Below are 144,179 nucleotides of genomic sequence, written 5' to 3'. Positions count from 1 at the left end.
TCTTTATCCTCAGTTATTTTTGTGTTCAGCTAATAAGGAGGCCTGTATTTCTGAGGTGTTAAGCCCTCTTGTGGGTGATAATGACAGAGTGTGGAGTTTAAGTTTTCACAGGGACTTCAATGATTGGGAGTTGGCGGCTTCCTACTCCTTTTTTCATTTCATCCAAACCCGAATTCCTAGGGAAGGAGGGTGTGACAGACTTTGTTGGGATCTTAATGGCAGTGGGAAGTTTGATACTTGGTCCTTCTATCATAAGATTCGAAATGCAGCTCTTTCCACTTTCCCTTGGAAGGGAATTTGGAAAATTAAGGTTCCTAAAATGGTGGCTTTTTTTATGTGGACAACAGTCCATGGTCAGATTCTAACTTTGGATAACCTTATGCTTCGTGGTCGCCCTTTGGTGAATCGTTGTTGTTTGTGCTGTTGCAATGCGGAATTTGTGGATCATCTGTTACTTTTTTGTTCGATAGCTCATTCTTTGTGGATGTATATACTTGGGTTGTTTGGGATGGAATGGGTCATCCTAGGTTCAGTTGTGGACTTATTATTTTGCTGGTATCATTGGCTTGGGAAGCATAGCTATGATATTTGGGATTTGGTTCCAGCATGTTTAATGTGGACTATTTGGACTGAACGGAATCGATGGTCTTTTGAGGATGAGGGGAAAACTGTGGTTCAGTTATTAGAGTATTGCCAACGGACCCTCTTCGATTGGTCTCGTTGTTGGGGCTATTCGGATTGTTCTACCCTTTTGGATTTTCTTTCATCTATTAGTATAGATTAGGGGCTGCTTTTGTCTTTTTGTTTCTTTTTTCCTTTGTTCACTACCGTGAACTTTTTGTGCTTTTCTTGCTATTCTTTTATTAATAATATTCTCTTATTGCTTATCAAAAAAAAAAAAAAAAAAATCCAATATACAAATGATATTTGGAAGGTCCTTGACGTCGAGTGGCTTCACTTAATAGTTTTTGCTCGGACATAACAATCATCTCATTTCATGAAGGGAGAAGTAAATAAGAGATTTGTAACAATTTGGGAGTGATATTAGAGATAAGGAATGCAGCCATGGTGTTAAGGCATTTGGAAGGGCTTTCAAGTGATCTCTAGTTAGAGATTTCAAGTTCAAGCCTCTTAGGTTGAAATAGAAATTAATTTAGTTTTCTTTATTTCTTATGTGTCCCAAAATGCATGTCCTTTGTTGTGGATTCATTGTGACTTGACCGAATTGTTTCAATTTTAGGTCATGTGATCAATTAAAATTTTTAGTGCACTGAGTGTGAATGATTCAAGTTATCTGGCATTATGAACAGATAGGGTGATGTTCAGGTAGATTGAGAAAGAGAGGGGATGGGGATTTTTAATTGGCTCCATCAACCATCTTTCTTAAATTAGAATTGTATGCCCATTGAATTTGTAGAAGTTAGAGGAATGGAAGACCATGAGAGAAAGGCATCTTTTTTACATTATACTCTAGATTAAGCAAAACTCATGCCATATTAATTTATTGGAAAAACTAAAACATGCTAGATACTAGTATAGGTTGATCGTTATTTTAACTTATGTCAATAGGCTATGATTCTTTATAAACCTATTAAATTGGCAAACATGGCTGTTCTTAATTCATTTGGTGCAATCTAAGCATGTTAGTGGATAGACAAATTTCTTTATGAGATCTATTTAATCTCATATCTGTATGGTTTCAGCTTATAGATTGGTTGGGTTGGATTGTTCACAAGGCAAGCCCAGCCCAGCCTTGATAGGTTCCGTAGTCTCTATGAGGTAACGGCTAGATGTTATGTTTTCCCTCCAGCTGGCTTAGGCTATGATATCTACACTTCATAAAGACATTTATATTTCTGGCCTTATTGATACTAGCCATTGATCAAATACAACTGATAGCATGCTAGAAAATGCAAGTAATGGAAGGTTTGAATTTGCAGTCCAAGCCCATACATTGGTTGGGTTGCAATGCACTATCACACAACAGGCAGCCCATACATTTGTAGTCCAAGCCCATACATTTGCAGTCCAAGCCCATACATTTGTAGTATGTCTGCCTATGTGTCTTTGTATATCATTTTTTTAGTTATACCTACGGCACGGATTCTGTAGTTCTGAATATGCATTGCAATTTGCTTAGGCATGATGAAAAGTGATATACCAGGTGCTGGTAGTGAGTAGTTGTGTAGGTCATAATGAATAAAAAATACTATGATAGGAGAGTTTGCATGGAGCTCAGGCCCAGACAAGAAATAAAAAAACTATACATCAATCTAAACAATAATTTTCTGCGGTACATGGAAGGTGTTAGAATTGGTAGCTTAAGCTTTCCTAACAGCTTAAGTTTTTGGGAGAATGAGTAATTTAACATGGTATCAGAGCAGGAGATCTTGAGTTTGACCTTGGCTTTACTTTTTTTTTTTTTTTTTGATAAATAAGAAAGATGTATATTCAAGAAACTACCCCATGAAAACATAAGGTAGGGAAAAGAGTACAGAGAGAGAAACAAAAAGAAGAAGAGAAAGACAGGAAAACAAACGGAAAACAACAAAGAGCTAATTACAAAGGAGAGAACTAAGGAACAAAGGGAGAGAGTCACTAGAGGTGAGTCCCCAAGCCCTAGACCAATCAAATAGAGAACCACAAAAATAAGCAAGCAATTGGTCATCGGATTTGTCCCTGTCCTCAAAAGTCCGCCAATTTCGCTCCCTCCAAATACACCACATTAGGCACAACGGAGCTAAATTCCAAATGCTAGAAGAGTGCTTTCCAAACCAATTCCACCAACCGAAAAGCATATCTGCAACCGATCTAGGCATGACCCAAGAAATCCCAAAGGATCTAAGCACCAAGCTCCACAACAGATAAGCTTTTCCACAATGGAGAAGCAAATGATTCACCGTCTCCCCATTACAACGACACATAACGCACCAGTCAACAAAATCAAAGCCTCTACATCGCAGAATGTCCCCTGTAAGAATCTTCTCCCAAGAAGCAGTCCAAACAAAGAACGAGACGTGCGTAGGAGCCTTAACCTTCCAAATACCTTTCCAAGGAAAGATAATAGGCAAGGGGCTTCGAAGCCTATCGTAGAACGAGCGGATGTTAAAATCACCTTTCTTCGACAATTTCCATATCATACGGTCACCTTGCTCAGATTGAGGTAAACTAGAAGCCAAGGTGTGAAGGAAATCAACCACATCTCCCGTCTCCCAATCATTAGGATCCCTAAGTAAAGGAACCTTCCAGCTTCTTCGAGCCTCGGTCCCCAACCGTTCGAGAGACGAAGCCACAGAAACCTCTCTATTAGTGGCAATCCCATACACTACCGGGAAGGATAGGTGGAGTGGTAAGTCCCCACACCACTGATCTGTCCAAAACTTCACTCTATTCCCCGCCCCTACCTCAAACCGGATATATTTGCTAAAAGCCTCCCAACCTTTTCGGATACTTCTCCATAGACCACATCCATGAACACCCCTGCCTAGCTTGGAAGACCAACCCCCCCACTCTACCCCAAACTTCAAAGCTACGACCCTCCTCCAAAGACGAGACTCCTCAACCCCAAACCGCCATAACCATTTTCCTAATAAGGCTCTATTAAAAGTAGTTAACTTCCTTATCCCCAAACCTCCATTAGCCTTAGGAGCACACACCTTACTCTACCTCCCATTTAACATGTTAAAAATCCCATGTGTTGGGCCCCACTTATTAAGGGGGTGTTTAGGACCATATGTGAGGGAGAGTGTTAGAATTATAGTTAAGTGATTAAATTCACCATTTTCTAATAGCTTAAGCTTTTTGGAGAAGTGGTAATTTAACAGAAGGGTTCAAGGCTTTCTGTCCGCTGGAAGATAAAAAGGTCACCATCTCCAGCTTGTATATGAGTGAAATTCAAAATACAAATTGGGTTTGGGACTGATAGACTTACCACGGTGCAGTGCCCATCCAGAATACAGTTGGTACCCGGCACATGTGCCCTTTATTGTGACTTTTGGGAAGTCCAAATAACCTGTAGTTTATGAGTAAGAATTAAAATTCAGTAGTTCCAGTTTTGTATAAGCATAAATTTGGGTATCCATTGAAAAATCCAATTGATGGGATACATCTCAAATATTGATTTATCATTTTTTTTAACCATCCCAAGCCCTTATATCTAAAATACACATAAAATTCTAAGCCATAACATATAGAAACCACAAGCAATATGTTGATTTTACTTAGGAGCTTTTAAAGACTATGGTGGCATCATGACTAATCTTGGGAACATAATTTATCTGGGTCAGGGTTGGCTACTTTATGCCATTTAACCAATATTTTGTTTTGAATCATATAATCTTTGATAAGGTTCGCCAGGATGTCCTCTTAAATGGGATCATGTCTGGTTATGAATGTTCATCTGTGGTCCAGATTGTTTGGGTTTACTTGGGCAGAGTTTCATATTTACTTGCTTATTGCCAATTTGGTGTCTAGTTTGAGCAAGCAAGAAGATTGGTCCAACTGGGGAACCAATAAGATAATATTCTATTGCTCAGTTTGGAATAGACTAACCACCACTGGCTGGGGTGACCCCAATCCCTTTCACATTTAAAAAGAAATATTCTCTTTTTTTTTTTTTTTTTTTTTTTTTTTTTTTTTAAAATTATTTTTTATTGGAACAATACTTCTTTGGTTTCAGCTAGGCTGTCAGCTTGTCATGTCTCCTTCAGGAGTTTGAGGCATCTTGCTTGTTCAAAATTGCCTTGCAATTTTCCAGCGGTGCTTGATGGACAATTCTGTTACAAGGGCTGACATAGTTGCTTCATATTTGTTTGCGTACTAAATTTTTGCCTACAGTTACTAGGATAGCTGCAACATAATTTTCAATGTTCTGCTGTTGATGTGTGGGATGCCATATGTTATAAGAAAATGCTTTGATTTATTGTCCTGTGCGATGATGGCATTCCAGCTCCAGACAGTTATGGACTTCCAAAAGCACTCACTTCTATATCTGCTTGCCCTTATAAACTCCTATATAAATACACCTGCATCTATTTATTCTTAATGTTTCATGACAATGTTGTTTTTCATAGCACATCAAGATGGTTAAACAAGTAACTATAAAATGTAACTTTACTGTGTTACCTTGGTGATATTCCGTTGGATATATGTCAAAGCTGTAACTACAGATTCTTATTCTAAAATTAACTCATGTTGACAAATTTATTTGTTTTCTGTGCAGGTTCTTATGTGACTCATGAAACAAACCACTTTGTTTATTTCTATTTGGATCAGAAAGCTGTTTTGCTATTCAAATCTGGTTAACTATCATTGTGATGTTGACAAAGGTGGTGATGATGACAATGAAGAGTCTGTGATTAAGACGTTATAATTAGAATCTGTATGTATTAACTGAAATCACTAGTATGCAAACCTTTTCAGGACATTCTTGTGCTTAACTTGTATATCTAATATCACCTGAATTGGCTTTGAACTTTCAATATCAGCTGTGGTGTATCAAGCTTTTTGCCTTTTAATTCCCGTGCTTTATTAGACTGGATTGGGGAATTTGGTGTACCCGGGAAGCTAAATGGCTCCCAAATGCCTTATGTAGAACTTTAAGTGAGTACGTTGGGTCTGAAAGCATATTTATGTCATCTGTTCTAGTCCAATTTAGAGTTAATTCAAATTTGGTTATAAATGGCTTGACTTGTATCTATTTATTGTAGCAAATTATCGAGTAATGATATGAACTTCAACCTTTTTCACAATTTGTTTAGGTGAAAAATTATAATCAGGGTAGCATACTTTCATGAGCTTATCACTAACATCACTTTTATTATACACTAATCACAGCAAGCCACATTTATGATAAAAGTTATGAAATTTTGTGTTACTAGACTTTACTGAAAACAGTGAGGCCTGCCTAGAAGGGTATATGGATGGAAGCTTTTGAGGCCACATTGCAGACTATAAGATTTCTAGTTAGCTTGTTTGGCTTTGGTATTCCCAGATTTACCTGATATTTAGGCTTGTAGTTATACTTCTACCTATAGCACTGGATTGTGTCCAATGTTATAAGATGGCTTGTGGCTATGGCTATTCAATCTTTTGGTCATAAGAATGCTTTTGGGTCCTGTGGTTTTGTTGCTAGAGCTATTGGAAAGAATCTTCTGTCTTGAAATCTTTAAACGCACCCACAGGACCCAAAAAAGAAGAAGAAGAGGTTTGGTCCAATTTGAAATTCTAGTGGGCTGTTGAGTTAGAATTACTACATATAATTGGGTTTGGATTTGGAATTTGAGATCTTCTATAGAAATCATGTGGTGAGGCGTCTAGTCTAGTCCCACCCACCCCTTGGTGAAAGGTGTCCGCAAAGGTTATGATAATTGCTATTTATAGAAATGAGAGAGAAAATGCACATCTCTAAAGGGATTTCTGGAAATTGTACACAAATATATGTATTTAAGTATACATAACTAGTTGTAAGTCTGATTATAAGCTTTGGTGTTTCACTTTTGGCTATGAAAATCTTTGGACCAACCTTAGGTTTCATACATCTGGAAGCTATATGTGATGCCCAACCTGTGCTATATCGTGGGGTTTTCTGAGTGACATCAAAATAGATTCTATACTCCAGAGTTTTGAGTGTTTGACAATGCTGCCAAAGAAGGGCTTAATGTCAATATTTGGTGGGTATAAGCGGAATGCTTTTCCTATGCCATTTTTTCCTTTTCCATTTCCTTTTTTTAAGGTTTTGAATTTGTGTAGCTTGAGAAGCTATTCTTTGGTGAAAAGTGTCAAAATGCATTTTGAGTGTAGACAGTATGAATGCATTCTCCACCTCTCAAATTGATTGAAAATGCATTTCATCTTGCAAGACAAACAAGTGCCTCTCTGTCTTTTTCCAGGAATGTTATATGGACTGTAGTAGAGCATAAGGACAAATAAGTGGCAAACCCTATTTATTCCAATTTGTACATCCAATCTCTCTTTCCATTGTAGTGCTCTTTCTTGGGTTCCAAGTTCCAACTTTCATACTCAGCCCAAAAAAAAAAAAAAAGTTCCAACTTTCATAACTGCATGGGCACATAGGAAAGTATAAGATTCTATGGTCCTAATTCCTAATCCCCATTATCATATTCTTTTCTTTGGACCAATATTTCATGCCCACCCTTCCTACCAGCCAGCCAGGTGGGTGATTTTCACTTTTCACTTTTCACCCAGATAACTCTGTGCTTGTTAAATCCTCCTATTACCTCTTCTTATTTATTGGCCTGACATGTATGATATTTCTTCATTTTTGTATTTTATTTTTTGTTTGTTTATAGTCTCTAATTTGTGTATTTGCAAGTTCTACTTGATGCATGGCATAAATCAAGCATGATAAGGCTTAGCTCTAGTGCAATTGAGCACTGGAGTTAACATGATGTGGACACATGGCAAAAATTAGACATATGTCTATATTGTGTAGGCTTCAGTCCACTGAAGCACTAGAACTAAAACATGTCAAATTAAGTAAATGACTGTCCTTTGAAACTTTAACTGTTGTGTATTTTGAAGTCTGAACTATTAAATTGGAAAAGTCAGATATCATATAACTTAATGGTATTATCCAATTCTCTTTATAAAAAGAATTGACGTTCTAATATCTCCAATCCCATTGGTTTGTTTGTTTTTTAACTACTGTCCATGCATGTGGATGCTTTATAAATATAAACCAAATTTTCAAAAATTATTAGGGACTTAATTTTGCAAAATTTTATCAGCAAGACCTACTACAATTAAGTAAAATAGTATACTAGTATATTACGGGTTTGTTTGGAATTCATTTATTTTACTAAAACTGAAATTTTTTTACTGAAAGTACTGTAGATAAATATAAAAGTTAGCTGAAATAGTATAGTGAGACTCATGAATAGTACCAAAAAGTGTAATAAGATCCATGAATAGTAACAAAAATAAATTAACAAAATTAATCATGCTAAACTAACACTACTTCTAGTAAAGGAAATGTTCCAGCCAAAGCATCATGTTTTGATTCCAAATTACAAGAATGGAACTTGCGTGACCCATGGAATGGGAGCATAGTACAAAGATAGCCTCTGCTACTGTAGGGATGATGGTAGCCTGGGCTAATGAACAGCATTTTTTTTTTGGGTCCTGAAGATGCTATGAATCCATTCACTTTCTTTTTTGGCTGTAAAATAGCTCTGTTGATTGATACTGACTTGGCATTTTCCCAACATACATAATGCATAGTAGTGATTTCAAAAGGAGTTCAACTTTATCAATTATCATTAGAGTGCTTATTCTTCACCAACTGTCTCGTTTCAATGCCTTATTCTCATTGAATTCCTGGGGGATTTTATAAATAACACCCTTAAAACTTTAATACGAATTTCAATTTGGTCCTGCAACTTTGGGTTTGAACAATTAATCTCCTGTACATTAGATTTATGGAAAATCAAACCTTTCTGGTTTTTACTAGAGTTTTCTATTAAAAACTAAGGAATTTAATCAGAGGATTTATGCATAATCTTTTTATTTATTTATTTTTGGTGTCAAATTATCAATGATTTTAAGTCATGTACACATATACATATTTAAATCCACTAAATTTTTAACAAAAAACAATGAGGGGAGGTTCAATTCATCACAAACATGATGTACAAGGTGTTAATTGTTAAAATAAAAAACTCTCAAAACTAAATTGACTCTCTAGTCAAAATCCAAAGTTAATAAATGTGAAACCTCTTATTTCTCTACTTTATTTGTCACACCTTTCCTTGCTCAACATTGTTATAGTCACTAGTTTTCATTGAAAATATTTTCATATCCCAATAAATCATATCTATTCAAGAATGGGGACTGATAAACAAGACATTGATGATCAAAATCATTTCCTATCATTATTGCAGGAGACAAACATGCCCCATACAGATGCAGGGCCATTTAACAAAAAAACAAATTTAGTTTTATTCTCAGCCAAAAAAAAAAAAAAAAAAGCTTTATTAATTTTGTAACCCGTCCAGCTCATGTGATGTATGCTTTTAAGAATGTGATGCATGTGAGATTATGAGTACTCATATAGTTAGTTGTCACTTGTCAATGCATTTCATTCCACTTAATAAAAAAAAACAAGACATTAAGCAAAAGAACAAAAAAGGGAAGGGGGTTTGGGAAAAAACATTTCAAATCAAATGATTCACAGCAATAATTTTTCTTATTGGGACCATGGCATTTTGTTTTGTTCCCTAGTAGCACTAATTCTTATTCAGCCCAAAAAAAAAAAAAAAGTTGTACTAATTCTCCATTTCACTATATACACACACAATTTCACTAAAATTCGCATCCAAGAAACCACTTAGGTTTGCATTGTCATCTTGCTATAAAGAACAAACACCAAAACAGTGCTTTTCCCAAGAACAAGATAACTCCCACGACAAACCTTGGCTTAAAAAAAAAAAAAAAAAAAAAAAAAAACTCACTCAACTTTATAAATTCAAAACCATAATTAATGTACTAAAATCTAATCACGTAGAAAACTAATCAAATACCACAAATGCCCTTAAACTTTCACAAAATCCCACCCCTCCACACCAAATTTTTTTCTTTTTATGGGCAAAAAACCAAAGCACCATCAAACCAAGTTAAAAAGGGCAAACTCAAAGTCGTAGTGGGGACTAATACGTTAAAAATGAGACTTCTTTGGCTTCATACTAGGAAGCAGGACAAAAAGACTTTGAGGATATCATCGTCATTACAAAATTTATCCAAGGGTAAAACTGGAATACAAATCCAAAAACCCCCCCAAATTTTCATTCACAATTTTTTTTTTTTTGGGTCTGATTTTCATTTTTTTCACGCTCAGTTCACAAACCCACCCGCTCGGTTTCTTGTTCCTTTGCGATGATTACGAGCACTAGAGGAAGAAGACGAAGAAGAAGAAGTGGGTTTCATTGCAGCCAATGAACAGTGATCTTTATGAAGACTTTCTTCCTCGTCCATAAAAATCTGCCTGCACCTGCACTCCACGCTACAAAAAGCCCTGTCCCCTCTGCACAATATACACATACACATACATACACACGATACATATCACCTTAAAGATCAAAACTTTATCATAAAATAAAACAAACCCATGATTCCAAAAACCTTAAAAAACATCAAAAGCAAAGATCTGGGTTTTGTAGTAGCTAGCTTACTTGTACATGTAGATGTCTTTCCCAGGCAAGAGCTTTTGGTTGCAGAGAAAGCATTGGTCAAGAAAAGTAGGTGTTGGGAAATAACTACTAGAGTGATGAGCTTGCAAAGGAGAGAGCTTGTTGTTGTTGTTGAGCAACATGGTGGTCTTGTTAATTACTTGTGGATGATTCTTCTTGCTAACCCCACCATCACCACCACCAACTCCACCACTATTACTACCGCTACTACTACTACTACCACCACTCTTTTGTGCTTCCAATACTACACTAAGTCCCACCATTATTATGATATAATATTAATTATATCATTCTCTATTTCTATGTGTGTGTGTATTTTCTCTATGTGGAGGAGCTTTGGTGTGGTAGTAATGGAAAGGGTTTGGTTGATAAAATTTTGAGTAAATAGAAGCGCTATGGGAGAGAGAGGTACGGAACATAAGGGAGGTGTGGGACCCCTACAGCTATGGGAGCAGTAATAAGGACGATTAGCGTAGCGAACGATTTGACTGCTTTTGGTGGTTAAGTGCCACGTATAAGGCTTTAGTTTCCATTTCATTTTCATTTATTTTTGATTCTTGGGGTTGTTTTGTCTGCTTGTGTTTACGTGCTAATTTCTAATTAGAATTTGCCTAATTTGGTTTTTTTCTTTTTCCATTATTATTAGGGAGAGAGAGAGATGTACATGTTGGCCCAGTCACAACGGTCGTGACTCGTGTGTGTGCTTTTTTCTGTGCATGGTTTGCGTGATTGTTTTTTTTCTTTTTGAGACAGAAAGAGAAGCAAATTTGTATGTTTCTTTGGCAATAAATAATTAATATCTGTTTTTCTTTGGTGCTCTTCACTCTACAGCCCTTGGTTTCTTAAACAAGTCTGTTGGCTAAGGATAAAATAAACCCACCAGAACAACCGCTTCTGGCTTTGCAGGAAACTCAAATTTTTAGAATTCTTTTTTATTAATTGATGCAGCTGAAAGCCATCCCATGAAAATCCCACTCCCTGATTCAGCTTCCTTTTTATATTCTTAATTCCCTCTCTCTCTTAAAATAAAATTGTAAGTTTGAATAAATTTATGAAAATCTTGCAATTTACTCAACAAATATAAGTGGTGCAAAAAATAGTACATAAGTAATGTCAGATTTAGAAACACAAAAAAAAAAAAAAAAAAAAAAAATTTCACAATTTCTTGAGGTAATAAGTTTGATTAGTTTAATGTCACTTTTATGCTAATCCCTTGTTAATATAACTTTTATTATGCATAAATCATAACACTTCAATAATAGTTAAAAAATAAAGTACTACATGTTATTAAGTTTATTAATGTTACTTTGGCTCTGACAGATAGAGCTGGATAAATTAGTAAATAGCATATGGCTCAAGTTAATTGGGTAATCACTTCCAGACTATTTTGCTGCACAACTTAGGCAGTTGATTTTTCTAATTGTGTAAACCCAACTCCGGTCCACTGATTGGCTGCACGGCATCCTTTTCACAAGTTTGAGGATCCAAATAAAATAAAGGGACATGCTAACGAATGTTCTGGGTATTAGTTAACAATTTATTTTAGGAAAGTTTTGATATAACTTTTACGAGAAATGAAAAAGAGTTGTCAAAATATTAATTGTTTTTTTTTTTCAATAATTTTTTTTAAATGAATTATTAATTAGTGCTCTAAGGATATTCGTTAGTATTTTTCTAAAATAAAAAATTTAAAACACCGTCCATTGAGTGAGTGATTAATTAAGTTACTTAGTTGTAACACCTTGATTTGCATGTTGTGGTAGTAATTAATTTACGGTAGTTTGAGCTTTTTCTTGGAGTATTGCATGGGCCGGTTTTGTCTTGTGTGAATACATGTGATCTGAACGGGACAAAGAAGCAGTCTGGATTTGTCTTTGGCGCACCATCACAAACTTCAACTAAGATTTATATATAGTAATGTTTTCAATTGGTCTTTTTTTTTTTCTTGGTCTTTTTGTGCCTTAGTACATTCTGTTGGTTCATGATTCTTGTAACTACCATAAAACAATGGCATTTTGTGGACTCGGGTTTATATAGAGAGGACTGAAAATTGAGAGGCACATGTGAATGACACAACCCCATTCTACCGTCGGCACTAAGCAGCACTTCATTTATGAAATAATGTAAACTTGAATAAATTCATGTAATTTGTCACCTTACATGCTGAAAATTGAGAGGCACATGTGAATGACACAACCCCATTCTACCGTCGGCACTAAGCAGCACTTCATTTATGAAATAATGTAAACTTGAATAAATTCATGTAATTTGTCACCTTACATGACCAGCTATCCTATATATAGGAGGTGTAGAAAGAGAAATTATTTGTGGTATCAAATAATTTATCACCTTTATCCGACAATAATCTAGCATAGATCTTGTTGCAATAATTCGATAGGTGTAAAGTGTTATATTTGCATGCATACACGTTTGTATGGTTTAAATCATCTTACCTCATCCAACAATAATCTAGTGTAGATCTTGTTGCAGTAATTTAATAGGTGTAAAGTGTCATATTTGCATGCGTACACGTTTGTATGGTTTAAATCATCTTACCTCATCCAACAATAATCTAGCGTAGATCTTGTTGCAGTAATTCAAGGGTTTGATTTACTTCAGTACTTTTTAACTGAAATCTTCTTTTGGTTTAATGAGAGATTGCCACGTCATTCACTATCTAAATAAAATGTGGAAATTAAAATTTTCTACCACTTGCCATTGTATATTTAAAACAAAAGGACATGTCCAGTTAAAAAAGTATTGGAGGTAAGCCAAACCTGTAATTCAATAGGTGTAAGGTGTCATATTTGCATACATGTTTATAAGATTTAAATCTTCTTTTCTCCATTGTTGTAATTATTAATTTTTTAATATATACAAAATTGGCTACAACCTTACTCAATGAAATAAAAATTGTTATATATTTTGAAAATCTAATCATTAAATTGCATATTCTTTACACTCTTAATACACACGTCAAATTTTATGTTAATCGGATATTATTTATTATATGATCTATAAGTTTATATTTTATGCTTAATTTTAAACTACAAAAACTTGTTATTTAAACAATTTATTGATGATATAACTATTGATCTTTAATTTTCTAAAAATTTTGTAAGCATGAGAGATATTAGAAGAAGATATAATCTAATGGTAGATTTGTCAAAATTTACCTTCAATAAAAAAAATATTGAGTAAGATGATAGTCTACTATAACCAATTTTGTCTATATATAAATATATATATATATATATATATTTATATATATATATAAAGAGCTTGTAAATTAGAGAACAAAAATTCTTGATACTTGGTCTACATCAGATGCATAAAAGAGATAAGAATGTTTGACTCAGTGAAATAAATTGATTAGTCTCACGAAAACTTGCTCAAAAAGTTTGTTTAGGAAATTGGTAGGACAAGTTAGAAAGAGACTTCTGAAAACAAAAATAACATGAGTAATTTTTTACGGGAATTCTTTGTAAGCATGAGATGGCATGATATGTGTAGTCTATCCATATCTAAACAATGAACATAGATGAACATATATATATATATATATATATATATATATTCTCATCAATGAACATAGATGTTCTTATCTTTTGAACTACTAGATGATGCAGATTTTTAATAATGCTCAGGGGAAAAGAGTCCCCACCAAAACACAGATAATAAGCTTTGAGATGATAAAATTTTTTGTAATCTATTTTTTAACTACTTAGATGATACATTGTTATTCATACTAATAAAATTGGTATAAATAATGTTGTTCAAATCACAATTTATCACATCATAATTGTAAAAAAAAGACTGAGTAATAAAATTAGTGAAATTATATAAATAAAATAATATTGAAATACACTTTTGATCCGTAAAGTTTTAGATTGCTTTCATTTTGACCTTCTATGTTGATTCATTTTCATATTGGCTCTTTATGTTTCAAAATTTTTCATTTTTCATGAAAGACTAAATAGAAAACTTAATTAAACATAAATGATTAAAATGAAAATTTTTAAATATAAATGACCAAAATAAAAAGAATCCAAAATTTTATGGCCTGAAAATGTTGTTTAGTCTAAAAATAATGTCGTTCAAATTGCAAATTTATCATATCACTAATTATCAAAAGTCTTGTAAGTTGAACTCAACTAATATATACGGTGGTTTTTCCAAAAAAAGAGGTAGTGTTCAAATCTCCTACCTCTGTTAGAACTATTGTATTATTAAAAACAATCATAATATCAAGCATTGTGAAAAAAGATTTAGAAATTTTTAGTGTCCCTAACCTTACTCAACAAAAAAAGGTTAGGTAAAAAGGAGGTGAAGCACACAGTTGAAGTAGAAAAACCTCTCTTTTATTTGTATAACATTCCAAAGGTTCTTTGACAAAACAAATCATTAAGACCGATCGAGTTTGATAACTAGCTACCTTTCACTGTTATCCTTACCAATAATCTTTATGTTCCAATCCAATCTCAAGTCTTATTAACCATAGGCGAAGTAACACATGCATGCCTTAATTTTAATTAATTGGAGGGTCAAAGCCTTTTATTTTACAATACATTGCTGGCCTAACTTATAGCATACAATTATATAGGGACCTTTGACCAGAGAAAGCAGAACACACAAGTAATTAAAGTAGATCACATATATACGACATACAAGTATATTCTTTTCATATATGCACTTTCTTTGTTTACCTTATCTTCATCTATCCAACCTAGATAGTTCATTAATTTGATATCAATTAAAAAAATACCAGCCAACATCTGAGATATTGGTAATTTCAAGGGATAGAATTTGAATCTGTAACATTCACTTCATAACTCTTACAATATATGGTAGGAAAAAAGAGTTAGAAAAAGTTCAAGGTGTGTTTTTTTTAATCTAATTTTTGGATTTTTCAGATTTTAGATGTTTAATTTCTTACTTTAAACGGTTTTAGGATTTTTCAAATAGAATATTTTTGTTCCCAAAAAAAATTCTGGAGCCTACAAATAAACCTACAATATGTGTGTGTATATATATATAAACTATTCAATAATTTTATTTTTTGTATTGCGTATTGAAGAAACCTTTTTATAAAATGAAGATCCCATTCGGCTATTGAAAATGGTCTGAAACTGAATTATCTAAAATCCAATTTGTATCTCTATCTGAAAATGATTTTTACGGTTGGATTTCTTTTACTAGTCTTGATGATTTCAAAGCAGACCCACTAAATTTCCGTACGAGACTTTCCCTCCTTATCTACCCCAACTATGAATCCTAACTCTCGAGTCTTGAAGCAAGAAAATCATTTCAAAGGCAAACAAAGCATAGGTTCAATTTCAATATAGAAGGAAACTAGGGCTTGTTTTGTTGCTCACGCTTTCATTTTTCATGCCAGTCAATATCTGATTTATAAGTTCTCTTAATTTTTCTGACCTTCCCCATCATTAACCTTAGAAATAATTCACTATCTACTCACTCACAATAATGCTACGTATACAAATTTCACAATTTTTTTTAACAGTTTTTGTTGAGGTGGCATATTAAAATGATTAGTGACACACCACTTTCACATTAGACCATCATAGCTATTATTACTTTATTGCACACCAATCGCAGATTGCCACCTTAGCAGCTATGAAATTTGTTGTGCAAATTTTTGACTCACATTTGGTATATAAAAGTGCATTTGTTTTGCTATGCCCTTTTTGAATTTATGATTCACATTTGGTATATTAAACTGCATTTGTTTCATTTGAGATTATTTTTGGAAAAAGAAAATAGTTTTAAGTGTTTGGTTGTGTTCTTGAGAATGTTTTAGAAAACATATTTTTTACTATTTTCCCTACCCTCAAACAAATATATAATAAACCAAAATATTTACATTCCAACCCAAAAATCTTTTTATTTATTTATTTTTTTAAGGGAGAAGTTAAGAAAGAGAGAAAGCATGACGGAGGTCGCGAAACATAGATCTACTAGGGTAGTAGGGTGGTGGCTGAGAACGTACCGATGCCAACGGCGGCAAGATGGTGGTTGGGTGGGGCAACAAGTGGTTGGCAATGTAGATAAACATAGATATGTGGGCCACCACAAATAGATTGGTGACATGGATGGGAAAGAGTAGCAAGGGTGTAGCGGCTAGGTGAGTCACGGAAACTCAATCAGGTCGTGGGTGGGTCGTGATGGTCAATTAGGTCTAGCGGTTGAGTGGGGGATTCTCTTGCTCGAATGTAAATGATTTTGGAGTAGAAAATTTTAGGACCGCAAATTACAGCATTAAGGGCATAAAATATTTTACACAAAAAAAGTCTTTATTTTATCGATAATTTGAAATTATTTTTAAATACCCGTAAATACAAAAGTTATTTTTCGAGAATCAATTTTAGTTAAACCAACGGAGCCTGATCACTCCATAGTCACCATCCTGATGGAAGATAAACTCAGGAATGTTTTGTAGCACACCATTGAAATGCCAAACTCCTCAACCAATGGACGTGAGCCTCTTGTAAAACTCCTCAAAGTTAGTAAAATTTTATTAATTTGTTCCTTTTTTTTTTCATCAAGTAGAAATAATAATTTTTTTTTTTGGTGGAAAGGGGAATTTAAATTAAAAAAATATTAAAAACAATATAATCTAGAGTAAACAACACTCCCATGCATGTGCCAGAAGCTGGATTACAAGACTGCATATTGCATATGCCAGAGGTTGGCTTAAAAAGTGGGTAGAATATATCACAAAAATTCTCCTTCAGCTAATTCTTTCATAGTAATTATAGACCATATCATATTTATTACATTATTTTTCACAACTATCTTACGGTTTGTGGTCAAAATTTTTCCATTATTGCTTCTGCTAACTGGTCTGCAGACTCTGCACAATGATTTTCCTTTTTTCTGGGAGTACTGAAAGTTGAATTAAAGTTCAAACTGGGCCACCTCAAATAATTGGAAGAGTGAATTAAAAAATTAAACACATTACAAGGTGAGATTTATCTTATAGTGCATGAAAGATGTCCATCTACTAGAAATAGACCACTAATATTTTAACCACCGTGCTTTGTAGCCTAGGGGTACTCGGTTCACCTTGTAATCGTCAGCGCGGGATTCTATTCTCCGCAATAAACAATTATCTTAAAAAAAGGAAAAAAAAAAGACTACTAATACTTTAGCCCATACATACTTTTTTTAGATATTTCTGGGTGATGGTTACATATATTTATAGCTTGACAAATTCAACTAACATGAGACATAACTCATGAAATTTATGATAAGGATTAAGGATAAATGGAAAACGACAACCTTTTTTTTTTTTTTTTTCTTTGAGAAACTGGAAAACGACAACCTGGGAGCCCATTGGAATTTTTGGCAACATATATATACAGCAACCTTACAATAAAATAGAATTGGGATTAAGGACAATAAGTACAGTCATAATCAGTACACTGAAAAACAAAAAACTAGACGCCATAAACATGAACATAATAACAAAAAAAAAAAAAAAAAAAAATAGTGTCTGTGTGAGTCTTATCCCATAAATTCACGATCAAGGACTGAATGGGAAACTTCAGCTCTAAGGAAACGATGTCAATATATAGAGGGGCCCCAACATGAGCGGAAGAAAACAAGTGTTATAACAAAGATGGCAAGTATAATTTGTTTGATGTAGATGAGCAAGTAAGCACAGTGTTCGATGATAAGCTCAAAGAGAAAAAAAAGAAAAGATAGAGATGGTGAGAGGGTTTTAATGCTACTTTGGAGGTAAAAGAACACGGCTTTTTCCAGGTGGTACAACTCGGATCTACAAATAAAGGGTGAGGTGTCGCAGCAATGTGGCTTCTTGCTTTGCCTTCTCTTTTGCTACAAATCCCTACTACTACTACACTACACAAAAATACAAAATTTTATTGCAGTAGCTACCCAGTACAAAGATTCCTTTATGTAAAATAAGCCGGCGCTACAGGGAACTGGTGTGGATAGGGGCACGTGTTCTCTCCTGATTACTTCATATTGGTATCAAGTTAATCCACTCTACTAAGAGGAGGGTTTTCTTTTTCTTTTCTTTTTTCATGGATGATAACAGATAAGGGTTTTGTTGTAAATTGCGACCAGGATATATATATGGGAGGATCAGGTCATGTGGAAAAGAAACTAGGTTGATGGTTTAAGAAAGTTTAATCTGTTATTTGAAGATTTTCTTGCTTTTCTTTCTTTAATCAACATTTTCTTGCTTATTGGTTCTTCGTTAAACAACTAGTATTGAAGCATATCATTGTTATAAGTTATAACTTACAAGTAATAAGAATCAAAAAAAAATAACTTACAAGTAATATTCTTTCCTTCTAATTAAGGATAAGTGATTACTTTATGTCTTTATCCATTTGTCCTAAAATCGTTGCTTATATCATATGTGATTTGATAATTTCGACTTTATTTATTCCGGCCAAAACTAACTTCGTTAGGCAATCATAACTCATCTTATTCTTTTCAATATAAACATCTCTATTTTATAAGAAAAAAACATAACTCACCGCAAGGCAATTCTTAGTTAAAACTTTAGAAAGTAATATTGTTTAATTCTATGAAAGAAAAACTTTTTTTTTTTTTTTTTTGGCACACATTATCTCAAATTTGAAAAGATTTGCGATAACCCTATTTGAATTCCTGTTGGCCACTATGAAATCAAACTAGCTGGAAGAGTCCACGCCTACAGTATCCTCTAGAGAAACGTTAAGATTAGTAAGATCAATTTGGCCCACATTGTTGTTGTTGACTAAGAACCAAAATCCAAGAGAGAGAACACTAGTGGATGATAGACATGTGTCTAAAAGTGGACACGTGTCCACCAACCAACGTGTCCAGTGGAAATTTCCACTAGACACAAGCCGTATTCGTTATTGTTGACTAAGAACCAAAATCCAGTACTAGACGGCAAGTGCATTCGACTAGTTGGGTGTTGAACAAACTCACCGATTTTTTATCTTTGAACCGTCTGACTCGCAATGAACAGTTTCTCCTGAACCGTGTTGGGAATTTTCTGTAGATAGATGATCTTGATTTTTAGCACTGGCTAGAGATTTGACTATGGCATGAGCTATAAATCCCATTGGAAGCTCAATACCCCTCCACAAAAAGAAAAAAAAAAAAAAAATCACCCTTGGATTACATTTCCTGCACTACATTTTTATTAATAATCACACCATTTCAAATGTTTTACTTAAATAGGGGGAGAAAAAAGGATCTCTTCTAAATCCCTACTCTTTTTAATTCCTAAAATAAACAATTTTGTGGTCACTTTTTTTTAACACCCAATAAACATGTTTTGACGCAAAATGGAAATCATGAAACTGCTAGCTAGATCTCGTTTTAATTATATGTAAAATCTTTAAATCCATGACGTGTTTTTTTGAATTCACAAGAAATACTTTGAAATTCACCGGATGAGTGAAAAATAAACTAATAACAATCTTATTAACAATAGATTTCATTTTTGTTTTATAGATTACAAGCATATTTAAAGACTACAAACCTGTTTTCCAAGTACGAATACTCCTAAATAGATCTTAATTGATACATTACCATAACAAATCTAATATAACTAGGAAAGTTTTTAAAATATCTAGAATCAAGTAAATAAAATCCAAAAATCACAAAATCAACCTAATATTTTATCCCAAATCATGTTTCCTTTGGACCGACCTTCATATTATCTCACCATAACGTCAATAAGATTGGCCTTTGGAACAAAGTTGCATCTATTTTACTTGAGAGAAAAAGAAATGGGTAGGATAAAAAATAGTATAAGATGTAACGAGTATATACAATAACTCCCTCAAATGGGGGTGGACCCTACAATTCTGGGACCCACCTCCTGTGAGAGGTGGGTGTTTTATATATATATATATATATATATATATATATACAATAACTCCCTTAGATGGGGGTGGACCCTACAAGCCTGGGCCCCACCTCCATGTGAGAGGTGGGTGTTATATATATATATATATGTGTGTGTGTGTGTTTAGTGCATCAGATATTGGCTTTGCAAAGTGGAGATTCTCATAAAACCGAGATACATAGATAAAATCTTAAGAAGAAACATGTGGATGTGAATTGTGATTACTCTATTATAATTTATAAGCCAACAATCCATAATTAAAATATATTAAAATTGGTGAAAATCTTATAATTACTAACATTTATAAAAGGCTTGATTTCAGGGAGGATGTTAGATAGGTGCATATGTTAGTCTGTTAGAGTCCCACCCCACCCCCCACCACTCCTTTTTGGTAGACTTGTTCATGTGACTAAGGGGACTTGCATTCTTATTTCTTAATCTTATATGAAATATGTAATTATGCACCCAAAAACCTTTATCAGCATATTTAAGCACTCTAATTGGGACTTGAGCATCTAATAACTATTAGGCCTTTCTTTCATATAAGGGTGGCTTTTATGTAACATTTTCTAAGTGGAGCCTACCCTTATATGAGGAATGACATAATACATTATACATAGATTATCCATTGAATGACCCCAAAATGTTCCTTGATGTTAATTGTGGAATTATCGACAGGAAAAAAAGAAAAGAAAAGAAAAAAAAGGTGGAATTATCTATTGATTTTAATCAACTAATGATTCTTTCTAGGATGTAACAAAAATTCACAATAATTTCACTACATTTTCGAGTTAGATATAAATTATCATATATATTATAAATATAGATTATCGTTTGAAGTTAAACTCAAATAGAAAAACATATACTAAAATAATGACTTCGAAAAATGTGGACTTCTAAAAGTTTATGTAAAAGTACTACCTCATTGAAAAGTTCTATACATTTTTCATTCCTCAAGACATTTCTTTAGACAAAAACTTCGTTTTTCCTTTTTTCGGATGATAAATATTTCTACCACATCATACGTGGGCTATTAAAACAATCTATATTAAAAATTGGGGTGAATTCTTATATGAGAGTTAGACTAATTTAAAATTTTATGAAATTATTATGAATTTTTATTGGGTTTCTAATTTTATAGTTAACATAAGAAACATTATATAGTTTGGTATGAATAGTTTTTATTTTTAATATAAAAAAATAATGTAAAACATTGGGTTCCACCATCCGTTTAACAAATAGATAAGAGTACACAATAATGTTAACCATTGGGTCCACCATCTGTACAACAAAAAGATAGAGTAATTTTGTCTTGCTTATCAACAATGTTAACGCTAATGAACCTCGAGTCCTTGAAAGTTTTGTGACAATTAGCTCAAACTTTAAAGTTTTGTGAGTCCATTAATTATAGTTTTTGTTTGGTTTATCTAAGGTGACTTAAAGGCACACGATAGGATTGAGACACAAGGTTGATGAACTAGTATTTTTATTCAAATCAAATCCGTAAAACATTCCCATAGCATGTTAGAATAATGAGTTAACTCCAAGTTTTAACAGTTTTTGACTACATAAATTATAGTATATCTAAGGAGTTAAACTTAAAGGCACTTGACAGGATTATTTTACTTCACAAGGTTGAACTAGATAGTATTTTTATTCAAATCCGTTAAACATTCCCATGACACGTTAAAATAAGAGCATTAGTATTGGTGGTACTAGAAAGCTATATTGTTATTTTTAGCATTACCAAATGCAAAAGTAAGGCTCCATTGGTGGAGCTATAGCCAAATTTTTTGGCTTCTTTGCTACAGTGCACAACTATCTTTGGCTGTGCACTGTGGCTCAAAGGTAAAAAAATTTAAAAAAAAAACTTTTTTATTCCTGCGTTCATACTACTTTAATTATTTTACTGATTTTTTTTTCTTTCTTTTTATCTTCATTGTAGTAGATATATTATTTATATTATTTTATTGTGTTAAAAGCTAAAATAAAATCACTTATGTTGAATGTTTTGTAAAATAAGAAGGTAAAATAGATAAAGTAGCTTTTCGTTGTTTTAAATAGCTAAAATTATAGCTCCACTAATGTGAATACTCTAATGAGTTAAGCTCCAACTTTAAAAGTTTTGTGAGTACACTAATTCTTGTCCAATGATAGTTTGTGTTCAAACTTTTATATTAGGGTTTGAATACACTAGATGGGACACAAACATTATACGCATCAATCTTGTATCCCATCCGATATCATTCTGTCCAAATAATACAGAAAGTTTGCCATTTGTACCAATTGCAGAATATTCATAAAAGTATTGAAAGATTGAATTTTAAGTTCCGCTAAAAATAAATATCTCCATCGCTTTTGGGTTGTTCCCCAATCCCCATCTCAAATCCTCATCTTGATGTTCCATTTTAGTTGCGAAGCTAGTGTCCATTACAAGTTCTTTGTCACGTACCCATCGCTGACTCCGCACAAGGACTCTTTTGTTTCTTTTTTTGTTGGGACTTACAACACTGGGTTAGGTTAAATTAAAGGATGGGATAATTTTTGGAATTAAACCGAAAAACTCTACAAGATAAATATAACTTGTTTCCAAACACTGGTGAATTTATGTTAAAAACTTACACGTCATGTCAACCTCAACTTCAAACTCAGTTCCATCGTTCTCAGTGCAACCCTACGCCCCATCATTCTAATCCGCCACGTGGTGGTCTATAAGAAAAACCCTTACCATCCAAATTCCAAACCATGATATATAACAGTATTTTCATGATAAATCTTGAATCACATATTAATATATTATTACTAATTTATGGTCCAGACTTGGTCATATTTATGCGGATATTCACTGGCCAGCAGCAGGTAGCAGATGTTCATTGTTTGGATGTGTAGAGCGTTCTGCTAACTCTGTAGCTCACTTTGCTAGGCTGATAAATGAGGTTATTATTTGGATGGAGGAGTCCCTTCCTCCAGCTATTGATGCTTTGTACCTGGATTCTATTTCTCTTAATGAATGAATGATTGGTTTTGGCTTTAAAAATAAATATTATTACTAATTTTGATTACCAAAAAATATTATTACTAATTTTAATTCGAATATATCATTAACATAATTTTTATATATATAAATAACAAGTTACTAATTAAGGTTTATTGGAAAACATAACAATTTTGATGGGCGGTCAATCAAACTGATAAGCGGGTCCGACCAGCTGTAAGTGGACCAATTATTTTGTAACGTTGAGACAAAAAGAAGGGCCCTCCACAAGATTTTCGTAGCTAAAAAGCTTTATGATACGTGTTGACAATCCATGGATACAAGGACCAAAGTTTAAAGGCAAGTTCAAGAACTTTGAAGTCAAGCACGATTTCTTACTTTATGTTTTTGTCGGTTTCATTTTGTTTTTTGTTTTCTCCTTTGTTCCTACTTCCTACATTTAGTGCTTAAGGTGTGAATCAATAGTTAGGAACTACGAATATGTATCAACTATCAAGTTACCGTTTATTGTTAAAATTTAAAAATTTATTATTAAAAATACTGCAACAAAATAATTTTTTAAATATGTAAATAGTACTGTAAGATTCAGTTTTAAAGAAAAATTTTCAGTAAACAATGCACGGGACCTAGTCAAAAAACGCAGATGCGCAAAACGCAACTCACACTAAGTAAAAAAAGAAAAATAATTATATTTGTTTATTTAATAAATAAGTCAAGTAACAAGTTCTAATATAGACTACCATCAGAGTTGAGTTTGATGGCACCTTCCCATGCCATCGTGGGAGCCTCAATTCGATCCACGAGAGGCAAAGGTGAGGTAATTATGTAGTGTTTTTAACTAATAAAAAAATAAATCATAATATAAGCTCAATTATTTAATTAACTAAAATTCAACCATTATAATATATTTGTGAATAAACTTATAAACATGATACTCAATTTAAAAAATATGAAATGTTATGTGTATATATATATATATATATATATATTAATACAATGTTTATAAATCTAAGTTTTATAACTTCATAAATGAAATCATTTTATCTACTGTATAGTATATCTTTGGTTATAATATATTCATTAATTATTAAAATGATAGAAAATTTGAGTTGTGGTATTTTCTAAATCTGGAAAAGGAATAAGAATTTCAAATAACTTATAAACAAACTCTGATTTGTTCAATAAGAAATTATCCAAGCAAAATTAATCTCAATAGCTTAAAATATTTATAAATTAATAAGGACTCAGTCTCCTTATCCACGTGGGATTAAGATTTTTACTCAAACACTAACTCCTCGCTTAAGACTCATTAGCCACATGAAATTCTTACTTATATTCATTTGGCCTAAAATATTTACTAGAAAATAACTCTTTTTTTTTGAAAAAGTAACTTGTTTTCATGCGTTTGGTTGTGACCTTTAAAATTATATATATATATATATATATATATTGTAGGGGCAAAGGCCCCAAATCATGTAATGGGCCTTGGGCCCCGTCCGGGACAATTAATAATGTCCGAGGAGAGGAAATGGATGCCAAAAGGATTTCCAACCCAGCTCTCGTAGATAGGGGGGCATTTGAAGGACGGTCCGAGGAGGAATGCCTCATCGGACGTGATGAGTATGGCTCAAACATGCACTCTGTCTACTAGAAGGACCCACCCCAACAGACATTAGCAGTAGGGATGCGTCCCACAGACTCGTAGGAAAGAAGGAAACGTAAAATATCCAAGGAGAGGCTGCTGCTACCGCATTAAATGCGTTGCAGCTACTTTTCTGGCTGTATGAATGTGGAGAGGACTTGTGAACAGTGCTGCCTTGGCCACCATAACTCACAGAAGGCTGAAAGGGGGTGTCTGATGGGACAAACACTCAAGTAAGGGTCCAGATGATCAATAAGTGTAAGACCGCGATGGCTTTAAGAAGACTATATAAGAAGGGGAGTTCCCATGAGGAAAGGGACGGAGAAAAAAGAAGAGAGAATACTGTAGCAGTACAAACGACCATGATCTTCAAACAGTGATTGACATATATTCATCTTATCTCCTCGGACTGAGGATTTATGGATATTAACGTGTTTTACTTGCGTTCAACTGTTGTATAGCCCAATACTAATCACTGTCCAATTCGCTAAGACCTAGTTCTACAGCCCACTCTCTACAAATTCATTGTTTCTGGGCTCCTTGGACCAAGACCCCATACCTTTTGGGCTTGGGCCCTGAACTGTGACCCTACATATATATATATATATATATATAATTTTATAATCAAGCAGAAACATTTTATGCTTTATTAGGAATTAATGGAAAATTTAACAGATGTCTTAAGAGCATTGATTTAGGAAATAATTTTAGAAACTTTTTATAACAAAAGAAAAAATAAATTATTTTTTTAACAATTTTTTATATTTTTCATAAAAATAATATTAAAACTTTGGCTCATTAAAAAATATCTTAAGAACACGTGTTAACCGAGGATTAAAACTCAAATAAAAAATATAATCCAACATTCCAGCCATTACAGTGGCAAATAACCTTGAAATTAGCTTGTAATTTCATACAAAGATATCTTCCAAGTTCCTATACAAAACAATATTTTATCCCAATTTAATGAACGCCACTGGAGAATATACAATTACATATGGAGTTCCATGTCATCAATTTTTGAACTTCTCTTTTTGTAATTCACAAAAATAAAACAAACGCAACCAACACTACCCCCAAACAATTATGTTAAAGTGTTTTTCTATTTATCTCATCAGTTCCTTTCAACATAAAAATGACCCCATAATCCATTGGTGGTATATTGGTATTCAATGAATCATGATGATATATTGTTGGTCCCCAATCCCCATGCCAAGGAGCAAAACTCCAAAGCTCCTTGTACACTGTACTTATTCATTTTGGCCTTTTGGGAAATGAAAGACCAAGTACATACTTATAATGCCCAATTAGTCACCGTCAGCTTAGTTAAGTTTTGATCACCATAAAGATGAAAACAAATGGAAAAATAGACATGGTCATTGTTGATCAAAAAAAGAAAAATGGTGGTGTAAAATGTAAATAAAGTTAAAAGAAGAAAAAGCTTTTCTAAAAAGGGCTTGCAAGTTACAAACTTTGTTTCACAGGCTTGGACCACCAAGATTGACCTCACAACCTTTCAAAGAGGTCATGCCTCAATGACCTTGGATTACTGAGGTATTTGGCAGTTGGCATGACTTTAGTTATATTTAACTCACAGCGCAACTCGAACCTTTTTCTTACTAAACTTCTAAGCATGGAGAGGTACTAATTTACTTATAAAACTCCTGGCAACGTTTAAATTTGATTGTAGTTTATAACTCACATATCTATGATGTTCTAGTTCCATAATAATAGCTTAATAGGTGTACTTATTGATTGGTTATTTGGTTATGTACATATGATGACAAACTCAATCAACATCCTTTAGTTGTCTTTAGTATTTCACAGTGGAAAAAAAAAATTTATAGGATCACAACCAATTCTATGCCCTTTTTATAACAATCTGATGTGATTGATTGTGAGTAGTGAAAAAAAATGTCTATGTAAAAGTAACATGCAGTCAGTTACAATTTGCCACTTAAAATATTTATGAAAATACGTGTATAATTTGTTATGGGTTTTAGAATAAGGGTTTGTTTGGTACATGTGTTTAAACAACAGTTTTCAATTTTTTTGGAAATACGTGTGGGTGAAAAAGTATATAAAAATACGTATAATATTATTTAAAGATTGAAAACATGTGTTTAAATTTACATACTAAACCGGCCTAACTTGTTAAAAAAAAAAAAAAAAAAACAAAAGTGTGGTGCAACCAATATTTTAAGTGGGCTTATGAGTATCCGAAGAGTCTCTTCATTTATCAGGCCCAAACTTGCAAACCATGGTGTTTATGTTTTTTAGGTGAAATTTTTATTATTATTATTTGTTTTTGTTTGAGTCCTTGACTAATGGCTGGCTGCTTTGCCCAAAAAAGAAAAGGACCATTGTTTGGTTGAACTTTGAGTGGGGCATGATAGTTCGGTCTGCCTTACCCACTTAAGAATTTTTTTCTTGACCAATTTTAACGTAATGAGCTTCGTAGGCCTGAAAGCCCAAATAAATTTCTTCGGCTCCGTCTCTAAACATAAGGCTTCGATATAGTTTGCCCGGTTGTCCCTATGCTCTTACTGGTGGTAATTAAGAAATCTTAAATCTGGCTTTAAAATAAAAAAAAAACTCTTAAATCTAGCCAATGGAATAAGAAAGATCATTTTTTTTTTTCTTTCTATATGAAGATTTTAAGTTTTACAAAGGATTAGTGTAGTTTTGGTCCTTTTGGAAGACCCAGCCTCTGGGCTGAAGACGAGATAAATAAAACTTGTTACTTCAAAATAAATAAAATCTACATATTCCTTTATCAAAGAAAGATTACATAAGTGGTAACAATTAACTCAATTGGTAAAGTCTTTTATTGTTGAATAATAGATTCGAGGTTTAAACCCTGCTTATGCTAAAAGAAAGATCTGAGATTTGAACCCCGCTTACACTAAAAATTAACTGATGTTTTCGCTTGATAATAAGAGTAATCATCATGAAATGGATTGCTTAAATTTAAATTCTACCATATCTATAATAATAATAATAATAATAATAATAATAATAATAATAACTAAAAGAAATCCTATCTTTAATTCCTTATCAATTAGAATATAATAGCGATTTAAACTGGTTTAAGACATTCTTAATCCCACTTAGAATTCAATAGATTTTTCTCAAGTTGTTGTAGTTGTCACCACTTGAGGCCCTTCTGTATAATAAACACTACTCAAAACTAAGGGTTTGTTTGGTTGAAGAAGTGTAAAAGTGGGAGAATAGAAAATGAGGAGGGGATAGAAAAGTGGGAGGATAGAAAAAAAATTTAGTTTTCTCCTATTTGTGTTTGGTTCGGAGGATGGAAAAGTGGAGAGATGAAAACTTATTTGTTTGATTGAGAAGAAAAATGAGAGGATGGAAAAGTGAAGCTTGTATAAATTTACAATTATGTCCCTATTAAATAAAACAAAAAAAAAAACATATTTTTTTAGCAAAAAAATTGTGTATTTGCAAACAAAAAAGTAACACATTTTTTAGCAAAAATAATTGTGTATGTACAATGCAAGTGGGAAAAAAAAGAATAAAAAAAAGAGCCTTGGAAGAAAAAAGAAAAAAAGAGCTTTGGATGAAAAAAAAGGGGGCAAGAACAACACCCATGTGGCATGTGTACTATGCACATGGGGATTTTGGTAAGCTCAGGTGAGTGATTTTTCCCCCCCTTAGTTTTCTCTCCATTTTGGGAAGAAAATTTTCTGGTGGGTTTGGGGAGAAAATAGTCGAACCCCACCACACATTTTCCTTCCTCCTTCCAACTAAATACTCTTCATAAAGTTTATTATCTATATATATATATATATATATATATATATATTATCCTCCCTAAAATCCATTCTACCAAACACACACCCTAAAAGGAGAAGATAAAGTAGAATGGGGGTATTAGGACTAGAGGGCGTGAATCAATTAATACAATGTGCTACAATTTGGTCTAGTGCACATCTATGTAATCTAGCTTTATATGAGTGATGGTTTAGCCATTAAATGATTGCATATTGCTTAATTAAATGGAAATTTGGTCTAAGAGTTTGAGTACCCGTTTGGCTTATGAGTTTTCGCTAATGATTTAATCTTAGCATATTGTCTGGTCTTAATTGGTGTACTTTGAAATCTAAAAATCACTCTAGAAAATAAGTCAATTTATTTAGGCCATCTTTAGCACTAAGCCCTAAATTCCTCTTGTCATATCTTACATATATATATAACTCATAGCTTGAAGCCAAGGGATCTCCTAATTGTGACAGTTTCTTGTGGATTAAAAAGGTTCAAATACGTTATCTTATCTATTTAGTTCACCATTAAGTTGGATTACATCATTGTCATGGAAGTAAAATTCAATTTGATCGCAAAGCCTTTTCTTAGTTTCCTAGGCTTTGGCACACTAACATGACAAATGCTAATGATCTATAAGTCAAATGGGTACCATTCTCTCTCTCTCTTTAAAAAAAAGGGGCTAGCATTCAATAAAATGAGAGAAAAAAGAAATTAATAAGAGAAAGTTAGGCTCCAACATAGAGGCCAAGTGAGTGGAAGAAAAGGCCTCCTCTATAGGGCAAATTTGGGAGTTAGATTCTATATAAAAAGTTTAAGGCAAGTGGAAGCAATATTATGCAACATGCATGCATTGCAATCAGTGATTTTGGACAATAATCCTTTAAAAATGGGATCCATGAAACTTTGTGAAGCCAATGCGAACTCCATTAATGCATTCTACCTATCATATTTAGGTTCTACTTACTAGAAGGAAGCTTTTTGTTGGACTTTGTTGAATAAGTAATTCAATATTTTATAGCTTTCTCAAGGTATAAAAAAAACAATTGGATTTGAAAATTTTGAAGTGGGGTCTTTTGGATTTTTTGTAGTTGAATTGCTCAATAAAGTTTAATCACTTTTTTTTTCCTTTCTTTTGATGTGACATTGCATTAAGCCATTAAGTTTTATTATATACATTAAGCCTAAAAATCCTATTTTCAATAGCCTAACTAGATCCATCTTCCAATAGCACAATTTGTTTTTAATAGCACACAAAATTACTTGATAGAGGTCCAAGTATTGTTATAGCTAGCGGATAACACCTCATTCAACAATATTTATTCCTAATTACAACACCTAAAGTGTTAAGATTCACATTTTTTTAGAAGTATATTTTAGTCACCTTTCACTCTCTTCTTCTCAACTCTCTTTTCAAATATAGGTTAATTTTTTGCACTAACACCATCAAACAGTATTGTTAAAATCTCAATACAAGTTTGAATTTAGTGTGATCTTTTCACACTAGGAAACTGTTTCTCACTTCCTTTTTTTTTTCGTATTGTTAAGCTGTAATATCAAAATCTCAATATTAATTTAAATATAGGGTATTTTTTCACACTATTAGATCGTTTTTCTTTTCTCTCCATCCAAATATAAGGTAATCTTTTTGCATCATTAAGCCATAATGTTAGAATCCCAATACGCATTAAAATAAAGGATAATTCAATTATAAGGTAATCTTTTAACATCATTAATGTAAAGACAAGTGACATAGTACCTGATAAGGCTAAAGCATATGACAAGGTAGAAGGAAAACGACTTGTAGTAGAGTAGCTTTATAGTCTAAACTGTAGGTAACTTATGCTTAATGGTATTAGTAGTGTTAGTTATTATTGCAAGTCCACGTGTAAGCATCCAATGAGTCATGCTATAATTAGTTACAGTAATCCCAAACTTTATGGATCTAGTTGTGTATATGTATTGGATTCAGTGAATGAATGAAATCAAGAAGCTTAGAATTTAGTTCATCAAATTTCATCTTTTCTTTGTACTCTTCTCTGCTCTTTACTTTGCTTCTTCATATTTCCTTTTCTCATATTGCTTTTCATGGTATCAGAGCCACCATTAATGGCTTCTGCTCCGAGCTCCAGTTCTTCAACAACTCCTTCTACTTTCACTACAACAACTACTCCTACAAACTCTTTAGTTAATCCATCATTGCTACTCCTATCTAATATGGTGAGTATGATGACGATGAAGCTGGATTTCACCAACTATATGGTCTGGAAGCATCAAATCGTTGTGATTCTTGAAGCTTATGCCATGATAGGCTTTGTTAATGGTTCATGTGTAGCACCTGATCCTTTTTTAAAGGATAGTTTTGGAAGCTTTACTAGTGAGCCAAACCTTGAGTACCTCAGTTGGAAGAATCGAGAGCAAGCCCTATTCACATTCATCAACTCCACTCTGTCTCCATCAGTCTTAGCTATTACAGTGGGTCAAAGATCTACTAAGGGAGTCTGGAATGTGCTTGAGAAAAGGTTTGCTTCTGTATCTCGATCTCATGTTTTAAGTTGCTGTTTTCATTAATGAAGAAGAGCTTATACATCTAGTTCTAGAGGCTCTACCTCAAGAATATGGTGCATTTTTTTTCAGTAATAAGAACTAGGAACGATGTGTTTACCCTAGAAGAGTTAAATACTTTGTTCAACGCTAAAGCGAGAGCTATTAAGAAGAAATTTGAGGCTAGAGATAATTCTATGGCTATGATTCTTCAAATTAGGTTTAATTAGAAAAATAATAGAGGTAGAGGTAGGAATGGTAATCAGAGGGGTTGTGGCAGAGGTTTTAATTACTTTGGCCCTAATTTTGGTTTTAATAATGGTCAAACATCTGGGAATCCCAATTTTGGGTTCAATCCTGGTCAATCTTTTGGGACTACCAATACCACTAGTCAATTTCCTAGTTTTCAATCACATTCTCAGTTCAAGAATGGTGGTTTTCAATCCTCTGGGCCTAGTTCTTTTCATCAGGTTCAAGGTCAATCTCAGAATTCCAGACCTACCTGTCAAATTTGTGGCAAGAATGGACACACCGCCTTAGACTGCTATCATCGTCTGAACTTTGCCTATCAAGGCAGGCATGCTCCAGCTAAACTATCATCTATGGCAGCTAGTTCTATGGCAGCTTCAACAACTGCTAATTTTGCTTCAGCCTCTACTTCTACTTGGCTCACTGATACTGGATGCTTAGATCATGTGACTCTAGACTTATCTCAGCTTTCTTTACATTCTCAGGTCACTACAGGAAATGAATTTGTTACTGTTGGCAATGGGTAAGAATTGCCTGTGACTCATATTGGAAATGGTAAGCTTCTTACCCCTTCTCATCAATTTCTTTTAGACAATATCCTTAGGGTCCTTGATTTGGCTTCAAATTTGTTGTCTATTCATAAACTTTGCTTACAAAACAATGCTTATTGCTATTTTGATGCTACTCAATTCTTAATTGTGGACTTCCTACGGGGAAGGTTCTCTATCAAGGCCAGAGTAAGGATGGTGTCTATCAAATCCTTTTTCCTATCAACTATCTACTGCTCCCACTCTTTCTTCATCCTTTGCCTTTCAATCATCTGTAAATAATGCAGTCTCTCCTCAAGCATTGCTATGGCATCAAAGATTTGGACATCCTTACTCCAAGCTTATTCAATCTGCCTTATCTTCTTTCAATAATACTATCAAAATTTCTGTTAATGATGACATTTGTTCACAGTGTACATATTGTATAAGTGCTAAGATGCACAAGTTTCCTTTTCCAAAACATGTTATGTCAGGTACTTTTCCTTTACAATTGGTTCATAGTGATGTTTGGGGCACTGCTCCTGTGACTTCTATCCTTGGCTATAGATTTTATGTCATTTTTGTTGATGATTTTACTAGGTTTACCTGGTTATCTCTGCTGAAACATAAATCTGAAGTGTTTACTGTTTTTCTGCATTTTAAAGCTTTTGTAGAAAATCAGTTTAGGTCTACCATCAAGACCCTTAGGACTAATGGTGGGGGCAAGTACACTAGTAACCATTTCAAGTCTTTTTGCTTAGAAAATGGTATCCAACATCAGTTGTCATGTCCATATACTCAACAAAATGGGGTGGCAGAAAGAAAACACAAACAAATTGTTGAGAGTGGTTTGTCTATGCTTCACCAATCTAAGCTTCCCTCTTCTTTTTGGTGTTATGCATTTAGTACTGTTACTTATCTAGTTAATAGACTTCCCTCATCTGTTCTTGGTTTCAAATCATCATGGGAAAAGCTATTTCATACTACTCCTTCTTTGCAAAGTTTAAAGACATTTAGCTGTGCTTTTTTTCCCCTTCTCAAACCTTATACTGCCAACAAGCATCAACCAAAGTCTACTCAGTGTATTTTCCTAGGGTATCCACCTTTATCCAAAGGTTACATATGTTTTGACCCTCAGTCACAAAAAGTGTACATCATTTCACATGTCATCTTTCATGAGTCTATCTTTCCTGCTCTTCATGCACCTTTATCTGCCCCTTCTTGCTCTACTGGTTCTGATAGCCCCTCTTTTGACCTTTGGTTATCAACTCTTTTACCCACTTCTTCTGATAGTCATTTATCTACCATCTTTGATGTTCTTCCATCCTTTCTTAATCCTTCTTTTCCTATCCCTAGGTCTGATACAGCTCCCAATGTCTCTGCTGATCTTTCTTCTTCTTTAACTTTTGATTCTGATGTTGTCCTTCCTTCTTCATTTGCTTTTGTGCCTACTTCTAGTGTTGTTCCATCCCAATTTGCCATTTTCTGATTCCACTAATTCTCATCCTAATACTCATCTTATGCTTACTAGATCCAATTTCCAAACATGGCATATTCAAGCCCAAAGCCTTTGCCATGGTAAGGGATTACTTTCAGGTAGAATCTCCAAGTTTTAATGTTGCTTCTTAGTTTCCTCATTGGATTGAAGCTATGGATTCTGAGTTTCATTTACTTCAAAAGCAACATACTTGGTCTTTAGTCCCTCTTCCACCTGGTAAGAATGTGGTCCATTGCAAGTGGGTGTATAAGATTAAAAGAGGAGTGATGGCGTTGTTGCTAGATACAAGGCATGATTGGTTGCTAAGGGGTTTTTGCAACAATATGGTTTAGATTATGGAGAGACATTTAGTCCTGTTGTCAAACTAGCTACTATAAGAATCATTTTAGCCTTGGCTGTGCAGAATCATTGGCCTTTGAAGCAATTGGATGTGTCCAATGCATTCCTTCATGGCATTTTGCAAGAGGAAGTTTTCATGTCTTAGCCCCCTGGCTATGTTGATGCTGCTCATCCTGATCATGTGTGTCTTCTTCATAAGGCCTTTTATGGTTTTAAACAGGCACCAATGGTCTGGTTTAACAGTTTCACATTTGAACTCTTTCACATTGGTTTTCAGGCTTCTTCTGCTGATTGTAATTTGTTTACACTTCACCATGATTTCTTTGTGGTTTATCTGCTTTTATATATTGATGATATCATTATCACTGGGAATGGTACATCTTTTATTGCTCACATTGTTTCAAGACTTGGGGTTGCTTTTGACTTGAAGGATCTTGGTCCTCTGAAATACTTTCTTGGTCTTCAGATTGAGTACACCTTTCAAGGACTCTTTGTGCATCAGTCTAAATATGCTTTAGACTTGTTACCAAGTTCAATATGTTGGATTGCAAGCCATGTCTCACCCCTTGTTCCCCCACAATGCATGTTAACTCTTAAGTCAGTCCTTTACTTGTAGATCCTACTGTCTATAGGAGTATGGTTGGGGCTTTGCAATATTTGACCTTCACTAGACCTGATTTATCTTATTCAGTTCAGTAGGTTTGTTAGTGTATGAGTCAACCTACCCAACATCACTTGATGGCAACCAAAAGGATACTTCGATATCTCAAGGGTACCTTGCATCATGGAGTTCATTTTCAACCTTGTCATTTAGCTCTGTCTGCCTATTGTAATGCTGATTGGGCTAGTGATCCTCTTGATCGTAGGTCCATTACAGGCATGTTGGCATTTGTAGGGAATTCTCCTATTACCTGGTTTGCCAAGAAGCAATTGACTATGGCTAGGTCTTTAACTGAGGCTGAATATAAAGCCTTGGCTTCTACAACTGCTGAGTTATGTTGGATAAGAATGATTCTTAAGGATTTGGGGTTTTACTTATCTCTCCCTCCTATGCTTTGGTGTGATAATGTTTCTGCTTTGGCTTTAGCTTCCAATCCAATTTTTCATGCTAGAACCAAGCATATTGAGGTGGACTATCATTATATTAGAGAGAAGGTTCTTAATAGAGATTTACAAATCAATTTCATTTCCCCACATGATCAGTTGGCTGACATTTTTACTAAGGCTTTGTCTTCCCCTCAATTTCTGGATCTTGCATACAAACTAATGGGTCTTCCTCCCCTCAATTTAAGGAGGGATGTAAAGACAAGTGACATAGTACCTAATAAGGCTAAAGCATATGACAAGGCAGAAGGAAAACAACTTGTAGTAGAGTAGCTTTATAGTCTAAACTGTAGGTAGCTTATGCTTAATGGTATTAGTAGTCTTAGTTATTGTTGCAAGTCCACATGTAAGCATCCGATGAGTCATGCTATAATTAGTTGCAGTAATCCCAAACTTTATGGATCTGGTTGTGTATATGTACTGGATTCGGTGAATGAATGAAATCAAGAAGCTTAGAATTTAGTTCATCAAATTTCATCTTTTCTTTGTACTCTTCTCCGCTCTCTACTCTGCTTCTTTATATTTCCTTTTCTCATATTGCTTTTCAATCATAATGTTAAAATCTCAATTCGTATAAAAATAAAGGCTAATTAACTTTTCACCCTATTTATAACTATTTGTCTCTTTTCTCCGTCCAAATATAAGGTAATCTTTTTATACCATTCAACCATAATGATATAATGTCAACCTATCTTGGGTGAATTTCCGACATTATGCAATGATTTCTTCTTTATTACAACCTAGAAAATCATTAAAAGTACATAGCCAGTTTTTCCACCCATAATTATTAGCCCGACTTGCTTAATCATAATTAATTCTCAAGACCTATACTGATTATAGGATGCCCCTAATCTTCTATTTTATTTGGCCTCCAGTTAAAAAATTGATATATAAGTACCTGATTACTGAATTTCAAATTAGAAATAGTGAATCTTTCTAAAGCTAGTTTGGTAAAATGAGACCTTTACACCATTATAATGTCAAACTTTTCATTTATGAAACTCTTGCTATTGGAAGAAATGTTATTGTACCGACACCGACCAAGATAAAAATCCTAGATTCAAAAAATAAAAGTTGAGTAGTTAATATAAGCAATTAGATTTTAATTAATTACAGGTAGGGTTCAACGAAATCTTGAGTTGGACCGACCCAAATATGATATATCTGTAAGAGTTTTTAAATTTTATAAATATTTTTTGAACCAAAAGGTAGCATTATTGTTGGGTAAAATGTCGTTTTCCCGTGCCATAGAAGTACAAACATACCTTTTAAAAACTTTATTGCATGGGGATATCTGCGTGATAGAGATTTTTGGCAACACAAGGTAATAATAACTTCAAAAAAGATCACCATTTTTTTCAATTTTTATTATTATCACCCTCACCACCAAGTCATTTTCAGAGGATAAGGCATTATTTGTTCATTACTGTATATGAAAATTGCATGTCTCTTACAATTTCATTTTATACTGATATTATTTTGTTTATATATTACTATGCTACTAGCACACTATATATATATATATATATATAGATGAAATGGATCTATATATAAAGTTTCGCATTTCGAATCATATTACTGTAATTCCAACGTGGTGAGTGATGACCTTACAGAATTATATTCCACGTTCGGTTAGTACCATTGTCATCAACGTAACATCTCTTGCCTACTCACATGCATGCTTTATTTTATTAGGTGCCCATACATATCCACATGTGCATGTGTTTCCACGTCTGCTTCTTAATTATTGATTTACGCCTACAATAGTTTTACAACAATTTCACAATAAATCTTATATGATAATTCGTTATTAATTGTTATAGGGGGTCAGATGGACCTAAATTAGAACAAATAATAATTTTACTAACTAAGATTTGTTGTAAATATATTATGAATATAACATTTTTTTTTTTTATAAATATTTGCACACATGGATAAAAGTGTGTGCTTAATTAGGAAAGCATATTTTTTTTTGACTTCTTTTGGTTGTTTGATTAGGTATTACTACTTTTTAAAACCTTTTGTTAGAAAAAAGTCTACTAATTTACTTATATATATATTGTAACTTTTATGTTGAATGTGTGACAAAAAGCTAAAACTAACTTATTTTAAAAAAAAGAAAGTAAAAGTTAAATTATTTATAAAAAAGCTAAAACAAAAATAAAAAAACAAAAAGACTTTTCCCAAATACTTGTTGTAAGTTATAAACTAATAAACCTCACTCTTTTCTTTTTTGCTTTCTAATTATATGCTTTATCTATGCTTTCACACAATTTAATCTTCTAAACAAAATAAGCCAATAAAAATAAACATATCAAAACACAGTAATATTCTTCTTAGATTAATACACAACAAGAAAATTTCCAGGATAAGTAAGATAATAATTGCTTTATGAAGGTCCATATATAGATAAAGACAATTCATCTTTTGTTGAACAATAAATCTAAAAATATAAAATTGTTTACATTAGGAACCGTGGCCTAAAAAAACGTGGCTATAGGCTATAGCCACGTTTTTATGCGATATAGCCGCGTTTTAAAAACGCGGCCAGAGGCCCTTTTTTTTGTAGTGCATGTAATTAATGCATAGTAAAAGTGGTGTCAATTATAGACCAATGTGGAATTGATATTGTTTCAATCACAATTTTTCATTAATCACAAATTTTCATTTGAGTATGTTGTCAAAAAGTTGTCCCTTGTTAAACACTAGCTTAATTCGAACTTATAATTCACTTCAATTTTTATATATGAAAAAGAAAATTCCAGTTGAATACAGCTAATTGGCTAAATGGGCTATATTACACGTGATGAAATAAAAGTAGAGAAAGAAGGCTGTTACATTGGCAAAACGAAGAATGAGTCGACCTAATTAGCTCACCTCACAACAGCTTAAGAAAAAAGAAAAAGAAAAAGAAAAAGAATATATAGTATCTAGTCACTCTAGCAACATCTGCTTACAACCCAACTTTTAATCAGACCAATATGCATGGAGATAGACAATAGAGACAAAAATAAATATTAGAAAAAGACAAAGCAAAAGGGACACGTACATATAAGGTGGCTTGATAAAATAAAAGTGTATGTTGAATTTGTCATGTTAAAATCCAAATTCTGCTGCTTGTTGTTCCTCAAATCTGTGTTTGATTTTTTTTTTTTCTTTTCACTTTTCAAATTCCTTTTCTTTGAGAAACCCAAGATCAGTACCACCTTCTTCTTGTTTGACTGTTTGGTCTGCCAGTGAAGATGCATCACTAATGCTAGTCTTTCCCACCAAGTCTTTGGCTTTTAAAGATTCTCTCTCCCAGTCAGTGTTGAACACCACAGCTAAGATAGAGACTGCACATGCAATCTGAGCTGCTAAAAGGCCATAACAAAGACCCACAAACCCTAGCTTCCAAACAAAGGCTAAGACTATAGCTACGGGTGCACCCACCAAGTAGAAAGAATAAAAATTGATTCCTGCCCCGATACCTGGCCTAGCACTTCCTCTCAGTATCCCACAACTTGTGGTTTGTGGACAATTTGCTAGTTCACATAGTCCAATTATAGGTAGCACAGTCATAGTTAGTTCGAGAACCTCATTATCCTTTGTGAACACTCTTCCCCATGGTTCTCTTCCAAGAGTGGTCCATAACAAGCCCACTAATGAACTCAGTAGGGCCAATCCTATGGCTACCATTGTGGCCAAACGGGCCCTATCTGGTCGATTTGCTCCAAGCTCATTCCCTACTCGGGTTGATACTGATGCACTCAGTGCTGTTGGTAATGAATACATGAGTGATGTGGTTTGTATTACTATAGCTGATGTTGCAAGTGCCACTCTTGGATTTTGAAGGTAGCCAGCTAGGATTGTCATAAACTCGTACCACCACCACTCTAGACAAACAGCTAGACAGCTTGGTACAGCAAATCCAAGCAACGTAGCCCACTCCTCTCTTTGTGATGATGTGGAAGTAGTAAAAGGAAACGGAAAAGGCAAAGGTTGTGATAACATTGGCATGTACAAAGGATCCTCAGGGGTACGAGTGTAGAAAATGTAACAAATTAGAAACAACAGGGTGTTGAAGTTGGTTACAAATGTTGAGATTGCTATTCCTCGTACCCCAAGACCAAGTGTGAAGGCCAAGTAGATGGTGATAGGAATGTGTAGAAGAATTGCTAGTAGATTGCACCACATTAAAGGCCATGTTGTGCCTTTGCTACGAAGGTAAATACGAAGGGGATGAAGAAGGCTATTGGCAATGAGATCAGGGATAGCAAAGCGGCAATATAGACTTGCCACTCTCGTTATTTCTGGGTTTTGGTGAAGGATAAGCATGAGAGGTTCAAGGTTCATCCATATTAATCCAATGGAGAATGAAGCAAGAAGTAGCATGAGAATTGTTCTTTGTAAAGTAAGAGTTACTATGGAGAAGTTTCTTGAACCAATCGCTTGGCTGCAAAGGGGCTCCATGCCCATGGCAAGGCCTGAGAGGACTGAGTAGCCAGTGATGTTGGTGAAGCCAATAGCTAAAGCCCCTCCTGCTAGCTCTAGGCTTCCTAGTCTTCCCATGCACACGACTAAGACCATGTTTTTCAGATAGCTCACCAAGCTTGTGGCTGCTAAAGGGAATCCTATGCCGGTCATTCTCTTTAGCTCCTCCACCACCTAAAGATTAGAAAAAAAAACCAAAAAGTATCACATTGTATATTGAATTTATTTTAGGTACGCAAATAAGGGGGAGTTGGGATTCGAACTCCAAGCACTGAGTACCATAGAAGGTGTTGGTACTACTGGGCCGGGTTAAAGCTCCAACCCATATTGGACTTGGAAAAGATAAGAAGATTTTGTAGGAATATATGAGATTTTGTACCTCTTGCATTGTCGGGTGCTTTTGGGGCTTCTCTGCTGCAACCATCTTTATTTCTTTTGGCCTGGTCTTCTTTTCTTGTTTGCTTTGTGTTTTCAGTGTCTGAGCAATATGAAGGATTTGTAGAGCTAAGTGTTTGATGGTGGGATCTCCTTTTTTCTAACACACGCTCACGCCAGAGAGAGAGAGAGAGAGAGAGAGTGTATGTGCTCAATAGCTCAATGGTTGGACTTAGAAGAGTGAGAAGTATTTAAATTTTATTAGGAGCGGAGGTGGTGGGGTTTCATCTATTTTTTTATTATATGAAAAAAAAAAAAAAATCCCACTTGCATATATTTAATATCTGTATTGTATATCATTGTCTTCTAAGAAAATTAAAAAAAAAAAGTACAGCATTGCACTCTATATATCAAGTGCTTGATGTCATTTAGATAAAAATAGACAGTAATTTGAATAGTGCAACAATCACTGCTCAATCTTGTTTAAAACTTGAATAGTGTGCTATCGAAGAAGTCATGCCAAGCCCCTACTATTTCCATCATTTAATTTGTCATTTTTCCAAAGTAGATCAATCAGATCCACCTTCTCTTCGGAAAAAATCATACAGAATCACAGATACTTTTATAGTTCCTGAATCTTTATTCACGCGAGGTGATTGTGACCATATCATTATTATCATCAATTATCTCTGGTGTCTTGTATGTGTACTTGGTAATAGGTTAAATTATATTTGGTGTTTTGTATGTCTCTATAATCGGTTAATCTGGAGTTTTACATGTTTGAGGGAGATGTTCTTCTGGCATCTACTATTCTTTGGCCTTTCCCATGTGATTTTTTGTGCGTATCAAATTCTTTTTAACTGTCTTCACAATTTATTTTTTCGAGCATTGAAGGCAACTGCTTGACAGTACTTCTTTAATGGGCTGTCCTTTTTAGGGTGAAGATAATATACAGTGTAATTTGAATCTGATTGTCTTTATTGAAATTATCGGAAGACGTCAATTAAACTACATTTTAAATTATATGTTGTAATCACCGTACACTCTTAATGTGATGATCACCCTACAAGTATAAGTACTTATGGAGTGTGGGGGTAAGGGTCAGGGTTCAAGTCTTCAGGAGGGAGTTTCATACACATATACACTTAGATTAGACTAGAATAGAATTCTATCTTGTATAAAAAAGAAAAAAGAAATTACATGTTGTAACTTTAATTTAGACTTGTTACGATACTTTAACTATTTTTTGTTGGATATATATTATGACAAATTTATTGTTGAAATACATTTTCTTCTTATTCCCTTAATATACTTGTAAATTTTTTATATAATTAGAGAAAAAGAATTCTCTCATCTATAAAATGCTTAAATATCTTTTTTTTTTTTTTTTTTTCCTTTAAAACCATATTGAGATAAGACCTGAATTTATAGATTGAATGATAAATAATATTCAATTCACATTAAATTTGTTGTACATGTTAAGACCAATAGTAAGTAACATATAATCCAACATTAAAATTTAAAAAATATATAAAGTAGTGTGGCATGAAAAAGAGTTATATCATATATAATTGGATCATGTTTAGATCAGGTTTGGCATTGATTTGTACATAAACATCTAAAATATGTCCAATTATAAGCTCATTGCTCTATATAAACTTTAATTATCCATCAAGTGTATTAAGCCAAAACATATATGTTCCTGTACATTGTAACATTAAGCTATATTCTAGACTTCTTGAGGGATCTTGAGAAGAACATTTCAACTGATAGTATTAGGTCACTTTCTTATATCATCACTAGGGCCTATAATGAACGTTGGGAGGGGTGTGGTACCTCTGCGTCCACATCACATTGTAGAAGATTTAAATTGTATTGGAAGCAAGAAGCTTTTTTGCACATGTGTTCCCAATATATCTTGGATGGATCCAAAACCAATAGATCTATATAGGACCAATCACCCCCCACGTTTGAATAGAAGCACACACACCTTGTCCAAAAAAGTTACTACAACCAGCAATTCCTTTTCTTATCATATACTATAAATTTCTTCTATAATTTTATCAGTTTGGTTTGAATATTGACGAAATGGCACCTCTCTATCCTATTTACAAAACCATAATAATTATCATACTAGTTAGTTGGTTTTGTAGTTTACTCTGTCAACGAGTGGCTTGCAATCTTTCCGTAGTTTTGAATTTTTCTTTGTTTTTTATCATAGTTCAAAGTTCCTTCTTCCAATACGATATCTGGGTGAAAACTGAAAAGCAGTTTGATCATTTCGATGGGCAACATAGTTTTAAAAGTATGCATTGGACGTAATAATTTTCAAACCTAAAGACGGTGCCAAGTTTGAACTTTGAATGCTTTTTTTACGTGGTAGCTAGGCATGGTTATCTTATCTAATATTCTTCCTTTTGGTTGTTCATATTGTCAAGAATGTACAAACCCTTTGAGACTATTAGAATCAATGTTTTAATAGATAATCATCTTGAAATTATTCAACTCACTGCTTTGAAATATCTAAGCCTCTCCCATACACAGTTATTAACTATATATATGTGTACAAATGTCCCACACTCACTCTACACAAAACTCAGCAACATATGCTCCCATTAATACTCTCTCTTTTTAGTTGCATGCTTATACAAATGATATTTAGAATCATCATCACTACCTATAGAAATTATCTTCTTGTCACACTTACATGGGACCATGCATGTGCATCTAGTTACACCAAATACTTAAAGGAATCAATCCTTATAAAAAAGTTATTACACCCAACTTTTGATAATCTTGTTGACAATTTTGCATTTCAATCACCTTTTCTATAATGTCTAAACTAAAATTAGATGGGATTTCATACCTTCCGAGCCAATACCATTTCAACACATATAATAATCAAATGGTTGTTAGGGAGGAAATGATAGTGTTTCAAGCAGTCACATCTTTCAGGGTGTTGATGAGGCTGTGTAGTTAAAGTTTCATCAGTCCCACAGAGAGACCACAGTCTCAGGCATTTGTGTGGAAGAACTACAACAATATATCAACGCCTTTCCCACTTCCCCCCTTACAAGTGACAAAGAGTACTCATATCTTCCATCATTTCGTGGAGAAGTCTGACGTAGAATCCCCTCAATATTTGATAGAGAAGGATATCACCAATAACCAATCACATTGTAGAGATCCATTATCTCAGTCCAAAAGCTTAATAAGCAAATACTAATCCACATCTTGCACTATAGTTGATATGATGCCTTCATCTATGCGCCCACATTAATGTGTTGGTTGGTTGCATACCGTGTTCTTTGGTTGAAAAAGATATGAATCGTAGAAACTAAAAAATAACAAAAAAGGAACAGTTCTGTGTGCGTTTGACTAGTTTATTTGCTTAAAGTTGAGACAAATATACTTTACTGAGATCGACTTAAGTGAAATTAAACACTTAGCTAGAGCTAAATAAAGAGATTTTGTGTATCTTAGGGTAATAATCCTTGGTAGGAGCCCATAGGTTTGATTTTTCTTGATATGGTACTAATTTCTCTTTTGATTTAGTAAAAATGGTTTCATTTGTATTAAACCCTAAATATGATGATAGCACACCTATAATGGGAAATCTCAGTGGAGAAAATCTCTCTTCGATATTGTCCACATTATTTGGTCTCTTGGCCTTATCAAGTGCCAAAATATTGCTAGAGGTGGATCTTTGAGTCAAAAGAAGAAGATTACTAGTGAACCATAGGCCTTTTGACCTGCACTCATCTCCTTCCTACGGAAATATATTAAAAAATTCTAAGATTGAACATGGAACGTTTTTTCAAAATGTTGGATCGATGCTTTATCTAATCTCTTTGACTCCCTTTATTTTAATGGGAAACAAGTTGGAAAAGAATGTACCACTAGAGATGTCCTGTAAAGTATTTGTTGCAAACATGACAACAATGGAAGCTTTCAACACTTTCCAGAGCTAATTCCCCACAAGTTCTGTCTCAATAATAATCTATATATGTTTATTTGAAGGATCATTCCACATAATCACTTCCTTTTATTTTTTTAAGCTGCACTCACAAAATCTAAACCGTTTTTTAATATTAGATAACACAAAAAGCATACAAATAAATCTGTCATTTATTGAAATAAATAAATAAAGAGGGACTAATTGCTGTTTGGTAAAACTTTGTCAAACCATATCTTTTCACGATTTGAATCCTCTACATTACACTTTGAAATGGAAAGAATCAATTTCAATGGCAATCATTTGAAGTTGAATATAAATCAAAAGCCTAGATTTTGCCAACTCATTTAATTTTGGCTAAAATGCAAAACTTATCTTCTATATTTTGTCAATTATTTTAGTCATTTAACTTTGCTTTTGTTTATTTCAGTTCTCTAAGTTTCAAGTTTATTCAATTAAGGTCTCTTCATTAACTTTTGTTAAATATTGCGGTTAATTGTTCACAATTTTTAAATTAAACAATCCAATTAATGATTAAAAAATATTTCTAGAATTTAAAAAAAAAAATTTAATGGAAGTTGATCAATGGAAATTTCTTAATTGAATAAACTTGAAATTTAGATGACCGAAATAAATGAAAGTAAGCTTAGAGAACTGAAATGAATTCTAGTAAAACTTAGAAAATGAGTTTTGTATTTTAGACTTAAACTTTTTAACTATATAGTTAAATTAAACTAAAGTTAAATGAGGTGGCAAAATCTAAATCCTGGCCTTGAAATGGAGGGGATTGAGATCCATCTTTTCAAAGTACAACTTTTAAACTTCAATTTTTTATAGTATTTATTTAAAGTTACATTCAAATATTTAAAAAAATGCGTCATTTAAAATTATTATGTTAAGGCGGGTTTCAGTTTTCTCAACTAATAAAGTCTCTGATGATTGAATAAGAGATCTGAAGTTTAATTTTCACCTACATCAAAAAAAAAAAATTGGTGACTTGGTCTAATGATAAAGAGCTATTATTAGGAGTGGACACTATAGGTTGAAACTTAAAAAAAAAAAAAAAAAAAAAAAAAAAACCTTAGGTCTCAAATTGTATTAAGCTGTACATTGCCATTTATACTAAATTTTGTGCCAAGTAATTCCGTGTCCATATGTCACTCCTAGTTAGACCCATCTATATTTTTTAAGTTAAGTTCGAGAAAACTTGCTTTTAAATGTCTGTTTGAGTGCTCAATGGTTCTTCATATATATATATATATATATATATATATATATATATTTTTGATAAACAGTTCTTTATATATATATATATAACCATCAATACACTGTCAATTTATTTATTTTTGTTTATTTTTGGTCGGGATTTAGGCAAACTGAGTATGTATTTTTTGTTGTTGTTGATAATCAGTCAAACTGAGTATGTATATATCACTATAAGCAACCACATACATTGATAAAATTGGATAGACAAATATTACGATCCCTTTGGATTTTCATTCTCATAATTGAGTGATCTATACACCTACTTCCGTTTAGTCTTTTCAAATACCTAACATAACAAGAACATATCAGACAGCCCCTCCATTAAGCATCTTTAATAGATTTCAGTTATTATCATTTGAAAACTCAGTTGTGGAAATGAACTAAGATTAATCCTACGTACCCACGATGCATAATCTTTGGAAATCCTATTTTTCCATCATTAGATTGACCCAACAGTTGTAAGGTTCATCTGAATTAGGAAAAATAATAATGAAGAAATGAAAATGATAAAGGAAAAAGCAAGAATCAATCTTCATAATGAGATTGAAAAAAAAAGGGTAAAACCTTTATCATCATCATCATCATTTCGTGATTTTTTGTTTTGTTTTGTTTTGATTTGATTTTTTCTATTTTTTTTTAGGTCAAAATCTTATGATCTTATTGTTCTATGTAATTTAGTGATTAAGAAAAGAAGACTATCTTGGTTTTGTCTTATAAGTGCATCCAATGTTAGGTGAAAGAAGGGTTCACATTTGATTAGAAATCCTCTGAAAATGCATGAAAATGATGATTAGTGTGTTTGGATAAACTTTTTCGTTAAAAGTTGACAAAATTATAATTGATCTAAAAAAGGGAGCCTATGAAAAGTTACAAATAAACAAATAAGTTAAAAATTCCAAGAATCGAAAATCCAAGCTAATTCAAGTTTATTGATGTGCATTGAATTGGGTTATTTGCCAAAAGTAGATAAAAGTATGATATATTAAAAAAAAGTTTATTTTTAAAAAGTGAGTAAACCAAATTTTGATATCTGCCTGATTATAAAAAGTGGGTAAGATTATCATGTGAAGAAGTGATTTTCAGGAAGCATAAACATGTGAGTGACTTGACATTAACCTAAACTTTCACCACTTTGTAGAAAGATGATAAGAACAAATTGCTCCAAGCCATATATCTCATGGGAAAAGCCTGAAAAACACTAATTTTCCATAAGAGGACATGAAGGATTAAAGAGGAATGAAAAAGGGGTTGCTTAAATCTCCTTGCATTAACCATTAGTGGAGAAACACAAACCAATACGTCAGGAACTTTTGTACGTTGAGAGGTAACAATAAATTAATAATATGAAGTTACAAATCACAAGCATTGATGGATCCATTGATCACCACAAACGTGCACATCTCTCCTCGTTGGCATTGGTGACCCTACTATCTAATGTGTCTTGTTTTTTTTGGGTGGCACTTTAGTAGCTACTCGACTACTATATCCCTATAAATCTAAAAGAAAATAATCAACATTAATGCTGCTCAAAATTAGGTTCTAAACCTAGATTTAAAATCGATTATTAAACAAGCTAAACTCATACGTAAAAACATATTCGTGAATAAGGTGGTGCATCTTTTTTTTTTTTTTTTGGTGGCATGCACCTTAGTAGCTACTAGCCTACTATATCCATATAAATCTAAAAGAGAATAACCAATCCCTAATGCTGCTCAAAATTAGGCTTTAAACCTAGATTTAAACTCGATTATTAAACTAGTTAAACTCATATGTAAAAATGTATTTGTGAACAAGGTGGCGCATTTGTAGTAGTAGGAGTTACTATCTCGTGACTTGTGAGTAGGGCTATCCACGGGTCGGGCCGGGTTGGTTTTTGACCTAGCTTGAACCCGACCTGGCGATCGTCGGGTGGAAAGAACGATGACCCAAAATCGACCGCGGGCGTCAATCGGTTGGTTTGGTTTTGGGCTAGGGTGGAGATTGGGTTTGTTGGTCAGTTTTAGGTCGTCATTGGAGTTTTAAAAGTCACCGACATCTGAAAAAAAGTACTGGAATCTGCAAAATCGTTGCCGGAAAATGTAAGAACTCACCGGATCTGCATCAAAATCGCCGAGCCTCTTCTCAAAATCACTGAAATTTGCTGGGAATGGCCAGATCTGGCTAAATCTCACCAAATATGGTTGAGAACTTGCTGGATCTCCTCGGATTTGAGTTCGATTTCGCTGGATTTGTATATAACCTCCATCGGGTTGGGTGGCTCAGGTTTTGCAGAAGATAACTCGCCACTCGACTCGCTGGCGTCGAGCCTTGGGTGCAGAAACCCGAAACCAACTGACGGTAGCATCAATTCAGGCTGAAATCAGGTGGAGATTGGGCGGGTTGGTCGGTCTGGCGGGTCGCAATTGGTTCTGGACACCCCTACTCATGAGTATGAGGGTTGATTTAAATATATATACTATGTTTTATGTGTACATGTATAAGATATACTTAAATAGACTCAATTGAATTGTGCCAGTTTAAAAATTAGTTAATATATAATACTGTTCATTCGGTATTAAAAGTTAGATATAATTTTTAACAAAATAAGGTTGATGAATCTAATTTTTTTAAGTTTATAAACAAAATTAATTCTATCTATTAATTTAAATAATATAATTTCAACTAAATTTAGTTATTAAATATATAATAGCATAGACTTGTGAAGGCGTAAAAACTTTTAGTTGTAGTATTTACTATATATGGGAATATCAAATAATTTGTGAACAAGTTAGACCTTGTTCAACAAGAAAATTTATCAAGTTTAAGCATGTAATATAGTGTGGTGATGAGTTCAAACTTGGCTCATGTTTGAAAAAAAATTAAATTAACTAATCATGAACTTTTAATTCTTATCTTAACTTGTTTACAACCCTACGAACTATCTTATAGTAGAAAGAGGAATTAATTGCTCTATAATTAAAATTAACACTATAAATTGCCAAGTAACAACATAATGTCAAAAAGTATGGAGAGTAGCATTTTCATATGAGAACCATGTTTAATGATGCAAAAATCACCAATTCGGATCTCTCGTTCCCTCTCCTCTTGACACCAAAACTTATTTATTAAAAAAAAAAAAAAAAAAACACTGAGGTTCAACTATTCAAGTGATAGTAATGTGATAATGATATCATTTTTTGTATCACATGTTTGTAATTCAAACTACGTTTTTTTCTTTTTGCTCTCACTATCTACTTATTGCCAAAAAAGAAGGGGAAGAAAAAAAAAGAATAATACAACTAATGGTCTGAGTGAGAGTGTCAATGGGATTGTTCAATGAATTCAACACTTTATTCTTTTTCTTTTTTTTTAGAATACTAAATATTTTTAACACACACGTGGGGAGAGGGGAGAAGGTTTTTTAAAGAAACTTCACCCTCTATTACACAAAAAAAGAAAAGAAGAAAAAAGGGCTACCATGAACCATTTCCGAAGGGTAGATCCTTCTCTCTTCCTCTCACAATTGTACTTTTGGTCTTGAATCATTTGGTGGTGATTTGATGGAACACGCTTGCTTATTTACATCAAAGATGGGCTTTTTAATTTGATTTATCAGGTTTGAAACTTTACCAGGACAAAATGGACCAATTTCTTTCTAAAAAAGTTTGATCCATATATGGAGTAACTTTAACACGGGCCGGGATCATAAACTGGGCTGGTCTACTGACAGCCCAGAGGCGAGGGACCAATCCAATGGATATCCCCATAGACCCAAAATAACGGCACAACTCCTTGAATTGGGTCCAAACAGAGGAAAAAGCCCACATAGATTAACACGAATCATGATTGATAGGAAACTAGGTATAGTTATTTAGGTATTTTATATATATATATTCAATTAAATTCAAAGCCTTTTAGAAACTAAACTTAAATTTTGTTCTATAAGAAAATAGGTCAAAAAGTAATATTATGGAATTCTCTAAGTAATTTGTGTTTGAGAGAAATTATTTTCATTGGTTTATTGAGATTTAAAAAAAAAATTGTTTATGGAAAAAAAAAATTAAAGTATTAAAAAGTTTTACATAAGCTAAATAAGTAAAGTTAAAGGGTGAAAAAAAAAACTTGGTTAAGTTTTGTGTGGTACCTGTAGGTTCCAGTTAGTGCAACTGGTAAAGTCTCTGATGGTTGTATAAGAGATCTGAAGTTCAATCCCCACCTACATCAAAAATTGATTAGTGTCTTTATTTGATGATAAAGAGCTATAATCAGGAGCGGACGCTATAGGTTGAAACTCTCTCAAAAAAAAAAAAAAGTTTTCTGTGGTACCTAAACATTTATCTTTTTTATTTTTGTTATGGAACCTAAACATTTCTCTTGATTGTTACTAGTAGGTGTATATGAAATGAAAAATTAGAATTAATAGGATGTTGGTCAAAAAATGTTATTTTTGCCAATTTTGTTTGTTAAGAAAAAGTGATTGCTCAATATATATATATATATATATATATTTTCTCTAAGATAGAATTCTATTCTAACTTAATCTAAGTATATATGCATGAGCTCATCTCTAGAAACTTGAATTCCAATCCTTGCCCCCTCCCCCCTACACCCTACAAGCAAAGTAGTTGTTACAAATTGCATTATTTTAAAAAATAAAATCTCAAATACATGAATTGTTTTTTTTTTCATAAGCAATGGTTAACACAAAAATAAGACGGCTTAATAGAAGAAAAACCGTTAGTTTAGACAAGTGCTTTGCAAAATTTTTTTTTATTCAATCTTTTTCATCTATCAAATAACAGGAAGAATTCTATAAAAAATTTTAAAGTATAAAAATAATTTGGAAATAAATTACAAATATTAGCATCAACTATACAATTTAACATTTTTTTTGTTTGTAAAAAAAATATAAACACATTAAGATTTGATTTTACGATTTTATAATAATTTTTATTATCATCAATATTAAATAATTTTAAGAAATCTTTTTATCGGAAATTGAAAAAACTGTTAAATTTTTGACAGCTTTGCAATTCCCGACAATTTTTTTTTCTAAAATAGATTATTAATATATGGGGTAAACTACATAAATGGTCCATATCTTTTACATCATATTTCAATTTGGTCCCTAACATTTCAATTGTATCAATTTGGTCTCTAACCTTTTATTGCTGTGTCAATTTAATCCCTACCATAATCTCTTGGACAGAAAAATTTGATGTGTCAAATGGAATAAATTAAAAAAAAAATTGCCACATCAACAAATAAATGTACCGCCACGTCAAATTTTTTATTTAAAAAAAAAAAAAAAACTGCTTAAACCCCAAGTCAATGTTTTGAAAAAAAACCCAAATCAAATCTTTTTTAGTTTGATAATAAAATTTGCTTATCTCATTAAATTGGGGCAAACCCAATCTAAAACACATCTCCCTGAAATCCAAATTCCCTAATGTGAGGACGGCAGTGCCTTCCTCTTCCTTTCGGCGGTGCCTTCTTTCTCGTTCTAGCTACGCCTTTCTCTTCCACCAGCACCAAGTTTCTCTCTCTCTCTCTTAATTAGTAAAAATGTCTACGGAGTATGGACTGAACTGAATGGAAACTATTGAATATGAGGGGGTTGCTATAACACGACACTAGTACATCATTTGAAACTAGGACATTAGTTGATCAGCTATCCAACACAAAACCATGTAAACTGTTATAGTTCCAAAGCATACATTAGTATATCAAGATTTGCATCAATCAAAGCTGTCCTTCGAATCCAAAAGAGAACGTTCCGAAGCATACAATTCAATGTTGCCCTTGAGCCAATATTCCAAGAAGTCTAGGAATTGGCAACCCAGACTTGTGTGCACACCTTTTGGCACTAATCTCCTTTTACATTGTTACAAAATAAAAATAACAATAACAAATAAATAAATAATCAAAGATGTCCTCAAACCTGGGGCGATACATTAATACCCCAAAAACACCTTAACATCACTATTTAGCAAGCCTTCATATGAGCGTACGTGAGAACGTATGATTGAGTACAATTTTGTTTCAAATGAACAGCCATAAAAAAACCCAAAAGAACAAACATAAGCATAAAAGAACAGCCATAACCAATCTAAGCTCCATACAAAACTATTATATGAAATCATCATCTAAAACATATGACACAGAGAGAAAGATGAATCTTCTGCCACCGAAGAGAAAAATCAACCGCCAGTCATCGCTACCAGACCTTGTTGCCATCTGAAACTTCTATTTTAGCCGAGAAAGTTAGGGTTCAGGGGTTAGGATGAGCATACGTGGGAGTCAGAGGGATTTTAATTTTTTCCCCAAGCCCAGTCTCAGTGAGAACAACAATTTATTTATAAATATTTTAATATGATGTGGCTATAGAGTTGGCAATTGATCTGGTAGCTAAGTTAATTCTTTATTATTCTATTTGACACGTTAGATTTTTTCATCCAAAAGATAACGGTAGAGACTAAATTGATACATTATTAAAAAATTAGGGACTAAATTGACACAATTAAAAGGTTAAAGATCAAATTAAAATATGATATAAAAAATAATAATCAAATATGTAATTTATCCTTAATATATGTCTCAAGGACATACATTAATCGGGCGAGGCATTCCGTCAAATTTTTTGATCAATTAATGCACCGATTCCCACGTGGTAAGATTAATATTATTCTTTAATCTTTAAAATAAAATTACTGATTGCTAGTTGTTACTCCTCCCAATGCAAACGCTGAGAGACAAACAAGAAAAATGTAGAGCTGGACTTCATTAGACTAGGATAGGATCATAGGATTAGGACCTATCCATCTTCCTTTTTTTATTTTTTTTTTATTTTTTTAGGACCATTCTATCTTTATCTTAGTAGTTATTAGTGTTTAGTTTCAACAAGAAACTAGAGAGAGATAAAGACAAAGAGGTTTACTTATATTACAGTAATTGGTAAGGAGTTTAAACACTCATCAAAGTCTCAGAAAATGATGATTGGTCGGAGGATTTTGATTTTGCAGAAGAGGTCTTTCAGCTCCGTTCGGCGGATCCTATGTCCGTACACCTCCCAAACTCCGAACCCGAATCCATCCCCAGCCCAAGCCTCGGCGTCGTTTCGGTCCGCTGGTAGTCATAGTAGTATTCTTCATGTGAGTCCCCTGCTCTTCTTGTATTTTGTTTATCTCGGTGCGTCGTCGTTTTTAGCTTAATGATCAAGCCACATCGTTATTTATTTATTTATTTATTATAGTTTTCATATAGAGTTAAATTAACATTTCTATAATTACCGTGAAACATTTATCAATAAGTCTAGTTTGTCACACCTAACTGAGCTTGGTATATGTAGGAAAATTTGAGGATGAACTAGTTCTTCATTGACTTTATTGGACCCTTTCTCAATACCATAAAGTGATCATGACCATTTTATGATTGGCACAACATTTCTTTGATGAATTATAATTGAATAGCTCCATAAATACAAATGGGCTAAGCATTCTAATTTGTCGAGTCGATTACCATCCAAATGACTGATGACCAATCCATGGGTCAGTCCTATGATTGGTCTGGTTTACTTGGTGTTTTGTAGTGGGCATGTGTTCATTTGTTGTCATCAATTCTATTGATCTTGTCAATACGACTTTCTTGCTTTAAAAGCATAATAATGTAGAACTTGCTTGTAAATACAGATCTTTTCCATTTTGTAGTTCAATGCTCCATATATTGCTGTGAATAGAAGTTTCTTTTCAAGTCATGCTGTAGCAGATCTTCCAGTGGGTGGGATAGTTGATGTACCGTTAGCACAAACTGGTGAGGGCATTGCTGAATGTGAACTTCTTAAATGGTTTGTGCAGGAGGTGAGTGAACGAAGCTAATTGTTTGTGTTTATGTCTTTACATTTATTAGCTTCTACCTCTTCTTCACCTTTCTTTTTTTTTTGCTAAGTCTTTATATTTATTTCTTGATGTCAGCTCAATGATTGGTTGTAATTGTCAATAGCTGATGGCTTTTTCATTGTATTCCTTGTCAAAATTATTGATGCTCTCTTCCCTCATTTTCAAATTCTCAGTAGTATATTTGTGTATTTCAGGATGCTTATAGATGTAAAGTTTTTTGTTGTTTTTGGTTTGAGTTTTGTTTGCCAAGATTTGTCTTTGGTCTATCAAACATGTATTATCAAGAATACTATCTATTATCAGACATTGGTTTTGGCTTAAGCTTTAGCATTGATTTTGATATGCTTTGGTTTGAACCTTTTTTTTACCATGGTTTCCTGGATAATTTATGGCTTCTTTCTCCTGAATTATGAAGTTCCTCATGTTCTGCACTGTTAACGAAATGGGATAGACTCGTAGACCAATGCAAATCAACTGTTTTCGGGCTGTTTATCTATACATATTCCATTATACCCTGACTTTTGTTTTGATTAAGCCGGTGGGAATAATTGTTAATCTGATTACTCTGACAGGGGGATCAAATTGAAGAGTTTCAACCAATTTGTGAAGTTCAAAGTGACAAAGCAACCATAGAAATAACAAGTCGTTACAAAGGGAAAGTTGCTCAAATTCTCTACGTTCCTGGTGACATTGTAAAGGTGAGAATACTCAAATCACTTTAGAAAAGTGAGCATGTTTTATTCTCAACTATACGTGACTTATGATTCACCATTATGATTGTCAAGTATGTACTGAGTGGCTGTTAGAGACAGCATAGGGAAGTTGGCATCATTCAAAAACTATGTTTTTTATTTTTGGTTTCTTTTAAGAATATTAAGTAGGCCTACTTAAGTTTTAGAAATATCAAGGGCTAAAAAAGTATAGGATTTATCAGAACCTGGATCAGCTTTGTCTTTCATCTACTTTGATTTCATACTAAAATACAATTTAAGCTTTTATGCTACGCAAATTGCAGGTTGGAGAAACTCTTTTAAAGATTGTTGTTGAGGAAGCACAGGTTTCGACCCATGTTTCAGAAAACCCAACTCCAACACAAGAGGGTCTAAAAAATATAAAGCCTTGCGATTCAGAGCTAACTAAAAATGACATATGCGAAGTCCTATCCACACCTGCTGTCCGGAACCTTGCAAAGCAACATGGTGTAGATCTAAACGATGTCAAGGGAACTGGTAAAGATGGCAGGATATTAAAAGAAGATGTCCTCCAATATGCTTTCCAGAAAGGAAGCATTAAAGATCCATCTGCCTCCTTGACTTCTGCTTCAAGAAGGCAGTTTCTTGGAGGAGAAGAGGATAATCCACATCCTTCAGGTGAAGTTCTATGGAGCTATGAAGATAAGACAGTTCCGCTGAGGTAAACTTGGATAAAAAGATGAACCTAGACACCCTCTTCTATTTTTTATCTTTTTTTAATGGAATTCTCTGCCATATAATTCATGAGATGGACAAAACCAAGATGAACTTGACAGTTTCAATACTATAGAGTTGCCATTGACCATGATGTTGCTGAGCTTTTTCCATTAAGCCAATACTTTGGATGGTGTGGCCTGTGCCCGTGGTTTCATTGGCTTCATAAAAATTATTTCCATGCAAATGCAAGATTAAAGTGACTTATCTAATATAAGATTTGACTCAGTAGCAATATTATTGTGCCCACAAATCCTTCTAGCTTGTTTTTTGATGATACGTTCTTTATTTATTTATGTACCATAATGAATTCATGTAAAATATTTAATAAGTGGTCTAAATATGACAGAGTTAGAGTTTTAGGCAAGTTACTTACATTTTTGGTCTTTCAGGGGTTTCCAGCGAAAAATGGTAAAATCAATGTCCATGGCTGCAAAAGTCCCACATTTTCATTATGTAGACGAGATAAATTGTGATGCATTGGTGGAACTTAAATCATCATTTCAAAGTACTAATTCCGATCCAGATGTTAAGCACACTTTCCTTCCAACACTGATAAAGTCGCTTTCAATGGCATTGAGCAAGTATCCCTTAATGAATAGTTGCTTCAATGATGAGTTACTTGAAGTCATCCTTAAAGGTAGTAGACTTCCTATTTTAACTGTTTTTGATAAGCCAATATGCTTATTAAGTTAATAAAAATGGACTTCTATATGCATCACATGATTCACATCATCTGCCATTTGTGCTGATTTGATCTGTTTTTATCAGTGAGTAAATGCCATTTTATTTGTCGCTTCATATTCTCGGTCGTTATGGTATTTGATCAGAGTGTTATGTCACAAGATTTTGTGGATGTAGGATATCCTAACAGACCGGTAGACTTGAACCTTGTTCCTATGTGACCCAATCAATTTGATCAGGCACTTGTCATCTATTTTCATTGTTTTATCCTTTGACATGCATATATGTGTTTTGTGAATTGAGACATTTATGTGTAATTAAGTTTGTTTATCTTTGTGGCTAAAACTGTGGATATAGAATATATAATAAAGTAGGGGTGTCAGATTAGGCAATAAATTAGAGATGTTATAATTCTCTAACTTATTAGCAAATTTTCCAAACCTATTTGAATGTCTAAATTGGTGACTGACATGGACATGGGAAAGTGAAAATGTGTTCAGAATGCCATTCACGAACAAGAGTACTACATTTATAGTTAATATTTCTAGGGACTCTCCTTGATTGCTAAAAAACAAATTGAAATGATTTAGTTTCAAAGGGTATATATGAACATGTCTAGAGGTTATACAAATGAGTTTCATTCAAAAAATTAGTTGATTTGGCAGGTTAGGATCTTTGTGGAAGTGTAGTTTTTATAGTTGTAAGCAACTAATTGGTTTCTGGGGCTGTGTTAATTATTGTCAGGCTGCCATGATCTCATAAGTTTTTGTCTATTATATTGGCCTTTTTCATGTTTAATACAATTTTTGGACTTATTGATTATTATAGGTTCTCACAATATTGGAATTGCAATGGCTACTTCATCTGGTCTAGTTGTACCAAACATAAAGAATGTTCAGTCACTTTCAATCTTGGAGGTCAGTAATATGGATTCTTAATTTGATACATACATATACATACTATTCTACATCATGGAAGTGTGAAGTTGATTTCTTCCAGCACTCGTCTGTTTCTCCAAGATGCACAAAAAAAAAGTTTTTTTTTTGGGAAGAGGCATTTATCAAATTCCCTTTTCAATATAACCTCTTTATCTTGCATTTTTTCTATTTCTTCCACGATCACATCTTTTCAGTTTTCCTCTATATATATATTCATATATGATAGAAATTTTGATCATTTTGTATTTATCAGTTGGATCAATTGATTGCTTTCCCAGCTATATGGGGCTGGGTTGTACACCTGCCTCTTGTTTGAACATATAATCTCTTTGCCTCCCCACCCTGTACTCGTAGTAATTTGCCTCATTGTTTGAATTCATGGGCAACCAATCAATTGATGATGTGCCGCATCTAGGGCTTTAACTTACATGATGTGTTGCAAAAGGCAACAAAGGCAATTTGCTTCGCAGTTGCTTTGGCTGCCATGTCAAGCACTGCCGTTCTACTGCTGCTAGGACAGTTACTTGCTTTGACTAAATGATTTTCTAGTTTGAAACTTTGAATATTATAATATACTAGAACATTGCAATAGGTTGTATTTGATCTGTAAATGTAGTGCTTCAGCCCTATGATGAATATAAGTGTAGATGACAATGACTTAGTGCCCACAATCTTTATCTTTTCACAACAAATTGTTTTCTCATGCTTGATAACTTCTTGATGTGCATATTTCCAAATGTTCTTTTTAGTGATAAAGTTTGTTTTTGCATTTAGATAACAAAGGAACTGTCAAGGTTACAACAATTGGCATTGGATAACAAGCTTAATCCTGCGGATATATGTGGTGGAACAATAACATTAAGCAATATTGGAGCAATTGGTGGAAAGTTTGGTTCACCCCTCCTCAACTTGCCTGAAGTTTCCATTATTGCAATTGGACGAATTCAGAAAGTTCCTCAATTTACAGTTGATGGAAATATTTATCCTGCATCAATCATGACCGTAAGCAATGATATATTTATCTTGGTATCATATCTCTAATGTTATCATAATACTATAAGAATAGAACCACACCAAAGAAAAAAGCAGAAACTTTTCTCCAAACACATCTAATTATAAAACACAACATAAATACCTCATGGTTCAATTGAATGCTTTGGTCATTTTGCTGAAAGGGAAGGAATAGTCTTGGATAGGGAGGGGCCATGGCAGTCAATATGTCCCCACTTATACTTTTTCAGCAGAATGACTAAAATGCTAGTTTGTTCTTGCAGTGATGTTTTAAGTGTTTGATTTGATGTTTTTGGAAGAAGTTGCTTTAAGGATCCTTTCCCTAACGAGGATGCTACTGCAAATTAAGCTAGTGTACTTTCTTAACTGTCAGTCTTGCTAGTGGTCAGGCATTGGAATAGACCTCTCTCTCTCTCTCTCTCTCATGTGTGATTTTGTGTCTGCAGATACATATGTGACACACCTATTCCTAAATACTTTAAACCATCTGCTTAATAATAGAAGAAGATTTAGCTATATGATAGTACATAGGGGATCGCGATACCTTCTTGTCGTATGTTATGACTTGGTTTTGTGAATTTGAGTTAATTATTATTATAGTGAATTTTGGTCGTTGAATGTGGGCACTGGCATTGTAAATATAAGTTTTTGATAGAATACAAGGCCAGCACTCAACATTCACTGACAAAAATTTGTCATGATTATTTAGATAAGCTGTGTGATTTGAAAAAAACGTGTTACTACTTACCTAAAAAGAAAGACAAGACCGATATTATTCAGTTTTTGAACCTACCGGAATGCTAAATAATATGTAATTCAATATCTAGTATGTATATATTGATGATACAAATAACCAAAAGAGAGATTTGATATAATATGCATCCTTTTCCTTCTCAGGTTTAGCGACTGTTACTTGGTTCTTCATATGCAATGACTAAAGAGCCATCTGGTGATTAGATGAAATTAATCTATCAAATCTGACATGGTATTTTCCTTCTCAGGTTAATATAGGCGCCGATCATAGAGTTTTGGATGGGGCAACTGTTGCAAGATTCTGCGGTGAATGGAAACAATTTATTGAAAAGCCGGAACTGTTGATGTTGCATATGAAATGAGAGATCTTTAAAAATGTCCAGAATAGAAGATGATCTGTCTTGATTGTTTGTCGAGAGGATAAGGGCAAAATGTACAGTGATCTGCACAAATCTATTGCTATGGCATTTGTTGCTAAAGGAGGTAAGCTGGGATTTGGCTGTGCTAACATTGTTGCTGGTTCTAGCTGATGTTTGTATCTGAAACGAAGAAAGCAGCCAAGCAATTTGTTCAACACACACTGTTTCAGTCCTATTGCATCAATAATGCTTGATCATTTAGGTGATGAGATTCCAGATTTTGACCATGCCTTTATCTTTAGCTCTCAGATGCATGTTACTGTGTCTAAGTGAAGAGCTTGTGACATAATACTGGCTATTGCTAGCAAAAATAAATAATGATAATATAGGACTAGGGTTATAGTTTCTCTGGTAGTTAAATGTGTTACATTACCAAATAGATCTGAATCATATCTTCATTTCAAGCCACGATATCAATTGGTATCTCTTTCTCAAAATTAATTTAATAAAGTTCAGAAACCTTGTTTTAATTTCTTCTTGTACCGAGAGTCCACAACAGTCTCATCAAACCCAAAGTTGAGAATGTGAAATTTTTTTGGGGTACGTGGGGTTTGGATTTTAGATTTCTAAACTCAAACCTGCGAAATATTGCTTGGAATGTGGGTACTGATCATCGCACTAATCCAAGATCGAAATTTTCAGCATCTCTAGCAAAATATTGCTTGGTATGTTAGTGAGCTGAATTTTCAGCATCTCTAGCAAAAACGAGTGCGCCATTTTGTTGTTTTGCTGTTTAGGCAGCTTTAAATTTTGAAGGTTTTATGTGAGGCATTGTAGTAGGCCAAGACGCAAGACCACATCTGCTTCAATGTCGTTTTGTACGACTAGCCGTTTAATATTTTTCGATCCAATCAACAAGTCCTTTGTGGGGCCAAAGGGCATGCATGATCTTAATTGTCATTCTAAGACATTTAAAAAGAAATTGTTTTAAATTTAATGCATTCTACAGGTTTAGGTCACTTTTACATTATAACCTTTAAAACTTGCAAATTTCATAATTTGAATAATGAGTGGTAATAATTATGCACCGTATGTACGGAGCTTTTCTAATTGGGCTTTCAACTCTTCAAGCTCTTCCCTTATACTCTCAGTTTTTCCATTGATACCATATGCCATGTGATTTCATTGCTCAATCAACTCTTCAATCTCTTCCCCTAGACTCTTAGTCTTTCCATTGATACCATATGCCATGTGGTGTCATTGCTTAATTGGTACATAGGCAATGAGACTAACGGTAGTTAACTAAAGTGCATTTGAAATTTTAAGAACCAAAAGTGCTTACTTTGTAAATAGAAAGCAAAGAATAACCCCCCACTCTTCTTCAATTTTTATTTGTCTCTAATACAAGCTTCAGATTCAAAAAATCAAAGTTAGGGAACAAATGCGTATCTTCACATTTCTTCCTTTCTCAATTTCTTTATGGGAAATTTTGAAGAACAAGATCTATACTATACAATAATTTTTTCAGTTATTTTTTTTTTCATATCATAAATAAAATCTCCACTCTTCATATTATATTTTTCATATACAATAATTAATTACTTCAACTATTGCTAGTTTTGTTACTATATGTCTATTACTCATCACATTTAACTCTCAATTAATTCTTATTTTGCCTTACTTTTGTACTCCATTTGAGCAAGCACGTGATCATCTTAAACTCATTTTTACCAACTAACAAGCAAGATTTTCAGACCCGGACCGTTCATTGAACCGTCAAAGGGAGAGGTTCAAGGTTTTTGAGGTCGAACCGGAGTCGAACCGTGATGACATTATAATTAATTTAATAATTAATTAAAACCTAAATATAGATTTTAAATTTATAAAACTAGCAAAATTGACAATATATCTATATATGTGTGGGAAATTTAATGATTTTCAAGCATATATTTAATAATTAAATAAGAAACTTAATAAAATAAAATAATAACCATGAAAACATTAAAATTTATGATTAATTTTTGAAGTAAAGTTGAATATCTTTGAAGGATTTTAATTGTAATTTTTTTTATTCCTTGTTTGAGATGGATAATTTAATTAAGTAGAATAAAATTGTGTTAAGTTGTTTTTTTATAAATTAAAAAAAAAATTGCTAAGGGGTTGGACCACACGGTTCTCACCGGTTCGTGCGGTCCAACCCCGGTTTTAGCGGTTCACGGAATTAACAAAAAATCCGGTTCTTTATGCTTAAAAAACCAGTTTTCTTCCCGGTTCCCGGTTTTCACGGTCCGACCTCCCGTTCTGGTCCGGTTCTGAAAACTATGCTAACAAGTACCATTGGCTTTATTTTACATTTGTTTATTCATCTATTTTCTTATTTTTATTTGCTTTGTATTTAGTGGAAAAACTTTAATTTTTGTTTTGTTTTTTTTGTTTTGTTTTGTAATAAGGATTGCTTTAAATTTTTTTGAAACTATGTATTTATTTTGGCATAATTAAGATGCTCTTCTTAATATTAATTGTTAATTTGTCACACATATTTGATTTTATTAGTTTTGAAATATTATTCCCTTTTGGTTATCAGTTTTGCTTCTTAGAAAAGAATAAAATAATAAAATTAGCACAAGCTTTATCTATTCTAATTAATTTTTTTTACGTTCTATTTCCCCATAGTGGAAGTAATTTTTCCCGTGGAATCAATAAAAAATATAATCCTCCTACAAAATAAAAGAACCTCTAATCACGCATGTGAGTACGTGTTTAGAGGCTAGTTTATATTATTATTTAAGAGACTTCTCATGTTTGGACTGGGAAAGCCCCTTAAATAGTCGTGTTTTTTTTTTTTTTTTCCCTCTCACCCTAAATCCTAATTAGTGTGTGTATATATATATATATATATATATATTTAATATAGTCTACAAGTAAAATAAGTAACAGGAAATAATATCCTACACGGAAGCATGAAAAATCAAAGAATTCAATTCATGATCTTTTGGCATCTAACCGTACGTTACTGACCCATAAGAAAGTGAAGAACCATTCTATCTATTTGTACGACACTAATCACACACGTTGTCTGCATAATCTTTTTATCTCGCGCACGGGTTCTTTCTACTGCTGTAACACGGTTTAATATTCATCCACTCGTAGATTATAGGTTTTTTTTTTTTTTTTTTTTTTTTTTTTTTTTTTCTTTTTTTTTTTTGTCGTGTGTCGCAATCGCAAAGTTAGAAATAACCGCTCCTAACTGCAACTAACCGCCTAGAGAACCCAACAACAATGCGCTTCATGGAACTGCACGTTACAAAATTTAGTCATTCTTTGAACTCTCACTTTGTCTCTCAATTATGGCTTTCCAAATGTACTTGCGTTTTGTCATTTCAGTTCTGGCTTTATTTTTTATCACAGTCTCTGGTTCTCACCTTGCAACTTCAGGTACTTATTCATAACTTTTTTTTTTCTTTCTTCATTTCTTTTCTCTTTCTTTTTCTTGTAACCGTTTTGGTTTCATTTGTGGCCTGCAGATAAAGCATCACTGCCTAAATTTGCTTTCAGTTGGTTGGATGATAAAGACGCTTTCAGGGCTGGTGATACCGCAACAATAAAGATCATAGTACTGGAACATGCTGACAAGATTGACAAAAATGCTTTTAATCCCACTCTCACTGTGAATGGAAAGACGGGGAATAGTTCTTTTGTATCTGGGGTTGTTTCGGATTTCGGGGGTGGTTTTAATGATTGGAGAATTTACTTCACTCCTATCACTGCTGGTTTATTCAATGTGTTTATTGAAGAGGTCCATTATGAAGTGCTGGATTCATCCATGCATTTCCAAGTTGAACCAGGTTTTTATTTATTTATTATTATTATTTGTAGTCAGTCTTGAGAGTTGAATTGTTATTTGTTAATGTTAATTCTACTGTCTCTGAGTCTGTGTTTGTTCCTTTTCTTGAATTGCTTGATGCTAAATACTTAATCCTGTATGAAATACATAGCATGGATAGTTCTTTCAGAAATGTTGTAATGTAGGGCAATGAGGATCACTCAGTGCCTGGTGCACTATTCATATAAATGTTTATCAGTATTGCTATGTATTAATTAGTAAACTCATGTTATTCCGGGTGGTGTCCAAGTGCCTAAACCAATTTTCTCTTGTCTAATTGAAGGCCAAATGCACTTATCTGTATGCGTCGCTTCATGGATGAATCTCGTTAATGAGTTTGAAGCAGGGACAAAAGCAATAGTTCTAATACTTCCAAAAGATGCATTTGGGAATAATATCTCTTCCACCAGTGAAGAGCCAAATTCACATAATTTTACTATGTCAGCACTTTATGCAAATGGTTCCATTGCAAGTGTCCCCAACATCACCTTCATGGGTTGGAATGAATTTGGTTATATCGTCATTGAGTTTGTTGCAGTGCAAGCTGGAGACCTATTATTGCGTGTAGAAGGTGACAACGAAACTCTAAATGGCTCTCCACTTCCATTTAAGGTGAACCCAGGTGAAGTATTGTTGCTTTAGTTATAAGCTTGTAAGTTTTGTTGGGAGGCACCAATTGTACATGTAGGACTTCGGATTTTTCCTTCGTTACTAATTATTCTTGTAGTTCTTTGCATTTCAAGTCCATGGTGCTGCTGAAACCATGTATTCTTCATTTCAAGGTTGATTGTTATGAGAATTTTGGATTCCCATTCTTCTTCTCTGTTCAATAGAAATGCTACTTTCATAAATTTTGAGATACTTGTCAAATGGAATACTCTTTTAGCAGGGAAGTAAGGTTTCCGAAGATATGGACATTCCATAACCTGAAGAAAATGTCCCTTATTGATACTGGTGGCTTATATCAGTGTGTTCCTGATGTAAAAAACCAAAAATAGCTCTAAAACCAATAATGCAAGTCTTGTTAATTCATATAAATTTACCAAGAAATTTGACTCTAAATTTTAAGATTTATTTTGTGTGTCATTATTTTTCATTCTACTAATATATTTTGCACTGGCTTTTACTAGGACCTCTAGAGATTTCCAATTGCATGGCCAAATGGAACTTTGAGCCAAATGGGTGGCAATTATACTCTAAGATGGAAATATTTATACACCAGATGGATCAATATGGAAACCTTGTTCCAGGATTGTATGAATTTGATGCTGAAGTTTTTGAAAAAGAGACTAATTTGTCTATACCAGTTGCAGATTTGCACTTTGAAGAAGTCATGGCAGGAATTCAGTTGTTTTCTTTTAGCAATTCTGAACCAGGGAACTTTTCGCTCACAGTATATGATAGCAAGCATAACAAAAGCATTTCCAATATGCCATATGCTTATACTGTCTTTGTAGGTGTGTGTTATCTACTAGCTAAATTTTTTTATTGAAAATATTTAGGCGTCAGTGATTGTCACTTCTTTTATTTTATTACCATGATATGATCTTGTGAGTTGTTTTGGCCCTCTCCATTCTTGCTTCCTCTTTTTCTTTGGTGGGGCCTTGAATCATAGTGGTGGTCCTGGTGGAGATGTTTGTTATGCTTTCCTATGTCTATAAATGTCATTCTTTTGTTAATCAAGTGCTGTTGCCATTGTATGTTTGAAAATGAATAGGTTACAGCGATGGGTTGAAAAGTGTTGTCAATGGTTCTGGTTTAAACAATTCGGTTGCTGGGAAAATGGCAGAGTTCTCAGTTTATTTGAACGATTTTTATCAATATCCCTCTCCAGTTGAAGTAGAAAGGCTTCAAGTACAGATTGTAAGGCAAATTGATTCCTATTATGTATTGCCAAGCATATCACCTCTGCATATCATCAATGGTATATGCTATTCAGAAACGTCTTAGGTGTTTGCTTCTTTTTTATTTTTAAATGATATTCTATTAATTTTACAAATATTTGCGCATCATTGAGTTAGGCAGTGAACCCACTAGAACATTAAGATATGGTGCGACCAGCCAGATTGAAATTGCTCCTTCACCATCTGTGGACCTGAGTAACACTGTAAGAATTATAATCTTATATTTCTTTTAAGCAGCTGTACTTAAATATTCTGATATATACTGTTTCTGGATTTAGTCTGTTGGGAGCTCAAAAGTTCGGGCCAGTTCCTTTAATGTGGCTTATACACCTGATAAGAGTGGGATTTATGAAATTCGTGTATTTTGTGGAAATGTTCTACTGAATGGTGGTCATTCAATCACCAAGGAAGTAATACCAGGTACCATTATTCAGATAATATAATATTTTCCCAGTTGTGCTCTCTCTCTCTCTCTCTCTCATTAAATCCAAAATGTATCTCATTATTAGTGTCTCATTAAATCCCAAGTATTTCTATTTGTACCAACACATTAAAATCATACAGTGTTAAGTGTTTGAAGCAACTACTTTCTTTAACCTGAGAAGGATAAAAAAGGTTTGTTACATAACTTATTATTTCTCTTGTTGCAAATGATCAATGCATGTACTTGTGTAATCTTTTAGTTTTCCAGTTCATTTTTGATTAATGGGCTCCTCATCTGCAGGGGAAGTTAATGTGTCGCTCTCAGGAGTTCTGAGATACGCTCCCAAGGTGCCAAAGCAAATAAAGAATGAAGTGGTAGTGCAGCTCATGGATTCATTTCATAACCCTGTTTTGTCAGAACAATCAAGGCTGAAATTAGAGATTGCTTCTGTCAACAATTCTGGTTTCTCAACTGGGATGTTTGTGGATAACAATGATGGAACATACACTGTAAATTATCTGGCTAAGGATGTTGGAACTTATGAGATGTGTGCTTCTTTTGATGGAAATCGTTTTCTACCCTGTCCCTTTGGGGTCAATATATACAGTAGTAAGCGAAATAGTAGTACAGAACATATCTTAACAGTAAATTCAATATATCCCCTTAATGTGAACACACGCATGCAAACACACACATATTATGATTTATGTTCTAGTGGTATCTGGGGTATATAAATAAGAATGGGATTTATGGTCTGTGTACTTAATTTGAGTCTTTAGTTTAATAGTTAATAGAGATACACATTTGCACCTTTGCAATTGATAAATACACAGATACAGTTCTTTCTTTTCTACTTTTAAGATCATGTCTTTTGCAGGTGAATATTTTCCCATGGCCTACAATGATACAATACCTGTTTGGGAGGATGAGTCCATTGCTTTTGATGCCTTAGCAAATGACTACTTTGCTGGCCACAATGCAAGTATTTTTCAATACACAAAAGTAAGATAAAGAGCTGAAGCAGTTTTTTCCTTTTAGTTACAACCTCCTCACCACCTCTCAATTCTCTGAAGGGTATTTATAATGATCTTAATGGTAGCAAGCCTATTAGGGTACCAAACAGACTCACCTGCCTTCCTGGACTTGAATTTTCTTTGGTCTTTCTTCTTCATCAATAGAATCTTTTGATCACTTTATAGTGGCATAGTTAATACTTCAGTTGCATTATAAAAAAGCAGAAATTGATCACTTTATAGTGGCATAGTTAATACTTCAGTTGCATTATAAAAAAGCAGAATCCTCTGACTGTATATGGAACTTATTATTCTAAGAGGGCTTTGTGCATAGTGCAGACATATGTGTGATGATGAATCCTGTATGTTGATAGTTGATGGCATCAATGCTATGAGTTCAATATCCCTTATTCAATGTTATGTTGATAGTTGATTATAATGATCAAGCATATATATATATATATTCTATAGAAGAATTTTTTTGGAAAGCTGATCTACTTCTGTATGATATATTTGGTCAGCCAGCTCATGGTTCACTCCTACAGTATGGAAGGCTTCTTAGATACACTCCTTACAAAGATTATTATGGGAATGATTCTTTTTCTTATACTATGTCTGATATAAATGGAAATCTTGCTATTGCTGCTGTAAACATTTCTGTTCTTAGTATCCCACCCCAGTTTGTTTCCTCTCCAAGCCTACTACAAGCAACTGAAGATGTATTAAGTCCCAGGTTTGGGTAAGGAGCTTTTTGTCCTGTATACTTTTATTGATATGTTTGTTATTGTAAAATTTATTTTGGTCAATTATGTCCCACATTTTTTTTCTTGCTCTTTGTAGGGGTTTCTCTGGGTTTGAGATAAGATATTCAGATCAGATGGAGAACATCTCTGTTAATCTCAGTGCACAATCTGGGATTATCTTTTTGTCTCCAATGCTGATGCAATTTTGGCAGCCAATGTGGAGTGGACTCTCTGTAAATAGAGGGGGTGAAGAAGCGAAGGACTTGATTTTAGAAGGTTCTTTGGAAGTAATCAATTCTGCACTTCAGGCAATTCAGTATCTTGGGTATTTTTATTTTTCACTTTAATATTCTTTTGGTTAGTTGAAAATTTTGCTTTCAGCTTTTCATAGTTTTTTTTGGGTATTCATGATGCACTTATTTATTTATTTATTTTGCATATTTGACCTTTGTAGAAATTCAGGTCGTTTGGATATGCAAATTCATGAATACATTACCACTTGCAAAATCTCTTTCTTCTGTGTGTGCTCAACAATCGCATTAGTAACCTGAATATTTTTTCTCATTTATCTCTAATCAGAAATCAGAACTTCAGTGGAAATGATACGATTCGAGTGTCTACTAGGAACAAGAATGGAAAAAATGATTTGGATGTTCCAGTTTTTGTGGAGCCTATTAACGATCCTCCATTTATTCATGTTCCTGAAATTATTATCCTGAAGGGTAATGAAGATGAGACACTGATTTATAACAGAGAACATGACAAATTTGAGTTCTATATTGGGGATCCAGATCTTCTTAACTTCCCTGGTATGGTTTAAATTGTGATTGTTAAGTATGATATGAGATATCAAACTTGTACCATATCTAAAAGCGTCATACTACAAAAGTCAGAATATTATTACTATATGCCACAGTGATTGTAGTGCTAGCATAATAGTTTATATTTTAGATGTTTAGTTATGAGATATTGGTTTCAGATGGTCATCTTATTATATATTGGTGCGTTTGGAAAGATAATTTTCATAGAATTCAAATTAAAAGATATTGAGTGAAAAAAAGAGCTCTTAAAGGAGCTAATTCAAGCTTAAATCTCTTCATTTTAGACGAATAATCTAACATATAATTCTTGCCTTAACATGAGGAATTTGCATGAATAAGATGGCAGATCATTAAATATGGTTGCATATTTTGGCTATTGATAAATTTGTCTAGGGCATTAATAGAAAGTTTCTTTAGGGGCTTTCTCCCATAACCTAAACAACACACAACCTAAGTCTTAGATTTTTTTCTTCTTCTGTCATGTTCAAGATAGGTGTGAATTATGTAAACGACAATGTTTTCCTTCAAACCAATTTGGAGGAATCTCCTCCAGCCACTATGTGGTGATTTATAAGATTATTTATGTGTATTATTTAATATAATCACATGACTCATTAAAAAGTTATGTGACTAAAAGTACACATTGATGGTCTTTTTAAATGCCACATATTGGGTTTCTAAACCGGTTTGGAAGTAAGTTTTTTCATTATGTAAAACTTTGAACTTATCCGTTATTTTTTTAATGGAATTTTTTGCCATAAATTTTTAGTGGACTGTGGACTTCTAATAGCTTGACATTGTGCTGACGGTTTATGTTTCAGGTGGTGAGATGAACTTTATTGTCACATTTTCTGTGGAAGTTAGTGATGGATTTTTGGTCACTAGTTTACCAGCTGAGCTCATCGATACAACTGAACTGAAGCTAAAGAACATTTATCTTTGGCAACCTCTTCAGACGTATGTCACTATCTCAAAACATTTTACAGTCAAAGCTAATGGTATTAGATTCCGGGGCACAGTGAATGACTGCAACAATATTTTGAAACAGCTGTTTTATCACGTGAGTGAGCTTCTTGTTCTTGGGAGTTGGAAGTATTGTGCTCCTTCTAGTAGTAAATGTTACTGGAAGATAAAGCAGAAGTTTATCCAATTTTCCTTTTTGTTCGATCAAATAAGCATTTTAGCCTCAACAAACACCCCCTTCTGGAACGGGCAGTGTTTATTACACAACATGTGTGCATCCACGCATTGCCCAAAATGAACTAAATTGTGACTTAAAGTCATGAGTTCAGTTCATTTTGGCAGTGTGTGGGTCCACACGTGTTTAACAGGTTTTTCCCTTATGGAAATTCCAATATCAATAAAAACAACTACTACTACTATAATAATCACACCCTCAAAGAGAGTATATTTTAATTTCAACCCTCTGGATCAGTGATGTGGGTGCTGCCTTTTCCCCTCGCTTGTAAAAGTGCTTGAAATAACCAAACATAATTTACACGAGGAATTAGCTTTTTTTCAAACCATAACCATGAAGTAAAACATATTTCTTTGACACTTCAAGAGACCCTCTGTTTCCTTATGTTTCATAGTGCTAGCTCAAAAGGAGGGAAAGCTATTGCTTATTTGCATGTCAATAAGACCGCTTAGGCATGTTATAATCGATTAGAATTAAGCTTTAGGGGAACATGCTGATGTGTTGGATAGAAAGTAGTCATCTTTACAAGTCAATTATTCACATAGTATTTGTTAGTATAATGAAGCCCAGCTATAAGGTTTTGAAAATGATTAGCATCATAAAAGCATCAAGTTGTGTTGTAACCCTTCAAATTCAATGTATATCTTTCCATGTAGGTTCAAAGTACAAGTAGCTTTTAAAAATTTGTGAGAATAGTTGTATCGTATGTAGGAATAATATACTGCACCATAATGATCTGTAATTGAGTCTCTCTTGTATAGGGTGGAGGACATGGTGCTGTTTTAACACTGACATTAAATGATATGGGAAACTATGGGTGTTATCCAGATTGTTCTGAAAGGGTATCATTGCCATTATATACTGAGGCTGCTGTAAATCTAATAAGAAGAAGGCCAATGAGTTCATTGGTAGCTCATTGTAAGTTACAATCAACTTATCCCGAGTTATCATCGTTGTTTCTTTAAGATATCATTCTCTTAGGCCTTGTCTTTATTATCTTTTTGGGTAGTTGCTTCAGAGTTAGAATGTGGTAGAGCTGACCTGTCTGAGTTTAAAGTCACGGCTTTGTTACCTCTGCTTGTTTTTGTGTCTTTACATTGCTCAGCATCTGTCTTTCCTTTTAAGTTATGTTGATTTTATTTCCTTTGATTCTTATTTCCTAGTGTCTTTAATGAATTAATGTATTGGGAAAGGCATTTCCAACTCTTTGAATGACAGTTACTATTTTGACCAAATCAGCTAGAAAAACTTTATTACATTAGACTCTTAGAGATTCTTTTTGAAATTTGATTGATGCAAGACTAGCTTTTAATATCTTCCAAATTATCATTACCAAGCAAGCATTTACGTTTGGATATACAAAGATTCAGTTACCCTTGTAATTTATGAGGGCAGCACCAAATAAAACAGGACAAGTGCATGGTCTTTCAGATCATTCATTGTCACCTTAGTCATTAGTATGAAAGCAGCTGAGTCATATCTATATATATCTAACTGGTTGATAATCCCATATCTGTCTCTGTCGGGGTACAGCCCTAGGATCAGCTATAGTTGTGGAATCTTTCATGGTGTTCTCTCTTGGGGTGTTGCTTCTATTTTTTACATGCAAATGTGCAATTCTTCTTGTAAATGAAAGAAGCAGCCGACAGATGAAGACTTCTGAGCTATCTATTGTTCAAAGTTCCCATGAACAAACTGTAAGTATGCTTTATTTTTTTTCCTAGTTTTTTTTTTTCATAATAGAGCACATTTTGTTTCATAAATTGTTATTTTTTGTTGCGGAATATTATGAATGCTTCTTATGAGAGTATCTTTTGATAGGATCATATCAAAAGTTTAAATGGGAAAACACACACACACTCACTCACACAGAAGTAATGTTATGACAGACTTGCTAGTTGCTACAAAATAATATTTATGATAAATTAAATATCTCATATCATTGGGTCATAACTTGTACCGAAAGTCAATTATATTTGTCATATTTTGCTTATTTATGTGCAGCCAAGTACAACTCTATCTGAGGATGCAGTTTACTACACTGGGTGGTGTTCAAGTCCCTTCTTGCTTGGCAGCCAATTGTCCAACTTTCGCAAGCGGTAACTATTTCAAGTTTAAAAATGTGATTGCCATACCCATATGATTGATATTTTGGAAATAGGGGGAACAGAAAGGCTAGGCGAAATTTGATAAACTCTTCAAATTCATTATATGAACTTTCTGAGCAGGGAAACTGGTTATATTTCATTTTCAACAGTATTTAATTTTTTTTTTATTAGTGTTTTCAACAGTATTTAATCCTTTTGTAAAAATGAATATTGTGAAAGGAATTGTAAAGATTACGAAACATATTACTTCCAAGTCCTACACTGGAACTTTGAATAGATTTCCTTTTCTACTATGTCGTCCTTTCTCAGCCTTTTGGCTGAGATTAAGTATTGTCCAAAATAACCAACTGAATGAGATGTTAGGAACTTAGGATGAATGGATTGGATTGAAGGATGTTTCTGAGTTTATTCTTTTATTCAGCTTTGGTGGTAATATCTGTGTGCAAATGATGGATAGTTTTAGATGAATGTCTGTGAGTTTCTTCTTTTTCTTTATTTCAGCTTTATTAAAAAAACATTATTGCTGTGTGCAACTTTTCAGCTCCAGCCGTCTATTTGGGAAAGGAGAATCTAGCAACGCAGCATTTGGCTCTTCTAAATCGTTTGGGGATCAAAGTCAGCAGACTTCTTTCATGCCACTTGCCATTGAAAAGGGACAAAGTGAAACAGCTTGATATGTTGTAAAAATTTAAACTATGACTTTGTATAACCTTTTCAAATGACTTTGTATATTTCTTGTTTTTAATGTACTTTTCAATTTTCATTTATCTGCTCTTTGTTTATACATTGCTAGATTAAGCTTACTTACCGATTGTGTCAAGTCCCTGGAAGTTCTTAAAATGGAAAGAAAATGTTGTAATGAATGTGTTTCAAAGTTTCAAACAGCTTTGATTTATGTCATATGCCTATGACACAAGCTATACCCAAATGCTGATTGTGGCAGTTCCGGCTTGCATCCTCTGTACTTTGCAAACCCTCTTAATTATTTTCCATTCTTGCAAACCATAATGCTTTTAAGAAAATAAGGAATTTTAGGACTAAGAATGGGTTGTGTTTGCGTCCAAAAAATAATAATAATAAAAATAATACTAATAATTAAATAATTATTTAAGTTATTTAAGAATATTTTTAAATTAATATTAATCAAACAATAAGTTATTTTAAATGATGCATCTTATGAATGTTTTCATTTAAATTTTTAATAGTAAAAAGAACATCTTTGTTATTAACTAAAAAATTTACAAAGTGACATAATTGGTTAGTTTCACATCAATAACACAATAAACAAATTCTTAATTTTTTTTTCCAGTGATACTATAGTTAGTAAAAATTTTACTACATATAATTTTTACAAATCTATATATAATATCTAAAAACTAAGCTTAACATTTATTGTTACCATTTACTATGCTCCATTTTGGTCCAATTAGGCCAAATTCAGTCCACCTCCTTCCATTTGGTCCAATTTAGCCCATTCGGTCTACTTTGGTCTAATTGGACCTTAAGTTGATTATTTTTGTACGTTTCCTTTTCAATTTTGAGTTCGAGTTCATTCTTCCTTAATTTTTGGTCTAAAAAATACCAAAAATAAGCATTAGAAATTAGAGATAAAATGATAAATATTCAAAAGATTATCTTAAAATTCAAGTTTAAATTTTTTAATAATATATGCATTATACTTATATTTGGAAAGGAAGAAAAAAAAGGGTACAATTCTAAATCTATGTATATATATATATTAATAGACAAAGTTCAAAGAAAGTTCAATTAGAATTTGAAACTAGAATCTAATTTTGCACTATGTGTCTAAATTTATGTAAGGATTACATTATAGTTATCTACTTAAGTTTGTGCTATGTGTCTATTTAGTTTTTTAATCTTTGTGCCAAGTGAGTTAATAAGTGCAAAATACTAAGAATCTAATATTAATGAACTATATAAAAAAAAAAAACCAATCATATATACTCAATAAAATCACCACACAACAAAGATCACCACATGTTTTATCTTATTAAAAATTAGAGAAAAAAATTTATCAAAAGTAGTATTAAATTTAGGTAAGAATTTAAAATTTGACTAATTACGTTTACTTTTTAAAAAAAAATAATTTAACTAATAATTTATATTTTTATGATAAAATTATGCTTAATTTTAAATGTATTCATACGTATTTGTGTGTTTTAAAATAATTTGACTAATTGTTTATATTTTTATAATAAAAATTTTGTTTGATTTTAAATGTACTTATACGTTTGCCTAAGTTACATACTAGTTTATATAATAATTTATTTCATGGAATTAGAGTGTAATTTAAAAAAATATTTTTAAATATATTCAAATTAGTCAATTGATATTACATTTTTTCACGAGTAAGTTTGTCACTAATTACTTTAAAATAGGAAGGTTATTTTAAGATTTGAACAACAAAATTACCTTAAAATAAATCCCTAACTCCGGAGGCCAATGGAGTAGCCAAGATAAGATCTATGCACACAATATATTCTTTTTTTTGGTAAAAGAGGGATGTCTATAAGCAAAAGGGAGCACTCTTTGGGAGTACCTATTTACAAAAGTTCTCACACAAGCTATACCCAAATGTTGATTGTGGCAGTTCCAGCTTGCATCCTCTGTACTTTGCAAACCCTCTTAATTATTTTCCATTCTTGCAAACCATAATGCTTTTAAGAAAATAAGGAATTTTAGGACTAAGAATGGGTTGTGTTTGCGTCCAAAAAATAATAATAATAAAAATAATACTAATAATTAAATAATTATTTAAGTTATTTAAGATTTTTTTAAATTAATATTAATCAAACAATAAGTTATTTTAAATGATGCATCTTATGAATGTTTTCATTTAAATTTTTAATAGTAAAAAGAACATTTTTGTTATTAAATAAAAAATTTACAAAGTGACATAATTGGTTAGTTTCACATCAATAACACAATAAACAAATTCTTAATTTTTTTTTTCAGTGATACTATAGTTAGTAAAAAATTTACTACATATAATTTTTACAAATCTATATATAATATCTAAAAACTAAGCTTAACATTTATTGTTACTATTTACTATGCTCCATTTTGGTCCAATTAGGCCAAATTCGGTCCACCTCCTTCCATTTGGTCCAATTCGACCCACTCGGTCCACTTTGGTCTAATTGGACCTTAAGTTGATTATTTCTGTATGTTGCCTTTTCAATTTTGAGTTCCAAAGCTCATTCTTCCTTAATTTTTGGTCTAAAAAAAATACCAAAAATAAGTATTAGAAATTAAAGATAAAATGATTAATATTCAAAAGATTATCTTAAAATTCAAGTTTTAATAATATATGCATTATACTTATATTTGGAAAGGAAGATAAAAAAAAAAGGTACAATTCTAAATCTATATATATATATATATATATATATATTAATAGACAAAGTTTAGAGAAAGATCAATTAGAATTTGAAACTAGAATCTAATTTCGCACCATATGTCTAAATTTATATAAGGACCACATTATAGTTACCCACTTAAGTTTGTGCTATATGTCTATTTAAGTTTTTTAATCTTTATGTTAAGTGAGTTAATGAGTGCAAAATACTAAGAATCTAAGATTAATGAACTATAAAAAAAAAAAAATCACATATACTCAATAAAATCACCACACAACAAAGATACCGCACGTTCTATCTTATTAAAAATTAGAGAAAAATTTATCAAAAATAGTATTAAATTTAGGAAAGAATTTTAAATTTGACTAATTATGTTTACTTTTAAAAAAAAAAATTTAACTAAAAATTTATATTTTTATGATAAAAATTATGCTTAACTTTAAATGTATTCATACGTATTCGTGTGTTACATGCTATTTAAAAAAAAAAAAAAATTGACTAATTGTTTATATTTTTATAATAAAAATTTTGTTTGATTTTAAATGTACTTATACGTTTGCCTGAGTTACATGCTAGTTTATATAATAATTTATTTCATGAAATTAGAGTGCACTTTAAAAAAATATTTTTAAATATATTCAAATTAGTCAACTGATATTACATTTTTTCAAGAGTAAGTTTGTCACTAATTACCTTAAAATAGGAAGGTTATTATTATTATTTTTTGATATAAAATAGGAAGGTTATTTTAAGATTTGAACAACAAAATTACCTTAAAATAAATCCCTAACTCCGGAGGCCAATGGAGTAGCCAAGATAAGATCTATGCACACAATATATTCTTTTTTTTTGGTAAAAGAGGGATGTCTATAAGCAAAAGGGAGCACTCTTTGGGAGTACCTATTTGCAAAAGTTCTCGCACATAATAATAACTAGTCGCTAACCCGTGCGATGCACGGGAAAACTATTAGAAAATAATAAAGCATGCATATATTAAAAGACAATTTAAGTTCATGTGTGCTTGCAAGGGATACATACCTAAATAGTTCTTGCGGTAGAAATAAAAGTCTTATCTTTGAGATAAAGAACTGATGTAAACAAACTAACCTTACATAAAACAAATTTATAAAAAAAAAAAAAAAAAAAAAACATAAAACTGATGTCACGGGAAATTCAGCCACATAGTAGTAATATATAAATCTCTTAAAACCTAAACCTAAACCTAAACGTAAGGACTAAATATTTATGCGCCTTCTCTTGCTTTCCTGATGTATTTGGTTAAAAACATAAAACTGATGTCACGGGAAATTCAGCCACATAGTAGTAATATATAAATCTCTTAAAACCTAAACCTAAACCTAAACCTAAACGTAAGGACTAAATATATAAACAAACTAACCTTACAAAAGCTGAACTTTATAAGCTAAAATCTATACTGTGAGTTGTAGATCTTGAATGCTATACCGTGCGTTTAGGGCTTCCTACATCTGGAGAGAAAGAGAGTTTGCAGAAACCAAAGAAAATCTCTCTATAGCTTAAGAAACACAATATACTAAAATCAAAGAGATAAAATTTTCAGAGGACAAAATATTATAGATAATTTAAAAGAATTTTGGTTTAATTCTTGAACACCGCAACTCCATAAAATTCATACTAATAATAATATTTTATGATAGTGCAGTTAGAATTTTGGTTTAATTCTTGAACACTGAATTGGAAATTGATTATATGAGTATTCAATGATGAACAAAGTACTATGTATTAATTAATATATAAACAAAACTAACCTTACAAAAGCTAAACTTTATAAGCTAAAATCTATACCATGCATTGTAGATCTTGAATGCTTTAGGGCTTCCTACGTCTGGAGAGAGAGAGTTTGCAGAAACCGTGGCTTTATATTTCTTAACTTGAGAGAGGGGTAAGGTTGCTAGGGTTTTGTAGATCTTGAATGCTTTAGGGCTTCCTACGTCTGGAGAAAGAGAGAGTTTGCAGAAACCATGGCTTTATATTTCTTAACTTGAGAGAAGGGTAAGGTTGCTAGGGTTTTGAGGAGTTATAATTTTTATTTATTTTTTTATTTTTTAAATATTGTGCTGACGTGGAAAATTGTTGTGCCAGCAAAGGCTTCGGTTTTATATATATATATAGATAATAATTTTTTTGAGAATCAAAACCCGATAGAAATTCTCATACATAATTACATGATACAAATATGTTCACAACATATTGCACTCTTAGAGATTTTATTGATAAGTTGTGAATGTGATTGACGGTTGACTCATGATTCCATTATTAATAACTTCCTATCAAAAGAAGAATAATGCTAGAGATATAAATTATTTTATAAAAAATTTTACAAACTGTTGATGTGGTAAGTGATTATTGGTAAATGAAAAAATGATATTAATGGTGGGCTTAAATGAAAACCAATAAAAGGTTGGCTACATCAATATTTTGTAAAATATTGTAAAATAGTTTGTTTATGTAGTATTACTCCCAAAAGAAATACTATTATATCCATTGCATTACTTAAAAAAAGTGTTGCGATAAATGTATAATAAAAATCCTTCGGTGGCAAACAGTTATTGGGAAAAATCTTAATTTGCCACCGTTGACGTTGCTTTTTTATCCACTAATAATTACTAATAATATATAATTTGTTAGAAAAATACTGTGTGAGTTAAAAACAAAAATTGGTGTGCCCATTAGTCTACATAAGGGGATTGGATCAGAGTGCGTCCGTTGGTATCTAACGCTAAACTAAAGTCTAACGAAAGGAGATTTCTGAACAAAACAAAGGACAAAAAAAAAAAGGAACAATGGGATCAATGGCACTTCAGAAGCTATTTAGCGCAGGGACTAAGATCGTAGCTGTCGGAAGAAACTACGTTGCTCATGCAAAAGAACTCGGCAACGCTGTCCCAAAAGAGCCTGTCTTGTTTCTCAAACCCACCTCCTCTTACTTGGGTGTTGGAGGAACAATCGAAATCCCACACCCTTTGGAGTCTCTGCATCATGAGGTGGAGCTCGCTGTTGTTATTGGCAAGAAAGCTCGCGATGTTCCCGAAGCCTCTGCCATGGACTACGTTGCCGGTTCGTATAATTTCATCAACAAACTCTCCTTAAACTTCATTTTTCGAATTGGGTTTTTCATTCTATAATTTCTCTTTCTATTTTTTCCCTTGATTTGTTTCGTTTAGCCTAAAATAATTGAGTGTGTCTGATTGTCTTTCTCGTTACCAATTGGTGTTGAGGTGGAGTGGCACAGCTCACGGTCTAACACTTTTTAGTCCCTGTAACAAACTTAAATTATCAATTTTAGTTTCTGAAAAAGAAAAATTCCTTTTAAATGATTGATTTTTATTCCCTAACAAACTTAAAAGTGATTGTTTTTTGTCCCTATAGGTGTGATGACATATCGGTTTTTAGTTTGATCACATCATTTACAGGACTAACAATGATCGCTCTAAACTTCAGGGATTAAAATTGCTTGTGGACTAAACTTTAGAACCAACATTGCATTTAAGTCTTTCATTTTCTATACATTTTCATGAAATTCCCTTACATATATTAACATTCTTCTATATGTGTGTTTTAGAATTGCTGAGACATAAGTCTAATACTGTGTTAGAACTGTTAATGAGAGAGAGAGAGAGAGAGAGCTAATGCAGCGAATTTAACATAGTTATGTCTAATGACCTACGTCTATAGCGGAAGTTCATTAGTGTCTACTTCTTTACACTTCTTTACTATAAAGAGATTGTGTGCAAATTATATCTAATTCAATATATATGAGATGTGGTCCTGTGGAAGTGTCATGGCGTTGCCATCTACTCATTCCTGTGCGGGCAACGGAAGTGTCCTTTAATTCAGAGCAAATTAGCCTGTTTCTTCCATTCATAATCAATAGAATACGATGTGGGTGTCCCTTTAGACTCTGTGTATATTTCCCTTAGAAATTGTTTTACTTCTAGCTTTTGGTCAAAATTGTCACTGTCATGGGGTGCTTAATTTGGAACAAACATTTGAACTAGAGTGTTTCAACTGATCATAAAATTTGGATACTTTTTATGATAAACCGGGGTGATGTCTTCCATATCCTTTAATGATCCCCTACTAGATGATGAATTAAGAGGCAACAAAGACATCTGATTTCTGATGACCTTTAAGTACTCATTAAATTGAGTTGTTAGATCCCGATTTTTTCAAAAGTTCTCCAAAGTAGTCTTCTTGATGAACCATTATACTTTATATATTTACTATGATATTTTTTGAAATGTGTTTTGGTGTCTTAGGTTATGCTCTGGCACTGGATATGACTGCCAGGGAAATTCAAGCTTCTGCGAAGGTATGTTTCTCTCTTTTAAATCTTAATTTTTCATGTACGATGAGATATTTAATTGAAAATGTCTTTATCCCTTTACAATTTTTTAACATTCTTCTGTGTTGTTTTTAGTGTTAGTAATTCTCTTATGTGTTGTTTTTTGTAACAAAACTTGGTAATTTCCTAATCCATGCTGCCTTATTACACTGTCTCCCTTTTTGTATGTTTAAGAATAAGAAAGTTGTCTCATTTTTCATATGCATGTAGTGACCATGATTGCTGGAGTGATGTTTTGCTTGAAGCATTTTATTTAAGAAGTAATGTATTGTGAATGTAAACTTTGAAGAAATTTTGGCAAGTTTTCATATATATATATAGGGTTGTGTTAACGGACGGTGCCCGTTAACCACAATTTTTTTTTACTTTTTTCTGACAAAATTTGTCTTTTTTTGCAGTTTGTGTCATTTTTTCAGTTTTGTAGGTACTAGTTGGTGTTTTTTTAACTTTTTCTGACGAATTTTTTTGTCTTTTTTGCATTTAACAAGCACCAAGCGGTGCTTGTTAACATTTCCCATATATATATTTACTGATTCTGCTGATTAAAAATGCAAATTTGTCATAGGTGGAGTGTGTGTGCTTAAGAAATTGAGAATATGGTGAATTTGATGTCTAACATTGTATTTTTATTACTGGGTTAACTCATACAGTTTTACCATGTATTCAATTCTATCTTGCATTCAGATACAAGTTTGTCACTGGTATGTTTTTTGTTAATTTGGTTTCTTTTTCGTGCTATATATGCCAGTCTGCAGGTCTTCCATGGACAGTAGCTAAAGGGCAGGACACCTTCACACCAATCGGTTCCGTTGTAAGAAATTAACAGTACCTTTTCCATGCTTCTCATTCTGCTAAAATTGTCTATATTGAATTAGAAATTCATTTCAGATCAAACAGGTGCACTCAGCACACACATATGAAAAGTTACTGATACTAACAAATATGGATTGGGAGTGGAAGGGGGAAATCTATGAAATACTTTTCGTAAATTTTATGATTTCTTTGTAAGTAGTTGAGGAAGAATAAGGGGGCATTTCTGTCAGCAAATAGAAATCTCTACCATCAACCCTGCTTCTCTGTATTCATAGTAGTTTAGGTTTTACCATGTATAATCTACACCATTTCTTCTAGATCAAAAATCAAAGGAAAGAAATAGCTTTAAACAATAGCAGTTACTTACCTGTTAATTCATCAGTTTAAGCATTTATTTTCCTTTTCAAATTTGTCTTGAGGCATACTTGAAAGCTCTTGGTACTTGTCTGATCAATCACACTGAAATTTTACATGGTTCTTATTTGATTCTCCAAAACATTTATGCAGCTTCCCAAGGAATCGGTGCCAGATCCTGACAACTTAGAACTGTGGTTAAAGGTTTGAAACCTCTGTGCTTAAAGTTTTCTATATACTTACAGAATGCTTGTTCATAGTATGGTCATTCCAAATTGAGTGAGGTTGACTGGATTTGCTTCACCACAGGTTGATGGAGAAATGCGACAGAAAGGCTCAACCAAGGATATGATATTTAAGATCCCGTTTCTCATTAGCCACATAAGTTCAATCATGACACTTCTGGAAGGAGATGTCATTCTAACAGGTACTGCCTATTTATTGTTTCCGGTACAATTACTGAAGTGTAAATACTTAACAACAACAAAGCCTTAGTCCCAAATTTTTTTGGAATCGTCTATGGATCCTCAACAAATTAGTTAGGATCAGCCACATGTATTCTTTTCTCAATTTGATTCTATCTGAAGTCATACTCTTTGTTAATTAACATGTACTTTTTTATTACTTCTACTAAGGTTATTTTTGGCCTTCTACTACCTTTTTCCGTTCCCTCAACTTGGATTAATTGATTCAACTCACTCTTTCTTACCGGTTCTTTCATCGCTCTCCTTTTTACACAGCCAAACCATCTCAAGCGACTCGCCTCTAAAATATAAATAATTAAGCATTGTGAAAATTCGTTTTCCTAAATGTAATTGGGATATTGACAGATAGACAAAAGTCTTATAAGCAAGATTAGTGACTGCTTGTCCCCATTCATACTGGAGTTTTAATTTCTTCTAAAGCCTTAAGTGTGCCTATGGGCATAATATATCATCTATATGTGGGGCAGTAGTCCACACTAGATTACTCAATTAGGTAAGTTATTGCTAAGATTCTTAACCCTTTCTAAGGGAACTTGGAGATCTTTATATGCTAAAGGTCATGCCTGTGGTTCTAACTTTCTACACATGAGGTCCATTGCTGACTTCTATAGTACATATACTATGTGTTCAATCATTAGTTTTAGTCGGGATGCTTAAGCTGGCTCAGTAAGTGATCACTGTGTTTCTTGTCAAATGGCCTACCAAAGAACTAGGGCTTCTATATCGTATCATTCTTGGAAGGGCTTAATTTTGAAATTCAGAGTAACCTCATTGTAGTTTATTGATACTGGAGAATTCCATTTAGAAACCATGTGAAATGATTTTGTTTTGTTTTGGGTTTTTTTCTTCATGCGTGTGTTCTTTGCGAAGTAATACTAGTGAGTGACTCATCTGTATATGACAATTTTATACAAGTTCTACATTAAAACAGAATGCATTTCATCTTTAGTTTCTCATTTGGATGACAACCACCTTTGAAATTTTTCAAAAAGTAACTTGTCTTTTTGGTTTTTCTATTCTAACTTATGAAAGAAAAAATGCAATAATTCTCATTGAGTTGGTCTTATGTCCATAATGTTTTATTCCTTAAAAAGCAGCAGTTGTTTGTTAACAAACTCCTGCCTTGGGATAGCTGTTTGTTTTTGTAACTTGTTAGCCAGTAATGCATTAGAATATTATAGCTGGTTTACTAAAATGATGCCATACATTATTGTTGCTAATCTTCTCTTTTTATATTTTATTTTCATGTAAATGAAAATTTTCAGTAAAGCACCAACAAATGCCAGCAAACAAACAAACCAACTGATCATGTTTAAAGCCTAGTAGCTATAATCGTCCACAGTTATCAACCTTTGTAAGACAAGAATGAAGATAATGACGCCCCGTGTTATTTAAACTGTTTGTGCAGGTACTCCCCCAGGTGTTGGCCCTGTGAAAGCAGGTCAAAAGATAACTGCTGGCATAACTGACCTTGTGGAGGTTTACTTCAGTGTTGGAAAACGGCCAAAGCCAAAGAGTTCTTAAATTTAGTCCCTCCAGACTTGGTGTGAGGGTGGACTCAGTTGTTAGAATGGTCTCCGTTTGCATGAAAACTTTTGCAAGTCCCAGCAGCTATTAGTTAGTGTGGTTTCTGCTCAGATGAAGGCTTCCCCCACCCCCCTTTTTGGAGGTGTTAAAAGGAGGTGTTCACAGGGAATTCCATGTAAGAAACACTAATTTTATTCCAGTTTCAAAAGAACGAACAAGTTTAAATGAATAAATGGTTAAGAGCTTTGTAGCTTAGTTGGCACCTTTTGGTGTTTTCAACGGAGACATCGAGGGTTTAAATCTCCACTTTCCCATTTGTAACTATCCAATTATAAAATAAGAAAAAAAAAGTGAAGATTTATTATGGAGAGCATTTTCATGAGATAGAATACTGACTATTACCCCATTCTTACAATTGACGTAGTGGATGGTAGGGAAATTATTTTTATGGATACTTAACATATTTGTTTATATATAGTTTTTAAAACCTCAATTCTATTTTAGTAGAATTATATTGTGCCCACTTTCAGTAAACAAGCAAATTATTTATTCCAAACACTTACGCCTATGCGGCCGAAACTGTTAGCTTTGATATGTACCTTGGCCTGGGTCCAAATCCACAACCTTGGCAGATGGGAAAAGTTTGGCTATATACATGTTTGGAACTATCTTAGTATCATACTCCAATTTGTTACATAGTAATTAAAGAGACTATTCATGTGTGGTTTTAGGAACATGAATTTTTTAATAAGTTATGTGACTTGTTTAAATAATAGACATGAATAGTTGTATAAGGTTTGTCTTATAATTTGCTACATAAGAGCATCTCTAATAGGCTCTTTAAAGCCTAATTTGGAGAGCAAACACACCAAAAAAGCCCTCCAACAGCCTCTCTATCTCTAAATTTTTTTTTAGATTTGCTACAATAGCTTATGCAAAGAATATTTCCCGGATCAGGCCTGGAGAGCTATTGTAGCTTATGCAAAGAATATTTCCCCTTAAAATAATACTTTTTCCTCTTATACAATGTTGAATTAAAAAAAAATACTTTTTTCTCTTTCCTTCCTTTCTCTTTCTTCTTCACTCCGTCTCTCTTCTTTAACTCAACGGCTACAAAACGCAAAATACAATCCATACATGAAAATAATTTTTCTCCTAAACCAAATGAAATCAGAAAAATAAAAGAAAAAAGAGAAAAGAGACAATGGTGGAGCCATTTGAAACATCTCATAAACCAAATAATTTTTCTCTTAAACATCTCTAAACTCAAGCATAATCAAAATACAAACTCAAAAACACAATCTTAAAATTTATCAAATCATAACAATAAAAGAAAAAATAAGAAAAAAGAAAAAAGACAAAAGCCATTTGACCCACAGTGGAGCAAGCAAGCAACTCGGAGCAAAAAAGAGACAACGCCTGCCTGTGTCCTTCGATCAACGGTGGAGCAAGCAATCGCTTGTTCTTAATTTCTCTGTTTCTAATCACTGTAGAGAGTGTTCTAGAATCAAGTAGAAATAAAAAAATAAAAAAATAAAAAAAAGAGAGAGCGCTAGAGAAAGAATGAGAGAGCTGGAGAAAGTGAAAGTGAGATCCGGAATGAACTAGAAAAAGAAAAAGAAGGGTAGATAGAGATGGGAGTGGGATAGGTGTGTGGTGGAGAAAAAACCAAGAGAAAAAAAAAGAAGAAAAAAGAAACATATGGATGTAATTAAGTTTGGAAAAATAATATAAAAAATAAGAAGTGGCAATTAAGAAATGTTACCACAATATTTTTACAATAAATTTTAAGTAATAGATTATTATTTTTTTTTTGATAAAGTAGTAATAGATTTTTATTAGCTAATATTGTGAGTAAAAAAATAATTTCAATGGTGGGTTCAAATTAAAATTAGTAACAACTTTTTACATAAGATTTTGATGTGATTCTTGTGAAAGTATTGTAAAAAATATTGTGGATATAACTTTTTTCTTTGAAAAATATAATTGTTGGGAATGAATATAGGAAGAATAAATGATGATAAAAAAAAGAATAAAGAATGAATGGTGAAATAATATTTAAATGAGATGGAAAAAAGGATAGAGAGTTTGTTGGAAAGTGTATTTGAAAAAGTAAGTAGGCAAAAGGTAAAATACATTGTTCACTCTCTAAACAGGCAAAAATTTGGAGAGGCTACTGGAGATACTCTAATGGGTTGGAAAAGATAGTTTTAAATATGTTTAGATCCAAATAGTTTTAAATATGTTTAGATCCAAACTTTGTCAAAGTTCTTAGAGCTTGCCATTAGGTGCTTGCCATTAATACACATTGGAATATAATTTTGAAAGCATCAATAATGTTGGAAGATGCTTACCATTACTAATTTTTTACACAAAATATTGTATAAGTTGCCAATAGGATTGTGATAATTTTCTATATTCATTGTATAATGTTTAAAAAAAGTTGAAGCATAATATTTATTGTTGCTATATTCATTTTTAGCCATATAAGCGTAGCATTTTGGTTCACTTCGATCCATTCGGTCTATTTCAATCCAATTCGGTCCACTCCAGTCCACTTAGATACATTAGATTCATTTTAGTCCAATTCGTTCCATTCAGTCCACTTAGATTCATTCGGTCCATTTTGGACTAATGGGCCTTAAATGAATTCTTTTTATAGATTTCATTTTTTCAGTTTTGGGTACAAAAATTCTTTTTTTCTTCTTAATTTTTGAGTTAAAAATTATGAAATTCTATTTTATTTGTGCCAAATTCTTTAGTTTTAGGCTAAAAAATACAAACAAAATAGGTATTAGAAATTAGAGGTATAAACCCTAAAACAATAAAAATGATAAATATTCAAAAGATTCCCTTGAAATTCAAGTTTCAATAATATAGACACTATGCTTATATTTGGAAAAAAAAAATTCTACAATTCTAAAATTATATAATAATTCAAACTTAATGTAACGTGTTACATGTGTTTCATAAAATGGGAGTTTACTTCTTTTTTTTTTTTTTTAATATTCTTGGATATATTCAAATCAGTTAACTAGTTATGGTATTTTTTTTTTAAATCCTTTTAATAACATCTTCTCCATTTATATAAAATAATATTATAATTATGTAATTTAAATCTTTTTAGTAAATTACGTTTTTCATATATATATATATATATATATATATATATATATCATTATATGTTATTGTTAAATGCAAAAAAAAAAAAAAAATTATATATTCCATTACATAAAACTTATAAAAATATTAAATACTTTTAAATAACACATTCACTATCTAACCTATTTTACATTATATTCTTATAAAATAATTATCACATTTGCGTGGATTTGCGACTAGTAAATAATAAAAGAGGTATAGTTTATTCACTGTTCCAACATCAAGCAAACCAAAGCTTTGATATGCATGTAAGTAGGGCTGAAATAGTTCAAGGGAAAACATCAAAACACACACGTTTATATTGAAATATAGAAATTGCAAATTGAAGGACATGTCACACTCCACTTAGCAGCGAATGATCACAAGACAAGGACACTCAGTCGCATAGCCACACAATTCCAGCCAGGGGAGGAGAAAAAACACAAGATGCTCATAGACACAACATGAAGGGGGTCAAAACGCTAATCAGAACTTCTGAAAGAAGTCATAAATGTGTTTGTTGATCACATCAGGCTTTTCCTCAGGGAGAAAGTGACCAACACCTTCCAATTCAATTACCTCCTCCAGGAGTGGGACATCTCTCTTGAACCCACCTTTATGTACGTAATCCTTGGTGCCTACGGTGTTATAGGACAGGTCAAGGTCACCCGCAATGAACTTAACTGGCACTTTTATTTGGGCCCCAGTCCAGGGGGCGGTGAGTTCCCAATTTCTGCGACGAAAAGAACAAGGAAGCAGTAATGAGCATGTGAAACCAAACAATGGTGAAAGCCTTTAATAATGAGCATATAAGAGAAAACAATAAGATGCATTGCATTTTCTTTTTTCTCTACCCTGAATGTGCAATATGCCAATATGTATAGATTTGTAACTTGTAAGCAAAAAAATGTTTTCTTTTTAAGTAGAAGCTTAAAACCCATGATTTTTCTGGACTAGATGTAGAGAGTGCAAGGGGTCTTTGTTGACAAAATAAATCTATGTACACAACCCATTTCACAAACTTGCACAGGTGATAAGAGTTGATTGGTAAATAAAAATATGATAGTAATAGTAACCCCGTATTCCAAACAGTTGCTACTTGTCGACAAGTTGTCAAAAAAATTATGTAATATTTTGTGTGCTAACATTGCTTTTGTTGATAACAATGAGAAATTCGAATTGAATACCTAAACAATTGAAGCTCATTGTTTTAACCAAAGCATCTTGTGGCAACAAAAACATTGGTTGAGACTTGAGAGTGATGGGAATTGACACAAACAAGGTCCTTAAGGATGAGTATGAAGTCTATTCTCACCACTTTAAAGGATTATCAGGCTAGCTACTGTCAAATTATTTATATATCAGCATGATTTAGAAAGAAAGTTCAGCCAAAGTTTGAAGATAGCATACAGGTCCAAATCTCGGTAGTAGTTCACACCACCAGTGAAGCCTGTCTTCTCAAATTTGCTGGCATAATAGTTAATGTCTTCCTCTGACAACCAAGAGGGCAAGACAATTGGAGCACCTGGTGGATGTCCAAACCCTTTACCTTTAGGTAAAATGAGTGGACCTGGATTGCGCATTGTTAGGAATTCCTTGAGAACTGTTGCAGTACCAAGCTGGGCAAACTCAGCTTCTATATCTCCAGGTTCCTGCAATATAATAATAAAACAACATGTCCATTAGATTAGCTTATTTTCATCAGCTTATTTTGTTTAACTTGTTTATTGAACAAAGTACACCTGTATCTTGAATTTCTTTTTTAAGTGATGCTTTAAAAAGCTGTGCTTCCAATCCCTTTTTTTAATGAAAATAAGGTAAACCAAACAAAGTCGCTAGAAAAACACAAATTTTCCTGTATGATGTAAAATTGGGCGTCCCACCAATGATTTTAAAGAGAAAATATTTATGCATAAAGATTCAGACATCCAACAAGAGATTTATATAAGATGTCTCCAATGGGACAAGAAGATTTACATGTATTTTTGTTTTGTATGCTAGGCCAATTTTTATAACATCATTTCAAAATGCAATTAGTACACCAGAATTGACTAATAATTTCATCAAAGAGATACCCTCATGGGATCAAGATTCTAGGAGATGGTCATTAGCATTTGTCATTTGTAGAAACGTGCTCTGTATATAAGGGTATAGTTTTATATGAACTAATAATCAACCTGATTGAAATACTAATTAACCCCAGTGACCTCAGTCATTGAACAGGCATAAGGCAAAGAACTATTAAAATATCGAAAGCTAAAGTGTCTACTATTGGTTGGTCTCCTTCACGCAAGACTTAATGTTGAATGAGCATTCCCTAGAAAGTTTTCCAACTAATGCAGATCAACATTATCTTACCCGCTAAACAAACTTATTATTGTATAGAAGCTCTTGTAAATAAAATAGGAGTACAAATATATGACAAAAAGTACAAGATAACTGGGAATTCGATCATGTGACATCTTGAGGTGGAAGGAAAGAACTGCGATTGAAGATCTTTGTACATTTTAAGATCCATATACAAGATCATGACTAACTGCATAACCAATTACCAAAGCACATTCAAAAACTGAAAAATTAGATTTATTCGTGAAACTAGCTGATAAGAGTAAGCTTCAGACTATATTATCTACTGGAGAATAAACAGAGCTGTAAAGGAGTTTGTACAGTAGAGCCAACGAGATTTACTTTACTTCTTACATACATTTTCAAAAGGATAAAAGAAAATTACTACCAAGTTTTGGGGAAAAAAGTGTAATTCAAGATAAATGAAGCATCATTGTGTCTAAATGACAATCAACAGGAATGCTGAAGAGAAAGTATTTAATAAACCAAAAGAACCATGTAGCAGGAAAAAACAAAACAAAAAACCCACCTAAAATTCTCTTCTTTTACCGTTTTTTTTTCTTTGAAAGCTCTTCTTTTACCATTAAATTCAAGCAAAATACGCAAACCCACCAACCAAAAACCAAATAAACTAAAAAAATATAGATCACAAGTATCACTCTCTATATGTCATGGATATAATGTCATACCAATCATATATTATGAGAAAAATAATACATCCAATGTATAACATAATTATTGATTGGGTTAATTAGAGAATATAAGGGTCATTTGGAGTTTGAGTAACGTTGTTTGCATTTTTTTTAAATTAGTGTGGGTGAAAAAAATTGTGTGAAAATGAGTGTAATGTTGTTTAAAAACTAAAAATATGTTGATAAGATGCTTTACCATATGGGGCCTAAATTACCGTAGTCAAACCCAGATAGCATTTCCACTATGGGCAATTAAGAAAATTATCAAGAACCCACACAGAGATAAAACTAACAAAGGTGACTGGAAAGAAAGAACCTGAAATCTGCACTTGTAATAGTCATTTCCATAAATAGCTCTCAAGTAGTCAAGGGGCTTGCTTTTAGGGTTCCTGGGTTCGAAAACCACGCTTATGTTAAACAAAGCCTTGACACGGTCGGGTCTAAACAGACATAGAAACCAAGCAATGCGAGCACCCCAGTCATGGCCAACCACAAAGACCTTATCTTGATCAGGTGCCACAGCATCTAGTAGGGCAATAAGGTCTCCCACCACATGAAAGCAGGTGTAGCTGGTGATAGAAGGTGGTGCATCCGTGTCACCAAAGCCACGGAGGTCAGGAGCCACGGCTCGATAGCCTTGTGAGGCTAAGGCTATGATCTGGTGCCTCCATGTGTACCAAAGCTGAGGGAAACCATGAAGGAAAAGAACCACTGGGCCTTGGCCTTTCTCAGCTATGTGCATATTTATGCCATTCACATTCACTGTTCTATGCTCTATGCCCTCCATCTCTCTCTCTCTCTGCCTTGTTTGTGATTGTGAGTACCTGACTGTAAAGCATATATATAGATTTTGTATATGCCGGGTACCTCACAAAGAGGTGGGCCCACAGTGTGTTGGTCCCGCCTCCTAATGAGGTGCCGCCTACATGATATACCACCTCATATAGATAAGAGAGAAAATGGCCTTATTTTTTTTAATATGTAAAAATATTTTGTGATATGTCTCTATTTTTAAAATATTTAAAAATATTTAGCAATATTTTTTAAAATATCTTGCCATATGTTTAATAACCCAAACTAATATCAATTGTATTATTACAATTGACAATTTTTGTGCGTAAACACGGAGTTATATACTAGTATATATTAATAGGTAAAATTAAGAAAAAAAATTCAATTAGATTTTAAATAAGAATTCAATTAGAGTCTAATTTTACGCCACATGTCCTATTTAATCTAAGTTTTTAAATTTTTGTGTCAAGTGAGTAAATTTAGTACAAAAATTGGATTTCAATTAGGATTTAATTTTGCGCCACATGTCCAATCTCATCTAAATATTTTAATTTTTGTGCCAAATGAGTTAATTTATTGTAAAAATGAGGAATCCAATATAAATAAACCATAAAAAATATAATCATATATCTAACTTTATATATAAAATTAAAGGAAGAGAGAGTTTGAATGATTTTATATATATATATATATATATTTGTAAATTTATAAGTCATTTAAGAAATATACCATGACAATGTACTGTCAATTATTAATTAGGTAATATATATATATATATATATATTGCTTTTTTTAAACCCAAGTTTAGAGAAAATTAAATTAGAATCAAAATTGGATTTTGCTTTTGTTAGCTTTCCATACTAATTAAATTGTTTAGATTTTTTTTTTTTGTTATTCTTTCTTTGAATTAATGAGCATATTTTTTATACTGTTTCCATTCAGATATTTTGTATGCGAAGATATTGAACGTAACAAATTATAATTAAGCTGAACAATATCATGCACCTATTTGCATTCAATTTAGGAGATACTATTTGACCAATTTATTATTTTATTTTGTGTTATATTTAGTACAGTTTCACATACAATAATTGTGAGTTGATATTGTATATGTAATATCCAATAGTGATTTTATATATGTAATGGCAATGTAATGAGAAACTTGGCATAACTAATATCATGAAAATTGCAAGGACTGGTCAAACTATGTCCTATATGTTTAATAACCCAAACTAAAAACAATAGCACCATTACAATTCATCATTCACATGGGTTACATACTAGTTACACTAACACACAAAGCTAATATCTTAGACAATCTTCCTTTTAACTTAAGATAGAAGGCTTGAATTGATACGACCTTGATTTTGGAATATAAACTTGTGAAGATGTCTTGAATGATACATTTATAGTGACTATAAATGACTAGATTGGATGAATGATGGATTGAGTTCAATGGAGAAAGTTCCAACTATAGTAGTGGTCAATGATGAAAAATGAATGTCGGAAGATAGCTACAATGAGGGCCTGGGAAATATCAACAAATTACAACTTCATGATGAAGCACATACGTAGTGGTGGAGCTAGCCAAACATAAAATTAGACAATTACTTTTTTTCTCTATGTATGTAGTAATTATATCCATACTAATAGTAATGTACATATAATTTATTAATCAAAAGCCAAAGGTGTATTATTTTTGAATTACCATCTTCTAAACTTGTCCATGAACCTAAAATTTTCAAATCAAATTATTACCCATTAAATATAATAACTAAAATTAAAAAAATACTAATAATTTAAAGATTGCTAAATAAAAGATAAAAAATCATTCAAATTTCAATATATATAAAAAAAATCTAATAACTACAACCAAATACGTATTATATTATTTTATATATAATTGAAATGATAATATATATATATATATATATATATTAATCATATACATTAATAATGTTATGATATATTGATTATTTTAATATTTTAAGAACAAAAGCACATATGAGAAAAGTCAAATCAAATAAAATAAAAGTACACGGTAAAGTTGGATTAGCCTACACCACTATACACTTGCTTTTGTAGTAAGGATTTTAACCACACATGTGGTTATATAGTAGAGGAGGATAATTACTGAAGTGCTATATCCACAATATTTTTATAATAATTTTATAATGAATCCTAAGTAGTAAGTTGTTATTGATTATAATTTTAATTTACAATTTAAATAACTTTTTTGTCCACATGTAACGGCCAATAACAACCCGCTACTTATAATTTATTGTAAAAATATTATGAATATAACATTTTTTTTTTTAAATTAGAATAACTCCACTACACACACTAATTTCTTTTCCAATTTTTTTTAGGGGGGGGGGGGGGGAAGCCCCCTTATGTCCCAACGCGACTCTATCATTGCACATATGAGCGAGTTGCCAAATTTCACAAAGATTGCACTCAAAAAGAATGAGAGACAGGCGATATGTGTGATTGAGAATCTCTTTTAGGAAAACAAACCCTAAAATCTAAATCTACATGAAAAACAGAGTAGGAAACACTCAAGATTGGATTCAAGATTCTAGTTTAGTGGATCAGTTCAGCAGTCTAGCTCGATTGGATTCAAGATTAATCATTGGGTTGGTATGGGTCTTAGTGTGCGTTTGGGAAGCGCGTTTGCGTTTCCCAAACGCACGTTTTGCGTTTTCAGTTTTTTTTTTTTTTTTTTGCATTTCAGGCCAATTTTTTACTGTTCATTCACTGTTGCGGTTACTGTTCATAAACAGTAGCCGCAATATTTGACTTTTTTTGTGAACAGTGTACAGTGTGCACTGTTTACGGACCCACAAATTTTATTTTTCAGTTACTTTTTTATTAAAAATGGGTCCTACGGTACTATTCACACATTTAAAAATTATTTTGCTACAGTATTTTTCAGTTTTCAGTTTCAATTTTCAGTTTCAATTTTTAGTTTTCAGCTGTATTCAAACAGACCCTAGTCGAATCATGCCAAGTAAGTCCGTTAAGGGCTACTGCTAATGTCACTGCTTGCATGGCATATTGCTAATGTCACTGCTGACACATGAAAAACAAAGTAGGAAACACTCAATTAAAAAACAAAGAAAAATCAATCTCAAATTCTCAATTAATAGTCAAAGCCAACAATCTAGTTTAGTGGATCAGTTCAGCAATCTAGTCCGATTGGATCCAAGATTAATCATTGGGTTGGTATGGGTCTTAGTCGAATCATGCCAAGTAAGTCCGTTAAGGGCTTTTGCTAATGTCACTGCTGACATATGTGGGGGCGCTAATGTTAGTGGTAAAAGTCTAGGACCACATAATTTTTTATAATTTCTTATCACAATTGTAACGTGACAGAATGTGATTAGTAAAAAAAAAATTGTGGATCTATGTGTAAATGATAAATAATCACTTACAATCTATCACATTAAAATTGTGACAAAAAAGTTATGGAATAATTTGTGGTCCTACAACTACTCATGTCACTGCTATGTGGGGCTGACTCTGGCTGGCCCAAAAAGTAATATGTGGCACTAGCAAAAGTCCCAAAATCTAACATAAAAATAAATGAGGATCTAGAAGAGTTTTATGGGACATTCATCACTCATCAATTGTGTCCCCGAGGTTAATCTAGCCAGTATGAACTCATTTTTCTTTTCTTAATGTATGATCCTTTATGAAGATTTTTTTTTTTTTTTTTTTTTTTGGGGTAATAGTTCACGATAATAGTTCTTTCTCAAAAAAAAAAAAAAAAAAAAATTGATAATAGTTTTGAACAGCAAATTAGGTTTGGCTAACTCAAATAGAACGTCTCTCTTTCTCTCTCTCTCTCTCTCTTTTCTTTTTTGAATCTCATAGATCATCTGCATAGCTATTGATTTGGTTGAGCTCAAGTAAGTCACAGTCTAACCTTGTTAATAGACCCATCTTATGAACATAACTCTGCCATCCATGATAATATTTTGATGAGAAGTAAGTGTGGAAAGATGGATAAGGGTATGAGGACTTAGAGGATGAATTGTATGGTTTTCGTTTTATTGAAAAATAAAAATGTAGAAGAAAAGCTAAGCAAAAGAGAGTGCATTCTTCATATGTACTCACTATTTTATAAGAGTAAAAGTGAAAGACAAAATGACATGCATAAGCAGTTGGATAGTTTTATCCCTATAACTTATCAAACAAAAATATTCAGTAATTTATCTACAAGATTTTTTTTTTCAATTTTCCATACGCCAGTAATAAAAAATAACAGTATTTATTTTCATTCGTTTTCACTAAAGTGGCACCATGGAAATCAGACATTTTGATAGAGACATAGGCCATGCATGTATAGCTGTCATGTATAGCTGTTTATTGACCATTTGATTCTTGTTAGACCATAGTAGCTTCAAAATTGATATAGTTTGAAAGAAAAGTCTGAAGGCATACCTTAAGTTGTACTTTGCTAATTGTTTTTATTTTTTATTTTATAGGAATACTTTGCTAATTGTTCTAAACTTGTAATGCTCTGATTGTGGACAAGCTTGCATGCTTGCCTCTATTGAGTGTGCCTCTAAATTGTATGGGGAATGGGCAATTCAATCAACCAATTATGTAGTTTAATAGTTCAAGCAGCCCTGCCAGTTTATCTTCAAAAAAAAAAAAAGTTCAAGCAGCCTGTTTAAAAGTTGAAAAACAAACCCATAAACCACGTCTGTATACCTCCCCATCCCCTATAACTAAAGCAAAGGATGAACTCAATGCATAAAATCCCCTCTAAATGGAGAGCAAGAAACTAAACCCCATGGATTTACTGGGTCAAGTCGTCTAGATGTTCAAATGCAACCCCAATTTGACCTTAGGGAAAGAATTTGATCATTAACCTTGCAAATCCTCATTTTGACCCCCTCAAAATATATTTTTTGTTTGATTAACATAATGAAGTTTGGAATAAAATTGCATACTTCCAAACAAAATGTAAATTTTCTTTTTTTGGATGTGTAGCTTTGTATGTTTATAATTATTTTAAAATATTTACAATTAAAGTGTCCATTTGGAATAACTTAAATTTATTAGCTTAAAAAATTAGATAAAATTATAACCACACATTAAAAAAAAAAATGATGTGTTGAAAAATTATACATTAGCTGACAAATAAAGCTACGATATAACCACACATTAAAAAAAAAAATGATGTGATGAAAAATTATACATTAGCTAACAAATAAAGCTACGACACAAAAAATAAAAGTAAAAATTACTACAATTAATTTATAGTGACTACAAATGACTAGATTGGATGAATGAATATAAACTTGTGAAGATATCTTGAATGATACATTTGTAGCGACTATAAATGACTAGATTGGATGAATGATGGATTGAATTCAATGGAGAAAGTTCCAACTATAGTAGTAGTCAATGACGAAAAATGAATGTCAGAAGGTTAGCTACAATGAGGGCTTGGGAAATATCAACAAATTACAACTTCATGATGAAGCACATACACAGTGGTGGAGCCAGCCAAACATAAAATTAGACAATTAATTTTTTTTTCTGTGTATGTATTAATTACATCCATATTAACAATAATGTACATACAATTTATTAATCAAAACCCAAAGGTGTATTATTTTTGAACTAACATGTAGCCCATGCAAACGCATGGATGCATTTAAAATTAAACACAATTTTTATTATAAAAATATAAATAATTAGTCAAATTATTATTAAAAAAAATAGCATGTAACACATGCATTAATGCATATATATAGTTACACTTAAAATTAGACATAATTTTTATCATAAAAATATAGACAATTAGTGTAACACCCCGACCCAATTTTATAATTAAATTATGTGTTTGAGTGATTAATTATTATTTTTAAGCCACTTACTTTCTAAAATTAATATAAGAGTATTTAATAAACATATTATTTTATAATACATTTGAATAAGAATTGTAAAGATTATAAATAATTGAATGGCTATCGATATTTTAAATATATACTAAGTATGTACAAAATTATATTAAGTGGTTTGAGTTATTAGATACATAGTTGGTGTTTTAATTAAGCATGATGCATGAGATAGTATAGTAGAAATTCCACCCACATGCAACCAATTGAAATCCAACACATGTAAAGCCAAAGAACCATGCATGTTGATAAGGCCCAAAGACCAAGACTTGGCCATGCAATGAACAAGCTCCACCTCACCTCTTCCTTGACTTTCTCAAGCAACTAGAGCATCTAAAAAGCTCCTTACCTCTCCATTTCCCACAACTATACATGTAACGACCCAAGAAAAAGCGCTAGCCACATTTGCGCTATACCTCAAAAGGACTAGTCACAATTGAGGCTCCCTGCAGTTGTTAATAAAGCCTAGTTCAACCCAGTAAATACCCGATGTGGGACTCATCACACACCCACACATACATCACACAATCAATCAAACTGGGGCAACACAATTTCCCCCACTAAAATCCCTAACATCCTTATTAGGGCCCACTTTGTGGGGTAGTGTTTCTGAGCCCACAGAGGATTATCGAGCCGGCTCTGATACAATATATAACGACCCAAGGAAAAGTGCTAGCCACATCTGCGCTATACCTCAAAAGGACTAGTCACAATTGAAACTCTTTGTAGTTGTTAATAAAGCCCAATTCAACCCAGTAAATACCCGATGTGGGACTCATCACACACCCACACACATCACACAATCCACCCCCCTTACGGGCACATGCGTCCTCGTGTGTGGGGCCCACACTTCCGGCTAGGGTATGGCTTTGATACCATCTGTAACGGCCTCACTCCAACTGTGTAGATATTGTCTGCTTTGGGGCCCATGCCCCTCACGGTTTTGTTCTCCTTCAAAGCATATAGCAGTGAGGGAAAATGCCTCTACATATTGAAGGGAGGTCATTCCTTATAAACACATTCATATGTGCTTCCCTAGGCGATATGGGATTCCGTTGAATGCAAAGCCCCCCTTTTTGGGTCACTACAATCCACCCCCCTTATGGGCACATGCGTCCCTGCGTGTGGGGCCCACACTTCTGGCTAGGGCATGGCTCTGATACCATCTGTAACGGCCCTGTCCCAACTGTGTAGATATTGTCCGCTTTGGAACCTATGCCTCTCATGGTTTTGTTCTCCCTCAAAGCACATAGTAGTGAGGGAAAAGGCTTCTACACATTGAAGGGATGTCATTCCTTATAAACACATTCCCATGTGTTTTCCTAGGTGATGTGGGATTCCGTGGAATGCAAGACCCCCCCTTTTGGGTCACTACAATACAAATCATAATTTCTCACACACTTTACACTCTTTTCTCTTAAGGAAAGTGCTAGGAACTCTCTTATGTCCTTTTTGTCAAACCCACAAGTCCACACTTTGAAAGAAAGACAAGACTCCATCTTATTTCTTCTTCACACTCTCTCAAAGAAGCTGAAAACTCAAGAAGCTCTCTCCCTCTTTCATACCTATGGTCCAACACCAAAAGAAAGAAAAGACTCTCTCAAGCTCTCTACCTCTCATACTTTTGGGTCCAGCCACTAGGAAAGGGAAATCCTTTCATGCAAGAATGATTTATTTCTATTTCCCCTCAAGAACCATAAATTTGGTAAGGATTCTAGCTACTCTTACCTTAGAATCCATGATTTCTTCAAGGAATTTTTAGTAATGGTATTTGTAGTTTGTGAAATTAGGAAATCATGAACTTGTAAATCTATATATTTATAGTGTTTTAAGAAGCTTTGAAATTGTTTTGGTGATTTGTTGGAGGTAGATTAGGGTTTTTACTAATTAATGATTGTACATAATTAAGGAAGTAAGAAAAGGTTAGGATGAGTAATTTTGATGTTACTGCTGAGATTTTTTTTGTATTTAATTTTGCTCTAAATGGTTAAATGACTGTATATAAGTGTTTTCCAACATGTCTAATGAGTTTATAAAAATCCCCATATGAAAATACCATCGTTTGATAATTGTTTGCGAATTTACAAGAAAACATTGCAAAGCTGTCACTGTGACAGATTCTGTGTTCATGCATGGTAAATTATGTATTAAATTGTATACAGTGAATTTGGATGCTAGGGATATTTCCTATGGAATATAAGACACATGTGGTTGTTATGGAAGTGGTCTCAAAGCATTTGAATCAATATAAAAATAATGGTTTAATTTCTAAGTTGCATGAAACTCTGTCAGGACAGATTTGAGCATGTTGTCTTGTATGATTTTTAATAAATCATGGTTTTATGCTTTGACTCCGAAAATTTTATGGTATATACTGGACATACAGGGGAGTGGTTTTGTAAAATTTCATGACATTTGGAGGTGTATGGACAGCCCATTTGTATTTTACAAATGAGGCATATGCTACTGAAATGAACAGTAAACAGTAAATGATAACTTTGACTTTGAGGATTTAATTTTAAAGTTAGGGTGAATGCAGTGCCGGCTAAAGCTATAGGCCATTTAGACCACCGCCTAAGGCCCCCACTTGTAAGAGGGCCCCCAAATAGTATTATAGTAATAATATATTATATAATATTACTTTCTCATCTGGAAAAAAAAAGAAAAAAAAAAGAAAAAGAAAGGGCCGTTTCTCACACTGAAGTGACATGAAAGTTAATCCCTTCACCAAATCTTTAGCTTGCAGAAGAAAAGATTACAAAAGGTAGAAAGAAGAGACAAAAATAAAAAAAAAAAAGGCAGAAAAAAGAAAGAAGAAAAAAAAATACTCACTCTCTAACTCTCTCCATCTTGATTCTAAAAAAAAAAAAACACTCTTTATAGTTAGCTTACTCATCAATTGGTGTTAGCAATAGACTTGGTGTGTTCACAGATCTTCATTTCAGGTTCGTTTTTTGTTTTCTTTTCCTTTGCCTCTTTCATCTTCTTCATGGTTTGCTGCTAGGTGACTGTTGTTGTTGTTGTTGTTGTTTTTTTTTTTTTTTTTTTTGCGAAGAGGAGTTTGCTCATTGCTGCTGGGTTTTTATTCTTCCTTTGGTTGAACTTTAGTTAAGTTGTACACTTGTACTCTTTACACTTTTTTGTTTGTTCTCTTAAATTTAGATTTCTCTAGAAGGCTATGGAATGGTCCGAATGGACCCACTTAAAGAGTTAAAGTATTGGTTCTAGACTTCTAGTCTTATACGTTTTGTTTTGTTTTGTTTTTGTTTTTTGTTTTTTGTTTTGTTTTGTTTATTTTTTTTATTATTTATTATTTATTATTTTTAAAGAAATCAGATTTAGTGGGATGGAGCCATAGAGGGATAGTGGGCTGGTATTAGTCTTAGTGGATCAAGTTGAGTCCTACACATTTTGCTAAAAAAAAGGTTTACTGCTACACCAAAAAAAGAGTATTGATAACAAAATTATAAATTTAGAATAATTTACTTTGTATTAGTATTAATTTTATTTCATGAAAAACATATAATTCGTAGGAAGAAACAGTTTGATGAGAATGTCAATAATGAGACAACACAATCTGCTGAAGAATATTTTAGAATTAATTATTTTTTTATATATAGTAGATCAAGCTATTTCTTCAATTGAAAGTAGGTTTGAACAATTTCAAATATATGAAAATATTTTTGGTTTTTTATTTAATTTTGAAAAACTAAAATCACTAGATGATAATAGTTTGAAAAAAAATTGTCTTAATCTTAAATGTTTTCTCACACATGAAACTTATTCAGATTTCGATGGCTTAGATTTATTTTCAGAACTAAAAGTTTTAAAAGAAGTTTTGCAAATAAATGATAACTCTCCAATTAATGTACTAAATTACATAAAGAGGCTAGAATGTTTTCCAAATGCATGTATTGCTTTCAGAATATTACTAACTATACCTGTTACAGTTGCTTCCGCAGAAAAAAGTTTTTCAAAATTAAAATTAATAAAATCATATTTAAGATCAACTATGTCACAAGAAAGATTAAGTGGATTAGCTATATTATCAATTAAAAAGGAAATATTAGTAGAACTTGAATGCAAAAATTTAATTAGTAATTTTGCGTCTCAAAAAGCAAGAAAAATAAACTTTAATTGAAAAAAATATATGAATTTATAATTGTGGGGCCAGAGAGTTTACGACCCCAGCCCATTTCATGTTAAGGCCCAAGGCCTGCGCCGAGGAGAGGCAGGGCCGAGGACGCATCATGGGAGTGAAGGACGGCCTAAGGAAATGGCCGAGGACGAGCTCCTGCTCGGCAGGCCATAAATGCCCCTAAAAGGAAGAGTGATCACAGTGCGGAAACAGCACAAGTCAAAGGTTGCCAGCACTGCAATAAAGCCTTCTGCACCTGACAGGACCATACTCTTCAGTTTTTGCAACCACCCCCCAACCACTCCAGGTATGGGCTGACAGGACAAGTCTTAAGTCCTAGGAAATTGAGCTTACACGTGGACGCTGGTAAGAGGGTGAATGCCCGTATAAAAGGATAAGAGAGGCAGTGTGAGAAGAGGGGGGACAATCAGTCCTCCCAACCATGGTGTCCTAGAAACAAGGAGAATAATAAGAGCATAAAGCTCCCCAGACTCCTTGGACGATATTCACTGACCGGAGTCTACCTAACCCACCGTCCGGTGACCAAGGCCTAGCCTTTCAAACCCACGCTCTACAAATGATATTGTTTAGGCCCTCTTTATGTACGAGCCCCATATTATCTTGGGGTCGTCACGGATCGAGCCCCTACAATTGGCACCGTCTGTGGGGAGGCTTGTGCGTTGGCCCAGGCGGTGGAGCCAGAAGTCCTCCTATTACTTCCAGCAGCCCGCTGCCGTGTCCTAACGTAGAGTTCCACTAGGGGCTGCGTTTCAAAGCGTTAGTAACGCGGACGGTTCTAGGGGCTTTCCATGGTGGATCAACGTCGCACATCTTGATCGAGGGGCTAATCCCTCAAGGGGCTAACCCCCCCCCCCCCCTCATACTTAATAAATCTAAGTTTTGGACAGAACCAAGGTATTGCATGGTCTTCGGACTCAAACCTATGGGGAAACCAACTACTTAATAAATCTAAGTTTTGGACAGAACTAAGGTATTGCATGGTCCTCGGACTCAAACCTATGGGGAAACCAACTACTTAAAAAAGCTAAGTTTTGGACAGAACCAAGGTATTGCATGGTCCTCGGACTCAAACCTATGGGGAAACCAACTACTTAAAAAAGCTAAGTTTTGGACAGAACCAAGGTATTGCATGGTCCTCGAACTCAAACCTATGGGGAAACCAACTACTTAATGAATCTAAGTTTTGGACAGAACCAAGGTATTGCATGGTCCTCGGACTCAAACCTATGGGGAAAGCAACTACTTAAAAAAGCTAAGTTTTGGACAGAACCAAGGTATTGCATGGTCCTCGGACTCAAACCTATGGGAAAACCAACTACTTAATGAATCTAAGTTTTGGACAGAACTAAGGTATTGCATGGTCCTCGGACTCAAACTTATGGGGAAACCAACTACTTAATAAAATCTAAGTTTTGGACAGAATCAAGGTATTGCATGGTCCTCGGACTCAAACCTATGGGGGAAAACAACTACTTAAAAAAGCTAAGTTTTGGACAGAACCAAGGTATTGCATGGTCCTCGGACTCAAACCTATGGAGAAACCAACTACTTAAAAAAGCTAAGTTTTGGACAGAACCAAGGTATTGCATGGTCTTCGGACTCAAACCTATGGGGAAACCAACTACTTAAAAAAGCTAAGTTTTGGATAGAACCAAGGTATTGCATGGTCCTCGGACTCAAACCTATGTTGAAACCAACTACTTAAAAAAGCTAAGTTTTGGACAGAACTAAGGTATTGCATGGTCCTTGGACTCAAACCTATGGGGAAACCAACTACTTAAAAAAGCTAAGTTTTGGACAAAACCAAGGTATTGTATGGTCTTCGGACTCAAACCTATGGGAAAACTAACTACTTAATAAATCTAAGTTTTGGACAGAACCAAGGTATTGCATGGTCCTCGGACTCAAACCTATGGGGAAACCAACTACTTAAGGAGAATTTTAGGCTACTCAAACCTACAGGAAGATCATTTACTAAAAGTCAGATTAAGTCCTAGGCATAAAGAAGATCCCGATCTGTCCTCAGAGCCTCAGCTCTAAGGGTACTGATGCCAACGAGCGTTTGAGCTCGGCGTGATCGTACCTCAGTCCTCGGACTGGACACCAAAAAAGGACCAAGGCTACAAAAGCCATTAGGAAGGCGGCGAAACACTCTGAGTTCTTGGCGGCCCACATGGACGGTCCACTTTCGAACCACCCATCCTCGGATGATTACCTCCTACATCGCACCGAGCATTCAGTTGTCATCTCGGCTGGTTTGGGGTATGTATCGTTTTTTCAGGTCAGCATTATTGTGCCGAACAGCTTTATTAAGTTCATAATAACATCTTTTTCTTAGCAAGGGTTTCGACCCTAAGTATCGTTTTTTTTTAGGTCAGCATCATTGTGCCGAATAGTTCTATTAAGTTCATAATAACATCTTTTCCTTAGCAGGGGTTTCAGCCCTAAGTATTGTTTCTTTTAGGACGGCATTATCAAGCCGAATAGCTCGATAAGTACAGAATTACATCTTTCTCTCAAATAAAGGTTTTTGCCCTAAGTATCATTTGTTCAAGTTGGCATTATTGTGCCTGATAGTTTCAATAAGCGCAGAGCCAGGTCTTTTTATTAACTGGGATTTCGGCCCTAAGCCTCGTTTAGAATATAAAAATAAAAAAGAAGTCATATGGTAGTACGTCTATTCACAACATAATCATTTCAGAAAGAAGAGATAGAATATACAAAATAAAGCAATGTTAATTTTTATTAATATGAAGAGGTATTACAGCGTACAATGAAGGGCTTAAACAAGCCTATACAGAAAACGAATTATAAAAACGATAAACAAACAACTAGAAGTCTTTCTAAGCTTCGCTCCGAAGTCTTTCCAAATTCTGCCCCAGCGGCAACCATATTGAGAGGAGGACCTCCCTTGGTGGAAGAGGAGAAGAAAAGGAAGAAGGAAAAGCACCAGGATGGATCTGGTGACGGTAAAGAAGAAGAAGGGGAGGCAAAAGGAGGCACCAGTGAAGGAAGAGAGGAGGAAGCAGGGACACTTTGCCCCTACGTTAGCCCTGACTCCTAACATGTTGGTGCCATGTTAGCTATGCTCATAAGAGAGTGGTTGGTACTAATAACGGGCGACCCCAGCTCAGTCGCACCAAAAGTTTGACGCGACGAGCCCCTGCTTCGGATTTTGGCTGAAGGGAGGATGAGAGGTATCTTAAGTCTCTGCCATCCCTGCCCTGACCGAGCCATTTTGAGTTTTGGAAGAACATGGCGTTTTTGGGAGGGGTACTGTCTCTTCATTCCCGCTCCTATCTCAGGCGTATCATAATTTAAGGTGTAGGTGGGCGGATAAGGGAAACTCAGGGGGAAGCTAAGGGTTTAAGACTTTAAAAGGATTAAAGGGTCTCTGTGTAAGAGAAGTAAACTCTTGCCTTTCTTCTTATATGAAGGGCAAGACGGGAGGCATTTAATCTATCCAAATTTCCAAGAAAATCTGTAAACGAGAATATACCCACTCCACTTCCCCACGCCGCCAATAACCGCCGGATTTAAATAGTCTCGTAAAGGGAAATCATTAAAGATGCGTCTCGAACACTGAAACGGCAGGAGCACCTCGTGAATGAATTCAGAGGAATGTCTCGTAGTTCGGCGTGTTTCCTAAATAGATGAAAAGACACCTGCATTGATGAAGGGTAGAGCTAAGCAGACCGCAATAAAGATGTGGCATCACCAAAACTCTCATCTCCGACCAAGAGGTCGGACAACAGGATTTTGAGGGGCTATTGTGGGGCCAGAGAGTTTACGACCCCAGCCCATTTCATGTTAAGGCCCAAGGCCTGCGTCGAGAAGAGGCAGGGCCGAGGACGCACCATGGGAGTCAAGGACGGCCTAAGGAAATGGCTGAGGACGAGCTCCTGCTCGGCAGGCCATAAATGCCCCTAAAAGGAAGAGTGATCACAGTGCAGAAACAGCACAAGTCAAAGGCTGCCAGCATTGCAATAAAGCCTTTTGCACCTGACAGGACCATACTCTTCAGTTTTTGCAACCACCCCCCAACCACTCCAGGTATGGGCTGACAGGACAAGTCTTAAATCCTAGGAAATTGAGCTTACACGTGGACGCTGGTAAGAGGGTGAATGCCCGTATAAAAGGATAAGAGAGGTAGTGTGAAAAGAGGGGGGACAATCAGTCCTCCCAACCATGGTGTCCTAGAAACAAGGAGAATAATAAGAGCATAAAGCTCCCCAGACTCCTTGGACGATATTCACTGACCGGAGTCTACCCAACCTACCGTCCGGTGACCAAGACCTAGCCTTTCAAACCCACGCTCTACAAATGATATTGTTTGGGCCCTCTTTACGTACGAGCCCAATATTATCTTGGGGTCGTCACGGATCGAGCCCCTACAATAATTAAATATAATAAAAGCCCCCGTTTAAAACTTTCGCTTAGGGCCCCCAAATTCGTTGATCCGGCCTTGGGTGAATGTTTTGAGCTATAATTTAATATGCTTATCTTTTGGTATGTCTAGATTATAGATTAATTTTTTTATAACTTGGTTTGAGGTTTAGTACTCAAAGGAGGGGTTCTAAACCATGTGACAGTTGTATTTATGAAGTTGTTTTGTCCGACGTGTTGTATGTTACCATATGGATGTATATAGTTACATGACCATGCTTAAAGGATTTTATATTCATGCATGCATTATTGCCCTAACCTCAAAGTACCTTATGAAATAAAGTTGGCTCTTCTAGAGATATGAGATCAGTGTGAGAATGTTGGTTTCTCTATGATTTAGTACATCATGTTGTCTGATGAATGTATTTTGTATTTGTGGGAACCTCATTGAGGTGGGATTAGGACTTCCTTGATTTTAAGAGATAGGCTTTGAGATGAATGTGTAAGTTTATGATAAAGAATAATTGATAGTAAGTAATAAGCTTTGATATTTGGTTTAGGTGTTACTAGTTCCCCAGGTCTAAACTCCTTCGACTGTAGGCTCTCGGTTTCTCTGCTTTCAAGTAAGGGGTAAGTTATATGAGCATTTGGTAAGTCACGAGATTATTTTAAAGTAAATTATGCATTAAAAGGTTTTGATTAGAGATATGACATATAAGCATATTTCAGACAAATATATATTCGTGAGCTTTCAAAACCTTATGTATTTGATTTAAGCATGTTGATGTCATTACTAATTCCACGAACATGATGTTTAAAGAAAATAATGGAAATGCTATAACTGTGAAATGTTATGCAAATTATGAATTTCAGTATGATGTAAAGTATGAAATGTTTCTGGGTCTCTGGTGATCTGAATTCTATCAGTAGGGGTTAATTACTGGCTTTCCATGGAAAATGTTATCTGATTGGCCATTAAGTGGGACTGGCTCTGCTGTACCCGCTCTTGTTGGTTACGGCCAACTTGTGAGGAAGTCAACCTACCCCCATGGTTGAAAAATATGTATTATGATGTGATCCCGGGAATATCTGACATTGTGGGGAATGCTGGATGCTTAGCACCGTGGTGCTAAAAGCCTCCTAAATAAGTACAGACCTATCAGATATGGACTAACCAATAAGTTATTTGTGAACAACTATATTATGTTATTAATTATGAGAGAATGATTTTGTTTAAATGGATCATGAAAAGTTAAAAGCTCTTATGAAAAGAAGTTTATGATGAAAAGAAAAGCTGTTCTTTAAAGATAAGAGTTTCTGAAATTTTGTTACACTTTAAAGATAAAACTTTTGATGAAAGTACGAGTTTATATTTAAAAGTTATCAGATACATGTTCTTTATGAAATGTTAAGTTTTATGACTATGGAAGTTATAATATTTTACGGGAAGAGGTTTATAAAGAAAGGTTTTCTTATTAGTAAAGATGTTTCTAGTTTAATACAAAGTTGCTGCTTATCTGATTTAAGTTAAAATGATTATTTTGTAATGAGAATATATATATGGTGACTTTGTAGGAAATGAAAGAAGTTTAATCTGAAAGGTTTTAGTAATTTTAACCTGATAAGAAAAAGCGTATAAGTTATTATTACGAATAGTATAAAATACTATACATGAAAAGATGTTTTCCTATTCGAGTATTCATAGAATGAAATGATTTGTTTTACATGCATCCTTATTAAATTCTCATGTATCTTACCTTTACTGAGCTATGTAGCTCACCCCTTCTACTCTTTCAGTCAACAGGTTTTATTTTGAAGCAGAGGGAGCTTTAGTCGAGTTTTGGAAGGAGCTGGTTTTTGTTTTAAGAGTAGAGATCCCAAATTAGCATTTTGACGTTTAGCTTTACAGTTATTGTGTATTTTAGGATCTAATGAAAATTGTGTACCTTAAAGTATTAAGAGATGTATTATGTGAAAGTGTGGAAATTAAATAACTAGTGGATTATGTTATATTTTGAGTACAATGTAAATGCTCTGACTATCAAGTGAAAAATTATATCAAGAAGTAAAGAAACAAGAATGATAAGAAAAATGGAAGCTTTTATAAAAGTTTTGTAAAAGTTAAGTTGGTTCTTGTTAATATCATGTTTAAGTTTCATATTAGCATGTCAGTCATGGTTACAAATCCGGGTATCGGGTTTGGGGCGTGACAATTAGTTTTTTTTTTTTTAAAGTAAATGTAGTTAGTCACATATTAAAATTCTTACCTAAATTTAATAATACTTATGATCATTTTTTTTTTCTAATTTTAATAAGATAGAAAGTGTAGTAATTTTTGTTATGTGGTGATTTTTACTGAGTATATGTAATTTTTTTTAAAAAAAAATTACATAGCTTATTAATATTAGATTCTTAATATTTTACACTCATCAACTCACTTGGTACAAAGATTAAAAACTTAGGTGGAAACATGACACAAATTTAAGTGAATAATTATAGTGTGGTCCTCGCATAAATTTAGACACAATTTTTATTATAAAAATATAAATAACTAGTCAAATTATTTTAAAAAAATAGAATGTAACACTTGCCGACGTATCTTTAAATTAAACACAATTTTTATCATAAAATATAAATAATTAGTCAAATTATATATATTTAAAAAGTAAACATAATTAGTCACATATTATAATTCTTACCCAAATTTAATACTACTTATGATAATTTTTTTTTTCTAATTTTTAATAAGATAGAATGTGTAGTGATTTTTATTGAATATATGTGATAATTTTTTTTTAAAATTTTTATAGTTTATTAATATTAAATTCTTAGTATTTTGCACTTATTAACTCACTTGGTACAAAGATTAAAAAACTTAAGTGGACATATGGCATAAACTTAAGTGGATAATTTATTATAATGTGGTCCCCTCATAAATCTAGACACATGACACAAAATTGGAAACTCTAATTTGAAATTCTAATTTGAGTTTCTCTCAGTTTCACCTATTATTTATATTTTTTTTATTAACAAAATGAAGTTTGGAATAAAATTGCATACTTCCAAACTAAATGTAAATTTTCTTTTTCGGATGTGTAGCTTCGTATGTTTATAATTATTTTAAAATATTTACAATTAAAGTGTCCATTTGGAATAACTTAAATTTATTAGCTTAAAAAATTAGATAAAATTATAACCACACATTAAATAAAAAATGATGTGTTGAAAAATTATACATTAGCTGACAAATAAAGCTACGACACAAAAAATAAAAGTAAAAATTACTACAATTAATTTATTGTGACTATAAATGATTAGATTGGATGAATGAATATAAACTTGTGAAGATGTCTTGAATGATACATTTATAGTGACTATAAATGACTAGATTGGATGAATGATGGATTGAGTTCAATGGAGAAAGTTCCTACTACAATAGTGGTCAATGATGAAAAATGAATGTCAGAAGGTTAGCTACAATGAGGGCTTGGGAAATATCAACAAATTACAACTTCATGATGAAGCACATATGCAGTGGTGGAGCTAGCCAAACATAAAATTAGACAATTAATTTTTTCTTTTGGCAAGTTTGGTAGACTGTAATAGGCATTGTAATGTAATAGTTATTCTTATGGTTTAGTTATTCAATAGTTTGGTTATGTTTTTATTACAAAAAATAGTCATTCCTTCCTTATGAATAGCTATTCTTTAAAATGAGGAATAATTATTCCTCTCTAAAAGAGTTGTAATAGCTATTTCTTAGTAGATGTAATAATTTCTAACATTAATATAGACTAACTTATAATCCCATGCATGTGCATGGATATACTTAAAAGATACATAGTATAATTCTTACATATATAATTTAAATATTATTGATAGTCATTCTTATAATTTTTTTTAACTCTTTAAAAAGTCTTGTAAAAATATTATTACGCAGAAAATGTAAATTGTCTATTTTTTAAATATTTTTATGTTAATTAATTCTAGAGTCTTTGATTTTTATACACAATAACTCACTTGAATGGATATTTATCCCACATTTGATTCCAAAATTAAGAAATAAGACCCTCCCTAAGAGCATCCGCATCAGATGTGGTAAATGTGCCAAATGTCAAATATTTGGCACATTTGCCACACCAAACATAAAAAAAGAGGTTTATCAGATGTTCCAAATCCAAAAAATTATGCAACACGGCTACAATACTGTCTCAAATATGAGACGGTACGAACAAATATTGCAAATTTTTTTATAGTTTTTTATTCTCTTTTCTCTCTCCTCTCTCTTCATTTTTTTCTTTTCTCTTCTCTCTCACCGATTTCCTCTCTCTTCTCCCTGTATTATCTCTGTACTTGTCTCTCAAGATCTTCGACCAGTCCGAGATGTTTATTGACAGCGACGATGGCGTAGCTCCGACGACGACAGTGCACTTCGCCGGCGAGGGCTTGGAGGACAGCTTCTTGGAAACGCGCACTGATCTCTCTCACCCTTTGAAGCTACCACCGTCGATCTCGCCCAACCGCCATCAATATTGCTCAACCACGCTCGATCTAGCCGATCTCACCCTGAGGCCGTCGTCGATCTCACCCTCTTCCCTCTCCTCTCTGTCCGCCTTTCACTCTGGCTCTCTTTGGTTGTGGGTTTTTTTTTTTTTTTTTTGCTGCAATTTGGGTTGATCTGATATTGGTGAGTAATTGTGGAGGTTGGTTTGCAGTAGAGGTGGGTTGTGATGGTGGGTATTCGTGTTCGTTTTCTAAATTGTAGGCGGTAGGTGGTGGTGGGCTTTGGGCTATGGGCGATGACAGTGGTAGTGGTGGTGGGCTGTGGGGGTGGTGGTTGTCGGTGTTGTTGCCGCAGTGGATATTTGTGGCTGGTAGTTGTGTCGTTGATGTTGTTGCTGTTGTTGATGATAATGGGGGAGGAGATAATATATTATTTTAATGTGTAGTAAATATTATTTTAATGTATAGAATTGAATGATAAAATATCTGATAAATGTGATGTTGTAAAATGATGTGATAAAATAATAAAGTAGGTCTTTAGTGTGGCAAAATGACATAATTTTTGCCACATCTGCTGTGGATGACCTATATATATATATATATATATATATATAATGGCTTATAAAATTTGAATTGTTTTTAGTTATACAAAAAAATGGCTCATAAATATAAAATCATTCAAACTCTTTTTTCCTCTAATTTTATATATAGTGTTAAATATATGATTATATTTTTTATGACTTATTTATATTGGATTTCTCATTTTCTATACTAAATTAACTCATTTGGCACAAAAATTAAAAAACTTCGATTATATATAAAATTCAGTTCTAATTAAAATCCAATTTTTACACTAAATTAACTAATTTGGCACAAAATTTAAATTTTTTGATTAGATGGGACACGTGGTATAAAATTAGACTCTAATTAAATTCTAATTTGAAATTTAATTGAATTTTCTCTCAGTTTTACTTATTAATATATATATATATATATATGACTTATAAACTTGAATTGTTTTTAGTTTTATAAAAAAAAAGGCTCATAATATAAAATCATTCAAAAATTATACTTTTTATGGTTTACTTATATTGGACTCCTCTTTTTTTACATTAAATTAACTCATTTGGCACAAAAATTAAAAAACTTAGATTAGTTGGGACATGTGGCGCAAAATTAGACTTTAATTGAATTCCAATTTGAAATCTAATTGGATTTTCTCTCAGTTTTACTTATTATTATTATTATTATTATATACAGATTTTTGTTTGATTAGCAGAATGAAGTTTGGAATAAAATTGCATACTTCCAAACTAAATGTAAATTTTCTTTTTTGGATGTGTAGCTTTGAATGTTTATGATTATTTAAAAATATTTACAATTAAAGTGTCCATTTGGAATAACTTAAATTTATTAGCTTAAAAAATTAGATAAATTATAACCACACATTAAAAAAAATGATGTGTTGAAAAATTATACATTAGCTGACAAATAAAGCTACGGCACAAAAAAATAAAAATAAAAATTACTACAATTAATTTCACAACATTCTCAAATTAACCTATAATCTTGAAGGTTCATAGATGAAATGTACACATATTAATTAGAACTGATAAAGACTGTAATCAAGTTTGTCCAAAACAAAAGTGGCACAATCTTAACTTGTGGATATCAGATTCTTTAAAAAATAAAAAAAAGAAAAAAATAAAAAAACAATTGTAGCTCATTCGCACAATTTAGCTTGTGGATGCCCCTTGTTTTAGGTGATCAGAAGCTTAGAGAAGGCGTTGGGCCTGGGGTTGGTGTGGTTGCGTTTGTTGTTAGGCCAGACCTGATGGTTGGGATGGGCTTAAACATGCAAATTTATTGAATTTTTAATAGACCCGGCTCATTATTAGCCGAAATTGATTCGAAGAACCCAAGCCCATCTAATGTGTCAAACTTCAGCAACTCATAAATCAAACACTCACAAGTCAAGACCATCCACCCATCCTAGCTAGGGATGGCAATTTCGGCCCGACCCACGGGTACCCGGTCCGGCCCGACCCTAATGGGCCGGGTTTTACCCGGTCCGATTAAGGATAGGGTCGGGTATGGATTTTTAAAAAAAAACCCGAAGCGGGTCCGGGTCGGGTCCGGGTTTTATTAAAAAAACCCGAAACCCGACCCGAAACCCGGCCCGAAACCCGCCCCGTTTAAAACCCGGTACCCTAAATTACTAAAATACCCTTTATATATATAAACCTATAATTCTAACCTAAATCCCCAAATCTGAAATCACTCACTCAGCCTCCAGCCCTCCCTCACGCAGCCCTCCCTCACGCAGCTCTCCCTCACGCAGCCCTCCCTCACGCAGCTCTCCTTCACTCCCTCACTCCGACTGGCAGCTCTCCCTCACTCCGTTGCCCATCTCCAGTCACGCACAGCTCTCCCTCACTCCCTCACTCCGACTGACAGCTCTCCCTCACTCCGTCGCCCATCTCCAGTCACCCATCTCCAGTCACCCATCTCCCTCACTCCCTCACGCAGCTCACGCAGCTCTCCCTCACTCCCTCACGCAGCACGCAGCACGCAGCTCTCCCTCACTCCCTCACTCCGCAGCTCATCTCCAGGTTTGTGTCACCGACTCACCGGTTCTTTTTTTTTTTTTTTTTTTTTTTTAAGAGACCTGAAAGGGTATTGTTCTGTTCTTAAAAACCATTTATTGATTTTAGTGGTGGTGAACTTGTATTAAGTGAATTTAGGTAATTGTGAATGTCATTACTTCTGGGAATTATTTTTTATTTTTTTTGGTAATGAATTTGGCTTGTCCTGATTCCCAAATTTCCTCTGTTTTCCTCTAGCTAGAACTTAGAAGTCTGCATTCGGTAGGTACTCCTGTATATTTACAGTATTATGTGTACCCCTCCATTTGACATTTGCTCTGTAGGATGGAAGGGAATATGTTTGTTGGTCATCCCGGTTTTTGCTTTTGTTTGTTTCCCCTTGAAAATATCCTCTAAACACCATTGTGAACTTTGATGATGCTGATATCTTCAACTAGAACTTTGATGGGTAGGTTATTTTTCCAGAAAACTAAAACTAAAGCTAGTGTTACATAAATGAACAAAAGATAGAGAATATTGCAACACTCAGAAAATCTTAACTATAGAACAATGTGACATACCCTAGACTATTTAGAAGAACAGAAACAAAATTACATTTGAGGTGATTTTTCTCCCGGTACCTTCAGAGAAAGGACAATACCTCTCTAATGATAGATCTAATTTTTTTAAGAGACCTGAAATTGATTCAACAGTATTTTTTCATCTCTGTATCTGCCTCCACTTATTATCTCTCTGCCTTCTTAGTATAAGACACATGAATTCTGTACCAAGCTTTTGATCTATTTACATTTGATCTAATACAGATTGCTTTTTTCTGATTGGTTTTGTATACTTATACGGGTTGCTTTTCTGGTAAGGTTTTAAAGACAGTATATTGTTATTCTAATAGAATTAGAAATTTCCCAGTAAGCATAGTTGTTATACTCTTTGGATTTCTATTATGTCTTGTGGAATATCTTGTATTGGTGATATTTGGGTATTGATATTTGTTTTTACTATGTATCTGGTGGATTGATATGTGGCCCAGGGAATGTTGGGATTCCAATTGTTTACCTCTTGAGAAGTAAACACCAGAATTTCAGAATTCAGATACCTTTTGTAATTTTCTTTTTTTAGAGAATTTGGAGTTTAATAGGATTGGCTTATTTATTTTTGATTGGCAATTTTGTATATGATTTTGTAATTTGTTTGAGAAATTGAATATCCCTTTTTGCAAAATGATTAGTAGCTCAAAGCTTGCTCTTGAACAAAACTTATCAAATTTCAACATGCAGATCCTAAAACGGAGATGGAAGACACAAACACGGACACAAACAAATCTGGTTCTTCCTCGCCAAGTGGTTCTCCCTTGAGAACCGGACGTTGTCCCTTGCCGACTTTGCGGTCTCCTTCGCCATTTTCACGGTCACCCTCACCATTGTCACCTGGCAGTTCACCCTCAGGATCACCATTAAATGAGTAAGTGTTTGAATTTGTAGTTAATCAATGAGTATGTGTAATAATAAATTTGTGATAATTTGTTTTGATTCTAACTCCCAAACTTTTGAACCAATTAGGAATCCGAAATCTCCGACGGTGGACTTAGTAGGAGAAGACTTAGAGGTAGAGGAACAAGAAGGGACAGAGAGAGAGTAAGAGCCTACAAATGAGGACTTGGATACAAGTAGAAAAAGAAAGACTACCTCAGATGTTTGGTCTCACTTTACAAGGAAGAAAGTTGACGGAAAAGTTAAAGCCCAATGCCATCATTGTAACAAACTTTACTTGGGTGAGTCTAACCAAGGTACAACTCATTTACGTAATCATTTAGCAAGATGTCCACGAATGAAATTTAAAGATATAAGGGATATGAGACAACAAGTTTTGATCAAACAACAAAATAAGGTGGATGGAACCATGAGTTTAAGTACTTATCAATTTGATCAAGTTAGAGTGAGGAATAAGCTTGCCCGTATGGTCATCCTACATGAATATCCTCTTTCAATGGTTGACCATATTGGGTTTAAAGAATTTGTAACCGATCTTCAACCTATGTTTAAACTTGTCACAAGAAATACTTTGAAGAGTGACATTTTTAAGATCTATGATAATGAGAGGGAGAAAGCTTTGAAGATGATGGACAAGAATGGAAGTAAGGTGGCCATTACAACCGATATGTGGACTTCAAGTAACAAAAAGAGAGGGTTTATGGTCATTACCGCTCATTTCATTGATCATACTTGGATGTTGCAAAGCCGGGTTCTAAGGTAATTTTTTTATCTATAAATTGAATGTTAAAGACTTTACATTTAGAATGATTTTTGAATTATGTTATAATTATTCATATTATTTTTCTAGGTTTGTTTATGTTCCTTCTCCACACACAAAAGAAGTTCTTGCTGAAGTCCTTGTTGATTGTTTTTTAGAGTGGAACATTGATAGGAAGTTGTCTACAATTACTGTTGATAATTGTAGTACTAATGATGCCATGATTAGACTTCTTTTGAATAAGCTTGATACTAGTTCTCTTATGTTGGGTGGGTCTATGTTGCATATGAGGTGTGCTGCACATATTTTGAATTTGATTGTTCAAGATGGGTTGTCTCTTATTGGTGATGGTATTGAGAGGATTCGTGATAGTGTGATTTATTGGACTGGATCACCAAAAAGAAGGCAAAAATTTGAAGAAAATGCACGTCAATTGCGTGTTCAATGCACCAAAGAGTTAGTCTTAGATTGTAAAACTCGTTGGAATTCAACTTACTTAATGCTTTCTACTGCATTGATTTATAAAGATGTTTTCTCACGTTTGGCTAAACGTGAAATATCTTATACTTGTTTACCATATGATTATGATTGGGAGTTAGCCAAAGATATTTGTGGGAGGTTGGAGTTGTTTCATAGTGCGACTGAGTTTTTCTCTGGTCGTAAGTACCCCACAACTAATATGTATTTTAATGTGGTGTGTGAGTTGAAAATTGCATTGAATGAATGGAGTGTGTATTCAAATGAGATGATAAGTACGATGGCGGAAAGTATGCTTGCTAAGTTTAATTCTTATTGGGCTAATGTTAGTGTTGTTATGGCTATTGCTGCTATCTTAGATCCAAGATATAAGATGAAGTTATTAGAATTTTATTATCCTAAAATTTATGGTGATAATTCTAATTTGGAGATTGAAAAAATTAAGAATCTTTGTTATGATTTACTTGATGAGTATGGAGATATAAATGAGTCCTCTGTAGATAATGAAGGAAGTTCCCATGTTCCTGCTAGTACTTCAAGCCCTGTGGCACAAATGAAATTTAGGTTGAGTGGGGCAATGTCATCTTTTGATGAGTTTGTGAATAATAGTTCAAGTAGTTCAAAGAAACATGGGAGTGCTAGAATGGAATTTGATCATTTCATTGATGAGGGAGTGTTGAAGAGGAGTGAAGATTTTGATATTTTGGGATGGTGGAAAAGTAATGGTTTAAAGTATCCTACTTTACAAAGGATTGCAAGAGATATTTTAGCCATTCCTATTACAACTGTTGCTTCAGAATCGGCCTTTAGCACTAGTGGGAGACTTTTAAGTCCACACCGTAGTAGGCTACATCCCAAGACTATAGAGGCAATGATGTGTGCTCAGAATTGGTTATGGAGTGAAATCAACGGTTAGTAATTGTCTAATTTCTATTTATAAAATTAAAATTGTAGTTTTATATTTGCTAGTTACAATTTGATATTTCATTCTTTAATTCATTGTTATTGTAGGTTCTTCAACTATGTCCGGAGATTGTACCGTTCAAACAATTCTTGATGATGGGGAGCCTAATGAAGAGGATGGGAGTTGTGTCACAATTATGGATGATTAGACATTTTGTAATAATTTAGTAGCCATTTTAATTTCTTAAACTTGTTGGATTAATTTGTTGGTTTGTAATTATTTTAAGCCTTTTTAGCATTTTGTAATTTTTTAGCCTTTTTAATTTGTTGGTTTGTGGAGGATAAGACATTTTGTAATTTCTTACACTTGTAGGATTTGTTTTGTAACTTTTTATTTTTGAATTTCTTGAACTTGTTGGACTTTTGATACTTAGTTCTTGGACTTATTGGACTTATTGGATTTATTTTATTTTTATGTTTAGTTGGTGATTTTAGTTATGATTTATTGATTTATAGATGTATTGATGTTTGGTGATTTATTGATTTATAGTTATGATTTATTGGCTGCCCAATGAATGGGCTTGAATTGGCTGCCCAATGAATGGGCTTGAATGGGCTGCCTAATAATGCCTTGAATGGGCTTGAATTGGCTACCTAATAATGCCTTGAATGGGCTTAAATTGGCTGCCCAATGAATGGGCTTCAATTTGGCAAAAAACAGCTCAATGGGCTTTAAAAAAAAAAAAAATTAGTTGGGCCAGATTTGGGCCCAACAGGTTAAACGGGGCCCGCGGGGCCCGGCGGGGCGGGTCTGGGCCCCGGAAAAAAAACCCGATTATTATTCGGGCCGGGCCTGGGTTTAGGGTCTTGGCCCGCGGGTCGGGCCCGGGTATGCAAAAACCCGGCCCGAACCCGACCCGTTGCCATCCCTAATCCTAGCCTAAAATACTAGGTCGATCATCTTAGTACTTTCCCCCATGCAAAATATTTGTTACTGTTTGGTTGCCTGGCCCCATTGAAATTGGGCTATGCAGCTATTCTATTCTGCCGCATTGATTACAAAGAAATTAAATGCATCTCATGTTCGATCTGCTTGTATTTCACTTTTACTATTCATCCCTTAGCCGAGTTCTTAAGCTTGAAGTTCCTAAGCTGAACCCTCAACAAACTTACATATTTGGTAGTGATCTTATGGCTGCACCTGTGCCTGCTGTTAATTAGAAATTTTGAATCTTTGATATATATGTTTGTCATTGAATCACTCTTTTTTGTTTCTTTTGTCAGGTTGAATGACATGATTAAATTGATGTTATTCTTGGTTTGATCACTTCATTAGGGGAGCGAGGAAAGGCTGGAGGGATCACTACCAAAGTTTAGATTGTTTTATGTTACTAGTAAAGACCACATGTTCTACCACGCCAAAGAATTATTGTAGATTTATATATTTTTGGATACGTTTAGAAGCTTCAACATTTATCATGTTCAGCAGCGACTTTGGATGATTCAAAATTTGTTTTGAATGGAAGCATTTTTGCTTGGGTATATATCTTATACGTTAAAACTTTGGCTTCAACGTTGCATCCATACTGAATTTGTGTCTCTGGTTCTTTAAACTGCATTCAGTAACTAGCTATATACTTCAAAATGAGCGAGTTGGTGTTGCATCTCAATGAAACTTATCTTGTGCCAAAATTCCTTGCAAGTGGCTGGACTATCAGATTTATGAATATAGAAAATGAGTAATGAGACGAGCAATGCATTTTTGAGGGAGGCGGAATTATAAAAATGAGACAAGCTTGCTCAATTATTGGTTAAATTAGATCAATTTAATATACAGGTTTGCACGTTCCTATATGAATCTTTTTCAAGGAGTTTAAATTTGATTAAAATTTATCATAGTTCTGTCTAATGGGAGAGAGAGAGAGAGAGAATGCAGCGAATTTAACATAGTTCTGTCTAATGACCTATGTCGATAGCGGAAGTTCCTTAGTGTATGGTTCTTTACTATAGCGATTGTGTGCAAATTATATCTAATTCAATACATATAAGATGTGGTCCTGTGGAAGTGTCATGGTGTTGCCATCTTCTCATTCCTGTGTGGGCAATAGAAGTGTCATTTAATTCAGAGCAAATTAGCCTGTTTCTTCCATTCATAATCAATATAATACGATGTGGGTGTACCATTAGACTCTCTGTATATTTCCCTTAGAAATTGTTTACTTCTAGCTTTTGGTCAAAATTGTCACTGTCATTGGGTGCTTATTTGGAACAAATATTTTAACTTGAGTGTTTCAAGAGATCATAAAATTTGGATACTTTTTATGATAAACCGGGGTGATGTCTTCCATATCCTTCAATGATCCCCTACTAGATGATGAATTAAGAGGCAACAAAGACATCTGATTTCTGATGAACTTTAAGTACTCATTAAATTCAGTTGTTAGATCCTGATTTTTTCAAAAGTTCTCCAAAGTAGTCTTCTTGATGAACCATTATACTTTATATATTTACTATGATATTTTTTGAAATGTGTTTTGGTGTCTTAGGTTATGCTCTGGCACTGGATATGACTGCCAGGGAAATTCAAGCCTCTGCGAAGGTACGTTTCTCTCTTCTAAATCTTAATTTTTCATGTACGATGAGATATTTAATTGAAAAGTCTTTATTCCTTTACTTTTTTTTTAACATTCTTCTGTGTTGTTTTTAGTGTTAGTAATTTTCTTTTGTGTTGTTTTTTGTAACAAAAAATGGTAATTTCCTAATCCATGCTGCCTTATTACATTGTCTCCCTTTTTGTATGTTTAAGAAAGTTGTCTCATTTTTCATATGCATGAAGTGACCATGATTACTGGAGTGATGTTTTGCCTGAAGCATGTTATTTAAGAAGTAAGGTATTGTGAATGTAAACTTTGAAGAAATTTTGGCAAGTTTTCATATATATGTATATATATATTTTCTGATTCTGCTGATTAAAAATGCAAATTTGTCATAGGTGGTGTGTGCGCACTTAAGAAACTGAGAATATGGTGAATTTGATGTCTAACGTTGTATTTTTATTACTGGATTAACTCATACAGTTTTACCACGTATTCAATTCTGTCTTGCATTCAGATACAAGTTTGTCACTGTTATGTTTTTGTTAATGTGGTTTCTTTTTCGTGCTATATATGCCAGTCTGCAGGTCTTCCATGGACAGTAGCTAAAGGGCAGGACACCTTCACACCAATCGGTTCTGTTGTAAGAAATTAACTGTAGTTTTTCCATGCTTCTCATTCTGCTAAAATTGTCTATATTGAATCAGAAATTAATTTCAGATCAAACAGGCACTCAGCACACACATATGAGAAGTTACTGATACTAACAAATATGGTTGGGAGTGGAAGGGGGAAATCTAAGAAATAATTTTTGTAAATTCTGTGATTTTTTTGTAAGTAGTTGTGGACGAATAAGGGGGCATATCTGTTGGCAAATAGAAATCTCTACCATCAACCCTGCTTCTCTGTATTCATAGTAGTTTAGGTTTTACCATGTATAATCTCCACCATTTCTTCTAGATCAAAAATCAAAGGAAAGAAATAGCTTTAAATAATAGCAGTTACTTACCTGTTAATTCATCAGTTTGAGCATTTATTTTCCTTTTCAACTTTGTCTTGAGGCATACTCGAAAGCTCTTGGTACTTGTCTGATAAATCACACTGAAATTTTATGTGGTTCTTATTTGATTCTCCAAAATATTTATGCAGCTTCCCAAGGAATCGGTGCCAGATCCTGACAACTTAGAACTGTGGTTAAAGGTTCGAAACCAATGCGCTTAACGTTTTCTATATACTTACAGAATGCTTGTTCATAGTATGGTCATTCCAAATTGAGTGAGGTTGACTGGATTTGCTTCACCACAGGTTGATGGAGAAATGCGACAGAAAGGCTCAACCAAGGATATGATATTTAAGATCCCGTTTCTCATTAGCCACATAAGTTCAATCATGACACTTCTGGAAGGAGATGTCATTCTAACAGGTACTGCCTATTTATTGTTTCCGGTACAATTACTAAAGTGTAAATACTTAACAACAAAAAACCTTAGTCCCAAATTTTTTGGAATAGTTTATGGATCCTCAACAAATTACTGAATTAGTTAGGATCAGCCACATGTATTCTTTTTTATCACTTCTACTAAGGTTATTTTTGGCCTTCTACTACCTTTTTTTGTTCCCTCAACTTGGATTAACTGATTCACCTCATTCTTTCTTACTGATTCTTTAATCACTCTCCTTTGAACACAACCAAACCATCTCAAGCGACTCGCCTTTGAAATATAAATAAGTAAGCATTGTGAAAATTCGTTTTCCGAAATGTAATTGGGATATTGACAGAGACAAAACTCTTACAAGCAAGATTAGTGACAGCTTGTCCCCATTCATACTGGAGTTTTAATTTCTTCTTGTGCCAAAAGTGTGCCCATGGGCATAATTTGTCATCTATATGTGGGGCGGTAGTCCACACTAGACTACTCAATTAGGTAAGTTATTGCTAAGATTCTTAACCCTTTCTAGCGGAACTTGGAGATCTTTATATGCTGAAGGTCATGTCTGTGGTTCTAACTTTCTACATATGAGGTCCATTGCTGACTTCTATAGTACATATACTATGTGTTCAATCATTAGTTTTAGTCAGGATGCTTAAGCTGGCTCAGTAAGTGATCACTGTGTTTCTTGTCAAATGGCCTACAAAAGAAATAGGGCTTCTATATCATATCATTCTCGGAAGGGCTTAATTTTGAAATTCAGAGTAACCTCATTGTAGTTTATTGATACTGGAGAAGTCCATTTAGAAACCATGTGAAATATATATTTTTTTTCTTTGTGCGTGTGTTCTTTGCGAAGAAATACTAGTGAGTGACTCATCAGTATATGACAATTTTATACAAGTTCTACATTAAAACAGAATGCATTTCGTCTATAGTTTCTCATTTGGATGACAACCACCTTTGAAATTTTTCAAAAAGTAACTCGTCTTTTTGGTGTTTCTATTCTAACTTACGAAGGAAAAAATGCAATAATTCTCATTGAGTTGGTCCCATGTCCACAATGTTTTATTCCTTAAAAAGCAGCAGTTATTTGTAAACACCCTCCTTCATTGGGATAGCTATTTGTTGTTGTAACTTGTAAGCCAGTAATGCATTAGAATATTATAGCTGGTTTACTAAAATGATGCCTTACATTCTTGTTGCTAATCTTCTCTTTTTATATTTTATTTTCATGTGAATGAAAATTTTCGGTGAAGCACCAACAAATGCGGCAAACAAACAAACCAACTGATCATGTTTAAAGCCTAGTAGCTATAATTGTCCACAGTTATCAACCTTTGTAAGACAAGAATGAAGATAATGATGTCCCGTGTTATTTAAACTGTTTGTGCAGGTACTCCCCCAGGTGTTGGCCCTGTGAAAGCAGGTCAAAAGATAACTGCTGGCATAACTGACCTTGTGGAGGTTTACTTCAGTGTTGGAAAACGCCCGAAGCCAAAGAGTACTTAAATTTAGTCCCTCTAGACTTGGTGTGAGGGTGGACTCAGTTGTTAGAATGGTCTCCGTTTGCATGAAAACTTGTGCAAGTCCCAGCAGCTATTAGTTAGCGTGGTTTCTGCTCAGATGAAGGCTTTTCCCCCCTCCTTTTTGGAGGTGTGAGAAGGAGGTGTTCACAGGGAATTCCATGTAAGATACACTAATTTTATTCCAGTTTCAAAAGAACGAACAAGTAAAAATGAATAAATGGCTTAAGAGTTTTATATCTTAATTGACATGTTGGTGTTTCCAATGAAGATGTCAAGGATTTAAATCTCCACTTTCCCATTTGTAACTATCCAATTATAAAATAAGAAAAAAAAAAAGTGAAAAGATTTATTATGGAGAGCATTTTCATGAGATAGAATACTGACTATTACCCTACTCTTACAATTGACGTGGTGGATGGTCGGGGAATTATTTTTATGGGCACTTTAACATATTTGTTTATATATAGTTTTAAAAACCTTAATTCTATTTTAGTAGAATTATATTTTATCCACTTTCCGTAAACAAGTAAATTATTTATTCCAAACACTCATGCCTTCTAACGTGGCCAAAACTGTTAGCTTTGATATGTATCTTCTCCTGGGTCCAAATAAACAACATTGGAGGATGGAAAAAGTTTGGCTTTATATATGTTTGTAACCATCTTAGCATCCTACTCCAATCTACTATGTGGCAACTAAATAGATGATAGATTATTCATGTGCAATTTGACAAACATGATTTTTTTAACGAGTTTTGTGACTTGTTTAAATAATACACATGAATAGTTATAAAAAGTCTATCTTATAATTTGCTACATAATAAATTGTAAAAGATAGCTTCAAACATGTTTGGAACCAAATTTTGTTAAGTGCTTGGAGCTTGCCATTAATACACGTTGGAAGATGCAAGTACACTTTAGAAGATAATTTTAAATGCATCAATACATGCTAGAAGATGCTTACGATTACTGATTTTTACACAGAATATTGTATAGGTTACCAATAGGATTGTGATCATATTTTGTATTCATCTATATAAATGTCTAAAAAGTTACACTCCTTTTGAGTCACATAAGCATAGTATTTCAATCTAATTTAGTCCACTCTAGTCCAATTCAGTCTACTTAGATCCGTTCGGTCAAATTCGTTCCATTTGGTCCAATTTAGTCCACTTTGATCCATTTTGGTCCAATTCAGTTTACTTAGATCCATTTGGTCCATTTTGAACTAATTGGATTTTAAATTAATTCTTTCTGTAGGTTACCTTTTCAATTTTAGGCAAAAAAATTCTTTTTTTACTCTTAATTTTTTAGTTGAAAAGTATGAAATTTTATTCTATTTGTGTCAAACTCTTTTGTTTTGGGCTAAAAAAATACAAACAAAATAGGCATTAAAAATTAGAGATATGAACCATAAAAAAGTAATAAAAATGATAAATATTCCAAAGATTACCTTAACATTCAAGTTTCAATAATATATGCATTATACTTATAATTGGAAAAAAAAAAATACCATAACTCTAAAATTATATAATAATTTAAACTTAATGTTACTTTCTCTTCATGGAATGGGAGTTTACATTTCTTTTTTTAATATTCTTAGATATGTTCAAATTAGTCAACCAATTATGATTTATTTTAAATTAAAAAATATTTTTAATAACTTCTTCTCCATTTATATAAAACAATATTATAATTATGTAATGTAAAATTTTTAAATAAATTACATTTTTCATATATATATATATCACTATGTATTATTGTTAAATGCAAAAATATACATGATATATTTCATTACATAAAACTTATAAAAAAAAAAAATACTTTTAATTAACACATGCACTATCTAACCTACAAATTTTACATTAGATTCTTATGAAATAATTATTATATTTGCGTGGATTTGTGACTAGTAAATAACAAAAGTGGTATAGTTTATTAACTGTTCCAACATCAAGCAAACAAAAGCTTTGATATGCATGTAAGTAGGGCTGAAATAGTTCAAGGGTAAACATCAAAACACACACGTTTACATTGAAATATAGAAATTGCAAATTGAAGGACATGTCACACTTCACTTAGCAGCGAATGATCACAAAATAAGGACATTCATAGGCATAGCCACACAATTCCGGCCAGGGGAGGAGAAAAAACACAAGATGCTCATAGACACAACATGAAGGGTGTCAAAAAGCTAATCAGAACTTCTGAAAGAAGTCATAAATGTGCTTGTTGATCTCATCAGGCTTTTCCTCATGGATAAAGTGACCAACATCTTCCAATACAATTACCTCCTCCAGGAGTGGGACATCTCTCTTGAACCCACCCTTATGTATGTAATCCTTGGTGCCTAGAGAATTATAAGTCAGGTCAAGGTCACCCACAATGAACTTAACTGGCACTTTTATTTGGGCCCCAGTCCAGGGGGCAGTGAGTTCCCAATTTCTGCAAGGAAACAGTAATGAGCATGTGAAACCAAACAATGGTGAAAGCCTTTAATAATGAGCATATAAGAGAAAACAATAAGATGCATTGCAAAACAACGTTTTCTTTTTAAGTAAAAACTTAAAACTCATTCTGGACTAGATGTAAGAGAGTGCAAGGGGTCTTTGTTGGAGTAAATCTATGTACACATCCTATTTCACAAACTTGTAGAGGTGACAAGTTGTAATTGGTAAATGAAAAAAATTAAAAACTGTGATTGGTACATGAAAAAATGATAGTAATAGTAACCCCATATTCCAAACAGTCGCTGCTTGCTAACAAGTTGTCAAAAAATTATGTAATATTTTGTGTGCTAACATTGCTTTTGTTGATAACAATGAGAAATTTGAGTTGAATCCCTAAACAATTGAAACTCAGTGTATTAACCAAAGCATCTTGTGGCCACAAAAACATTGGTTGAGACTTGAGAGTGACAGGAATTGACACAAACAAGGTCATTAAGGATGAGTATGAAGTCTATTCTCACTAACTTTAAAGGATTATCACTTATCAGGCTAGCTACTGTCAAATTATTTAAATCAGCATGATTAAGAAAGAAAGTTCAGCCAAAGTTTGAAGATAGCATACAAGTCCAAATCTCGGTAGTAGTTCACACCACCAGTGAAGCCTGTCTTCTCAAATTTGCTGGCATAATAGTTAATGTCTTCCTCTGACAACCAAGAGGGCAAGACAATTGGAGCACCTGGTGGATGTCCAAACCCTTTACCTATAGGTAGAAAAAGTGGACCTGGATTGCGGTATGTTAGGAATTCCTTGAGAACTGTTGCAGTACCAAGCTGGGCAAACTCAGCTTCTATCTCCCCAGGCTCCTGTAATATAATAAAACAACATGTCAATTAGATTAGCTTATTTTCATCAGCTTATTTCATTTAATTTTTTTATTGAATAAAGTACATTTGTATCTTGATTTTCTTTTTTAAAAATTTTCTTTTAAGTGATGCTTTAAAAAGCTGCGCATCCATTCCCTTTGTAATGAAAATAAGCTAAACCAAACAGGGTTGCTAGAAAAACACAAATTTTCCTGTATGATGTATAATTGGGCATCCCTCCTATGATTTTAAAGAGAAAATATTTATGCATAAAGATTCAGACATCGATATTTATATAATATGTCTCCAATAGGACAAGAAGATTTACATACATGATATATTTTTGTTTTGTATGCTAGGCCAATTTTTATAATATCATTTCAAAATGCAATTAGTGCACCAGAATTGACTAATAATTTCATCAAAGAGGTTCCCCCATGGGATCAAGATTCTGGGAGATGGGCATTATCATTTGTCATTTGTAGAAATGTGCTCTGTATGTAAGAGTGCAGTTTAATATGAACTATTAATCATCCATTTTCAACCCGATTAAAATACTAATTAACCCCCAGTGACCTCACTCATTGAACAGGCATAAAACAAAGAACTGCGATTGAAACAGCATTGGTTGGTCTCCTTCACGCAAGACTTAATGTTGAAACAGCATTCCCTAGAAAGTTTTCCAACTAATGCAGATCAACATTATCTTACCCGCGAAACGAACTTATTATTGTATAGAAGCTCTTGTAAATAAAAAAATGAGTACAAATATATGACAAAAAGTACAACATAACTAGGAATTCGATCATGTGACATCTTGAGGTGGATGGAAAGAACTGCGATTGAAGATCTTTGGACATTTAAGATCTATATACAAGATCATGACTAACTGCATAACCAATTACCAAAGCACATTCAAAAACTGAAAAATTAGATTTATTCGTGAAACTAGCTGATAAGAGTAAGCTTCAGACTATATTATCTACTGAAGAATAAACAGAGCTGTAAAGGAGTTTGTACAGTACTTTCACTGGAAACAAACAGAACCAACGAGATTTAGTTTTCTTCATACACACATCTTCAAACGGATAAAAGAAAATTACTACCAAGTTTTGGGGAAAAAAGTGTAATTCAAGATAAATGAAACATCATTGTGCCTAAATAACAATCAACAGGAATGCTGAAGAGAAAGTATTTAATAAACCAAAAGAACAATGTAGCAGGAAAAACAAACAAAAAACAAAACAAAAAACCCACCTAAAATTCTCTTCTTTTACCATTAAATTAAAGCAAAATACTCAATCCCTCCACCAACAAAAAGTCAAATAAACTAAAAAAATATATAGACCACAAGTATTACTCTCTGTATGTCATGGATATAGTGTCATACCAACCACATATTATGAGAAAAATAATCTATATATCTAATGCATAAGATAATTATTGATAGGGCTAATTAGAGAATACAAGGTACTATAGTCAAACCCAAATAGAATTTCCACTATGGGCAATTAAGAAAATTAACAAGAACCCACACAGAGATAAAACTAACAAAGATGACAAGAAAGAAAGAACCTGAAATCTGCATATGTAATAGTCATTTCCATAAATAGCTCTCAAGGAGTCAAGGGGTTTCCTTTTAGGGTTCCTGGGGCTTAAAACCACGCTCATGTTAACCAAGGCCTTGACACGGTCGGGTCTAAACAGGCATAAATACCAAGCAATGAGAGCACCCCAGTCATGGCCAACCACAAAGACCTTATCTTGATCAGGTGCCACAGCATCTAGTAGGGCAATAAGGTCTCCCACCACATGAAAACAGGTGTAGCTGGTGATAGAAGGTGGTGCATCCGTGTCACCATAGCCACGGAGGTCAGGAGCCACGGCTCGATAGCCTTGTGAGGCTAAGGCTATGATCTGGTGCCTCCATGAGTACCAAAGCTCAGGGAAACCATGAATGAAAAGAATCACTGGGCCTTGGCCTTTCTCAGCTATGTGCATATTTATGCCATTCACGTTCACTGTTCTATGCTCTATGCCCTCCATTTCTCTCTCTCTCTGTGCTTTGTTTGTGATTGTGAGTGCCTGACTGTAAGCCTATAAAAAAGAGGAAAGAGGAAGTACAGTCTGTTTGTTATTTTGTTTTCCCAAATGAGGAATATATGGATATACAAAAGATCAAGATTGTTTCTCAAAAAAAAAAAAAAAAAAAAAAAAAAAAAATCAAGATTCTCTCATCTTTCTTCGTTATGAAATAATTTAATTTCCTCCCGCAAAGTTTGGAATTTATTGATTAAATATATATATATATATTACCCATCGTTGAAGAAAAAGGAGAGAACCTACGGTCAGAAGCTGGCGTAAAAAGCCCTCTTTACGCCATCAATAAATAAACGTCACATCATATTTTTATTAAAAACTCGGTACACTCCAACCCACACAATTATAACTCAATCTCAAACAGGTATCAGACCTGAAGAACTAAACAGCTCCAACGCCTAAATCCGCAGCAGGGCATAGATATGCCAAATGTAAGATGGGTTTAGCATAAAAACCCCAAAAACACCCAGCATTTGGACTTGTAAACATTCAGAATTGTAAAAAATTTTACAATTGTGCTACAGTAGAATCTTATTAGTAAGATGCTACTGTAGCACAATCTTATTTCTAAAAATTATTTTTTAATTGTCTCTCTCCTCTCTCTCTCTCATTATTTCCTTTTCTTTTCTCTATCTTCCTTCTCTCTCATTCAGCTTTCCTCTCTTCAGACTCAACCCCATAGCCGCCACACCATGGCCTGACCCACTGTCACCGGCCATGGCAAGCCACCACCTAGTCATTATTTCTCTTCTCCCTCTCATTGCAGATCAGTGTGGTGGCGTGGAGATCGGCGTTTGGGGTTTGGCGCAGTGATCGGTGTTTGGGTGTGGTGTGGAGATCGGCGTTGGGCGTAGAGATAGGCGTTGGGCGTGGGATGTGGACATCGCCGTTGGGCGTGGGATGTGGACATCGCCGTTGGGCATGGAGGTCGTGGGATGTGGAGATTGGCGTTGGGCGTTGGGTGTGGAGATCGGCGCAGAGATCGGTTTATGGGTTTGTTCATTTATGGTGCGAGTTGTTCATTTATGGGTCTGATTTTGCTGGGTTTTGTTTTGGCGGTGGTGGGGTGATGGGCAGTGAAGCAGGGGCAGTTTGTTTGAGTTTTGTAGCCTTTTTGGAGGGTGGAGGTGGTGGTGGTGGTTTCAGTGGAAGAGAGACAGAGGCCTTTTTGGAGGGTGGAGGTGGTGGTGGTTTCAGTGGAAGAGAGACGGAGATTGGAGAGATCGGTTTATGGGTTTGTTCATTTATGGTGCGAGTTGTTCATTTATGGGTCTGATTTTGCTGGGTTTTGTTTTGGCGGTGGTGGGGTGATGGGCAGTGAAGCAGGGGCAGTTTGTTTGAGTTTTGTAGCCTTTTTGGATGGTGGAGGTGGTGGTGGTTTCAGTGGAAGAGAGACAGAGGCCTTTTTGGATGGTGGAGGCGGTGGTGGTTTCAGTGGAAGAGAGACGGAGGAAGAGAATTAAAAATCAAAGAGAGGAGAGAGAAGGGAGAGAATAGATATGGATTTGGGATATATTATTTTATTGGGTAGATATATTATTTTAAAGTGTAGAATAGGAAAATAGAAGTTGAGATGTTGAGTATGTTGTAAAATTGTATGGTATAATTGATAAAGTTACTTTTTGAAATGGTAAAATAGGATAGGATGAGATTTTCGGCTGCGGATGCTCTAAATCCATTCCATCTTCTCTCCTCATACCACCGGACCTTCACCCCACCGCTGAAGCTGCCGCACACGTCGGTCAGGAGCTGGCGCCGCCGCCGCACCGGAGCTCCACCCCGTCGTTCAAGGTTTACCCCTTTTCTTGATTCTTCTCTGTTTCTTACTTAATGGGTCTTCATTATTTTGATTCTTTTGGCTCTATTCTTCTTCTTAACATTATGGGTTTGTCTTTTTCTCATCTGGGTATTGATTTTTCTCTTATAAACGTTGATTTCTTATGTGGGTGTATATTTGTTATCAATTTGTGATTGTTCTTTTTGTTTACTTCAGGGCTTGTTTCTCTACCTACGATGCTGGATTGGCAATTTGGTTCTTGATTTTGAGCGATTCTTGGTCATATATTGACTACTTGTTCTTGTTTTGACATGAATGTATTATATGAGTGTGTTATCTAGAATAAATTTGTTTGTAGAAATTGTATGAATAACGACGGTCAAAAAGTTCAACTTTTTTGAGAAGGGACGGTCAAAAAGTTGAAACAGTGTGAATAACTCCAAAAACATGATCGCCTCAAAAAAAAAAAAAAAAAAAAAAAAAAAAAAAAAAACTCCAATAACATGATAACATGTAGATTTTTTTTATAAGGAAAATAACATTTATATACTAGATAGAAATTTATACATATATATATATATATATATATTTTTTTTTTTTCGAAATCCTAAATTAAAGGGTGTTTGGAAATCTACAAAATTGGTTCAATTCCGATAAATGCTAAACCAAAAATAAAACTAAATCTCATAAATAAAAAAACTAAATCAAAATTAAAACGGCTTTTTATTTTCATCATGTTTTTATTATAATCTTTAAAATTTTTTCATCAATTAAAATGTTCTATTATTTGAATTATAAGACCTTGTTGCCATATACAATTTATATACTATATTTAAAATAAACAAAAAATAAGGGCATAAAAGAATATTTTAAACATCTTCTTCTTTATTCACTTGTTATATTCTTCTCAATAATAATAATAATAATAATAATAATAATAATAAATCACTTGTTATATATTTTCCTTAAAAACACAACTAAAATTTGAAGAAAAATATTTACTAAATTTATTATTAAGTTATTAATTAGTTGAATTTTTATAAGATATTACAAAATTATATTAAGACAAATATAAGTATGCTACTATATTGCAAAAAAAAAAAAAAATAGTATAAATAACGATTTTTTTAGTTCCCAAATTTTTAGTATTCTCACCAAAAAAAAAAAAAAAAAAAAACTTTACTTACAGTTTTTGTGTCATATTCTTACAAAGTTTTTTGTTTTTGAAAAAAAAAAACATTCAAGCCAAATGAAAAACATACATATTTATGTAGTACATATGTGTTTCATAGATTAATAACTAAGGGTATCTTTGGAATGATTATTACAGTATAATAGGAATAAGTATTACAAAGGTTACAAGAACATATAATACGGTGATGGAATAACATCATACTTAGTCAAAATTTCTAAAATACATTTTTTTGACATATATGTATAATTTTATTTATTTACACTTTTTGTGAGTTTTGCGTAAACTTAAAATATGTATAAATTCAACAAATCATATAACTAATATTATTCTTCTTAATATAAAGATACCAATTTCTACCGAGGAATATAATTGAATAACTATTACGGTGTACCAAATGTGTCCTAAGCTTATGACATGTACAAGATAATTACAAAATTACAACAGTTGAACTATCAAAGATAATGACCGATGCCAAATCGTTAAGAAGCTGTGGTCCACTGAAAATGACAACTGCAAAAATTGAATACTCTGGAGAGAGCAATAAGTAATGTACTAATTTTAGGGAGTACAATAAGAGAGGGCACCTAGAGACCAAGGGAGAGTATAATAACTTATTGAAAAAGATATGGACACAATATTTTTTTTTATGATTTTCTCATAACTTGTATATAAGAACTTTTTTTTTTCATGATTTTTCTCAGGACTTGAAAAGATGATAAGTGTAGAGAGGGAAAATTTCCGACCTATCGCAAGCTGACACATCATATTATCAAGTCCACAAAATAGAGCCAATTACAAAGCGCCACATATTGCTGCTAGGTTTTGCTATCACTACTCAGAAACCAACAGAAATTTGCTAAATGTCATGCAAAAACCAATCACACATCAGTGTGTGTAAGCGATGACATAAGTAGTCTAGCACGTGTAAGCGATGACATATGCAATCCAACGCGTGTAAGCAATGACATAAGCAGACCAATTAGACTGTGACATGTGTCACCAATCAGACTCTGCCATGTGTCGTTCACCCACCCCCAAACTTTTATAAATAGAAGCCTTCTTAAGGCATTTAAAAAGGACCAAGCCATCTGGGGCACAAATAGCATCAGAGAAGATTTAGAAGCACTCAGAAGTATAAAAGCTTTGTAGGAATCAAGCCTCAAAGCCTTCAAGAACTTCAAGAACTTCAAACTCAAAATCGAAGAACATTCGAAGCAGAATCATCCAAACTATCTGTCTAGATCTCAAAGTTCATTGGAATCAAGCTCAAAAGCCTCCAAAAACCTCATCAAATCACAAATCAACGAAACTTTATGGATTCAAGCCTCCAAAGCCTCAAAGAACTTCCACTACAAACCTTCAAATATGAAGAACATTTGAAGAGGAATTATCCAACTCATATTCCTAGATCTTAAAGTTCACTGGAATCAAGCTCAAAAGTTTCCAAAAGCCTCACAAACCACAAATCAATGAAGCTCTACGGATTCAAGCCTTTAAAGTCCCGAAGAACTTCCACCACAAATCTTCAAAGACGAAGAACACACGAAGAACGTGAAGAACAAAGGATTTCCAACAAGCTCATAGCCAGAGATTCATTGTAATTCTGTTCCAAAAATCTTCGATCTATTCTTCAGCCAAATTGAAGTATATTGGGTGTTCGAGTCGAAATCACATTACCACAATTCCAATCAACAAATCTTTCAAGGAGATCGAATCAGAGGATCACTCTTTTGTAATCACAGAGAATTGTACCACACATTCATCAATACAAATTCGCATTTATGAAACTATTTTACTTGTTTGACTCAATTCGAACCAAGGAATTTAGTTGTCCACAATAAGGTTTTTTTTTTTTTTTTTAATTTAATAATTACAATTGAGGGGGCTTCCTAAATGTTTCATTAGAAAATACTTTAAAAAATGTCTATTGAGCTACAAGGTTCTGGCTAAAAATAATAATTAATTAATTAAATAAATAAATATATAAGTTATGATTAGAATAACATCAATTTCACATGTACTCATTACTAATATCATTTTTAATATGCATTAACCAACCATCCTAAAGTTTTTTAAAAAATGACAATCATAAAAAATGGCAAAGTTATTGTCAATTTTACTAAAAAAAGGATATAATTTAATGCAACAATGAATCATTGATCAAAATAATAATTAATAAATTTTCAAATTATTACTATATATATATATATATAAATTGAAATGTAACATTTATTGTTGCTGCATTTATGTTGAGTCATATTAGTAGCCACGTCATCCACCTATTTCCAATAATTTCACTCTTTTTTACCCCTTTCTCTTCCTTTTATTTTGGCTCTTCTTATCCCCATATTCTTACCATAAATTTGTTATATACTCTCTCATTCTATGTATATTTACCTACACAAAAAAAAAGTTATTACTTACTCTCTTTCATGTTTTTTTTTTTTTGGTGGATTTTTTATTTTTTGTATCTCTACTTTAGGTTAATGAATTTCGTGTTCTTTATAGGCCTCGTCAATGGGCCGGGTCGGGCCGGCTCGGCCCGTTTTTACTTGGCCCATGGGTCTAATGGGCTGGGCTTAATGGGCTGTTGACTAGTCAATAGGCTGGGTCGGGCCAAGCTGGATGGAAAAACCTAGCCCATGGCCCTACCCATGGGCAATGCCCACTTGGGCTTTAGCGGGCTGGGCTAGTGAGATGGGTTTAATGGGCTACCCATGGGCATTTTTAACAGGTCTTCAATGGGGTTATAAAAATTTAACCAAAAAAATTATAATTATATATTATTACAAACTATCAAATTGAACAATTAAATCTACTAAAAAGACTCAATTAAACAAAATACTAAGACATACCTCTTAAAAAGGTACTAAAATAAGATTAATTAACTTGTATTTATAAGAATAAATAAGTACATTGAAATTTTCATGAACATATTTTTCATGAATATGTTCCTTGAAATTTTTCTATATTTTTCTTTAGAACTCTACTTTGGGTTAATACAATTTGGTTGTGTGTTTTTAAGTTGTTATCTTCTTTTCTTCTTTTTTTTTTATATTTATTTTTATTTATTTATTTTATATGGTAAAAGATAGTGTATAAAAATATAATGTTATTATATTACATAGTATGACTTGGATAATTTGGTGTTTATGAGCCATGACTATATCTTTTATTTTGACTCTTCTTTTAATATTATTTTCTATATATTTGTTATTCCCTCTCACATTCTCTCTCTCTCTCTCTCTCTCTCTCATTTATTCTTTCTTACAACTCTACTTTAGGATGATGATTTATTGTGTGTTTTTTATTTTTTATTATTATTTATAACACTATTTTGGGTTAATATGATTTGGAGGTGTGTTTTTTGAATTCTCCATCACAAGTCTTCTCTCTCCCTCTTATAGCTTTTATTTGATTTTTGTTTGACATAATACTTAGTTATTTTGGAAGTGAGAATTTGAATTTATATCAAAATACAATCTTGGCTATGTATTTGAATGTGCCTGTCAACTATTTGAGTAATATCAAATGTAATTTTGTGATAAATTTTGATTTTTGAGATAATCTCCTTTAAGAGAATGAGAAATTCAAACAATATATTTAAAACTTAAAGAGTTTAGTTGTACATGAAAAAAAAGTAGGAAAATACAATACACCATAACATAGAAAAATATGGACCACCTAAAAAATGAATAATAACAATCAAACACATCCAAAATAATAAAATGATATATTTGTAGAGATGGATAGATGTAAAATAATTTTGGAAATTGTTTAATTTTTAGGAAGAAAAAATTATCTTCCACAAAATTTAGAAAAAAAAAATATTATACCACAATTATAAAATAATTATCTATTTCCATACATCACTCAGGTCTGCGATTAGTTGTGTTTATAAGCTGACACATGGTAGGTTCAAGTTAATTGAAATGACAAAGTTTTTTGTCATCAAATAAGAAATCTTTGATTCGAACCCCATTTAGCCAAAAATAAGTTGGTATCTTGGTATAATAATAAAGAGTAATTATTATAAAATAAACGTCATAATTACAAATCTATCCTAACCCAAAAAAAAAAAAAAAAAAGGGGACTTGTAATTTGTAAAGGGTAATAAAATTATATCCATGACTCACGAAAAACAATTGATGAGAAATCTTGTGATTTTGAATTTACAAAGCATACAAAATTTTGAAGGGTGGAGGCTTCTTGTGGATTTGGGTCGAATCTATCACTTTCTGTTGTCCAGTTTTGGATTTCTTCTGAGTCAGAAGACGGGACAAAAAAGATAATGCGGTCTGGGATATGATATTGGAAGAAGGGAAATGTGGGACGTAAAGTTATGTAAAAGTAAAACAGAGAAAGTAGCAAGTTTGGTTAATTTAAATTCAAGTGGGACTCACCAAGTGCTTTGAAGGTAAGCTAAAATTGCTATTTCTGGATTAAAAGTATCTGCAGCGTGACTCACGAAAAGTGGTCTATCACAAAAGACATCACTCCATGGCTAGTTAGAAAATAAAGCAAGAAAAAGAATATATCATAGGAGAAGGTATCTCATAAAACACAGATTACGTGTTTTTATTTTTGAGGTTAATGATTACGTGTTTTGGTCCATGAATTATTGATGAAGTGCAAATCGTCGGTCTTGTAGGTTCGTCCAGATGGAGCCGTAGCTTCGTTGGTGTCACTGTGAAACTGGTAAGGTAGCTCCCTTAAGGTGGACACCGGTATGGTGCCTGCCACAACGTCTCCGATGCCAAAGTCAGTATAAGAGAACTTTGAGGAAATAACAAAGTATTAGAATAACTAGAAATGCTTTGAGGTGTGTCTGTGTATCTTGTGTTGGTGTTGTGAGGGCTTTATATATGCTCCCACAGCCCCTAGACGTTGTGGTTGTTAATGTGGTTTTAATGTCTCTTTTGGTAACGTCTCATGCTTAGTAATGTGTGCCTTAATGAGGCATCCAACGGTCTGTACAGCTGGTCTTATAACCGCTCGGGACATTATTGGCTGTATTGAATAGTTTTGTTACCTTCGTCAGTGATATGGACATGTGGTTAGTTTGTCTCAGAGGACAGTCTCGTCGGTCTCGATGAGGTCGTCCAAGAAAGGTGAGTTCGTCAGTCCCATCAGATGCCCCCCAGGTTCTGTGGTCATCGTGATGTGTTATGACGACCACCAGAAGATGAAAGATTTCCTCGTCAAGCACCCAACTGGAGCGAATCTGGGGAACCTTGATCTTGAGGACGTAGACAAAGAAATCTTGAGGACGTCAGTAACTTACATCTGTCCAAGCGGAATCTTGTTACTTAGCCAGTTTTTTTGTGACTTACACCCATTGAAGGGATTTTGTCATTTTTGGCTTTGTCAGTAACTTACATCCGTCCAGGCGGAATCTTGCTACTTAGCCAGTTTTGGCTTCGTCAGTAACTTACATCCGTCCAAGCGGAATCTTGTTACTTAGCCAGTTTTTTTGTGACTTACACCTATTGAAGGGATCTTGTCATTTTTGGCTTCGTCAGTAACTTACATCCGTCCAGGCGAAATCTTGTTACTTAGCCATTTTTGGCTTCATCAGTAACTTACATCCGTCTAGGCGGAATCTTGTTACTTAGCCAGTTTTTTTGTGACTTACACCTATTGAAGGGATCTTGTCATTTTTGACTTCATCAGTAACTTACATCCGTCTAGGCGGAATCTTGTTACTTAGCCAATTTTGGCTTCGTCAGTAACTTACATCCGTCCAAGCGGAATCTTGTTACTTAGCCAGTTTTTTTGTGACTTACACCCATTGAAGGGATCTTGTCATTTTTGGCTTCGTCAGTAACTTACATCCGTCCAGGCGGAATCTTGTTACTTAGTCAGTTTTGGCTTCGTCAGTAACTTACATCCGTCCAAGCGGAATCTTGTTACTTAGCCAGTTTTTTTGTGAGTTACACCCATTGAAGGGATCTTGTCATTTTTGGCTTCGTCAGTAACTTACATCCGTCCAGGCGGAATCTTGTTACTTAGCCATTTTTGGCTTCGTCAGTAACTTACATCCGTCCAGGCGGAATCTTGTTACTTAGCCAGTTTTGGCTTCGTCAGTATCTTACATCCGTCCAGGCGGAATCTTGTTAATTAGCCAGTTTTGGTTTCATCAGTAACTTACATCCGTCCAGACGGAATCTTGTTACTTAGCCAATTTTTGTTTTTTAAGCTGCTCGGTTTGCTCGTTCTAAGTCATTGGCTGAATAGTTTTTTTTTTTTTTTTTTTTTTTTTTTTTTTTTTTTTTTATTGCTTTCAAAAATGAATACAACTGTCTGTTACATCTATTGATGGTACTTCTTCAAGTGCCCAATGTTCCATGGTTGCGGTAATTTTTGCCCATCTATGGTCTCCAAGTGATAACTGCCTTGTCTGGAGTAATGGGCGACCTGGTAGGGTCCTTCCCAGGTTGGGCCGAGTTTCCCTTGGGCAGGGTCTTTTCCACATCCTTTATCGCGGCTAAAGCATATTCAGCGTTCATGTATTTCTGTGCCTTCAGGAGCATCTCTGCCATTGTCTTTGGTGGATTCTTCGCAAGTGAAGCCACGAGATCTCTGGATCTCAGTCCTGCTTTGAAGGTCGTCAGTTGTACCTTGTCATCAGCTTCGTCCACCTCTAGAGTCTCCCGAGTAAAGCGTTTCACGTACGACCTTAAGGTTTCCTTCTCTCTCTGTCTAATGGTGAGTAAGTGGTCTGTCGGCCTCTTTGGATGCTGCCCCCCTATGAAATGACGTAAGAAGGCATTGCTCAATTGCTCAAAGTTGTCCACGGATGATGTCGGCAACTTTGTGAACCATTCCCTTGCAGCTCCTTTGAGAGTGGTGGGAAAGGAACGACACAATATCCCGTCAGGTGGCTGTTGAAGACCTAGCGTCGTCTTGAAGGTATTAAGGTGATCTTGAGGGTCTCTGAGTCCGTCAAACGACTCAAGCTGAGGTAAACGAAACTTTGACGGCACGGGGCATTGAAGTACCGCCGTGGTGAAGGGTGAATCTGTGGCCCTTACCATTCTGTCTACGCTTCGGTCCGTCTTTTCCTTGATGGCATTTCTCAGTTCGTCCATCTCCTTCCTCATCTCTCGAAGGAGGTTTGAATTCTGTTCGTCTGGAGTAGTTGGTCTTTGATGAATGCTCCTCCTATGGCTATCCCCTTCTCCTTCCACGTTATCCTTGGATCGATTCTCCTCATGTTGAGCCTGCTGAACCTGTTGAAGCTGTAGCTTCATTTCCTGATTTTGTTTGGTGAGTTCTTTAATGGTGGCTGTAAGAGCTTGAACTTGCTGGGCCAAGGTTGCGGAATCTGGATTGGGTTCCATCTGAACGTAGAAGTTGATGGAAACTACGTCTTCAAATATGAATCTGAAAATATCGTTCCCACAGACGGCGCCAAACTGATGAAGTGCAAATCGTCAGTCTTGTAGGTTCGTCCAGATGGAGCCGTAGCTTCGTCGGTGTCACTGTGAAACTGGTAAGGTAGCTCCCTTAAGGTGGACACCGGTGTGGTGCCTGCCACAACGTCTCCGATGCCAAAGTCAGTATAAGAGAACTTTGAGGAAATAACAAAGTATTAGAATAACTAGAAATGCTTTGAGGTGTGTCTGTGTATCTTGTGTTGGTGTTGTGAGGGCTTTATATATGCTCCCACAGCCCCTAGACGTTGTGGTTGTTAATGTGGTTTTAATGTCTCTTTTGGTAACGTCTCATGCTTAGTAATGTGTGCCTTAATAAGGCATCCAACGGTCTGTACAGCTGGTCTTGTAACCGCTCGGGACATTATTGGCTGTATTGAATAGTTTTGTTACCTTCGTCAGTGATATGGACATGTGGTTAGTTCGTCTCAGAGGACAGCCTCGTCGGTCTCGATGAGGTCATCCAAGAAAGGTGAGTTCGTCAATTCCATCATATGGTGAGTTCGTCAGTCCCATCAATTATAATTAGAGTATAATACATACTAACAATTAAGCTAATCCTAATTGGGTTTATAATATGCATAGGCCTCTTGGACCATATCTATAACAATCCCGCTCAAATTCAAGAAAATTATACTCAATTATAACCCGAGATAACTAAGAAATTTAGGAACTAATAAGAAATCTAAAAACCATTTATTTGTAGAAATTGTATGGATAACAAATGATTATAAACTTGAAACAGTACGAATAAGGAATAACTCTTTTTTCATTATACCAGTATGAATAATTCTAATAACATATTAGAATGTAGAATTTTAGATAGAATGATATAAATATTATTTCTAAATTAAAGGGTGTTTCGCCAACTACAAATTGGTTTTATAGTTCTCCGTAACATTTTTTTTTTTTAAGACCCCTTAAAACACAAGTTGTTTAACCTAGTTATCTAGCAAAGTAATTATTTAGATAAATTATTAGTTCATGTTAACACATCTAAATCATATCATGTAAATAATGAGAAAATATAAAGAACACACGATAAGATAACCTAGGAAAACCAAACCGGTAAAAAACCTGAGGTGGATTTAACCTAACTATCCTCAAGATAAAACAGATTCACTATGAAAGAATTGAAGTTTGTATAATAGAACTTAAACCACTAACATTCTATTGTTACATTGTGTAGAAAACTTACTACCACGACTATGTTACATCTCCGAGTCCATGGACTACTTTTTTCCTTGATCAATTGCAACCACAAGTACTCCCACTTGTGACTTTGAGACTCCACTCAAAGGTTTCAGATTTACTTTAAGTTTTTAATGTAGCAACTAAATCAATCACCAAGTTCTTGACATGAATCTTGATCTTGATAACTCTAAGTGTGTATGAAGGTAAACACCTCTAGATTTCACAAGAGATTTAACACACAACACATCAAAAAGACTTCTAAAACGTAGATAGGATTTTTCTTTTTATTCTTGGAGTAAAACATAAAACCCTACTCGTCAAGCGGGCTTGGCCTGAATTAGAAATTTTGTAGAAAAATAAATTTACACGAGATTCGATCGATCGAGTCTTGTAGATTTAGACCAATAAATCCTGCAATCACTTGATTCCAATTTTACAAATAAACACACTTTGAGCAAGTCTAAACATAGACTCAATCTTTTGATCATGGTTAGTTAACACATTAGAAAGTAAAGTTCTAATACATTTAGTTCCTAAAGTCTTAGAACCTAACAGTTTTAAATTTGAAAAATAAAAATTAAATATCAATTTAGGTAAGAAAAAACAGTTTGCAATCAAAGAAAATGATAGGTGCAAAATCCTTTAGATAAGTTGCGGTTTATAAGTTATAATTGAAATTGTAGGGACACGATTCTCGAACGGCCCAACAATGACGTTGGGCTCGCGCGTGAAGGATCCCTCACAATAAAATTTGTAGAGAGTGGGCTTGAAAGGCTAGCGTTTGGTCACAGGGCGTTGGTCCAAACCGGACTTTAGGGAACTCAGATAAGAAAAGGCTTCAGCCTGGATATCCAAGCCCTACCGCTTTGTAACTTGAGGGATTGGACTCCTCGGATCATGTCCGAGGAGCACTAATGTCTTTCTCCGGTTACCCGGCGGTGGGTTTTTCGTGGTGGTGGACACATATTGTTCGGGCATTCTCATCCCTGGAGTTTTTCCCAGGAAGTGAGATGGGGATCCCCTTTCTGATTAGTTTACCTTTTCTTTTATACTAGCTTACGTTCAATATCCCTCGTCCACGTGTAGGGTCAATTTTTCCAGGACCGATATTTGTCCCGTCAGTCTAATCCCGCAATTGTTGGGGATGGTCGATAAAGCTAAAGAATACTGCTATGTTAGGTGCAGAGCCTTATCTAGGAAGGGTAATAAGGGTAACTTTCCCAAGATATTTTAGATCTCCTCATGGATTTTTCTTATGGCTCTTTTTTACCCCTCTTCTTAAGGGAGCTTTGGGTCTGCCGAGGACTAAACTGTCCTCGGCTGCATCTCTGGGCCACCTTCAGCCTTATATTTCCGAGCTTGGGCCATAATACTTGGGCCATAATCTTTTTCGGCTTGGGCCTGTGGACTTCCCATGAGCGAGCGGGTCTGGCCCATAAATAACCGGGCCCCACAATAGCCCCTCAAAACCCTACTGTCCAACATCTTGGTTGGAAAGGTGGGTTTTGGTAATACCGAGCCTTTATTATGGTTCATTTATTTCAGCCCTTGACCGACGCTGGCGGCTCTTCACCTCCCCAGGGAATGTGCCGGTCTACAAGACGTTTCCCTCAATTTGCGCAAGACGCGTTTATGCCTTTTGGTTATCCGAAGCATGCCTTTAATATTTTTCTTTTACGAGACCTCCCAGATTCAACGGTTATCGACGGCGTGGGAGAACGAAACGGCGTATTCTCATTTGTAGATTTCTCTGGGGATCTAAACGTGTTATGTACCCTTTGCTTCGTCCCCTATATAAAGAGAGAAGACAAAATGTGATTCTCTCATATTTGAATCCCTCAGGCTCTTCCCAGAGTTCACTTTTTCCCTCTGGTTATTCCTTATCCAATAATACGTCCACCATAGTAGTCAGCCATGAATAAACTATTCCTTTCCCAGAAACACCATGTCCTAATGAAGCTTGAGATGGCTCGGTCAGGGCAAGGATGGCGGAGACTCAAGATTTGTCTCCCCATCCTTTTAGCCAAAATCCGAAGCAGGGACTCGTCACAACTCACTTTCGGTGTGACTGAGTCGAAAACCTCCATTATCACCACCACCCGCTCTCTCATGAGCATATCTAACATGGCGTCAGTGTGTTAGGAGTTAGGACTGGGGCAGAGACTAAGTGTCCCTGTTTCTTCCTCTCTTCGTTCACTGGCGCCTCCTTTTACCTCTCTTTCTTCCTTCTCACCTTTTCCCTCTTCTTCTCCTCCTTCCTACTCATGTCTTCCATCTTCTTTATTCATCTCCTCCATCTTCTGCTCATGTCCTCCATCTTCTTCTTCCTTTGCGCTCCTTGATGACAAGAGCTTGCTGAAGTGCTTCCATGTGTTCCAATTCTTCTTCCTTCTCCTTCATCTTTTTATAAAGAAGGTTATTCTCCTGATATGAGCAGTACTGAGGCAGAGATTGGAGAGACTTCGAAGGCGAGTTTAAAAGACACCTGACTGTTTACTTATCTGTATTGTGGATGCTATTGTTGCTTTGACAATTCATTTTTTGTATAGGCTTGTTTAAGCCCTTCTTTGTACGTTGTAATAATTTTTCATATTAATAAAAGTTATTGTTATTCTACTTCGCATGTTCTGTTTATATGTTTTTAATAAATTTGCAAGCACTGCTCGGCACAATAGTATAACATTTGAATCAATGACAACTAAGGCCAAAATACTTGCTAATAAAAAAGATGCCACCATAACTTTAACAGAATTATTTGACATAGCAATGCCGACCAGGGAGGGACGACACTTACCTCAAAATTAGCCGAGATGAGGACTGAGTGTTCGATACGGTGTAAGAAGTAACTATCCGAGGACATGTCATTCGCAAAACGAACAGTTTCCTTAGGCTATTGAATAGGGGGTCATTTTGCCATCTTAACACACTGGCCTTAACATTTTACAGTATTTGAGCCGAGGACTTTCCCGTCCGAGTAGTTGGCGTTCCCATAGGCTTGAGTCTGAGAACCATGCAAGGCCCAGGTTCTGTCTAAAACTTTTTCCAGTACTTGGTTTCCCCATAGGCTTGAGTCCAAGGACCATGCAATGCCTTGGTTCTGTCCAAAACTTTTTCCAGTACTTGGTTTCCCCATAGGCTTGAGTCCAAGGACCATGCAATGCCTTGGTTCTGTCCAAAACTTTTTAGAGTACTTGGTTTCCCCATAGGCTTGAGTCCGAGGACCATGCAATGCCTTGGTTCTGTCCAAAACTTTTTAGAGTACTTGGTTTCCCCATAGGCTTGAGTCCGAGGACCATGCAATGCCTTGGTTCTGTCCAAAACTTTTTAGAGTACTTGGTTTCCCCATAGGCTTGAGTCCGAGGACCATGCAATGCCTTGGTTCTGTCCAAAACCTTTTGAGTTCAATTTCTCCCTTTCTTCAGGTATATCACGAGGCGCCGAGCAGGAGGTTGCCCTCGGCAGCGGCTATTCCTCGGCGTGGGCCATAGTCCCTGGGCCCTTATGCAGAACGGGCCTGGGCCGCGAATTCACTAGGCCCACGAATTAAGAGGTGTTTATGCAGTCTTTGGCCACGCGGTACTTTTTGATGTCCCAGTGTTCGAGGTGCGCCTTTACGAGGCTCCTTTAATCTTGTGGTTGCAATTGACGTTGGAAGTTGGGCCAGAGCCATTTTGTCTGTAGCGTTCCTTGGGACGCTGCGTGAGTTGACTGCCACCACCTTGTCTTTTCAAATAAATAGGAGGGAGAGAGAGTTGCTTTATATACACACAGCTCCTTCCGTTTCCTCCTAAATCACAACTCCTATATTCATTGCTGTCCTCCCTTAGCATAACATGTTTGAGGCGAAGGTTGGGAAGAAAGAACTCTCTCCGCCACAGAAGCGCCGTGTCCTCATGAGACTCAAAATAGTAAGGTATGGGCACAGGAAGCATAAGTTCAGGAGAATACTCCATTTCGACTGAGGGGAAAGGGTGTCTCTCCCTTTTTTAGTCAAAATTCGAAGCAGGTTCTGTTCATGCCAGAATTTTGGCGTGTCAGAAGGAAGATTCTCCGCCATCAGCGCCTTTGCCTTGTGGCAGGCAAATATTTAGAGAAAGCCCCTCAACTTCCAGCTCCCTGCACCTTTCCTTCAGCGGTGTGAGGCTCAAGTTGGGTTTCTTTTGCTGCCTGACTTATGGGCGCGTAAAAGCATTGAGGAAGAACAGGGTCTTGGAGCAGTAGCCAACCTCTCCTCTGATCCACTTCCTCGGCTTTGTTTTATTTTCTTGTATCTTTCCTTTTGATTATGTGGTTAGCTTTAGTAGCCAACCTCTCGTCTGTACTGCTCCTCGGCTTTATTTTATATATTTTTTCTTGTATCTTCCTACTCAATTATGTAGTGAGCTCTGGCATAAGTTGATTCCAGCTTTTCATTGTACGCTGTACTATTTCTTTGTTTTAGTAAAAATAGAAATTTATTTACATGTTTTGAGTACTGATCTTTTGGCAACACTACTTTGTGAATGGGTGTGCTCCATGTGTGTGTTTCTTCGAGAATATTTAGAGCAAGATACCTTGAAACATACTCTAACTAACTCTAATCTACCAATACTACCAGGCATTATACCGATAATTCATAGTAAATCAAACTTAGGAAACTAACCGGGGTAACAGTTGAATATTCTGTGATAAGCGCGTGAATTCCGTCCAAGACTGATAATCTCTAAATAATCCATCCGAGCAGTCGACTGGGAAGTAGGGAACTCCGATTGTGCTTTTAGCGACTTACATTTTTGTGGGTACTTGTGCTTCTAGCGACTTACATTTTTGTGTGTACTTGGTTTCCCCATAGGCTTGAGTCCGAGGACCATGCAAAGCCTTGGTTCTGTCCAAAACTTTTTTGAGTACTTGGTTTCCCCATAGGCTTGAGTCCGAGGACCATGCAAGGCCTTGGTTCTGTCCAAAAATTTTTTGAGTACTTGGTTTCCTCATAGGCTTGAGTCCGAGGACCATGCAAGGCCTTGGTTCTGTCCAAAACTTTTTTGAGTACTTGGTTTCCCCATAGGCTTGAGTCCGAGGACCATGCAAGGCCTTGGTTCTGTCCAAAACTTTTTTGAGTACTTGGTTTCCCCATAGGCTTGAGTCCGAGGACCATGCAAGGCCTTGGTTCTGTCCAAAACTTTTTTGAGTACTTGGTTTCCCCATAGGCTTGAGTCCGAGGACCATGCAAGGCCTTGGTTCTGTCCAAAACTTTTTTTGAGTACTTGGTTTCCCCATAGGCTTGAGTCCGAGGACCATGCAAGGCCTTGGTTCTGTCCAAAACTTTTTTGAGTACTTGGTTTTCCCATAGGCTTGGGTCCGAGGACCATGCAAGGCCTTGGTTCTGTCCAAAACTTTTTTGAGTACTTGGTTTCCCCATAGGCTTGGGTCCGAGGACCATGCAAGGCCTTGGTTCTGTCCAAAACTTTTTTGAGTACTTGGTTTCCCCATAGGCTTGAGTCCGAGGACCATGCAAGGCCTTGGTTCTGTCCAAAACTTTTTTGAGTACTTGGTTTCCCCATAGGCTTGAGTCTGAGGACCATGCAAGACCTTGGTTCTGTCCAAAACTTTTTTGAGTACTTGGTTTCCCCATAGGCTTGGGTCCGAGGACCATGCAAGGCCTTGGTTCTGTCCAAAACTTTTTTGAGTACTTGGTTTCCCCATAGGCTTGAGTCCGAGGACCATGCAAGGCCTTGGTTCTGTCCAAAACTTTTTTGAGTACTTGGTTTCCCCATAGGCTTGAGTCCGAGGACCATGCAAGGCCTTGGTTCTGTCCAAAACTTTTTTGAGTACTTGTTTGCTTTTTTCGCAGGTCAGCCCCTTGGCCATGACTGGGAGAGCTGACTTGAGGTCGGAAGCCCCTAGAGCTGCCCGTGCCGTTGGCACTACAGGATGTAAGCCCTGGCACCAGTTTATATTGGAGCGACAACTGTAGGTCACCGGAGATGGAGAAAAACTCGCGAGTCCCTGCTTGCTAGAGAGTTGACTCATGCGCCACAGGTGCTAACGCGCAAGCCTTCCCACAGACGGCGCCAATTGTAGGGACACGATTCTCGAACGGCCCAACAATGACGTTGGGCTCGCGCGTGAAGGATCCCTCACAATAAAATTTGTAGAGAGTGGGCTTGAAAGGCTAGCGTTTGGTCACAAGGCGTTGGTCCAAACCGGACTTTAGGGAACTCAGATAAGAAAAGGCTTCAGCCTGGATATCCAAGCCCTACCGCTTTGTAACTTGAGGGATTGGACTCCTCGGATCATGTCCGAGGAGCACTAATGTCTTTCTCCGGTTACCCGGCGGTGGGTTTTTCGTGGTGGTGGACACATATTGTCCGGGCATTCTCATCCCTGGAGTTTTTCCCAGGAAGTGAGATGGGGATCCCCTTTCTGATTAGTTTACCTTTTCTTTTATACTAGTTTACGTTCAATATCCCTCGTCCACGTGTAGGGTCAATTTTTCCAGGACTGATATTTGTCCCGTCAGTCTGATCCCGCAATTGTTGGGGATGGTCGATAAAGCTGAAGAATACTGCTATGTTAGGTGCAGAGCCTTATCTAGGAAGGGTAATAAGGGTAACTTTCCCAAGATATTTTAAATCTCCTCATGGATTTTTCTTATAGCTCTTTTTTACCCCTCTTCTTAAGGGAGCTTTGGGTCTGCTGAGGACTAAACTGTCATCGGCTGCATCTCTGGGCCACCTTCAGCCTTATATTTCCAAGCTTGGGCCATAATACTTGGGCCATAATCTTTTTCGGTTTGGGCCTGTGGACTTCCCATGAGCGAGCGGGTCTGGCCCATAAATAATCGAGCCCCACAGAAATAATATCACTTTCACATATATCCACTACTAATGCTATTTTTATTAAGTATCAATTAATGATCATAAAATAAATTTAAAAAAATGCTAAAATTAATATCAATTTTTTCTACAAGAGGTTTATAAGTTTGACATGATACTAAATATGATTGAGCCACAACATAATTTAATCATTTTTAATTATTTATTTTTCTAACGTGTTTAAAAATTGACACATAAAGCATGATAAAATTTATCATATCCTAGAATTACAACAACAAAAAATGATGAGAACTTGTGTGCCTTTTGACCTTATTGTAATAATTGTCCTTGTAAGTAATGCATACCACCAAATATTCCAAGGGAGGACCCCTGTTGTGGGATTTGGCTGGATCACTTTTTGGTGTCCAATTCATTTTCTTCTGAGTTAGAAGAAAGGACAAAAAAGATAAGCAATTTAGATTATTTTAAAATTTTTGTTTTTTTGACTTTCTTTTTTATGGAAAATAATGCAGTCTCGAATAGGAGATTGAAACTTGAAAGAAATTATGAACTTTAGTCAATAGTCATCTGTTAACTCTTCATGCGGCTTGGTAGGGAGTGCAGAAGTTATGTGAAAGTAGCAAGCGACTTTCAATAGTCATCTCATATGGTTCAATTCATGTGGGACTCCCTTCTCAAAAAAGGAAAAAAAAAAAAAAAAAAAAAAATCATGTGGGACTCACCAAGTGCTGTGAGCTAAAATATCTGCAACGTGACTCACGCAAAAAGGCTCTTGAGGTCTACATTGCCCCATGGGTTGTTAGGAACTTAGGATATATGAAGGAAAGACAATGAGTATTGTAGAGAGAAGCATGAGTGAGAGAGAATAAGAATGTAAGAATTACATGCTTCGGCCAATGAATTTTAAGTATATGTATACATGCACCTCTTCTGCCATTATACTAACACACAAAGCTCTTATCAAAAAAAATAAACACACAAAGCTAATGTCTTTAACAATCCCCCTTTAACTTAGGATAGAAGGCTTGATAATGCCTTGATTTTGGAATATAAACTTGTGAAGATGTCTTGAATGATACATTTATAGTTACTATAAATGACCAGCTTGGATGAATGATGGATCGAGTTTAATGGAGAAAGTTTCAACTACGGTAGTGGGCTACTATGAAAAATGAATGTCAAAAGACGGTTTCAATGAGGGCTTGGGAAATATTGGCAACTTCGTGACGAAGCACATACGAGCGAGATGCCAAATTTCACAAAGATTGTACCCAAAAAGAATGGAAGACAAGTAATATGTGTGATTGGGAACCTCATTAGAAAAACAGACCCTAAAATCTGAATCTACATAAAAAAAAAAAAAAAAAAAAAAAAAAAAAAAAAAAAAAAAATCTCAATTAATAATCAAAGTCAACAGTCTAATTTAGTGGATCCAAGGTTGTCAAAGTCGGGATTATACATAGGATCATGGGAAGTAAATGAGATCGTGAATCGTAAGATCTTACATTATTTGAGAAAAATACAAAAAATACACATTGGTATGTTAAATAATCACATAAATTATACATTCATTCATAAAAAACCAAAAATTATTTGCATCCATTTGATGTAATTACCATATATCACTATATCTATTTGTAAGCATCATTTAAAGAGGTCA

At 34.1% G+C, this 144,179-nt stretch overlaps 9 protein-coding genes across 13 annotated transcripts in view; 5 read left to right on the top strand and 4 right to left on the bottom strand.

Annotated features, from left to right (window-relative positions):
* LOC126689023 (uncharacterized) overlaps positions 1–5,662 on the top strand; it is a 7,108-nt gene extending 1,446 nt beyond the window's left edge. Inside the window, exon 3 of the mRNA XM_050383997.1 lies at positions 5,222–5,662. Within this exon, the coding sequence (XP_050239954.1) occupies positions 5,222–5,304 (83 nt within the window). The 3' untranslated portion in view covers positions 5,305–5,662. The remainder of the gene's footprint in view (positions 1–5,221) is intronic.
* A 3,994-nt stretch (positions 5,663–9,656) lies between these two features.
* LOC126689022 (FCS-Like Zinc finger 15) lies at positions 9,657–10,623 on the bottom strand. Its single transcript, XM_050383996.1, has 2 exons — positions 10,188–10,623; positions 9,657–10,039 (listed from the first exon to the last, which is right to left on the bottom strand). The coding sequence occupies exons 1-2, from the start codon at positions 10,466–10,468 to the stop codon at positions 9,850–9,852; spliced, it is 471 nt and encodes a 156-aa protein (XP_050239953.1). The 5' UTR covers positions 10,469–10,623; the 3' UTR covers positions 9,657–9,849.
* Positions 10,624–37,672: 27,049 nt separating this feature from the next.
* Positions 37,673–39,830, bottom strand: LOC126689021 (protein DETOXIFICATION 55). Its single transcript, XM_050383995.1, has 2 exons — positions 39,631–39,830; positions 37,673–39,425 (listed from the first exon to the last, which is right to left on the bottom strand). Exons 1-2 carry the CDS (start codon positions 39,673–39,675, stop codon positions 37,938–37,940), a joined length of 1,533 nt encoding a protein of 510 aa, XP_050239952.1. The 5' UTR covers positions 39,676–39,830; the 3' UTR covers positions 37,673–37,937.
* An 11,824-nt stretch (positions 39,831–51,654) lies between these two features.
* On the top strand, positions 51,655–58,462 carry LOC126689020 (lipoamide acyltransferase component of branched-chain alpha-keto acid dehydrogenase complex, mitochondrial). 2 transcript variants are annotated; one of them, XM_050383993.1, is made up of 8 exons: positions 51,655–51,977; positions 52,533–52,682; positions 53,294–53,419; positions 53,737–54,134; positions 54,580–54,827; positions 55,700–55,788; positions 56,584–56,811; positions 57,822–58,462. In XM_050383993.1, the coding sequence occupies exons 1-8, from the start codon at positions 51,816–51,818 to the stop codon at positions 57,933–57,935; spliced, it is 1,515 nt and encodes a 504-aa protein (XP_050239950.1). In that variant the 5' UTR covers positions 51,655–51,815; the 3' UTR covers positions 57,936–58,462. The 2 variants fall into 2 exon arrangements, with proteins under 2 accessions (XP_050239950.1, XP_050239951.1); XM_050383994.1 differs by lacking the exon at positions 51,655–51,977 and adding an exon at positions 52,228–52,373.
* Positions 58,463–62,934: 4,472 nt separating this feature from the next.
* LOC126689019 (protein GAMETE EXPRESSED 2) lies at positions 62,935–70,793 on the top strand. Its single transcript, XM_050383992.1, has 14 exons — positions 62,935–63,272; positions 63,533–63,739; positions 63,837–63,922; positions 63,998–64,139; positions 64,444–64,752; positions 65,021–65,145; positions 65,678–65,895; positions 65,997–66,224; positions 66,479–66,708; positions 67,542–67,780; positions 68,680–68,836; positions 69,452–69,615; positions 69,923–70,017; positions 70,568–70,793. Exons 1-14 carry the CDS (start codon positions 62,969–62,971, stop codon positions 70,698–70,700), a joined length of 2,637 nt encoding a protein of 878 aa, XP_050239949.1. The 5' UTR covers positions 62,935–62,968; the 3' UTR covers positions 70,701–70,793.
* Positions 70,794–76,139: 5,346 nt separating this feature from the next.
* Positions 76,140–119,123, top strand: LOC126689015 (probable acylpyruvase FAHD1, mitochondrial). Of its 4 annotated transcripts, none has more exons than XM_050383988.1 (6): positions 76,140–76,502; positions 77,705–77,757; positions 78,539–78,601; positions 116,880–116,930; positions 117,036–117,153; positions 118,557–119,123. In XM_050383988.1, exons 1-6 carry the CDS (start codon positions 76,229–76,231, stop codon positions 118,670–118,672), a joined length of 675 nt encoding a protein of 224 aa, XP_050239945.1. In that variant the 5' UTR covers positions 76,140–76,228; the 3' UTR covers positions 118,673–119,123. The 4 variants fall into 4 exon arrangements, with proteins under 4 accessions (XP_050239945.1, XP_050239944.1, XP_050239943.1 ...); XM_050383987.1 differs by lacking the exon at positions 116,880–116,930 and adding an exon at positions 79,111–79,161; XM_050383986.1 differs by lacking the exons at positions 116,880–116,930; positions 117,036–117,153 and adding exons at positions 79,111–79,161; positions 79,267–79,384 and having other exon boundaries at positions 76,141–76,502.
* On the bottom strand, positions 84,352–88,010 carry LOC126689014 (uncharacterized). The gene is made up of 3 exons (XM_050383984.1): positions 87,465–88,010; positions 85,521–85,762; positions 84,352–84,843 (listed from the first exon to the last, which is right to left on the bottom strand). The coding sequence occupies exons 1-3, from the start codon at positions 87,933–87,935 to the stop codon at positions 84,597–84,599; spliced, it is 960 nt and encodes a 319-aa protein (XP_050239941.1). The 5' UTR covers positions 87,936–88,010; the 3' UTR covers positions 84,352–84,596.
* A 1,573-nt stretch (positions 119,124–120,696) lies between the features above and the next one.
* On the bottom strand, positions 120,697–125,872 carry LOC126689017 (uncharacterized). Its single transcript, XM_050383989.1, has 5 exons — positions 125,780–125,872; positions 124,476–124,508; positions 123,578–124,099; positions 121,761–122,002; positions 120,697–121,133 (listed from the first exon to the last, which is right to left on the bottom strand). The coding sequence occupies exons 3-5, from the start codon at positions 124,046–124,048 to the stop codon at positions 120,887–120,889; spliced, it is 960 nt and encodes a 319-aa protein (XP_050239946.1). The 5' UTR covers positions 124,049–124,099; positions 124,476–124,508; positions 125,780–125,872; the 3' UTR covers positions 120,697–120,886.
* LOC126689018 (uncharacterized) lies at positions 124,544–125,762 on the top strand. The gene is made up of 2 exons (XM_050383991.1): positions 124,544–125,229; positions 125,471–125,762. The coding sequence occupies exons 1-2, from the start codon at positions 124,977–124,979 to the stop codon at positions 125,563–125,565; spliced, it is 348 nt and encodes a 115-aa protein (XP_050239948.1). The 5' UTR covers positions 124,544–124,976; the 3' UTR covers positions 125,566–125,762.
* Positions 125,873–144,179: the final 18,307 nt, after the last annotated feature.

Source organism: Quercus robur, chromosome 6 (assembly GCF_932294415.1).
Source record: "Quercus robur chromosome 6, dhQueRobu3.1, whole genome shotgun sequence".
NCBI lineage: Eukaryota > Viridiplantae > Streptophyta > Magnoliopsida > Fagales > Fagaceae > Quercus > Quercus robur.
The sequence above is the reverse complement of the archived record's forward strand: the minus strand, read 5'-3'. Positions and strand labels throughout refer to the sequence as shown.

What these genes read in the sequence shown, in the direction of transcription:
- LOC126689022 (XM_050383996.1), bottom strand. Translation starts at nt 10,468, where the DNA reads ATGGTGGGACTTAGTGTAGTATTGGAAGCACAAAAGAGTGGTGGTAGT. An exon ending in AAAGACATCTACATGTACAA is followed by an intron (nt 10,040 to 10,187) that starts GTAAGCTAGCTA and finishes TATATTGTGCAG; the next exon opens with AGGGGACAGGGCTTTTTGTA.
- LOC126689021 (XM_050383995.1), bottom strand. Translation starts at nt 39,675, where the DNA reads ATGGTTGCAGCAGAGAAGCCCCAAAAGCACCCGACAATGCAAGAG. An exon ending in AGCACCCGACAATGCAAGAG is followed by an intron (nt 39,426 to 39,630) that starts GTACAAAATCTC and finishes TCTAATCTTTAG; the next exon opens with GTGGTGGAGGAGCTAAAGAG.
- LOC126689020 (XM_050383993.1), top strand. Translation starts at nt 51,816, where the DNA reads ATGATGATTGGTCGGAGGATTTTGATTTTGCAGAAGAGGTCTTTCAGC. An exon ending in TTAAATGGTTTGTGCAGGAG is followed by an intron (nt 52,683 to 53,293) that starts GTGAGTGAACGA and finishes TTACTCTGACAG; the next exon opens with GGGGATCAAATTGAAGAGTT. An exon ending in ATCCTGCATCAATCATGACC is followed by an intron (nt 56,812 to 57,821) that starts GTAAGCAATGAT and finishes TTTCCTTCTCAG; the next exon opens with GTTAATATAGGCGCCGATCA.
- LOC126689019 (XM_050383992.1), top strand. Translation starts at nt 62,969, where the DNA reads ATGGCCAAATGGAACTTTGAGCCAAATGGGTGGCAATTATACTCTAAG. An exon ending in CTGTGGACCTGAGTAACACT is followed by an intron (nt 63,923 to 63,997) that starts GTAAGAATTATA and finishes TTCTGGATTTAG; the next exon opens with TCTGTTGGGAGCTCAAAAGT. An exon ending in GTATTAAGTCCCAGGTTTGG is followed by an intron (nt 65,896 to 65,996) that starts GTAAGGAGCTTT and finishes TGCTCTTTGTAG; the next exon opens with GGGTTTCTCTGGGTTTGAGA.
- LOC126689015 (XM_050383988.1), top strand. Translation starts at nt 76,229, where the DNA reads ATGGGATCAATGGCACTTCAGAAGCTATTTAGCGCAGGGACTAAGATC. An exon ending in AAATTCAAGCTTCTGCGAAG is followed by an intron (nt 77,758 to 78,538) that starts GTATGTTTCTCT and finishes TATATATGCCAG; the next exon opens with TCTGCAGGTCTTCCATGGAC. An exon ending in ACTTAGAACTGTGGTTAAAG is followed by an intron (nt 116,931 to 117,035) that starts GTTCGAAACCAA and finishes GCTTCACCACAG; the next exon opens with GTTGATGGAGAAATGCGACA.
- LOC126689014 (XM_050383984.1), bottom strand. Translation starts at nt 87,935, where the DNA reads ATGGAGGGCATAGAGCATAGAACAGTGAATGTGAATGGCATAAATATG. An exon ending in ATTACAAGTGCAGATTTCAG is followed by an intron (nt 85,763 to 87,464) that starts GTTCTTTCTTTC and finishes ATTATATTGCAG; the next exon opens with GAACCTGGAGATATAGAAGC. An exon ending in TACTACCGAGATTTGGACCT is followed by an intron (nt 84,844 to 85,520) that starts GTATGCTATCTT and finishes TTTTCGTCGCAG; the next exon opens with AAATTGGGAACTCACCGCCC.
- LOC126689017 (XM_050383989.1), bottom strand. Translation starts at nt 124,048, where the DNA reads ATGGAGGGCATAGAGCATAGAACAGTGAACGTGAATGGCATAAATATG. An exon ending in ATTACATATGCAGATTTCAG is followed by an intron (nt 122,003 to 123,577) that starts GTTCTTTCTTTC and finishes ATTATATTACAG; the next exon opens with GAGCCTGGGGAGATAGAAGC. An exon ending in TACTACCGAGATTTGGACTT is followed by an intron (nt 121,134 to 121,760) that starts GTATGCTATCTT and finishes GTTTCCTTGCAG; the next exon opens with AAATTGGGAACTCACTGCCC.
- LOC126689018 (XM_050383991.1), top strand. Translation starts at nt 124,977, where the DNA reads ATGTGGACATCGCCGTTGGGCGTGGGATGTGGACATCGCCGTTGGGCA. An exon ending in AGCCTTTTTGGAGGGTGGAG is followed by an intron (nt 125,230 to 125,470) that starts GTGGTGGTGGTG and finishes TGGATGGTGGAG; the next exon opens with GTGGTGGTGGTTTCAGTGGA.